Raw genomic sequence first — 122,026 nt, 5'->3', positions numbered from 1 at the left:
GGCTGAACAAATTGTGGTATGTGAATTTAGTAAAAGAAACAATGATCAAGTGGATTTCAGAAAAACCTGGAAAGACTTACATGAACTATTGCTGAGTGAAGTAAGCAGTACCAGAACAGTGTACATAGTAACAGCAACATTGTGTGATGATCAAGTATGATAGACTTAACTCTTCTCAGCAATGCAGTTATCCAAGACAATTCCAAGAGATTTGTGATGAAAAATGCCATCTACATTCAGAAAAAGAATATGGAGACTGAAAGCAGACCAAATCATTATATTTTTACTTTTAAAAAATTGTTTTTTCTTTCTCATGGTTTACTCCTTTTTTCTGATTTTTCTTTCATAATACAATTATGATGGGAATAAGTCTAAGATGACTGTACATGTATAACCTATATCATATTGCTTGCTGTCTTGGGAAAATGCAAGGTGAAGAAGGGAGAGAGAAAAATCTGATACTCAAACTTACAAAAAATGAATGTTGAAGGCTATCACACTATGATCCAGCAGTGTTTCTACTGGGTCTGTATCCCAAAAGGGATCATAAAGAAGGGAAAGGGACCCACATGTGCAAAAATGTTTCTGGCAGCCCTTTTTGTAGTGGCAAGTGGCAAGAAATTGGAAACTGAGTGGATGTCCATCAGTTGGAGAATGGCTGAATGAATTATGGTATATGAATGTTATGGAATATTATTGTTCTATAAGAAATGATCATCAGAATAATTTCAGAGAGGCTTAAAGAGACTTACAGGAACTAATGTTAAGTGAAGTGAGCAGAACCAGAACCAAGAGATTATTGTACATGGAATCAGCAAGATTATACAATGATCAATTCTGATAAACATGGCTCTTTTCAACAATGAAATGATTCAGGCCAGTTCCAATGGTCTGTGATGAAGAGAGCCATCTGCACCTGGAAAGAGGTCTGTGGGAACTGAGTATGGATCACAACATAGCATTTTCACTCTTTTTTGTTGTTGTTTGCTTGAATTTTGTTTTCTTTCTCATTTTTTTCTTCTTTGATCTGATTTTTCTTGTGCAGCATAATAATTATGGAAATATGATAGAAAAATTGCACATGTTTAACAAATATTGGATTACTTGCCATCTAGGGGAGGGGATGGGGGAAGGGAGGGGAAATTTTGGAACAGAAGGTTTTGCAAGGGTGAATGTTGAAAATTATCCATACATATGTTTTGAAAATAAAAAGCTTTAATAAAAATACAGTAAAAATGAATTTTGAAAAGTATCTTTACATGTCACTGGGAAAAAAATACTACTAAGTAAAAAATAAATAACAAAAGAAAACAAAGTGACAATGAAACAAATCCATAGATTGTCTCCAGAAAATAAACAAACTTACACAATAAACTCAAAGAGAAGTACTAGTAAAATTGAAAAATTCCAATGATAAACAGGGCAGCTGAATGGCTCAGTAGATAGAATGCTGGACTTGGAGTCAGGAGAATTCATCTTCAAGAATTCAAATCTGATATCAGATACTAGCTGTGTGATCTTGGGCAAGTCACTTAGCCCTATTTGCCTCAGTTTCTTCAATTGTCCAATGAACCAGAGAAGGAAATGACAAACCAATATCTCTGCCAAGAAAATTCCAAATGAGGTCATTAAGAATTGGCCATAGTGAAAAAATGACTAAACAACAATGGCAAACATCAAACTCTTCAAATGACTAGAAGATAGACCTTAAAATATAAAAGAAAGTAAAATCAAATAACACAAGGCCATTATGGACCTCCCAAGCACCCTGGAAGGGAATAGAATAAAGTATTCTAAAATACAAAATTAAGATGTAACCCAAAACAACAGTCTAATCATAAATGAAAATAAGATAGATGCTCAGTGAAAGAAAGAAACTTTGAAGCATTCCTACCCCCCAAAAAAACAGATATGATCAGATTATTTGCTTTTCAAAACTATAAAAAAATAAAATATTAAAAAGCAAAAGTAAAAAAAAAATTATCCCAGAAAAAAAGAGCTATGTGGATTAAAAAACAACAACAACAACAACAACAAAATAACAGCAAAATGATCATTTTAAGTAATTTATTTCTAAAAATACAGAAGAAAATAAAGATGAAAGCAGAACTTAAATAGAAAAATTGATAGTGGCAGAACAAGCTCAAAACAACCTGTAATATGGAGCCTAAAGAAAGAATAAACAAAAAGGATTATAACTTTTGCATCTTTATAACAGGAATAGAGTGGGCTCCACATGTGCAGAAAGGCATATGGTTGATCCTGCCAGTAGCATATGCTTGTCTCAAAGATTAAGCCATGCATGTCTAAGTACACACGGCCAGTACAGTGAAACTGTGAATGGCTCATTAAATAAGTTATGGTTCCTTTGGTTGCTCACTCCCTCATACTTGGATAATTGTGGTAATTCTAGAGCTAATACATGCCGACAAGCGCTGATTACAGATTACAAATCTCGAGGATTTCCTAACACAAGATGAGACTAATGGACAATGGACTTATGAACATTTATAAATTCTCAATTTATGATTATTTGATCATGTTATTTGTTACATACTTATAGCATATATTATGTTACTATGTTACTATGTGTTTATGTAATCTATGTAATTATGTGAAATGCCTCCCATATTGATGGATTTATGTTTCAAGGTCATGACCACCCTATGTTCTAAATCAAAAGAAAGGGGGAGATGTTAGGTTCTTACTAAGTGCTAATGAGATAATAAGATATTAGGTCCTTACTAAGTGCTAAGTCGGTACTTAACAATTTTCTCACAGTGGTTGGGCGGGCGGGGCTGTTTTCCCCCTCCTCGAGCTCGTGCCCTTCCTCCGGGGAGGGTGGTGGTTGGGGGGCCCCTGGCACCTGCTGGCACCCAGTTTTATCCGGTCAAGCGAATGATTAGAGGTCTTGGGGCCAAAACGATCTTAACCTATTCTCAAACTTTCAATGGGTAAGAAGCCCGGCTCGCTGGCTTGGAGCCGGCCGTGGAATGCAAGTGCCTAGGGGGCCACTTTTGGTAAGCAGAACTGGCGCTGCAGGATGAACTGAACAATGTAAAAAAATAACCATGATCAAAAACAGGTTGGGGTAAGGAGGAAGTAACACAGAGAGAGGAAAAATATGTGGATTCAACTCCATAAAAATGCTATTACAGAGGGAAAGACTGCCTCATAGAACTTTAGTTCTAAGAGACCAGAAGAATAAGCTAATGATATCTCCAGGTACTCATTTCAAGAATTCTGGGCACAATGATCTTAATGCTGCCCAGTGCAACTTTCTCTCTTTTCCTGGGGAAATTCCTGGGTACTGAGACTGAAGTCTCCTACTGGAACCATGTTGGCTATGGCTATCCACAAATCTAATCAGAGAATGCTCTCTAATGTGTTGTAGTTATCCTTACTGCCATATTGTAACGTGCTGTTGTCTCCAGAAGCTGCCGATCGCTCTCTGGGAGGAGATCTGCTGTGTCAACTCAAATCTCTCAGACAGATTCTTCTTCCTGTAGAGAACCGTTGTCTCCAGACAGTTGCCGTTAACTCTCATCCAGAGAAGTGACTTCCCTTCCTGCAGAGAGCTGTGTCAAGCCTGGTCTAGAGCAGAGACTCTACTGGCATATGACCACTTGCACATCACAAGTGGGGTCCATAAATTAAATACTGGGGAAGGGATTCAGGGGGGAGAAGTGAAAAAAAGCATAATCAGGAGATAATATGATGGCAGGAAATACAGAATTAGTCATTTTAACTGTAAATGTGAATGGGATGAACTCTCCCATCAAACAGAGGCGGACAGCAGACTGAATCAAAAGTCAGAACCCTACAATATGTTGTTTACAGGAAACACACTTAAAGCAGGGAGATACATGCAGAGTAAAGGTAAAAGGTTGGAGCAGAATCTATTATGCTTCAGGTGAAGCCAAAAAAACTAAGAAAAAAGAAACAAAATGCAAGCAAACAACATCAGAGTGAGTGAGAATGTTATGTTATGGTCCACACTCTGTTCCCACAGTTCTCTCTCTGCATGTAGCTGGCTCTCTTCATCCCTGCACAAGTGGAAATGGTTTGAATCATCTCATTGCTGAAGAGGGCCACGTCCATCAGAATTGATTGTTGTATAGTCTTGTTGTTGCCATGTACAATGATCTCCTGGTTCTCTTCATTTCACTCAGAATCAGTTTGAGCTGAAGCTCAAAAGGGGGCAGAATAGAACTCTTTAGTTTCTTCTCTTCTCCATCCCCTTCTCCAAGGGCTTATTTTTTATTCCTATCAGGAAGAAAAGCAAGAAGTTGAGATCAAAGCTCATTCTGCTTTCCTCAGAAAGAGGGAGTATTACACTAGAAATATATTTGTCTGCTTCCTTTAATATTGTTCATCTAACTTTTAACTTTTGATTGCTTTATTATATGGCAGGGAGAGGGAGACTCCAAACTCTATATCCAAGACTTGTCTTCTTCCTTACCTTATACAAGTTCTAGTGAACACATAATAAATAGCAAAGAAACTCATTTGTCCAAATCATAGCAAAACAGAAATTAAAGAAGATATAAAAAAGAGGATTTTACACCAGACAATACAGAGTAGAGTTCTCCTTAGGAATAAGATGGCTCAACCAAGATAGAGACCTAGATCTCACCCAAAGGGGAAGTTAGATCTGGTGATGAAGAATCTCCTAGCAAATAAACAACTTTAACTTGTTTTCACTTTGAAAAGAAAGGCTTTACCTTAGAAAAGGTGAATAAAATAATTGTCCAAAAGACAAAATTTCATTTTTGGAGTTTGCTTTTATTAGTCACAGTGAGCTTCTGAATAATTTGGCAGAATCTGAGCTAGGTGAATTAGAAGCAAAATCATCTAAATAGAATGAGACTATATCATGAATTGTCAAGTTCTTTTAAATCAGAAACCAGATTACAATTGTTTCAGTGGCAAAATGAGAAATCTTGAAAGTTAGTTCTACTGGTTAAAAGCAAAGTTCTGCTCAATGAATGTATAAGATGTCAGAAAACTGTATTGATTTGTGTTAGCATACAGGAGCCACCTGACAGTGACTACTGGAGATCCATTCCAGACCTGCAGAATGGATCTCCTCTTGTGAGAGGATGATACAAGGAGACTGAGAGGCAGTTGCTGTTCTCTGACCTCCCTCCTCTTCCCTCTGCCTCCAATTTATCTCATTCCCAATCCACAACACTTCTGTCAGCAAAGGCTGCCCTGCAACTCCTTCAGATGCTATGATCCACAGCTGTGGAGGCTCTCAGAGAATTGACCTGTCCCTTAACAGATTTATAACAGAGATTCAATGTAAACATTGTGTAAAAGCAAGCTATATCTGAAAAGAATTTGAAATATGATTTGAAAGGAGAAAAGTATAAGAAACATGAATGGCATTAGAAAGAAAGTAAAATTTAATCAGTCAAAAATTAAATGTTTTGTTGTTTAGTGCATCTTTTAAAAGGTCATTTTATTAAATATTTCCCAATTACATCTAAAATATTTTAACATTCATTTTTAAAATTTAAACTCTTTCGCTCTCTCTCCTATCATCAAGAAGGTAAACAATAGATCAATTATACATGTGATATAATGCAAAACATATTTCCATATCAATCCTGTCACAAACACACACACACACACACACACACACACACACACACACACACACATACACACACATGAAAAACAAAGAAAATTTAGAAAAGTATAGAGAAAAGTAGCATTTTTCATCATGGATTTTTTGGAATTATCTTGGATCATTGTCTTGATAGGAATAGCTGTCTTTCATGTTTACAATATTGCTGGTACTGTGTATAATATTCACCTGTTCCTACTCACTTCACTTTGAATCATTCACTTTGGATCAGAAACTGAATGCATTTGTTTTATTTTTTTCACTGTTTTTTTTTTTTTTTTTTTTTTTTTTTATTAAAGCCTTTTATTTTTCAACATGGACCCACATGGGCATGGATAATTCTTTGACATTAACTCTTGCAAAACCTTGTGTTCCAATTCCTCCCTTCCCCCATTTCCTCCCCTAGATGGCAAGTAGTCCAATATTTGTTAAACATGATAGAAATATGTTAAATCCAATATATGCATACATATTTATATAATTATCTTTCTGCACAAGAAAAATCAAATCAAACTGGAAAAAAAAAATGAGAAAGAAAACGAAATGCAAATGAACAACAAAAAGAATGAACCACATTCAGTCCCCACAGTCCTCTCTCTGGGTGTAAATGACTCTCTTCATCATTAGATCATTGAAACTTGTTAGGATTGCTAGGTGAGAACTCAGGTTGTCTGGACAGTGACAAGGTGAGAATTCAGGTTGTCTGGACAATTACAAGGTGAGAACTCAGGTTGACTTGACAGTTCTCTGGCTCAGACCTTTGGCTTGGGTCTTTAAAGGGAGTTTACACCTTAGGAATTCTAAGAAGAGCAAGCTCATTGGTTGGAGTACTTCTTCCCAGAAGCCCTTGCATTATCCCACGCCCATTCTCTGGGAGGATAAAAGAGGACAGCACTCCAGAGATAAAAGAAGTCTCTGCATTACCTCAGGCTTGACGGGGCTCTCTGCAGGAAGGGAAGTCACTTTTCTGGACAAGAGTTAAGGGCAACTGCCTGGAGACAATGGTTCTCTACAGGAAGAAGAATCTGTCTGAGAGATTTGAGTTGACACAGCAGATCTCTTCCCAGAGAGCGATCGGCAGCTTCTGGAGACAACATCACACTACAGAAACTGGCCTCAATCATCTCATTGTTGGAAAGAGTCACATCCATCAGAATTGATCATTGTATAATACTGTTGCCATCTACAGTGATTTCCTGGTTCTGCTCATTTCACTTAGCATCAGTTCATGTAAGTCTCTCCAGGCCTTTCTAAAATTATCCTGCTGATCATTTTTTACAGAAAAATAATATTCTATAACATTCATATATCATAATTCATTCAGCCATTCTCCAATTGATGGGCTTCAGTTTCCATTATCTTGCCACTAAAAAAAAGGGCTGCCACATTTTTGCACATGTGGGTCTCTTTCCCTCCTTTTTTTCATTATTAAAGCTTTTTCTTTTCTTTCTTTCTTTTCTTTTCTTTTCTTTTTTTTTAGATATGCTGCTTTTATTTGAAAGAGCGAATTACTTTGCACATGTAAATTCAAAGCTTAAAGTCAAGTATTATTTCTCCATAACAACACTGTGAGGTAGATATCCACATAGTAATAAGTGATTTAAGTCACTTTTGTTTTCTTGTTGTAGTAATGAAGCCAGAAATTGTGGTGGTTGTGATATCTGACCAATGGGCAGAGTTTGAGCAACTGCTTGGACTATCTGCTCCCCAAATAATTGATCTATTTATTATGTACTCTTGGGGGACACTCTACGTTATGGGTGTGGGAGCACACACTTTGATTTGTGTGAATTTTGCCCTGAATCATAGGAATTAAGACTGATTTTAAACAGTGATTAAAAACTTAACTTTGTTGGGATTAAATACATTAAATTAAAAATCTCTTCAGATCCATTGCCAGAATTGAATGCAACGAACATAAGGTCCATAAATTTTTTAAATGTCTTTAACTTGATGTAATTTCAAATATCACAATACTTAAAATGCTACAAATTGTGATAAAAATAACTTTATCCAGAATATTAAAATAAAATACTAAAATAAAACCAATATCAGAATTATAATAATGAGTAGTGTAGGTAGAGCTTACATACTGAAAATTTATTTCTTTCACAGGATAATTCAATTTTGTACCCTAAGTCAAATTTATTCTTGCCTTGAAGGACTCCAGAATCCCTCAGTTTAACTTATGTTAGGAGTAGCAAAAATTCTCATGGGTGCTGTTCTTCCCTTTTCTGATGATTCACTGTAAAAATTAAGGTTTTATAAGCAATAGTGAGAAAGTACCTGGTCCATTGAGTCTCAATGGTATGAGTCTCATACCTAAATTATTCCACAGAAATATCCCATGGAAATGAATACTATATTAAAACACTTCCAGAGATCTGTTCTGTCTTTTGCCCAAAATATTTCCCAGCTAAACATAATACATACAGCATGTCACTTTTCATATCTATTTTGTTCTGCCCTAGACAGCAACAGTTACTGTCCTCCAGAACAGAAAAAGCTGAAATTAAGGCCATCATTGTTGATATTTTAAAGTTAGTACCAAGTTAATGTTGGTATCTGAATTAATTACAATGGACATTAAAATGAGAAATCGGATCTTTTTATTATTTCCCTCTTGATGCCAAGGACAATATTACATACAGTAGAAGGTAAATAAATTCATCAATAAGGCTAAGTTTTCAATGTCTGTCACTATCATACATTAGGGTCTAGCTGTCATTTCTTACCATTTTGGGGACAAAGCTAAAGAAATATGCCAGGTTAAGTCAATTGAGGAATTTTTAGATTACATGTCAAAAGAAATATTTTTCTCACTTTGTCATGCCACCAATGCATAATAAATCCCAAGCTTGAACTGAACGAATCAGCAGGTTCTTTTCTGGTAATGTTTAATTAGTATTGTTTATGATTCAGTTATTAAGTTTTGTAGTCAGTTCATTAGAGTTGGCTTTATTCCTCTAAGATTGACCCATGATTTAGCCTTTTCATTCAGCCTCCTGGATTCAATTTTCCCTTTTCAAATTACTGTTATTTTATTACCCTTTGAAAAGATCAAGCTATTAACTTAATTACAATTATTATTAAGTGTTTTGATTGAGAAGAAATGTATATGTTTTGTTCAATCAACAAAGATTTAGTGATCATTTACTATTTGTAAGGCATTATACTAGGCTGTGACGAGCTGTCGTCTCCAGAAGCTGCTGGATCGCTCTCTGGGAAGAGATCTGCTGTGTCTACTCAAATCTCTCAGACAGATTCTTCTTCCTGTAGCGAACCGTTGTCTCCAGGCAGTTGCTGTTAACTCTTGTCCAAAGAAGTGACTTCCCTTCCTGCAGAGAGCCCCGTCAAGCCTGATGCAATTCAGAGTCTTCTTCTTTCTCTGAGAGTCCTCTCTTTTATTCTCCCAGAGAATGGGCGTGGGATAATGCAAGGGCTTCTGGGAAGAACCACCCCAGCCAATGAGCTTGCCCCCTCTATCAAGTCAACCTGAGTTCTCACCTTGTAATTGTCCAGAAAACCTCAGTTCTCACTTAGTAATCCTAACATCTCCCCCTTTCTTTTGATTTAGAACATAGGACAGTCATGACCTTGAAACATAAATCCATCAATATGGGAAGTATTACAGATAATTACATAAATGACCTTGAAACATAAATCCATCAATATGGGAAGTATTACAGATAATTACATAAATTACATAAGCATATAGTAACATAGTAACATAACACATGCTAGAAGTATATAACATAATCATAAATTGAAAATTTATAAATGTCCATAAGTCCATTGTCCATTAGTCTCATCTTGTGTGAGGAAGTCCAATGATTCCTGCTGGTTTTAAAGTTCTTTAACAGTCTTCTTATTATCCATGCTCTTTCAGTGTCAGATGTTTCTTAGATCTTCTCCTTTATTTTGAGATCTTTCTCTTTTTCTGTCTCTCTCTGATGGACAAGGCGAATATGACTTGTTGGCACCCATCTGATTCCTTCTCCTGCTGAAGAAATACAAGCAAACCCTCTCTCCCAGGCAGTTAACCTATCTAATTTCCTTCTATTTACCACTTTCTAAATCTCTTCTCATCATCTGACAATTACATTTGCACTGGGCACAGCCCTGTTGATTTAAAAGGCCTGTATTCTCCCCAAGTGTAATCCATTTTTGCAATCTGATTGCCTTTTGACTGACTTATCAGGTAATCCCTTTCTGCCATGTGATTGCTTCTCTGCTGATTGATTAAATCAGAGTCCTGACCTTCTAAAGGCTCTTTGGGTGTAACATCAGCTGCCATCATGCCCCAAGTCTTTTTTGCCTGGGGCCCTGGACCTGGGCCCCTCATCCCATTTCCCTGAATTATTCTACACTCTGATGCCCAATGGAGTCCTCTGTTGCATTTTGGACATGGGGTTTTAGGTCTTCTCTCACCCTGTCTTCTCACTGTATCTCCATACCTACACTGAGCTCTTAGATGTCCAATTTTTCCACATTGAAAACATCTCCGAGTTTCTCTAGAAGGCCCTTGCCATGAGGGACCCTGTCTTTCCACATTCATCATTGTCCGGGTGTAAAAAGCATTTGTTCCCACTGTAGCACAACGTCTTATGATCTCCTCTAAAGGAGCATCTTTGTCTAATCCCCATATAATTCTTTTGCAAATCTCATTGGCATTTTCCTTAGCCAGATGTCTGGTCATTATTTCTGTAGCTGAATTTTCTCCAATAGTTCTTTTGACAGCAGTTTGCAAACGTCCCACAAAATCTGCAAAAGGTTCATTGGGACCTTGCTGTATTTTAGTGAAAGCCTCTCCACGATCTTTCTGTCCAGGAAGGACACCCCAAGCTTTTATTGCAGCCTTAGCAATTTGTTCATATATTGTCATGGTATAATTAATCTGTTCCGAATTCTCTCCATACTGACCTTCACCAGCTAAGTGCTCAAAAGTGAATTGTGTGTTAACTCCTATTTCCAAATTGCATCTGACTTGAATTTTACATAATTCATGAAATTCCGCAAGCCATAATAAATTTTCTCCAGGTTCCAGACATGTCCTTGCTATGGATTTCCAATCATTTGGGGTTAGGACTTCATAAGACAAACCATCTAGTAACATTTTGACATAAGCTGATGTAGCCCCATAAAGGGTACAACCTTTTTTCAAATCCTTAATTTTATTCAAATCTAAAGGTGCATATCTTCTCCTTTTTTTACCTACAGAGTCAGTATTTTCAATCACAGGATATGCATGTATAAAATCACTTATATCCTGTCCTTCTCTCTTAGCTTTAACCAATGCTTTTTCTAATCTTGTCATAGGCTTAGGCTTCTTCACAGGCAATTCTGTTTGTGTTTCTGCCTCTTCCCCTCTTTCTTCCTCCATCTCTGAAGGTGGGGTTGATGTGGGCCTGTCAATAATCTGTTCTCTAGGCAGGGTTGAAGCTTCTTCAAGAGAATCATACCATAATTCCTCATTTAAATCCTCTTGCTCTAGGGAAAGATCTTGATCTTTCCTTTTTTCCTCACACTTCCTCCTCTGTTCATTTTTAGAACTTTTCCTTCTCCTACAACTTGCTTGATAGTTTAAGGCTAATTGAACTATGTTGTAGATATAAAATACTTCTGCAGAAATTGAACGAGGCCCATTTTTTGCTTGAAATTCTTTCATTTCATATCCCACTAGCTTCCATTTATCTACATCTATCTTTTCTTCCTCTAAGAACCAAGGGGATGTGCGTCTTAATGCAGCCAAGAGTTTAGCAATCTGTACCCAGGTTACAAGTAAACTCTGCTCCTCAATTATGTTGATTATACTCTCTATAGTACCACTCCTGAATGGGGGTGGAGCTGAGGTTGCTTCTGGGGCTGGGGTTGAGTTGGCTGAGGTCCAGGGATTGAATATAGCTAACATCTGCCCCATTTCAGCTATAAGAGATTCCTGGTTTAGCCCTTAACAAGTTAAGTTCCTTATTTATCTATTAGCACGCTCACTTAATCTTTAACAAAGTTTCCTCGTTACTCACGGTTCTGGGTCAGAGAGACTGAGATCTAGATCAGAAGCTTTTCCACTGGAATCAGGACTGTGTCTGTCCCTGTTCGGGCGCCAAATTGCGAAGGTCTGGTCTAGCTCCTCTTGTCAGGATAAGCAAAAGTCCTTGCCCCACGTGTGGACGCCAATTGTGACGAGCTGTCGTCTCCAGAAGCTGCTGGATCGCTCTCTGGGAAGAGATCTGCTGTGTCTACTCAAATCTCTCAGACAGATTCTTCTTCCTGTAGCGAACCGTTGTCTCCAGGCAGTTGCTGTTAACTCTTGTCCAAAGAAGTGACTTCCCTTCCTGCAGAGAGCCCCGTCAAGCCTGATGCAATTCAGAGTCTTCTTCTTTCTCTGAGAGTCCTCTCTTTTATTCTCCCAGAGAATGGGCGTGGGATAATGCAAGGGCTTCTGGGAAGAACCACCCCAGCCAATGAGCTTGCCCCCTCTATCAAGTCAACCTGAGTTCTCACCTTGTAATTGTCCAGAAAACCTCAGTTCTCACTTAGTAATCCTAACACTAGGCTATGAAATTTAGAATTTATTAAAAATTGTTTTATGTTAAGCCAATGTATGAACTAAATGAGTCCTGTGCAACATTAAAGTTTTTTTAACCTTTAGCTAATAAAAGTAATTATGCTGAAATGGAAAAGCAAAATAGTGTTGCATATGCACAAAACATAGTAAATGTTAAAAGATACTGACTTTTAAAACCTTATGTATTATTTTACTATAATAAAATTATCCATTATAATATTTCTATTTCATATAGGAAGGTAGTAGATAAATTGCATATTTAGTAGTATCTTTATCCATAGCCAAATTGTTTAGTTTTGAGGGATAGGTAAAATCAAGATATAAAAAAATATTCCTGTTCATTCAACAACTCCCACATAGACTTTTTCAGAAGATATTTTATATAGCTAATTATTGAATAAATGGACATTGCTTAGATATTATAAATCTAAAAGCTTTTTATTTTCAAAACATATGCACAGATAATTTTTCAACATTAACCCTTGCATAGCCTTGTGTTACAAAATTTCCTCTCCTTTCCTCCATCCCCTCTCCTAGATGTCAAGCAATCCAATATATGTTATACATGTTAAAATATATGTTAAATCCAATATATGTAAACATATTTATACAATTATCTTGCTGCACAAGAAAGATCAGATCAAAAAGGAAAGAAAAATGCAAATGAATAACAACAAAAAGAGTGAGAATGTTATGTTATGATCCACTCTCAGTCCCCACAGTCTTCTCTCTGGGTGTAGATGGCTCTCTTCATCATTAGATCATTGAAACTGGCCTCAATCATCTCATTGTTGGAAAGAGTCACATCCATCAGAATTGATCATTGTATAACATTGTTGCCATGTACAATGATTTCCTGGTTCTGCTCATTTCATCCAACATCAGTTCATATAAGTCTCTCCAGGCCTTTCTAAAATCATCCTGCTGATCATTTCTTACAGAACAATAATATTCTATAACATTCATATATCATAATTTATTCAGCCATTCTCCAGTTGATGGATGTCAGTTTCCATTTTCTTGCCACTAAAAAAAGGGCTGCCACATTTTTGCACATGTGGGTCCTTTCCCTCCTTTAAGATCTCTCTGGGATATAAGCTGGATCAAAGGGAATGTGCAGTTCTATAACTGTTTGAGCACAGTTCCAAATTGCTCTCCAGAATGGCTAGATCTGTTCACAATTCTACCAACAATGTATTAGTGTCCCGGTTTTCCCACATCCCCTCCAACATTTGTCATTATCTTTTCTTGTCATTTTAGCCAATCTGACAGGTATGTAAATTTGTATCTCAGAGTTGTCTTAATTTTCATTTCTCTTATGAATAATGATTGATTCCTTTTCATATAACTAGAAATGATTTCAATTTCTTCATCTGAAAATTGTCTGTTCATATACTTTGACCATTTATCAATTGAAGAATGGTTTGAATTCTTATAAATTTGAGTCAATTCTCTTTTAGAAATGAGGCCTTCATCAGAACCAATGAATGTAAAAATGTTTTCCCAGTTTATTGCTTCCTTTCTAAATTTGTCTGCATTAGTTTTGTTTGTACAAAAACTTTATAACTAAAAAAAAAAATTATCTATTTTGTGAGCAATAATGATCTCCAGTTCTTCTTTGGTTACAAATTCCTTCCTCCTTCACAGATCCGAGAGGTAAACTATCCTAAGTTTCTCTAATTTGTTTATAATATCACTCTTTATGTCTAGATCATGAACCCATTTTGATTTTACCATGTGTTACAGTATTAGGTGTGGGTCAATGCCTAGAGAAACTGAATGTTTTTAAAGAGAAAAATGCAATTCTGTGATTTGCAAGACCTGTTAAATAAGTCAATAAAAATAAAAGCAGAGAATTTAATAATAATTTACACTGAGTGTATGGATTTGAAGCTCTGTTAAAAGGTAATGAGAAGTGTATAGTGTGGATAATAGTATAACATATATAATATATAAATAGTATAACTAATGTATAAAAGAACTAATATAGGAAATTCTAAAAAAATAATCAGTTCCATATAGTGGTATTAACTCATCTAGAATCCAAATGAGGAATTTCAATTTCTTTTTTTTTTTCTTATTATATCTTTTTATTTACAAGATATCAAACTTTTTGTTCCAATTTTTCCCCTCCTTCCTCCCATCCTCTCCCCTAGATGGCAGATAGACATGTTAAATATGTTAAAGTATATGACAAATACAATATATGCATACATATCCATATAGTTATTTTGCTGCACAAAAAGAATCGGACTTTGAAATAATGTACAATTAACCTGTGAAGGAAATAAAAAAATGCAGACAAAAACAGAGGGATTGGAAATGCTATGTAGTGGTTTACACTCATTTCCCAGAGTTCTTTTGCTGGGTGTAGCTGGTTCTATTCATTATTGAACAAATGGAACTGATGTGGTTCATCTCATTGTTGAAGAGAGGCATGTTCATCAGAATTGATCATCATATAGTATTGTTGTTGAAGTATATAATGAACTCTTGGTCCTGCTCTTTTCACTCAGCATCAATTCATATAAGTCTCTCCAGGCCTTTCTGAAATCATCCTGCTGGTCATTTCTTACAGAACAATAATATTCCATAATATTCATATACCACAATTTATTCAGCCATTCTCCAATTGATGGGCATCCACTCAGTTTCCAGTTTCTAGCCACTATAAAGAGGGCTGCCATAAACATTTTTGCACATACAGGTCCCTTTTCCTTCTTTAAGATCTCTTTGGGATATAAGTCCAGTAATAATACTGTTGGATCAAAGGGTATGCACAGTTTGAAAACTTTTTGAGCATAGTTCCAAATTGCTCTCCAGAATGGCTGGAGGTATTCAGAATTCCATCAATAATGTATCAGTGTCCCAGTTTTCTCACATCCCCTCCAACATTCACCATTATCTTTTCCTGTCATCCTAGCCAATCTGAGAGATATGTAGTGGTATCACATGGTTGTCTTAATTTGTATTTCTCTGATTAATAATGACTTGAGCTTCTTTTCATATGGCTAGAAATAGTTTCAATTTCTTCATCTGAAAGTTGTCTGTTCATATCCTTTGACCATTTATCAATTGGAGAATGGCTTGATTTCTTATAGAGTCAATTCTCTATATATTTTGGAAATGAGGCCTTTGTCAGAGCCTTTGACTGTAAAAATGTTAGAGGGATTTCAATTTCCAATATAATAAGTGACTTTCCACTTTAACAGGTTCACTCAAGCTCCTCATTGGGTCAGTCTGCCATGGCACTCTGCCTGGTGGTGTCTTTCTCTTTATCCTCCTACCCCCATGTCATATATCTTCCCTAATTCTACTATACTTCTCAATTCCATTTCTCCTCCTTATAACTAACTAATTCTTTAGAACCTTCCAGGATTTAGCCTGCCAGCATGGCCCAACCTGATGGGGTGCTCCCTTTATACTGGGTAATTGTGAGTTCCACCGAGGAACTTATCTTTCATATGCTCTTCTAATTCTTTTACATCTATCATTCCTGATGTTTATTATATCCCTTCATTTTGTCTATAATCTGTTCTCCTAAATAAATCTACTTTTTGCCAAGGAGAATGGCCATTGTGAATTCATGCGACCAAACTTCAACTTTTGGTGCCTGTCATCATTTGGTGACAAACCCCACAACATAGATTGCATGATCACCATCTTTTCCATAAAAGTAATGAGTTTATCACTTTAGATGTATTTTGCCATCCAGATCATAAAACATTTTAAAGACAATTAGAAATGATTTTGTGCAATCCATGGTATTGGTCCTACACCATATCCTGCCATGAATATTATTCTGCCATTGAAAATTCTGTCCATCCTTGTCCATATGATTGTGGCCAATCTGGTTAGTTAAATCCTAGATCCCTTGCTTCAGAAGGGATCCTCAATCCATCAAAGCCTTCTAGCCTACTGTCTTAGCCATCTTCTACAATACCTTGCAGAGCAATGAGCAACTTCATGCCATTTATTGCTTGAGTAATCACAGGAAATTCACTTAGCTTCCCTGAGCTCCAGTTTCTTCATATATTAAACAAGGAATTTGGCCTAGATGACCTCTGAAATATAGCTCTAGAGATATATAATTCTGTGATCCCATATCTTTAATAATTCTACCCTACTCCCCAAAACAGAAAGGATACTAGGTATCTGAAACTCTCAATCTCTGATCCTATAGACAAAACCTCTGAATGCCAATTGCTTAATTTAACCAAAAATGTAAAAAGATATACAAGGCAAAAAGAGCATTTTGAGAACTGGTTCTCTTCCTTCTTGGCACTAGTCCCTTATTTGGTCTCCATTTGCCTTAGTTTCATTACCTGGTTAGGAATAAAGTTCCTTAGCAATATACTATGTGAAATATATAGTCAACCCCATAGTAGCTCCACTAAGATATGAAAGCAGTACCATGGATAGCACTAAGCAATTTCTATTAGGCTTAAGGATACATTATGATTTGGATAGAGCAATGTACATAGAGTGTCAGGCAAATCTTCTAATTCAAACTATTCAAAAGTGGGAATGAGTTGCATATCTCATTGGTTGACTAACACACTGGATATATGTAAACAAAAACTGGATGACTGACTTGTTGTCATAAATATGTCATAAATGGAGATTTTTTTATTTTTGAATATGGGTTGGACAGATAGTCATTGTGGTTCCAACATTGAATTCTGTGATTTTATGATCCTGCTTATGACACTTGCTAACCATGTTACCATAAGCAAATCTTTTCCCCTTTTTGAGCTTATTTTCCTCATCATAAACACAATTGTTGAGGCTCACATGAAAAAATATAAGTAGAGCAATCTAAAAATTTTAGTGTGGCATGAAAATTTTTATTATTATTCTTGTTAATATTTTTGTTTGAGGGCTCAGTTTTCAATTTTTAAACATAAATTGTAATTATGGTGAAGGAGAAAGTGCTTTAATTATATAGGAGCATATAGTAAGAGCAGTTATCTTAGCTACTGCCCCCATTCAATTTGGGCTAGTTTTTCCCTAAAAGGTATTCAAGATTTTATTAGCTAAGAGATCTAAAGGCTAAGATGATTGATATCACTTCCTTGTTTCCTGAATATAAAATAGCCATAGGGAAGTCTAGGTACTATCTGATTCTTAGTGAATTAATATATATGACAAAGGACTTCAAACAATTGGAGGTATACCAAAATTTTTTTTTTCTACTGAATATCCCTCTCCTGCTATGATTAAGTAAATACCCTGTTTCTACCTTCTGAATGATCTTAAGTGTCTCATTTTATTCCAGTATCAAATCTAAAGTAACAAAGGACTAACCTGAATGAGGTCCAACCCAGAACATGAAGGAACACTTCTTGGATTTCACTGCTCTATTGGAACTGATTTGGTGTATCTCATTGTTGAAAATGGCCACGTCCATCAGAATTGATCATCATATAGTATTGTTGTTGAAGTATATAATGAACTCTTGGTCCTGCTCATTTCACTCAGCATCAGTTCATGTAAGTCTCTGCAGGCCTTTCTGAAATCATCCTGTTGGTCATTTCTTACAGGACAATAATATTCCATAATATTTATATACCACAATTTATTCAGCCATTCTCCAATTGATGGGCATCCACTTAGTTTTCATTTTCTGGCCACTACAAAGAGGTCTGCCACAAATATAGAATCCCAGTTTCTTAAATAGTGTTTCTATTTGATCACAGACTAATAATGAAGCTCCTTTCCTTTCTTCTCTTCACTCTCTGGAAGAGACTATGTGTGTATCTCCAGTACAGTCACTAATGACCAAGTATCTACTATGGGCCAGAACACTCAATTCCCAAAGGCTTACATTTCTGGAGGGAAGGGACAATATCAGGATCCCATCTCCAAGCTGTTACTCATTTTGTATTAGCCAAATTATCTAATTGATAATGATAAAAAAAATATTTCTCAGTGCCTTTTAGAGACAAGAAATTTCCTCAAAGCCAAATAATATTGAGACATTCTTGGACAGAAGTAATGTTACCTTCCTTTCCTCCATACAACTTAACACAGCCAGGATCAGAACCAGAAGGGAAATTTTAGCCATCTTTTAGTGCAGCCCCATCATTTTTTAAATAAAGTAACAAGGACTTGGGGAGATAAGTGCTTTGTTCATCAAAATCAGTGACTTTAGCATCACCTACTGGATAGTGGAGTGGGAGAAGTCATGGGCTTATGGGATTTATAGCTAGAATAGAGTTTAGAGGTCCCTTACCTCAATTCCACTACTTATTAACATATGGGAAGGGGAGGATTCTGAGAAGATGGTAGAATAGGTCAGTAAATTTCAAGTTTTTCAGATTCCACCACGAATATAACAAATTTGTGCCTCAGGGCATAGACTGGTGAAAAAATTAAAAAGATTTGGGGCAGAAAGGGGTCTTCCTGGAACAACCCAAGAACATGCAAAGAAATTCCCACTGTTGGTGATTAATTCCTGTGAAGTGCACACATTTCCAGGCTAGCTCCACAAAAAGTGGAAATCCCAGGGGTGAGTTGGGTTTGGCTGGAGTCTCAGCAGTAACCACAGAAACTTTCACCTCCTGGATAGCCTGGGAAGTTGAGGATTTGAATCTGGAAAGACTTCGAGAATTTCTACTAATTAGGAATGGCAGGCCCAGCTGTGCTGCAGAGACATAGACCTAGGTGAGAAGAAACCAGTACACCAGGAGTGTAGAGGCAGAGGGACAGGGATACTGCTGCATGAGAGGATTTACAGGAGGAGGGAGCTCCTGGTTTGGGATTTCAGGTCAGAAGTGAAGATAGAGATACCATCCTCCCCATGATTAGAGGTGTTTTTACTAATACTTTTCATTTTTAAAAAATGAACTGGCAAAGAAGAAAGAACTGGACCATAGAAACCTAATAAGGGAATAGAGAAGACCAGGGTTCATCTTTAGAGGAGGATGCTGAAGTAAAAAAAAAAAAAAAAAACCTTCTTCTACCACAAAGAGTAACATGAAATGGCTCCCTGCCCAGAGAGGATTTATAGAACTCAAAAAAGAATTCAAAAATCAAATGAGAGACAATGAGAAAAAGAATCAAGAAAAACAAGATTATGAAAAAAAAAATGATAACCAACTAAAAAAGGAGATATGGAATCTTAAAAAAAGAAAATAAATCCTTGAAAATTAGAACTGGACAAGGGAACACCACGGGAGCTATTAAAAAAATCAAGAAATAATAAAACAGAATATAAAGAATGAAAAAATAGAACAGAATGTGAAACACCTCATAAGAAAAACAACAGATCTGGAGAACAGATCAAAAAGAGAAAATGTAAGAATAATTAGACTACTTGAAAGCTATGAGAAAAAGAATCTTGACATAGTAATGCAAGAAATGATCCAAGAAAATTGTCCTGGAGTGATAGACCATGAGGGGAAAGTAGAAATAGAAAAAAATTCACCGATTACCACATCGAAGAGATTGTTTGTAGAAAACCCATAGAAATATTGCCAAATTGTGAAGTCCGGATTAGCTCCCTGGAGGCCTCAAAATCTGCCAGAGTCAAGATAAGCAAAAGTCCTTGGTCTTTAGGGAGAGAAGTGAAGGAGGCAGACAAAACTGCCAGGAGTTTTGCCAAGGATCCTTCCTTGATTCTAGAGTTTAGAATCTCAACAAATCTCTATACTTTTCTCCTCCTCCTCCTGAGGCCAAGTGAAGTTCTCTCACTTCTCTCACTCCACCCTCTAGTCCTTCCCTACAATTCTCTTAACCTCAAGCATTGAGCTAGCATTAATTGTGAGAGGAGAAATTTCAAACATGCTAATAGAGTTATTGTCCAATAGGTAATTAGCCTTAAGTACTCAGTTGTCTGATTCCAATGCACCAATTCAGAATTTCAGCCTTTCACACCAAATTTTGAAATAACTATATCAGAGAAAATTCTGCAAGAAACAAGAAAAGAAAAACAATTAAAATAAGCTGGAACTACAATTAGAATTGTACAGGACTTATCAGCAGCCACATATCTATTGACAATCAAAAGAATTAGGCTTGCAGGCAAAAATATCATATCCTGCCAAATTATCCATAATATTGAATGAGAAAAATGGACATTCAATGAACTTGCAGATTTTCAGAACTTTTTATCAACCAAACCCAAACTCAATAGAAATTTTAACATGTAAGCGCCAAAATAAAAGGTCAGTTTCAAGGAAGTTAACATGGACAAATTGTTTTATGTTTTTTACACAGGAAATGTATACTATATGTTTAAGATTGTCATTTGCAATAGGGTAACTCAAAAGAAAGATTGGAACAGAATTAAGGTAAAAATAGGAATTATGTTATACAATGAAGTACAGAGGAAGAATAAACAAAAGGGCTTAGAAGGGAAGGGGGGCTCAAAGATTGGAAATGGGTTAAATAGGCAACACTACATATATACCATGAAGGGTATAGTATCCTCCAAAATCTATAAAGAAATAAGAGGGAAGGGATGGGCTGAAGAGGAAGTAAAGAAGACAAAGGAGAGATCCATAGATGGAGGGAGATTAAGTAATAGCAAGGCAAGTTAAAGAGCAGAATTAAAGCAGAAAGTCAGCAGAGATAGGAAAGATTATGTGTGTGTGTGTGTGTATGTATGTATGAGATGAGGCACAGAGTGTATATGTATGTATGTGTACATAAATATATCTTTTCTTGAGGGTGGTAAAGGGGGTGAAAGGAAAAAAAATTTTAAAAGGTGTACAACAGAGAACAAAAGAAGTTTACAAGGAAGTAAAGGTGAGACACTCATGAATATAACTTGTGCTGCTTATATATATATATATATATATATATATATATACTTTCTGGAACTGGCAATTCATTGTTATACATAAAGAAGACAGACTTGACCATCAATTGATTTGCTGATGTTCACAATTAGCATAGGTAACACATCTTGCTTTAGGGTTTTTCTCATAAAAGGTCCCACCTTTCCCTTATTAATTACAAATTCATTAGAAACTTTGCTTGCTTGTTAAGAGTGTCACAATAAAGCTTTGTCTCTTGACCTGGAGATACCTTTTTTCCCCCTGAGGCAATTGGGGTTAAGTGACTTGCCCAGGGTCACACAGCCAGGAAGTATTAAGTATCTGAGGCCAAATTTGAACTCAGGTCCTCCTGACTTCAGGACTGGTGCTCTATCTACTATACCACCTAGCTGCCCCTGTGGAGATGTTTTTAGCCTGTGGATTCATTATGGATAACTCCCCACTTCTATAACTTGCTGTACCTTATTGTGATTTGTTGATCTTCACTACTTTTGGTGTTCTATGTGAAAGCTCATGCAATGTCTCAAACCCTTTCTTGTCAAAGTAAGCTTCCCTTCCCATCTCCCTCCCTCCACTCTGTAGTTTGGTCATCTCTTCAAGCATCTAGTGTGTGGGACAACAACACAATCTCTGACTCAAAATGACTACTCAGAGATTTCTCAAAGTGAAGATCAGAAGTTTTATTAGAATCTCCTGAGAAGTGGGCAGTCCACTCATTGGAATTTCAGAGAGAGGAGAGCAAATTTTACAGAGGCTAAGAAATGGTTTAAAAAGTCAAAAAAAAAAATTTACAGAAACTATTCGCCCACCCATCTCCTGGTAATCCTCCTAATATCATTGTTAAACTCAACCTTTATTCCTTTGTTTTTGGAATACAGATGGGCTTTTTGTGGTTAGCTTGTTACAATGTTTGCTTATTCTTGTTTGAGCTGGTATGAGCACTCAATTGTAATGTTTGTGCAAAAAATTTCATTTTTCCCAAACCCATCAGGTCTTCATATACTAAAATTTAGATTATAGGTTCAATTTACCTTAGTTAATGATTTTATAAGGAAACCACATAATCCCTTATAATAAGATTTTTTTAAAGGTAAGCCAGAGGGGTTAAAGATTTCCTAGATTAACTAAGGAGACTTGGTTTACAAACTCAGGCTTTTCTCAATCAACAAATAGAGATTAGCCAGTTTGGGGGCTTCTCAGATATCTCCAGGCCATTAAATAGTCAGGTTCTTCTCTAAACACTTGAGTAAAGGTCAAAGGGGTTAGTTATCTCAGGTATTTTCTGCTGGAAAAGTAAATCTTTGCTCTTCTTCCCAGAGCCTAAAGATTAAACAGATCCTTGGTGCTGAGTCTTTGAATTGCCCAAAGTTATTATTCTGAGAAGTCCTCAGTTTCCCATTTCACTCACTACGAATTCTTCTTGGGTCTTTGGGTTGAGCCCATTGTGGGCTCTCAGGGAATTCTCTCTTGATAGGGGACACCTTGTCTCAGAAACATCTGTTATTTGTTTCTCTCCTCTCTGGCAGAATGTGAGTGACTACAGGAGCTCTGGCTTTTCCTTCTCCCTTCTCTTTCTACCTTGTGACAAAGATGGGACAGTTCCCCCCTCCACCTTAAATTAGCATTTTAATTGCATGCTTTGTTGTTTGTATTTGTCTATGTCTGTGTCTATCTGCTGAAAGTTTATGTCACATTTGTGCTATAAGCAAGATTCTATTAATTTGAAAGACCTAAAATGCAGCCAGTAAATTGCAACCCTTCTAAGGGCTGTAGTTAGAGACAATACTGGGAAATAATTATTAATATCCGTAACTTCCATTTTTGGCTTTCCATGAAACATAAGGTTATAACAAAAAATGAAAGGCCTATAAGACTTTTTTTCTATGGTCCCAAAATAGAACAAGTTGAGGCTTTGGGAGAAGAAAAATTTAGGATAATTAAATTGTAGTCAAATGTCATAAGCTAATGAAAACATTTTAGTAGATTCTGGATATATGGAATTAATTAAGTGAAGACACCCTCATGGGGATATAGCCTTAAAATATTCTGTAATTGTGACTTGAGACTTTATAACAACAAGTGGAGTTATATCTAAAAGTTGCAGGTGTTTGTCCTCTCCTGTTTCCCATAACCTCTTAATTAGCATATAAGTACTTCTTTTAAAGGTGATAATAGCTTTGAATTATCTTGTCCAAGGATATATTTGTATAGCAATTCTCTGGGGAAATTTAAATTAAGAGCTTATTGTTATTGACTTGTCTTTTTTGTTTGTTTCTGGGTTAGATTTCTGTGATTAGAACAAGCCAGACTCCCCCAAACAATGGGAGAAAAGATCAGGTGAGAGGGGTGGGTTTTCTACATTTGGGCTATTTAAGCTTGTGTTTTGCAGGTTCTACTATGCACTCCTTTTGCTGACAAACACCTTGTCATATGGGAGAATCCCTTTTCTTATTCTGAGAGTCCCTGACTATTTTTGTGGTCAATATTGTCCTATACATGTAGATTTTCAGATTAAGAATTTTGTCAAGTAGTCATTTTGAGATTGCTAGAAAGAAATCCTGAGGTATGGGGGAATTCTAGGAATTCATCCCCTACTGAAATATAGTAAATTTTGTGGTATTATTCTATAGAATTTATTTTAAGGAAAAATAAGGATTAAATTATGCAAAAATGTAAAAAGGTTTTAAAGGCATTTGACAAAATTAATAGTTTCATTGTTCTAGAGTGGTGAAGGAAAAAGAGTCTTTTCCTCTTTCTCTGCCCTCCCCCAATGTTCCCTGAATGCAGCAGAGGTTGGCAAATGGGAGAAAGAAAAAGAAAATATACTCAGTGCAGTGAAAATTATTTGAGATATGATGGTAAAAGCAATTAGAAGTGGGATTTTGGATTATAGTAAAAAAAAAAAAAAAAAGACATATAATTTTAAAAAGGCTTTAAACAAAGTCATGAAAAGGAAACATATACACACAAACAGCCCTAAGGATAGATGGGGTAGGCAGGCAGGGGCAGCAGGCTTAGACCCTTCTCTGGGGTCTCTGTTGATTCCCCTAAATTTGTAAACTTGTCAGATTTCTTGAAGCCATCAGTGTGGGCAAAGTCATCAGCTTTGGGGAAAAAGCTTGTTTAGATTATATAGTTCAAAAAAAGGGATGAATTGAGAATCTACAAGTTTGTAAGATAATTTCTAATAAGTGATCTTTACAGAAGTATGTTTAAACTCAAGTGAAATATGTTAAAAAAAATCTCTCATGTGTGTGAATCCTGGTAAACTTTTATTGCTTATTGCAATTTCATGAGAGTAAAAATAATTGGATTGATCTTAAGCTGTAATTAGTGAAATTTTCTATTTGAGGAAACAAAATCTATTGGTACTGTAACTGATATTGTTTTGAATTTTGAATTTAGGTATGATTTCTTTTTTTTTTCTTCTATTAGGCAATTGGGGTTAAGTGACTTGTCCAGGGTCACACAGCCTAGGAAATGCCTGAGGTCAGATTTGAACTCAGATCCTCCTAACTTCAAGGCTGGTACTCTATCCACTGCCACCTACCTGCCTCTCAGGTATGATATCTGATTCAGTAATCTACCATTCAAAAGAAATGCCACATATTACTCAGAGAAATGTGATCCTGAACTGTTACAAGTGGAGGTCTATATCTGAGCAAAAGCTTCGAAGACAACCTTTGCCTTAAGTAGTAAACATAGGAACACAATTGGGAAACTGAGCCAGAAGGATCCCACTTTAAGCTTAAGTCTGATTTTTCCTGAGTTTGATTATTAGGTAGAATTGTTATTGCATGTTTAATTGTCAGCTGTGAATCTTACCTGAAATCAAACAGAGGTAAGGATGTTTTATCCTGTCACATATGTACCTTTAGGCTTAAGCCTGAAAGACCAGTTTGAGACTGTTGTAATCCTGTCCCTGCTTTTTCCTCAAATAACAAATTTCTGTAATCAAAGTTAAGTAGTTAGTAGATGTGAGCGCAATTAAAGTATGTAAAATCTTGCTGTTTTCAACTTGAAAATATGTTAATGATGAGAGCTAGTATACTGAAGAAGAGGTTAGGCAGGAATGGGTGAGGATCAGCTGTCCAAGGAATGAGTTCCCGTAAAGGAATGGGTTCCCGTAAAGTAATTTTGCTAAACCCAAAGGCTATGGTAAAAAGCTTTCTTGTTAAAGAGACACCAAGAGGGATTCTCTTGGAGGGCATATCATTTTCAAGTTAGAAGTAATCTGCAAAGAGTCATTTTCTGAAGATCCATTTTATGCATGATTCTAAGGGAAGTCTGGTGAGTGGATGTGAAATCTTGCTGGGAGTTCTGATTTCCTCCAAGAAAGCTTATCTTGCTGCAGAGGATGCGAGACCATTTAGGTTTGTAGATCAAAAGAGATATTTTGTTGGTGATTTTACATAATTTTATAGGGCTGATTCAGATCAAGCAGAGTTTTACTCTTATGATATCCTAAACAAGTAAAGGAGTATTTGACCTCATCTGTCAGTTCCTAGATGTTTGTACGAAATAAGATCCTTAAATGTTTCAAAAAAATATAAGAAAAATTGACTATTGATTCAACTATATGTAGGACTAGCTGTTATTCTACTAATTATTGAAATCAATCAGAATAAAGCAGAAACATCTTTAGTATGGTTTGGAGAAGAGAATTTTAGTGCAATCAATTTTTTTCTTTTTTTTTTTTTTTTCTAGCAATCAGTTTTCTTAAAAGGATGTAACTTATGGAATATTTTGTTATATCCATGGGACAATTAATTTTATTCAAGTTTGGAGATCCTCAATTTCAATTCTACTAAACACATGGGAAAACTGAGACTTAGACTTAGAAAAGGCATGCAAATGACTTTTTCAAGATCATGAGGTGGTGAATGGACTCCAGCAAAAGATCATGCTCCTAGTTGCAACCCACTGATGTGGTTTGAGTGGTCTAGATTAGTGGCCATAAGAGAGTTGTTAAAAATCCCCTTCAAATCGACCACAGGTTTTAGGAGTGAAAGAATTCACTCATTCCTGAATTATTAGTTGCAAAATGAAAGTTTATTATTAGATAGAAATTAGTTTACCAAGAGACTGACTTCTATAGTGTCAGATCTATGGAAAATGAGGTTTTGCACTCAGTGGTCAGAGGGTCCTGGCAGCAAAGGGAGCTACCAAGGTCCTTCTGCAAAAGACCTTCTTGAAGGAAGTTATTTTGGGTCTTAGTGGGGACTGGGACAGCCCAAGTTGGCTCATCTACAAGCTGGGTATCAGCTTGAGCTGGAATTTGAATAGAATTGAATGAGTTTCTTTAATTGAATAGGGTTGAGATTCTTTTACTCAGGACTGAACCAACCTCACCTAGATAACAGAATGAAACTGTTTGTCTTGTTTCCCTCAGGAGGGGTCCCTCACTGAGGCAGAATTGAAGATTTTCTCCTTCAAGGAGTTTTAGAGTTTCGGGGATCCTTCTTCATTCCCCCCCTCAAGCAATCATCTCCAAATGTATTTGGGATAAAGGGGCCTTGAAGATCTCTTCTTCATGTAACTGCTTCAAGCTGGCAAGGGTCGTAGAGATTTTTTTTAGGGGCTCATGCCAGGTGGTGAGATGTGAGATGTGGGATCTGAAAAGGGCATCTAAGGGGTGTTTGTCCCGATCAGTCGTCCCCAGTCAGTTGTCATATGTTCTCCCAGTTAAAGGACAGTTGAAAATCCAAAGCTTGAAGCCTAGAGAGAACAGATCTCAGGGGCAGATTAAAGTGAGGTGTCATCCAGGGTTGAGAAGGTGACATTCTGGAATGGGGCCTTTTGCAGGGAATTCCTCTAGTCCCTAAGGTGGGCTGCCTTTAAGAATGCTGATGGAGAATTTAACTATCAAAGAAAAGTAGGAGAAAATGCTAGGAACAAAAAGTCCTTTGTTTATAGTAAAAGCTGTGAAACCTAGAGTTTAGCCCTTTCACTCCAATTTCCAGGAGAGCTAATTTCTCCCAGGGTGGGGTCAGGGATTAAGGGTGTGACAGATTCAGGGAGTCAGGCCAGGTAGGAGGCCTTGATATCTAGTAGGTTTAATAAGCCACTGAAGTCCATTGGCTGTTTTTTTTTTGTTTGTTTTTTTGTTTTTTTTTTTTAATGCTCTGAATCCCTGGGGTTAATGGCTATAGCAGGGTTAATTTTTAGACCTCTTTAGTTAAGAGGCTTTTTCAATTAAAAACAGCCACAGCTCTTTTTTTATGAGGCAGAGTCTGGGATGGGCTGCAGATCAAGATAAGGATGCAGTTTAAACTTTTCCAAATCTCTTAACTATTTATGCTAAAGGTTTGTACTTGTAAAAAAAAAAAAAAAAAAAAAAAAATCCTTTTGGGGGTTTGAGAAGAGAAAGTTGGTTTCTCAATCTCACCATAAAATCACCAACATGGCTTAGGCAGAGGGGAGATCAAGACAGGTCCTGAGGCCCCCCTGCTATCCTCACTCTTATGGGGGAAGGGTGGAAGAGACCAGAGGGCTAGCAAAGTAGCAGTCCTACCTATCCAGCTTACTGGGCGAGAGGTGTTCCGGCTGTCCTGGTAGAGCTAGGGGAAACTGGGCCACATCCCAAATTCCTACCAGAGAGCAGGACGCTGGGGGGGTGAGGGGAGATAGTTCGACCCCTGTGGTGTTCGCTGTCATGATGGAAAGGCAGTTCCTCCAGTGCTCCTCCTGCTCAAACTAGGACAGGGTCTGGGGTCTCCTCGGACAGTTTCCTTGACACCTACAGCACGAACCTCTGGAGTTCCCAGCCTAAGTCTGAGAAGTATTTGCATTAAAAGGCACCTCTGCTCTGAGTGTCTTCTCAGGAGGCAGAAGTTGCCCTGAGAAGAAAAGAGTTGGGAGTTTTAGTTCAGGTGGGAGAGAGTTAAAAAAAACTCAACAGCTATTCATAAAAGCAGAGTGGTAGAAACATTGAGGGCTCAAAAAACAGGCTTCTCCAATTTTGGCCTTGGACCCCTGAAAAAGTTGGGGGGTGGATCCCAGGTTTCTCCTTAAGTTGGGAAGGTTTTGGCTTCAAAGGAGACATTTCCAAGGGGTGTGTCTCAGGCAGCAGCTTCAGCGTGAGAGTAGAAGTCAGAATCAGTACCAGGATTTGAAAGAAAAAAAGGAAGCACATTAAGAGTGCACTGAGATGTTGGTGGGTGGAGGGAGATTGATTCCCAATTCAGCAAATCTAATCAGTGTCAAATTGAAAGTAGTTAAGGTTTCAAATAGTTTCAGTCTCTCCCTCTAACTCCTCATTGGCCTGCTGCAGTCAGGGAATGAGAAGAGAAAAGAAAGAAGCTATCTCCACTCTCTTAATTTAATTGAATTGCTTTGGAATTTTATTCCCCAGCCATCATTCCAAAGGACTTTCCTAAAGCTGCAACTTTGGCCATAGTTGGAGCTTACAGAAAAGAAACCTTTAATTGCTGGCAGGGTATAGAATGCCAATTCAAAAAATTAGGAGAGAATATGCTAGGAGCAAAAGGTTCTTGGAACTGAAAAAGTTAGGAGTCTGCTTTCCCCAGAGTGCTCACAGGAGCATTTTCAAAAGCTAGGTTGTTTCTCTCTCCACAAGAATAGCAAAAAGTTCCCACCTATAAAATTGGGTAGGCAAGTGAGAGAAAGGACAAAGGCTGCTTTCCCCAGGGTGCTTATTTTGAAAGCTAGGCTATTCATCTTTCCACAAGGAGCTAAGGAAGGTTTAAGCAAGTGCTCTGAGGCTAGGAAAAAACAGAGCAGTTTGGAATCCCCTGTTTTTGTAAACATGAGCATGAGCATGCAAAAGCATAGTTTTGAGGCTTCTTAAGTCAAAAGGCTGTGACAGGAGTTACTCCTCTAAGGCAGAATGACCAAATCAGGGAAGCCAAGTCTGGTTTTTAAATGTATGAGACAAGCATGCTTCCTGAGAGGGCTGGAAGCTTCGGCTTTGAAAAAATTTTCTGGAGATTTGAGAAGATAAGATTGAGTCCCCTATCTCTCTACTGTACAATACCCCAATAAAGGGACAGGATAGGAGCATTTAAATGACAGGCTACTAAGCCATATGGGAGAGGTCTGAGACAGGCCTTGAGTTCCTCTGTGATCCCCACTCTATGGGGGAAGGAGAGGAAAGACCAGAGGAGCAGAGCGAGAGGGAGGGAGAAAGAAATGCAATGTTCTTACCAAGGCTGCTTCCCAAATAGCGAGGGTTCCTCTGTTGATTCCATGTTGGAACTTGAGGGAGGGGGAGCTGACCAAATCCCAAAATCTTGCTGGAGAACAAGACATTAAGGAGAGACAGCTCGGCCCCTATAGTTCCCGGGAGTAGCAGCCAAGGATAGAGAGATGTCTCCAAAGCTTGCTTTAATTCCTAGACCTTTCTCCTCTTGGCTACCGGCTGATCATTAAAGACCCCAGCAGCTGTATGTAACAGTAGAGTGGGAGAAGGGCTCAAGTATGGCTTCTCTTAAGTTTCTCCCCAGGACAGATCAAAGAGAGTGCCAGCCTTGGACCCCCAGAGGGGTCCTCAGAGTAAATGGCCAGGTTTCTCCTGGGTCTGGGGGGTGTGCAGCTTTCTTAAAGAGACACTTCCTCTCCTGTCTCAGAATTTCTGCCTGAGGGCAGAGCTTAAAATCAGAATCCTGGAAAAGCTGAAAGGCCCAGGATTCCGGTCCGGTGGGAGATAAGGGAATTTAGGAGTGCCTTGTGATGCAAAGGAAGGTCCTTTGTCTCTGGAGGGCCTGGGCAGAGAGAGTTTGATTCCCTTCCAGCAAAACCTAAGCATTTTAAGCTTCCCAGTTAGGGGATTTTTCTCAAGCCAAATGTCTCTGCTCAAGGAAGGATTTTTAGAGGCAGAGGTGTTTCATCTCATTGTGGACAAGTAAAAGCTTTTAGTTTTCCCATATTCTTGCAGCATCTCTCGTGTGTCTAGATATCTCTAGAGACAGTTACAAAAGGAGGCCTTTTGTCAATCCACAGCAATTCCCATAAAGCATCCCCGGAGAATTGTGCTCGAGAGTAGAGCTCTATCCCACGTGGCTTGGATGTCCACTACAGAATAGAAAAAAAAGGTCTTTTACCTTGTCCAGAGTTTCAGGGTTTCCTGATCCCACTATTTCTAGAAACAGTGACAAAAGGAGGCCAGAAAATGCAGATATTTTCCCAGTCTGGGTGTCCACTATCTTTAGAGATAGAGTGAGACAAAAGAAGGCTTTTGTCAGAGAATGCTGGTATGTTCCAACAGCTCAAAACCCAACATGGTTTTAACTGTCCAGATCTCTCGGAATTTCCCAGTTGGTCAGAGAATCATAAATATGATGCTGTTTGTGTGGTCCAGATTAATGGCTATAAAAGAGTTGTTAAGAATACCCTTTAAATCAGTCACAGGTTTTAGGAGTGAAAGGATTCACTCATTCCTGAATTATTAGTTGCAAAATGAAAGTTTATTGTTAGATAGAAATCAGTTTACCAAGAGATTGACTTCTATAGTGGCAGATCTATGGAAAATGAGGTTTTGCCCTGAAAGAATGCAGTGGATAGAAGGTCCTGGCAGCAAAGGAGCTACCAAGGTCTGTCTGCAAAATGCCTTTCTTGAAGGAAGTTGTTATATTGGGTCTTAGTGGGGACTGGGACAGCCCAAGTTGTCTCATCTACAAGCTGGGTTTCAGCTTGAGCTAGAATTTGAGTAGAATTGAATGAGTTTCTTTAATTGAGTAGGGTTGGGATTCTTTTACTCAGGATTGAACCAACCTCACCTAGATAACAGAATGAAGCTGTTTGTCTTGTTTTCTCGGGTGGGGTCCCTCACTGAGACAGAGTTGAAGATTTTCTCCTTCAAGGAGTTTTAGAGTTTCTGGGTTCCTTCTTCACCACTATCTCAATGGGCCCCAGAGAGGAGCAAGCTGACCCAGTAGAGTTATTATATTGATGCCCGTATATAATTAGGTAAACTATAGACATCAACTCCCAAGGCTATAATATATAAACAGGACAGTCACAACTATTGAACTGATTTGCTGATGTACACAATTAGCACAATTAGGACACACCTTCCTCTGGGTCCTTCACCACAAAAAAATCTCATCTTTCTCCTTTTTATGCATTGCAAGCTCATCAGGAACTTTACCTGCTGATTAGAAAGTCACAATAAAGCTTTTTCCCTTGCCCTCCCCACCCTTGTGACTTGCATCTCATAATGATTTGTTGGACCTCATCAGTCACACTAGTAGTAAAGATTACAGTTTGGGATTTCAATCCAAGTTTTCTTAATCCAAATTCAGAGTTCTTTCAGTGTACCACATTGACTCCTCATACCTAGAATTATACCTAAAGTCAAACTGACCTAATGTGAGATTAGATTCTACTGAAGTTTTGCTTTTGAATATACATATAAGAGGCCAGGAATGGAACCAAGCAGGAGGAAGACAATCCTTGGACATTTGAGCTGAATTTTGTTCTTTGTCTTTCCCCTTCCCAGTTCAATTTTACTACTTAACATGTGGGAAACTGAGACTTACAGAAAACATGCAAGTGATTTGCTTAAAAGATCATGTCTCTGGTCTAGTATCTCAATGGTCTCATGAGAAGCAAGCTGACCCGGGAGAGTTATCTTATGCAGAGCAATCCTATATTGATGACCTTATACAATTAGGCAAATTATAGACATCAACAAAAGGGGTTTTGAATTGAGGACCGGGGCACCTAATACCCTTAGAGCTCCCAGCAGCTTATTGGGAGGGCAGCCTTTAAAATAGATAATACAATTTAGCAATTAGAAATTCAACAAGCAGCCACAAACACTTTTTTGACCCTAAGCTTTGACCTTAAATTTCTTATAGAGATGCAGACCTAAGTGACCAGGATATATGGTTCAAAAAAACAACAGATTTCAGCCTGAGGGCACTAATTATCTGGTATTTCTTTGTATTTCAAAGAGTTTACAGCCTGGGGCAAGGACTCTCCTTCTGGAGAGGAAATGACCATTCTAGTTAAGTCTCTGAGGAACTGCTAGATTTTCCTGAAGAGAGGAAAAACTGTCAAGAACTTGTTTCTCTAGTCTAATAACTGGGTGTGTTAAGGGCTCCAGCCTTCTGCAAAGAGAGATGTATTAGATAACACAGCCCTCTCAATTGTCAATAAACTAGGAAAAGATGTAAAAATGGAATGGTTAATGACCTTACTCATCACCTCTATTTGCTGGAGCCTTTCTATTAGCAGAAGAATCTCACCTGGGAATCACAATCAGTCAAACAGTTGGCAAATTGAATCTTCCTTAAGCTGGGTATGTCACAAGGAACAACCCAGGTCAGTGATAAACTGATAAGGCCACAATATGATTCCTGGAGAAATGGCCCAGTTCTGGAGAACAATGGCCAAGCCTGATAAAACTACTATTTGATTATCCCTCCTGTCTTATGGTTTTTATCTTTATAACCTCTGCTGCCTATGCCCACCTCAAGCTCAGTTTTAATTGTCACTCTCAATGCTGCATGTCTGTCTGCCTGCTTAGGGAAAATAAAAGCCCATTGGCATCCTAATTCTTTCTTAAACTGAACTCTGGGAAAAGGTTGACACACCCGAACTGAAAATTTTAGATCAAGTCAGAAGCTCCCTGATCTCCTGAAAAAGGACACCTCCCTAATAGTAGCTTACCTGAGACCTTGAGACTAGGAGAACTACATGAAAAGTAGTCATTTGAGATCAGCCAGAAGCAAAACACAGCTGAGGCTCTAGATGCACAGCATGGAGATGTGCCCCAATAAAAATAATTGACATCATTGATCCTGTCATATTAGAGAGATTAATTGCTCTTCTACACAGTGTGCCCTGGCCACAAGTATTCCCTTTGTGTCTGCCTTTCTACATTTGTTTCTTGTGAGTCTCAGGTTTTGGGGGTAATTTTTTTATTTCTAGTTTTCTTATTGTGTTTCATTAAATACCTTTGATTGACCAGTTGAAGTAGTTGGAAGGGCTTATAAACTATGGTCCTTGTAGGAGCTATGGATACAGACACACAGAATATCTTGAATCATCTTGAGTGGGGGCACTCACTTCGAAAATTGTGGCATCCCAAAGTACCACTCTGAGTTTCCCCACCAAGGCATCCAAGTAGCTCTGGAAATGCTGAAGAGTATGCCAAGTGAATATTACTGGGGGAAGTTCTGAATTAGTACTCAAATCCAGGGGACCCAGGGTCTTACATGTCCCAAAGGCAAATCCTGGAAAATGTGCAGGGTCAAGATCATTGACTATTGTCCTTGTCTGACCAGAGGGAGGGGAAAGGGAGTATGCATCAATCCCTCAGACAAGTATCATTGACTCTCTGGAAGTCTGGCCATAACTGCAGCAGTTCCTGGGGCTTGAAATGGTGAACCAGGGCAAGATGATGGAAGGCACAATGTTCATACTCTTGCCGTTTGATTGAGAAGGCATAAGGCGGGGCAGGTGTGGGTTTTATCCCCAACTCTTTGATGCATAATCCAATATACACATCTTCCAAGAAGATGGCCCTGACTTTCTGGGCCATATCCAGGATCCTAATGGCCAGGGAGACAGACAGCACATAGCCTGGGCCAGCACAGTACACAGGGTATTTTTCTTGAGGGTACAGCTCAGGAGGCATGTACCACTTGTCATCTGAGCTCCGCTGGGGTTCTGAGTCAAAGTAGATGTAACCTGTGATAAAGTTTGGCGGTGTGGGTTTCTCAGGATGCAGTATCTGATGTATCAGAAAGCTGGGGTTTAAGAAGACATCATTGTCCACCTTGAGCACATAGCGGGCAGTGGGACAGTACTGGGCCACCCACTCAAGACCCATGAGGACCTTGAGAGTCAAGTTGTGGTATGTATCCAAGAAGCCCACCTGGAGGAGATCCCCATGTTCCTTGTCCTCCTCCTCCAAGAGGGTTTGAACTTCTTGAAAAAAGAGTGGTTGGGGCAGACCGATAACAAAGAGGCGGCAGATGACCACGTTATGTACCAAGGTCTCATTGCCCCATGTTTGTCGGATGATTTGGCGCACCCCCACCTCTTGAGGCTGGGTCATCACCAACATGAGCAGAAAAGGGGTACCTTTAGGCCCTTTACACCTGTCAGGGTGGTTGATAAGAAAGGGGTAGGGATAAGGATAATTCAAGTCCAAGGGGTGTGGTGTTCGAGTCTGCCACTCAAATTTCCTCAAAGAGATCCTTGGGGATGGAGGCTGCAGATTTATTGAAGATGCCCAGGATTCTAGGAGCTGACCCACCAGCAACACCAGCAGCCCCAAGAAAACTGTGCCCAGCATAGCTCCCAGTACCAGCCGTTGCCTTAATAGCTTCATGATGTCAATGTTCTGGGCAGAGAGGAATGGGAGAACAAGTCAGTGATGAGTACAATTACATGTAACACATATATAATGTGTTAGGACTTAGGCCTGCCCAGATCTCCATTCAACTTTAGGCAAGCTATTTTTTGGTGGGGGGAACCTGGATTTGGAAATCTGGGAATACTAGAAGAGAGAAGAACAAGAGGGAAGGGAAGAAGGGTCCCCCACCTACGCTTTGTGCCAGGTCAACCACCAGTTTGTCTGAGTCAGAGACAGGTGGAAGTGATTGAGGAGCCCATATTTTGTAGGGAAAAGGAGTCCTAGGTCCTAGTCCAGGGTGCCGCTGGCTTTTTATAGGCTTTAAACAAATTGTGGTTGTTTTATGAGAGAAAAGAACTGAGGGTAAGAAGAAATTCAGAGGGTCTGAGTGGAAGCAAGTAGAGGTTTGTCATAGCTAGTTGTGCCAAAACTATTGGGCAGTATGAAGGGAGGGGCTACACGTGCTCCCTATACTGGGAACTATGTTGTGAAGAATAGAAATTATGGGTGGAATTGTCTTGGTTTCCTAGAAGAAGTTCTGTCTTCCTGAATTCTTCCGTGTGTGATGATCTGATCTTTCCCTCCCAGTCCCAGCCAGAGTCCCAGCCCCACAGCCACAGGATAATGGGTTCACTCCTAGGAGAAGAATACCTGTACCCAGAATTCTGGGCCAAAAAAGTCCAAAGCAAAGCTTTAAAAAAAGGAGGAGGGAGTTTCTCTCCATTCTTCCCTGCCCTGAACCCTGTTCCAAAAAAGTCCCAGTTTCCCTTCTTAGAGTCATAGAAATCAGATTGTAGAGATGTTGACATCAAAAGAACGGAACTGGTCTGGGGAAGGTCCCTGCCACTCAACTCTGGTCCCTAACCCCAGAATCTCAGCCTGCCTTCACCATAAAGAGAGACAGACTCAGTGACAAGTAAATAGCAAAGACCTGATAGATAACTGCTTCTTGAGTTAAATTCTTCCCCTGAGAAATTCAGGGGGTTCCCTCCCTTTATTTCCCTTCCCCTCTAGCCCAGATAGGTTGAGGTCCTCACCCTCTTTTCTGGCTGAGTCCTGGGATTCAGTGGTACAGGAGTCCAATTCAGAGAGAATGCTAGTCACCTGGTCAGGGAGAGACAGATATGGGAGGAGTGTAGAAGTGGGAAGGGGAGGGCACCTGCCTGCCTGCCTCTCTTACTTGAAGTATTGGGTGGGGCAAATCACCTAGGCAACAGAGAAGGGTGGCCAGCATGGCTCTGCCTAGAACTCCACTGATTAGAATTCTGAGGTGAAAGACTGCTATTGGCAATTGTAGCTAAAGCCAGGTACCCCAATTTCCAGCAAAAACTGCTCCAGAGATTATATGAGGTTGGAGGGAGAGGGACTGAGTGGTTTTTATCAGGACCAACTACAAAGGAAAGCTGGAGAGGAACAAGATAGAGAATTATAATAGCTCACATTTTTATAATGTTTTAGACTTTACATTCATTTCCTCTATGATACTAGCCCCCCGGTGAAGTCCTTTTATCCTCCACCAAATCCTGGGAGTTGTTGCAATAATTATCCCCCTTTTACAGAGGAGGTTGACCAAGGTTGTGTTGACCACACAAGGAGTGCTTGAGACTATATTTGAACTCAGCTCTTCTTGACGCCAGGTCCTGCACATTGTGTTTCTTAGATTACTTATTTCTAAATCCTATAGTTTCTACTCAGATAGGGCCAGCCAGGAAGTAAAAAATGTTGGGGAGGCAGTCACCAGAAATCACCCAGAACTGTGAATTCAGTGGGACTGTTGCAAAAAGTTGCTAATTGTATTGATTTGGGCATCATATTAGAACCACCCACCAAAGGACCCACAGGGGCATCCAGTATAGGACAAAGAAGCCCAATACAGAGACAATATGTGGCATGAAGCTCACCATGAGAGTTCGGTGAGGAGGGGAGGGGTCACTCTGCCTATAACATAAAACTGGGCTATTGCACCCTTCTCTCTCCCAGTTACCAGAGGGTCAACAATTATTACTGCCTTATTCCACTTTCATTTGCTGTTCTGGTTGGTTTCAGCTGAAAAGAGCAAGTTGCCCAAGTCAGTATCTCCTGGTATCTTCCCATCCCAACTTTCCTGCCTCTTATTATTTTCTTTCTCCTGTTTGATTGTAAGCTCCTTGAAGGCAAACACTGCCTTTCTTTTTACTTATTGTCTCCCCAGCACTTAGCACAGTGCCTAGCACATAGTAGGAGCTTAATGAATATTTATTGCATTGTGTAGATGCAAGAGACCACTACAGTCAAACCTACCAATGTTCTTTTGAATATGGAGTTCTCTAATTAAAGACTTACTGACCCTTTCTAAGTCAGAGTGGATATTTTTCCCTCCCTCCCCCTTTGATTTGAAAAGTGAAATACAGGAAAGAAATTCCCTAAAAGGTAAGTTGTAGTATTGGGAATACTTGATTAAAGAGTGGGAGCAGGCAAGAGGGGAGGTCTTCATAGATTTATTTAGTGAAGTTAATGTTTTAAAATTCCAATATCAAGCTTCATATGTATTCTAAATTATAATGCAAATGCATTTTTCTGTTATGTCATATCAAGTTGAAAAGGAGACAAGAAACTGAATAAAAACAGAAACAAAAATACAGGCTGATTTGTGATCAATTTATGAAATTACTGTATATTTATGATATTACATCTTAAACCCCAGACTGAGCTGAATCAGAAACCTTACCCAAAATGCTAGGAGGCAGAAAGTCCAATAGGCTTCAGGACACTAGTGCTCACCTATCTGTTTTTCTTTTTCTGGTGTCCAGCATAGTAGAATCAATTTACAACTCTTCTAATATTGTTGATGTGTGCCTATTTTTTTCTCAGCCCCTCCAGCATGGATTATATACATATTTTGTCATCTTTGCTAGTTGGATGCTTGTGAATAAAATCTCAGAATTATTTTTATGTGTTTTTCTCTTATTATGGGGCAGTTGCTATAGCAAAGAAGAAAACTACCTGTAGTAACAATATTAGCACTTCACATATGATAGGGGATAGGGGGAACTAATCCTTTCCATAGCCATTATATGAATGCATGGAGGCAGGAGATAGGATTCAGTGAACAGCTAGTTATCCAATTTAGTAACAATGTTAAAATGTATCAGAGTCGTGGTTCATAGCTTGAAAGGATTTAAAGAGATTCACTTACAGTCACAAAAGAGTTTATGCTATTGCTGATGGCCCAAACTCCGAGGTCTGGCAATTAGAAATTGTTTTGGGAGAGTTTTTATATTGAAAAATTGGGGTTTAGCTAGCAAGCTAACAGCCTACTAGGTTATAAATTATGAAAGAGAGATACAGAAGGATATAGAAATGATTTTTCATACTGGGAAGGAACAGGTTATCTTTTAACAAAGTATAATCAATCAGACAGAATAGGGTTTTTGCAGAGGACAAATAAGGAACAGATAAGAGGGTTTATTGCTTCACATTCCTTAGCTAGAAATGCAGATGAATTGACCCTTGGCTCTGACCCACCATCTCCCTACTTCTGCCATTTGAGGAGAAGAAATTCTGGTGACAAAGGCTGGGCAGCCATATAGTGACATGTGTAAAGAGGAGCTGTATAAAACAAATCTGAAAATGTGGTCAGAAGACAGATATTAGAGCTAACTGTTCGTGTAACCATCCATTTCTCTGATTTCCCCCTCCAGCAATGAGAGAGGGAAGATAGACTAAGGAGTTATAGTTATTCTAGCTTTGAGTTCATATGGATCCTGTGGTTAAAAAAGAAAAAGAAAATTCAAGAATGAATTCAAGTTTACAAGGTTATAAATCTGGGTGGCATAATTGGAGTTTGCCAAAGGGGTGGGTTAAAGCAGGGAAGTTGATGAGTTCTTTACTGGACAGGATAACTGGACAGGAGATAAGTATCATGAGCATAGTCCTGGCAAGAGTCTCTATATTTTCCGAGAAACAACTTAACTAAGTTCAGAGAGGTTCAACACTGGTAACCGGCCATTTGGTGATGAATCTTTTTGCCATGACAATCCATGAAACAAAGAACATAAAATGGCGTTAAGTCCAATGTGGTTCCTCTTGGCTTCTGCAGAGATAAAAATACAGGGGAACAAAAGAGCATGACAAGAATCACATAGTTTTTAGACCAAAAATATCAACTCAGATGTTGGCATTCTAAAGGGGAGGCCCTTGATCTGTGAATAGATATACTATAGAGATACTGAACTACAATAATCTAAACATTCTTGGTACAAATGAATCACTTAGCTGATTATTCCCCGGGTGGAATCAAGATGGCAGAGTAAAGTCAGGAAGCTATTTGAGCTCTCCCAGTTTCCCTCAAAAACCACATGAAATCAAGTCTCTGGACAGAGTCTGACAATGAAACTACTCTCCAACTCAAGATAGACTGGAAAATTTTCAAGAAATATCAGTCTCACTGGGGTGAAAAGGATGTTCAGCTAAGTTCAGACAGACTCTAGGAAAGCCAGAGAGAGGGTCTTAATCACAGCAAATCAGCAACTAAGACCCTCAGTCCTAGCTCAGTAGAGGAGCATATCAGTGTGTCAGCTTCCAATCCCAGCTCAGAAGGCAAACTCTGGGAAACCAGGCTGTTTCCTGAATGGGGCAGGCAAAGCTACCCCCTCCAAATACAAGGGGCCCCTGTACTCAAAGCCAAGGCTCAGAGCCACAAAGGAAATTTGGAATAGTGCCACCATTACCCCAGGAGCAGAGCTCCACCCTTAAAAGTTTTTTTTTTTTTTTTTTTTTTTTTTTTTTTTTAAGGAAATATCAAAAGAAAAAGAAAGAAAAATAAGCAAAAAACAGAAAAGAACCCTGAGCATAGAAAGCTACTATGGTCACAGGGCAAACCAAAACACAAACTCAAACTAGAACAGAATGTCCACAAAAAAAAAAAAAAAAAAAAAAAAAAAAACCTCAAAGAGTGATATAAATTGGTCTCAAGCCCAAAGAATCTTCTTGGAAATGCTCATAAAAGACTTCAAAAGGCAAATAAAAGAGGTAGAAGAAAAAATGAGAGGTAAGAGAGTCAATAGTTTGGAAAAGAAAGAGAAAAATTGAAGAAAACAACACCTTAAATAGTAGAATAAATCAAATGGAAAAAGAGGTACAAAAGACAATTGAAGAAAATAATATATTAAAAACTAGAATAGGGCAACTGGAAGCTAATGATTTTATGAGATAGCAAGAATCAGTCGAACTAAAACAAAGTAAAAAAAATGAAAAAAATGGAAGAAAAATGTGAAATATCTCATTGGCAATACAGCTGACCTGGAAGATAGATCCAGAAGAGACAAATCTAAAAATTATTGACCTACCTGAAGGCCATGACCAAAATAAAGACGTTGGATAGTATTCTATAAGAGGTCATTAAGGAAAACTGCCCCAATATTCTAGAAATAGAGGGGGAAATACTCATTGAAAGAATCCATCCATCATCTCTAGAAAGAGATCCCATATGGAAATCCCCAAGGAACATTGTTGCAAAACTACAATAATTCAAATATGAAGGAGCAATAGTTAGGATTATCTAGGATCTGGTAGTTTCTACAGTAAAAGATCAGAGGGCCTAGTTTGCTTTATATATATTTGTTTATATCTTAACTCCTGTAAACTTAGACTGTAAGCTCCTTGAGAGCAGGAACTCTCTTTTGCCTCTTGTGTCCTCAGCACTTAGCATAACACTTGGCACATAGTAGGTGCTTTATAAATGTTTAAGTGATTAATAGAAATTATTAAAAGTCTCTTATTTCATGGAAGCTCCATCTCCTCCCCTGAAAGATGATGCTGAGTATATAAACAAATATATATAAAGCAAAATATATACAAGATAAATAGGAAATAATTAAGAGGGAAGACATTATTAAAAGGAGTTATGGAAGGTTTCCTGTAGAAGGTGGGATTTTAGTTGGGATTTAAAGAAAGCAAAAGAAAATTATAAAGAAATGAAAGGATGATTCATAGATTTTGCTTGAAGAAGCAGATCAAGGATCCAATGAAATTGGTTATTTCATAAGATATTTAGTCTTTCCTTTTTAAAAAATATCACTAATGTCTTTTTTATATATCATATTTACTTCCAAACATATTTCTCTGCAAGTCATCCCTTGTAGCAAAGTTTTTAAAAGAAAGAAAAAAAAATCAAAACTAATGACATATCAACCACATCTGAGATTATGTGCAATATTTCACATCTATAATCTTACCCTTCCTCTGGATGAAAGCAGGGAAGTATATTTACTTAACTCTTCTCCAGGACTAACCTAGATCATTCTAATTCAACAGCTTTCAGTATGTTTTGTTTCTTGTTTATATATTGACATTGTTGTAGTCATTGTATAAATAATTTTCCTGGCTCTGCTTACTTTATTTGATATAAATTCATTTAGGTATTTTAATGTTTCTTGGAATTCAAGCACTTTTTCAACATGGCTATTGATAGCTTGTATTTCTTCCTTAGAAAATTTCTCTCTCCAACAATGAGATGATTGATGCCAATTTCAATGATCTTGTGATGAAGTGACTCATCTACACCCAGAGAGAAGACTGTGGGAACTGAGTGTGGATCACTACATAGCATTTTCACTCTTTTTGTTGTTGTTGTTTGCTTGCATTTTATTTTCTTTCTCATTTTTTCCTTTTTATTTTGATTTTTTTTGTGAAGCAAGATAATTATATAAATATGTATGCATATATTGGATTTAACTTTTTTTTTTTTTTTTTTTTTTTTTACCATGTTTAACAGATATTGGATTACTTGCTATCTAGGGGAAGGGGTAGGGAGAAGGGGGGAATTGGAAGACAAGTTTTTGCAAGGATTAATGTTGAAACATTATCAATGCATTTATTTTGAAAATTAAAAAACTATAGAAAATAAATTGAAAGAAGGAAATTTGCCTGGTTATATCCTTTGATATAAACAGGGGATTAGCTCTTATTCTTATAAATTTGAGTTTCTTCTTTCTATATCTTGAAAAGCAGACTTTTATACAAGAAATTTGCTATAAAGATGTTCCCCTAGTTATGAGTTTCCCTTATAATTTTATCTGTATTTGATTGCTTTGTGCAAAATATGTTTTAATTTTATGTAATTAAAATTCTCTATTTTATCTCTTGAGATACTGAAAGAGGATATAATTAAAAGAGGAAGTTATGCAAGCAGTAGCCCCCTTTAAGATTCCTTTCTGATTCCCAACCCCTATGGCTGACCTTTGATTTACAAGTCCTGGTCAAAAGCACCCTTTTGAATTCCAAAGGGAGATATCCGGATCTGAGCTAACTTGGGCTGTCCCAGCCCCCATTCTAATGATCTGCTCCCCCAACCCTCACCTAGCAAATTCTAGCCCTCGCTGAAACCCAGAGAGGAACCAACCTAAACTCCACCCATAGGCCCCTTTAACCAAATAAAAAAGCCAACCTGGAATAATCACTTGGCAGAGGGTTGAAACATGCTGGTACCATGCTTTGCATCAAAGACTCTCTGTCCACCACTTATGGTGTATTTCTCTCTTTATCTAACTCCTTTTACTAACTAGACTTTAACCTTACTTGCAAACCCAATAATAAATCTCTTTTTATCAATCTAGGTTTTCGGGCCTGTAAATTCCTTTACAGGGGACTCTGCACCACCATTAGACCCTCATTTAACTTTGTATCCTTGCGCTGAATCCAGAGGGGTTGCAGGGGAGCTCCATTTGACTTCCTGTACCCCAAACCTGCCACTAGACCTCAATTAAACCTAATTTTATTTAGGCATACCTTATCTAGATTTCATCATTTGATTCCCTGACCAAAATCCTCGAAAACTAGACATAATTTGGCTTCCAAACGGAACCTTAAATCTGGAACTCTGGAGAAGGTAAATGACTTTTTTTCTTTTCCTATTTTATGGTAGATATAGTGGATATCCAAGCCCCTCCAAGCTTGGATCATCTTCAGGGTGTACACTCAGGCATGATTCTTTAGGAATTGCTTCAAATTGACAAAAGGTCTCTTTTTGTCTCACACTCTCTCTTTAGAGATAAGAGAGAAGCAGCAAGAAGTTAGAAAACTAAAACCTTTTACCTGTCCACAATCTAGACACACCTAAACTGCTTCCAGAGAGAAAAGACTTTCTTTTGCATCTCAAGGCATTTCTAATCCCTTTTTCTTATGACAGAAAGCCAGCCCTTAGGCCGGAACTTTTTTCACCCTCCCTCCCCACCACATGGCCATTCTGAGGACTCCACCCCTCTCAGGGGTCCCAGGCCAGAAGTCTCTCAGATCTGTTTTGGGGGAGAAGCATGAGTAAATCTGTGTTTGAGCCCCTCCCCCACCCCACTGTTAAATACTTGAGTCTGTAATGGTCAGGCTGCAGCCACGAGGAGAAACGTCACTGAATTGCAGTGAGCTTGGAGATATGTCTCTACCCGGCTGCTACTCCCCTCCTGGACAGGGGTGAGCAGTTTTTCCTTCAGGTCTTGCTCTCCCAGCAAGATTTGGGGGACTTGGATGAGCTACCCCGCCCTCAAGTTCCGGCATGAAAGCCACAGAGATGCCCTTGCTATTCAGGATACAACGCACCGGTAAGATGGCATCTTTTTCTCCCCAATCCTTGCTCTGGCCTTTCCTCCCCCTCCCCCATGGAGTGGGGATCACAGAACTCAAGGCCTTTTTCACACCTCTCCCATATGGCTTAGCAACCTGCCATTTATATGCTCCCATCCTGTCCCCTTCTTGGGATACAGTGGGGAGATTGTGGACTCAATCTTCTCAAAATCTCTGGAAAAGTTTACCATTAACTTTTAAAATGGTACTTTGCTGGCAAGCTGGAGAAGCAGGCCATGCCTCTCCCAAATTTTTACCTGGCTCTTAAAGCAGCTTCCAATCCTACAGAAGCATGTTTGTCTCTTTCATTTAAAGCTTGTCCCATACATTTTAAATCGGTTTCCCTGATCTGGTCATCCTGCTTTAGAGCAATGCCTCCCATCACATCCTTTTGTCTGCCGAAGCCTCAAAATTACACTTTTGCATACTCATGAGGCTGTCTACAAAAACAGAGAATTTCAAACTGTGCTCGGGATTTATTTTTTTTTCCTAGTCTCAGGGAACTTACTTTTTCCTTAAACTTCCCTCACCTGCTCCTGGAGAGATAAATAGCCTAACTATCTCCTGGAACTCAGCTATGTCTCTCTCACTCTCCTATTTTTCTGGATTGGCATTCTATGTCCCTGCCAACAATTAAAGGTTTCTTTTCTAAGCTCCAGCCCTGACCAGGTAGCAGCTTCAAGAAAGATCTTTGGAATGATGGCTGGGGAATAAAATTCCAAATCAAGGCAAATTAAACCTTTAAGAAAGAAGTCTGTCTTTCCTGTTGTCTTTTTCTCAAGCTCTTTCTAGATTTGTTCTCTGTTCTATACCTGGTCCCTGACAAACTCTTGCTCTGTCGTGTCACAGTTCTACCTCAGGAGTCCAGGGGCTATAGAATATGAAAACTGTCTAGAGTTAGGTGAGGAGCTACTGAATGGAGAATACATCTCTCGCTACCCTGCCCTCATCAGTGGCCTCTCGAGAGGTTTTCACTAAAGCAAGCCCAACATAGCACCCTTCTATAGTGGGAACAATTCAAAATTCCCGAGAATAAATTGTGGCCTGAACTGTTGGGGAGCTAGGAAAGCTCCTGAGGATCGTTTGCCTTGGGACACTAGGTGCAAACAAATTCCTGTATATTGACAAATATCTCTTATTAGAGGGAGTGTTTGTTGGATCTTCCTAAGAGAGTTCTACTGAAGATTGAGCTATAGAATTGGGAAGTTTTCAGGCTTGTGGCAAAAATGGGTCAGCTTCCCTCCTCCATGCCTAGAGATTCTTCTTTAAATTGTCTTTTAATGCAGAGACAAACACTGGGCTTGAGAAAAATACCACTATCTCAACACCTGAACTCCGAATAGATTAACTGAATTCCAATCCCTCTCAATCCACCAGCTCTCTGGGCAAGTCCATTCTTAAAAGCTGTTCTCTTATCTTTCAAACTCTGGGACTGATTTTTTTTTCTTTTTTACCTCTGCCCCCAGGCATAAGCAATCTCAGGTAGTAGAAAAACATTTGATTAGAAATATTGGGATATGGGAAATATAATTTTGCTACTGCCTTTGCATGCTAGAATTTGCTAGGTGGGGGTTGGGAAACCTGAGCAGATCATTAGAATGGGGGCTGGGACAGACCAAGTTAGCTCAGATCCGGATATCTCCCTTTGGAATTCAAAAGGGTGCTTTTGACCAGGATTTTAAATCAAAGGTCAGCTATGGGGGTTGAGAATCAGAAAGGAATTTTAAAGGGGCCACAGCCCACATCAGAAGCTTCTGAGGAAGAAGAAATGAGGTGGTATCTAAGACATAGGTAGTAAAGTTGGCCCAAACAAGAATAAAAAACACTTCTTCAGAGTCAAAAGCAAAGAAAAAGGGGACAGGGAAAAGTATAAAGGGAGAGGTTTGTGGTACTTAAAGGGGAAAGAGGAATATCCACTTGGGTAGCATCTATTTACTTAGTAAAGGAGAGGATAAAGTCTACTTCTAAAAGGTGACATTGAGTTAAGAGGATTAAAAAAGAAGAGGTCTACAGAAAGAGCTGCTGAGGGGAGTAGGATAGAGAGCCATTCAAAGGATGACTAAAGTTTTCTTGTATAGCAATGAGAATCCAGTTGAGATTAGATAGCATGGTGTTAGGTTCTTACTAAATGCTAATGAGATAATGAGATATTAGGTTTTGTGGAAGCCTATATGTAAAGAGGACAGCTCTGGAGGAAAGAGAGAGTTTTGTCTGGACAAGACTTGAGACTGCTCTCTGCAGGAAGGGAACTTGGCTTCTTTCTCCTTCATTCCTCAGCTCCCACCGGGAAGAGTCCCAGAGCTGGAGGCTGAGGAAGGGAGCCTTGATAACATGCTGTAATGTTCTATTGTCTCCAGAATCTGCTGATCGCTCTCTGGGAGGAGATCTGCTGTATCAACTCAAATCCCTCGGACAGATTCTTCTTCCTGTAGAGAACTGTTGTCTCCAGACAGTTGCCGTTAACTCTGGTCCAGAGTAGTGACTTCCCTCTTTTATCCTCCCAGAGAATGGGCGTGGGATAATGCAAGGGCTTCTGGGAAAAATTACTTCTAAGCATGCAAGCTCTTCCCCAGGAATTCACAAGTAAAAACTCCCAGGAAAAGCCGGAACTAGATAATTGTCAAGTACCGACTTAGCACTTAGTAAGAACCTAATATCTCATTATCTCATTAGCACTTAGTAAGAACCTAACATCATAGCATTTTACTTTTTCCATTTATCTCTAAATTAGAAATAGAAAAGGCAGATGGGGGTAAAGCACAGATGCAGGATTTGGGATTAATAAAGAATGGTAAGACCAACAATCAAGGAAGGAGGGAAAATACTATTGTCTGTTGTCCTTAATTTTCAAAAAAAAAAAAAAAAATGACTTCACTATGTTAGAATCAAATCAGTGTAAATGACTATGCCTGATCAGAAGATGATCTCAGAATGCTCTGCCACAGGTTGGACACAAATAGTCCCTATGAACATTTATAGTAGATTGCCTAACTTTGTGCATCTTGTGTTTCTTCTGACTTAATTTAATTCTACTTATAGAGAGCACAGCACCTTCTCTGTATAAGGTCATGCCATAATGGGTGGTCCTATGTCTCCCATGTCATACTAAATTAGCTCTAAAGATTTTAAGAGAGATCCTCAAAGTATCCTTGTATCTCTTTTTCTGACCACTGTGTGAGCACTTGCTGTGTGTGAGTTCTCCATAATAAAACAATGTTTTTGGCACACATACCTTTGTCATTCAAATGTGTCCCATCCAATGGAGTTGTGCTCTCTGGAGTAGAATTTGAATGTTTAACAATTTAGTTCTAGAAAGGATTTCAGAATGTGGTATTTTATTCTGCCAGGTGATCTTCAGAATCTTCCTAAGACAATTTAAATGGAAGCAATACAGTTTCCTGGTATGAGACTGATATACCATTCAGATTTCATAGGCATACAACAATGAGATCCACACAATGGCTTCAATTTGGTAGTCAGTCCAATACCTCTTCTCTTCCACATTTTCCTTCAGAAACTCCCTAACACTCAACCTCGCAATGCATATGTCGATATCATTATCAATGTGTACATTCCTGGAAAGTGTATTAACCAAGATAAGTGAATTTATCCACGACACTAAAAACTTCACTTTGCTGTAACTGATGGTTCTACATATGGATGGTATAGGGCTGGCTGATGGAGTACTTGTGTTTTTTCAGTGTTAATTATTAGGCCAAAATTAGCACAAGCAGCAGAGAATCAATCTACATTCTGTTGCATCTCAGTTTCAGAAGCCACATTGTGTACACAATATTTGCAAACAAAAAATCATGCACCAAGACTCCCTCCATTTTAGTTTTGGCTTGTAGCCTTTTCAAGTTGAAGAATTTGTTATCACTATAATAGCTGACTTTGATGTTATGTTTGTTTTCATTGAAGGCATTTGACAACATGGCTGAAAACATCAAGCTAGAAAACATGAGAGCAAGCATACAGTCTTGTTTCACTTCATTGGTGACTGGGAAAGCTTGAGAGTATTATCTGTTGTCCAGAACCCAAATAAGCATGCCTTTATGAAATTAACATATTATACTGATGAACTTCTCTGGGTAACCAAATTTTGACATAGTTTTTCATAAGCCCTTGCGAATGACAACATCAAAGGCCTTGGTCAGATATACAAATGTTGTATACAGATCTCTGTTCTATTCCTGGCACTTCTGGAGTTGTTGGGGAGCAAACACCATATCGACCATTCCTTGGCTTCTTCTGAAGTCATACTAGCTCTCAGGTAGATGATCTATTTAAGGAAGACTCTGGCAAGAATCGTGCCAGCAATAATGAAGAGAGAAACCCCACTGTGGTTGTCATAGGACAATCTATTCTCTTTACTTTTGTAGACAATAAAATAGACAAGGAGGCATCCTTGAACTCCTGAGGCATTACATCTTCTTGCCATGTAATCTGAAAAATTCCAATCAGCTTTTGTATGAGCAATGGACTCCATATCCTTTAAATCTCAGCTGGAATAGAATCAGCATTAGGTCCTTTTCCACACAAAATTAACCTAATGGCATTCAAAACATTTTCTTCAGTTGGAACTTCAGCTAGGAAGTTATTGATTTCAACCTGAAGTAAACAGTCAATGCCTTCAGCATTGAGTAATGGTGGTCTGTTGAGAACATTTCTATGGAAATGTTTGGCCCAGATCTCTGGAATCATGTCCTTATCACTAATCAATGGGGCTCTATAAGCACTGAGTAGTTGAGATGCATCTTTAGCTTATAAATAGCCTCCAAAACATCATAGAAGTGTTTTGGATTGTTACTATCAACATAAAACTGAAATTCATCTGCTTTCTTACTGACCCAAGATCCTGCATCTCTCTAAGTTTTGATTGTACTTTACTTTTCATGGAACGAATGCTATCTTTTTAGAAATGGATGAGCTGATCTACTGGTACACCCTGAGTAGTTCTCATTTTTCATTTAGCAGATTCTAAATTATTTTCATCAAAACAATCTTGATGTTTGCATATGTTCTGACTCAGATGAGCAAATGCAATGCTGTACAACAAACCTCTGAAAGCTGCCCACTCCTTTTCTGTTCCATTGTTGCCAACTGTGTGTCTTTTTTGCTTTGGGGCTGCTGCTTTGGTTGAATGAGAATATTCAGTCTGCAGAGCATAAATCTATGATCAATCCAGCACTCTGCACCACACATTGCCTTTGTCACTCTCACATTCTGTCTGTCTCTTCTCCATACAATTATTTAGTCTATTAAATATCAATGTTTGCTGTGAGGGTGCACCCATCAAGTTTTATTGTGTTTAGGTAGATAGAATACAGTGTTGGTGATGAGAAGATGCACAAGTATCTTTCTTTCAATTTTCTCTGGTGGTATCAGGATGACCACGGTTCTGCCTCAACTATATTTGCCCAAAGGAATTATTTTATATTGTGGGTGGGGAGGTCTGAAGAGCTTGGAATTTCCTGACCTCTTCTGCCAGCTTCCCAGAATTCTCTCCCCAAATACATCTTAAGCCTCTCATATCGCCTATACATTCCCTACATCTTAGTAGAGATAAAATGTCTCAAGTAAACACAAAATTGTTCCAGGAATCCCACTACAACACACAGGGAGCCAGATGGGCATGAATATGTTCCGCTACCCACCCACCCCGGGGAAGAGAAGTTATCTCAGTGAACTGTCCTACAGACATTCCTTCAGCTCTGTTTCCTTGGGTTATCTGGCTATGGGTTATAGCTAAGAAAATCATGTGTACTTGTCTAGGTTCCTGACATATAGGATGATGAAAAAAGCACTGAATATAGAATTGAAAATTTGTATTTCCCAGTATGCATGAGGAGAGGAAGATAAAGGTTACTTTCAAAGAGTCTGGGGCTAATAGGGAAGGGAAATAGCCTCGGCAGTAACTGACATTTGTAGAGCATTTTAAAATTTACCAGTTATTACACTTGATCCTCACAACAACAATATAAACTTGGTATAAGTATTGTTATCCCCATTTTACATTTGAAGAAACTGAGGATCACAGAGGTTAAGTGACTTATTCAGAATGAGACAATTAATATGTTCCAGAAATACAATTCAATCCTAGTTGTTTCCTAACTCCAAATTTAGTGCTTTTTCTACTAACCACACTTTCCCTCTCTGGTACAGGTACCTGTAAGTAGGTAGCAACAAGTGTGGGAGGCTTTGGGGTTAAAATGAAAAAGTGGCATTGGAGAAAGAGAGAAAAGAAGAAGAAGAAGAAGAAGAAGAAGAAGAAGAAGAAGAAGAAGAAGAAGAAGAAGAAGAAGAAGAAGAAGAAGAAGAAGAAGAAGAAGAAGAAGAAGAAGAAGAAGAAGAAGAAGAAGAAGAAGAAGAAGAAGAAGAAGAAGAAGAAGAAGAAGAAGAAGGAAGAAGGAAGAAGGAAGAAGAAGGAAGAAGGAAGAAGAAGAAGAAGAAGGAAGAAGGAAGAAGAAGAAGAAGAAGAAGGAAGAAGGAAGAAGGAAGAAGAAGGAAGAAGAAGAAGACAAAAACTGTTTCCAATCTTCTCTCTAACACTTATTGGCTATGAGACCCAAGACAAGATTTTTACTACTATGACCCTCAACTTTCTCATCTACATAATAAGAATGGTAATTGTTGTACTACCTACTTCACAGAATTATGGAAAATGTGTTTTGTAAATCTTAAAGTGCTAGTGAAATTAAAGTTATTTTTTATACACTTCTCATCCCAAGTTCAAATGAGACTCCAATTCATCTTATTATTCCTACCTGGGCTTTCAAAGGGAAACTTAAGGTTTAGAATGCATGTTCCTCCCCACTCCTTTGCAAAAGAAAAAAACAAAACAAAACAAAACTAAGCTAATAAAACTGGAGAAGTTCAGTACCAAGGACAGAGGAAAACCACCATAGAATTTTAGAACATGAATTGAGTGAGAACCTTAGATATCATTTAATCCAGTCCATTATCTTTATTAGGGATTCCTTCTATAATACCACTAACCAGTATAAAAAAAAAATTCCAAATACAGCTAGTTTTAAAGATTTTCAAGTCATTGAAATAGGATATTGGGAAAAGTTGTCCATCAGCCACAATCACAATTCCATTTGGCCTCATGGAAAATACTAACATTATATAAAGCTTTTACTTTTCCTGTTGTAACAACAATAGACTGCATCCTACCATCATCCCCAAAAGCTATACTAAAACATTAATAGAAGTATAGCATACAGAAGAAAAGTAACACTCCCAACATACCCCACCAGGGTCAGTCCACATTCAATTTTGAGGTGCATATTTGAGTACAGTGTGAAGAGAGAAAAACCTTGCAATCATTTGATAGGGATTGGATGAAGGAAGTCTCTTTTTTATAAAACTTTTTTTTTTTCAAAACATATGCACTGATAATTTGACAACATTGATTCTTGCATAGCCTTGTTTCAGATTTTCTCCTCCTCCCCCACTCCCCTATATGGAAAACATTTCCACATATGTTAAACATGTATAACCATATTTATACAACTCTCTTGCTGCACAAGAGAAATCAGATAAAAAAAGAAAGTAAATGAGTAAGAAAACAACAACAAAAAGAGTGAGAATATGTTGTGATTCACATTCAGTTCCCACAATCCTCTCTTGGGGATAGATGGCTCTCTTGGATGAAGAAACTCTCAATGTGATCCAGCCACTCCACTCTGTACAACCATCTTCTTCCTCTTGACTAGCTTCCCTATAGACCATATCACTGGCTGCTCTTGGTGAGGTAGACCTACTGGAGTCTCATAGAATCTATCACTATCTGACAAAGTGTTGGATGTCAAGGAAGGGCCTTGAATAGCATAGTCACCTGCTTTCTTCCACAGACTGTGCTCCAACCAGTGATACTCTGCCTGGAATCATTGTCCAATAATTTACAGACTCACATCCTCCCATAGTCTCCCCATTCCAGTGATTCTGAATCCCCATTATCAATTTACAAAACCTATTCTCTATTTCCAATTGCCTATGCCTTATTTCCTTTCTCCTCAACCTTATCCCCATATTCTACTTCAGAATAGCATCCTGGCTTTTCCATTAACAAGATATTCCACCTCTTGGATCCAGATATTTTTCCTGTCACCCGCATCTGGAACTGTCTTCCTCAATTCCACCTACTGGTTTCTCTTGCTTCCTTTAAATCTCAATTAAAATCCCAACTTTTTTGCTGAGGCAATTGGGGTTAAGTGTCTGAGTCCAGATTTGAATTCAGGTCTTCCTGATTTCAGGGCTGGTGCTCTATCTACTGCATCACTTAGCTTCCCCCAATCCCAACTTTTTTGATAAAAATCTACAACAAAGAAAAACTAAGGCACAGAATTCTAACAATGACCTATTTGTTAGCAAAGCTAGCAAGTTTCCAGTTTTAAAAAGCAGACCAAAATTCCCCAGTAGTCAAGAATGCATTTGATAGTCAGAGTAGCTTTCATACAGATGGTTACATAAGATCCAAGGATGGAAAATAAACTAAGACTACAACTTGTCTACAGTAGAGATTGAGGGGGCTTACATTTTGCTCAATCATGTTGGCTTTACAAGAGGGGGTTTCCAGAATCTATGGCAATTGGAAAAACAGAATTAATCAATATCCTCTGGAAATTCCCATGTTAACCATTTGCTCAACTTCAGAGAAGCCTGGCGTTAAGGAAAAACATCTTATCACTAGATGACTCATTTTCCTTATCTTCCTCCTCCCTTCCAAGACCTACAGTTTAGCAGATTGAGGAACAGGTGTTTATAGACTCTACCACCCTCAAAGACCATCAAATCGAATCTGAATTCTAAGTACTGATTCCAGTGATTAACCACAACCCTTAATTATTTAATCAATAATCTAAATTCTACAGTTTTAAAGGAAACCTTTAACTCTTTTTTAAAATTCTAGTGCATTTCCTTTGTTAATTATTTCCTATATGTCCTATAAGTAACTTGTTATGGAAGCAACTTGCTAATGGATGCTGGGGATCTAATTCTGACCAGCAGAATAGATCCCTTCATGTGAGAGAATGATAACAATATAAGGAACCTGAGAGGCAGTTGTATTCTCTGACCTCTCTCCTTTACTCTCTTGTCTCCAATTTGTTTCATTCCCAATTCACAAGCAACATCTGTCTCAGTAAAGGTTGACTTGCAATTCCTTTAAGTGTGTTATGATTCACATCTGTGGGGGCTTTCAGAGAACCAACCAGCCCCTTAATGGTACAGTCCCCTTTAACCTTGTAAAGGGTTAACCCTTTACAGGATTTCTGGTTTCACATTTAAACATGGTCCCTAACTTGTTCATATATATTTGTTTTCATGTTTTCTCCCTTATTAAATTGTGACCTCTTTGACACTAGGGACTTTCTTTTGTCTCCTAATGTATCCCTAGTTCTTAGCACATATCTGGCACATAGAAAACACTTAATAAATGTTTGTTGACTGACCAAACAATTGTTTGGCTTGGAAAAGAGAAGGGAACAGTCTTGGAAAGAAGTGTGGACAATTGATTGCAATCTTCAGCTATTTGTTGGGCTGTCTGATGGAAAAAGGAAATTTGCTCTATTTGACTCAAGGACAGAAAAACTAAGATTAATGGGAGGAAATTGTCTACAGGTTAGCTTAGTTAATAAGCTAATAAGACTAGCTATTAGCCACATTTATCAGGGTTTTGAAACAAAGAACAGGAAGATAATACCTAGAAGTGTTCCCTCCCTTGGGACCTTTTTTCCCCCCTCTGCCTTTTTCTTCTCCCTTTTATTTGTATAGTGAGGTTACACATACTCCTTGGCATGTGTCCTTTGAAGCTGGGATTAAATCTCACAATGATGTGTGAGCAGAATGGATTTCGCTTGGAGAGAATTATCTTGTTCTTGCCCCTTTGATCTGTATTCTACCTAAGAAAGATGGCCCAGTATTTCATTCCAAAAAGCTGGAAGAAGAGAGTCTGAATGCCCTAGTACATAATCCCTTTCTTTTTCTTCTATGTGTCTGGGAATATAGGGCTACTAATGGGGCAAGATGGACCTTAGTCTCATGACTTATGATGACCATGTTAAGAGGTACTGTGAGAAATAACTCCATTGGACTTGGAAGTTAAAAGTTTAATTTTACAACTGCTGAGATGGGTATCCTATAAAATAGGAATGCTTGCAATCAATACTTGTCCTTTTTTATACCTGAAATGCACCTCTCCCTGGATGTCCCATAGCCACACCCTATCTCTAGTGTGCAATTCCTCCACATAATCTCCATTCCAGATTACATTATTATTCCTCCCTTGGCAGTCACCATTTTTGGAGGTAGTTTAGAGCTTCCCCAGATTCCACTTTAACTGAATCCTGTCCTCTCTGGAGTCTAATTCCCCCAAGTGAGTCTAAATTTCCTCTAATCACATCATTACATTTTCAATAACCCTCCAGCTGTTCTCTTTCCACTTTAAATTACAAATGTTTATTATTCTAAATTTCCACCTCTGATTACATTATCTTTTAAAAATTTTATTTCCTTAAGGGACAGACACGTGCAAAAATGTTTGTGGCAGTCCTTTTTGTAGTAGAAAGAAACTGGAAATTGAGAGGATGCCCATCAGTTGGAGAATAGCTGAATAAGTTGTGGTATATGAATGTCATGGAATATTATTGTTCTATAAGAAAGGATCAGGAGGATGATTTCAGAGAGGCCTAGAGAGACTTACATGAGCTGATGCTAAGTGAAATGAGCAGAACCAAGAGATCATTGTACATAACAACATCAATATTATACGATAATCAATTCTGATGAACATGACTCTTTCCAACAATAAGATGACTGATGCCAGTTCCAATGATCTTATGATGAAGAGAGCCTTGAGTCTTCAGATCTTTTTGGGTAGTATCAGGAGGATCCCTGTTCTGCTCCAAGTCTTCTTGATTTTTCACCAGTCTATATTCTCCCTGAGTTGCAAATTTTTTCTATTTGTGGGGAAAATTGGGAGAGCTTGAAATTTACCAACCTACTCCACCATTATCCCAAAATCAGTGTTGGATGAGAGAAAATAATTTATGAAGTGCCTACTATGAGCCAGGCATATGCTAAGTGCTGAGGATAGAAATTAGCAAAAGACATTTCTTGTCTCCAAGAAGTTTACAATATGGGACACCTAGGTGATGTAGTGGTTAGAGCACCAGCCCTGAAGTCAGGTGGACCTGAATTCAAATTTGACCTCAGACACTTAACACTTCCTAGCTGTGTGGCTGGGCAAGTCACTTAACTCCAATTGCCTCAGGGGAAAAAGTTTACAATATAATGAGGGAAAATAACAATTCAATTCAATAAACCTTTACTAAGCTCCTGCTGTCTTCCACCTGATGTTTTAAGTACTGGGCTTGCTAGTAAGAAAAAGAAAGTCCCTGCCCTCAAGGAGCTTTCAGTCTATTGGGAAGAAGACAACACATAAAAGGAAGTTATGGAACAAGAGGGGCTGCTCAGTGTAGAGATATCTTGTCCCTTGAATCTCAAAACAAGAACAGTTGCAGTTGATAAATTGAGATTGAATTTGAAAATCCAAATCCTGCCTTCTATAAAGAAAAGCTTTGAGTGGAGTTTAGTGCTCTGCCTCCCAGCCCTCCGATTAGAGGAGAGAGGAGACTGAAGGAACTATAAAGGTGTAAAGTATCTAAGACTGAGTTAGCAGCATGAAGACAGGAGGTCACATAATTAGTTTATACTGGGAGGGCAATCTTCTTCCGAATAGTTCAAAGGAGCAGAGCTGCAAATTAACAAAAACAAAAACAAAAAATGGAAGCTGAAAGGAAGGTATTGGGACTGAAAGCAAGAGAGTATCCAGGGTGCAGGGTCATGATTTTGTGGAGTCTTAGCAGAATAGCTTGTGGGAAATGAAAAGTTGGCTGGAAAATTCTGAGGGCTTCAATAAAGTAAGGCATTGGGAGGAATTTTGTGCTCTTCCCTCCAACTTTTTAATCAGAATGAAAAGGCAGCCAATGATACTGAGGAGATTGTTGTGTCTAATTTTTGTGACTCCATTGTGACTCAATGTGAACCCATTGGGATTTTTTTGACTAAAATACTGGAATGGTTTACTATTTCCTTCTTTAGCTCATTTACAGGAAATTGAGGCAAGCAAGATTAAGTGACTTGCCTAGGGTCACACAGCTAGTAAGCATCTTGATGTGAATCCTGACATCTGTTTATTCTCTCCCTTTTTCCAGGATATGCTAAAATCCTCATTTCCTTGTCCTAGAAGAAGCATAATCTGAAGGGAGTCTTTGACTGATCAACAATTGTCTTAGTATGTTTCCCTGTCATGTGGCTATTAAAAAAGGAAATCAACCTAGTAGAATCTAAATGACCAACAGATGAGTCCAGAGGAACAGCATCTAGCAGTCATAAAACTGAGCAGCCTGAACAAAGACTAGCAGTGAAGACGGTATGACGACCTAGGCAGTCTTGTAATATCAGAGGTGTGAGGTCCACCTCTTGGTGGCTAATATTCCCCTTATGTTCCCACTCTTCCCATTGATGCTGTGTGTCTGTGATGCTGAGTGGAGAGAATGAGCCTCAAGTTTATTGGGGGAGAGGGACAGCAATTTGTTGCCACACCATTTCATTAAATACCACTGCTTTGAAAAAAACAAACAAACAACTCCAAGTCCTAAGAATGAAGTCATTATGTTGTATTCTCAAATGCAAGATGGAGGTAGAACCATACAGAGATTTCCAGAATTTCCATTATTCAGAGCAATATTTTCTTTTCTTTTCCCATAGACTGAGTTGTGATTCAGGCTAGTGAAAGAAACCAATTCATCCAACACCAAGGAAATGAGAAGGGAATCTAGCATAAGCATTAGAGATAATCTTTCCATTACTTATCATGGGCAGTAACTAGAATAGAGTACCATCCATATGCTCCCTTGCTATTTATTCATTAATTGACAACTGATTTTTCTTGTAAAAATCAAGAATATAAGCCAGATATGCATATATAAATTAAACAGCTTCATAAGAAGTACAACTAAAAATTACTCTGTCACACTGATTGGCATGAGAGACTAAAAACTCTCAAGGTGAAGGAACTGGAGATGTCTCAGAACCAGATAAGTCTTGGCAGTTTGATGGAAGAGCAGCCCCTAAATTAATATTGAGTGGATCCAATTTATCAATTAGATGTTAATTGGGAATTACCAGGAATTTTGTCCTATTGGAATGAACTAACAGCAAAGTCAGACCCAAAATAGATAGCCCTTCCTTTACTGTAATCTTCACCTACATTACTCAGTGGTCACTGGACAAATTCCTTCCCAGGAAGGGCTTAAAGGTACAAGAGACAGCATTATTGAGTGGTGGCTTGGTTTTTGTTAACAGGAAGGAGGTCAAATTGTCTATCTAACCCTCCTGAAAAAATAGAGGTGACATTCTCTCAGAAACATCTAATGAGGTAAAGATTTTGTATTTCTTATTATTGTTCCATAAGAAACGATCAGCAGTATGATTTCAGAGAGGTCTGGGGAAATTTATATGAACTGATGCTGAGTGAAATGAGCAGAACCAGGAGATCATTGTACAAGGCAACAACAAGATTATATGATGATCATTTATGATGGACGTGGCTCTCTTCAACAATGAAGTGATTCCAGCCAATTCCAATGATCTTGTGATGAAGAGAGCCATCTACACCCAGAGAGAACTGTGAGAACTGAGTGTAAACCCAACATAGCATTTTTACTCTTTTTGTTGTTGTTTGCTTACATTTTATTTTTTTCTCATTTTTTCCCTTCTTAATCTGATTTTTCTTGTGCAACAAGATAATTGTATAAATATGTATAAATATATTGGATTTAATATTTCATTTTTAATTTTCAAATTTTTTTATTTTTATTTTTTTTTTCTGAGGCTGGGGTTAAGTGACTTGCCCAGGGTCACACAGCTAGGAAGTGTTAAGTGTCTGAGACCAGATTTGAACTGGGGTCCTCCTGAATTCAGGGCTGGTGCTCTATCCACTGCACCACCTAGCTGCTCCATTTTTTAAAGTGTTTTTTTTTTTTTTTAATTATAGCTTTTTATTTATGAAATATATGCATGGGTAATTTTTCAGCATTGACAATTGCAAAATCTTTTGTTCCAACTTTTCCCCTCCTTCCCTCTATTCCTTCCTCCAGATGGCAGGTTGATCAATACATGTTAAATATGTTAAAGTATAAGTTAAATACAATATATGTATACATGTCCATACAGTTATTTTGCTGTACAAAAAGAATCGGACTTTGAAATAGTGTACAATTAGCTTGTGAAGGAAATAAAAAATGCAGACGGAAAAAAATAGAGGGATTGGGAATTCTATGTAGTGGTTCATAGTCATCTCCCAGAGTTCTTTCCCTGGGTGTAGCTGGTTCAGTTCATTACTGCTCTATTGGAACTGATTTGGTTCATCTCATTGTTGAAGATAGCCATGTCCATCAGAATTGATCATCATATAGCATTGTTGTTAAAGTATATAATGATTTGCTGGTCCTGCTCATTTCACTCAGCATCAGTTCATGTAAGTCTCTCCAGGCCTTTCTGAAATCATCCTGTTGGTCATTTCTTACAGAACAATAATATTCCATAACATTCATATACCACAATTTATTCAGCCATTCTCCAATTGATGGGCAACCACTCAATTTCCAGTTTCTGGCCACTAGAAAAAGGGCTGCCACAAACATTGTTGCACATACAAGTCCCTTTCCCTTCTTTAAAATCTCTTTGGGATATAAGCCCAGTAGTAACACTGCTGGATCAAAGGATATTCACGGTTTGATAACTCTCTGAGCAGTTCCAAATCATTCTCCAGAATGTCTGGATGTATTCACAATTCCACCAACAATGTATCAGTGACCCTGTTTTCCCACATCCCCTCCAACATTGCACATTATCTTTCTCTGTCATTCTAGCCAATTTGACAGGTGTGTAGTGATATCTCAGAGTTGTCTTAATTTGCATTTCTCTGATTAATAATAACTTGGAGCATCTTTTCATATGGTTAAAATAGTTTCAATTTCTTCATCTGAGAATTGTCTTTAACATTTATTTCTACATGTTTAACATGTATTACTTGTCATCTAGGGAAGAGGGTGGGGGGAAGGAGGGGAAAATTTGGAGCATAAGGTTTTGAAAGGGTTAATATTAAAAAATTATCCTTGTGTATATTTTGAAAATAAAAAGCTTTAATAAAAAAAAGATTTTGTATTCTTCTCTCCTCCAATCTCCAGGGAAAGGGGTTGGTTTGGCCATTGGACACAGCTGACTGGATGATGTAATTCTCCTACACAAGGGAATTCTCAGCACTAATTCTGGTCCTGAGATAAATGAAATTCAAGATGTTACATTATTATGTTATGCCACAGTCTCCTTGAGCTGTTCTACCTCAGTTTCCCTGAACTAGTTTTCCCTCATTGTCCTGACTGAGTTTCCCTGAATTGTTCTATCTCAGTTTCCTTAACTGTTCTGCCTCAATCCCCTTAAATTATAAAACCCCTCTGGTTCATTAAGACGGAGGACCATTTTTGGAGAGTCTAAAGTTAGACACAGTGAAATATCAGAAGGGAGGACAGTGCTTCTGTCCTCCCAGACTCACTAGTATTGGAAAAGAGGGAAATTAAGCCTTCAGTGGGACGAAAATCCTCAAGCCTTCATTTCCCCCGTTGAAGCACTGAATGAAACCAAAGAACACACTGTTTTGCTGTTTTCCTGTTTTTGCTCTCCTGCTTTTAGGTGAAAGAGATTGATTGATAATAGTTATGATCTTGTAAGCATCAAATGTCAAGAGAGCAAACTATCAGAGATATCAGAGCCCATGACAAGATTTGCTAGAAACCAGATAAGGAGAAACAAAGTCTTAAGCAACCTGTTGGATCCAGCAGAGTGGATCAGATGACGAGACTGGGGGTAAGGGACTTGCCCAAGATCACTCAGCTGATAAGTTGTCTGAGGCCATATTTCAACTCTGCTATTTCTGACTCAAATTCTACTGAGCTCATTCACCAAGATCCCTTTTTGCAGCTATGATACCTGGCTGCCTATCTAAATGAGATAGATTCTTTGATTCTATAAAAGTTCATCTCCTCCAAAAAGGCTTTTGTGTGCCCTTCCCCCAAAGGATCTTCCCATTTTGACCTCATGCAGCATTCATGACACATCATTGGGTATTATGGTTACCTACAGACCCTGTTATAAGTGTAGCCTAGGGATCTTTCCAAAGTGGGTCCTCAAAGTGACCTCAAGGAGCCTTCTGAGTCAGTATCTACTAAAACTGCATCTCCCATGTTGTAGTTTTCTTTCTAACAAACCAAAGCTAAGAACAAATTAACTTAAAGCAAAACATTTAATAACATAGAATTACCAGAAAATAATGTCCTTCTTTCCCGCAACTGCAGGGGCTACCATCTCAGCTAAAACACCTCTGTGTATCTTAAATTACTCTCTGTCCACTATCCTGGATGTCCAGAACTGCTGACCTCCATTGGATTCCTCCTTGGCCATTGAGCTGATACTGCCACCTGTTGATCTTTTCTGGATTGCAGCTACTGATCGGGTGTTTATCACTCCTCTCTGAGGGCTCCAACTACATCCAGGGTCATCTGTAATCATACTTATCTTGCCAGGGAATACAGATGGCTGCGGAGGAAAAAGTGAGACTGGTGACTTTGCACAGCCCTCACTCACTTAATTCCAACTCACTTGTATGTCATGGCATCGCATCCTTGGTACCCCATGGTCTTCTTTGAGAATAAAGGACAAATAATAAAGTCTGGGAGTAGAGCTGCCCCATTAGAGACCCAACTGAACTGGATAGTTGGGCAACACCTTTCTTTCTTTCTTTTCTTCTTTCTATCTTTCTTTTCTTCTTTCTACCTTTCTTCCTTCCTTCCCTCCTTCCTCCCTCCCCTTTCTCCCTTCCTTCCTTCCTTCCTTCCTTCCTTCCTTCCTTCCTTCCTTCCTTCCTTCCTTCCTTCCTTCCTTCCTTCCTTCCTTCCTTCCTTCCTTCCTTCCTTCCTTCCTTCCTTCCTTCCTTCCTTCCTTCCTTCCTTCCTTCCTTCCTTCCTTCCTTCCTTCCTTCCTCCTCCCTCCCCTTCCTTCCTTCCTTCCTTCCTTCCTTTCTCTTTCTTCCTCTTTCTTTTTTTCCCTCCCTTCCCCCACCTCTCTCTCTTTTTCTCTCTCTCATATCATTCCCTTATCTGCAGGTGCTCTTCCCAAAGTAATATAATTTTTTTTTCATCACTTAAACCTCCCAAGATAGCTTGGGTACCAGCTAGATTTATTTCTTAAGATCAATGCCTTAAACTTAAATCACTCTGACTTTCATTAATTGGTCAAAAATGGATCCCAGGATGAGCCCCAGTAGGCCATCATTTGGGATCTGATTGACTCCAAATGAATGTAAATAGCAGCTGTTTCTGTTTTGACTATAGGATCTTCCCCTCCCAGATTGTTATGTTTTGTTTTTTTAAACCTGGTAAAAGAGTCCATTCTTTGTGTCAGCTGCTACCTAGCCTTATCCATGTATACGTTTTGAAAATAAAAATCTTTAATTAAATTAATTTTTAAAAGAGGAATCAGATGAGTGTGGATGATTGGTAGTTTTTGAACTCTACTCTCAAAGATCTGAGTTAAAGAGAGAATAACATATACATTTAGAAAGATATAAAAGTCTTCTAAATTTATAAAGAAATAAAAGCATGAGAGGATAAGATATGGGGGGAGGGCCCATGGGTAGGATAAAAGGGTATATATAATAAATTGAGGTTTAGCAGTACCAGATCTAAAATTAAATTATAAAGCAGTAATTATCAAGATTATCTGGTATTGGCTAAGAAACAGAAAGGTATATTAGTAGAACAGAGTAGACATATAATCAGCAGCAAAAAAATATATAGTTACCCAATGTTTGACAAGTGTAAAGATTTACATCTTTGAGATAAGAATTCATTATTTGGTAAAAATCACAGGGAAAACTGGAAAGTAGTCTGGAAGAAATTGGGCATGGACCAATATCTTACATCATTTACCAAGATAAAGTCAAAATAGATACATGACCTAGATATAGAAGTAGACATTACAAGAGAATTTGAAGAACATGAAACCTATTACCTATCAGACATGCATAGGTAAACAATTTATGAACAAAGAGGAGATAAAAAGTGTTGTGAGATATAAATGAATAATTTTGATTACATTAAATAAAAAAAAGGTTATACAAAAAGACAAATGTGACCAAGATCAAAAGGCAAGCAAAGCATTGCGGGGGGTAGATTTTATAGACATTTCTCCAGATAAAGGTCTTATATCTCAAATATATAAAGAACTTTATCAATTCTTTGAGGATAATCATTCCCCAATTGATAGTCAAAGGATACGAACAGACAGTTCTCTGACAAAGAAATTAAAACAATTTATATTCATAAGAAAAACTTTCTTGATCATTATTGATTAGAGAAACACAAATTTAAAAAAGCTTGAGATATCATTTTACATCTGTCAGGTTGACTAAAATGAAAGAAGGGAAAAGCAACAAATAATGGAAAAAAGTGAAAAAATTGGGACTTGAATTCATTGTCAGTGAATCTGCTCACAGATCCATCCATTTTGAAGAAAGATTTGGAATTATGCCCAAAAGATTATGAAACCTTTGACCTTTGCAATATTTTGACCTAGCAATTAGCTCTGTTTGATGATTAGGGAAAATGAAAAAGAACCCACATGTTCTAGCAGCTCTCTTTGTAGTGGCAAAGAATTGAAAGTTATGGAAATTTCAATCAACTGAGGAGTGGCTAAACAAATTGCAGTCTATGGTAATAATATTACTATAATATAAATATATATTAATATAATACTAATGCCATAAGAGATAATGAACTCAATGATTTTTAAAAATAAGTTTTTTATATTTTTCCCTGAAATAATAAAGAATGAAATGATCAGAACCAAGAGAATATTCTATACAATGATAGCAATGTTGTCTTAAGAAGTATGAGCAACCAAGTCATTCTGACTATGATAAATACCAAAAATAACCTCAAAGATCCTTTGAAGGAAGATGCTGTAGTGAAGGGAATGAGCTGTTTGAAAGGAATATGGCTGTGGTATAAGGAATAATGAGCTGATTTATTTAGAAAAGCACAGAAAGATGTGGACTTATGAAGGAAGATGCTATGCCCTTTCAGAAAAACAGATGATAGGAAGAAATAAGCATTGTAAGGTTTTATATGTGCGTATTTCAGTGTATATGAGTATATATGTGAATCTTTGTAGATATATATGCATATGTATAAAAAATTTATAATAACTATAATAATATATATGTATCTATATATCTCCATCCCTAATTGTAGTCTTCTTTTGGGTAGAGGGTTAGAGAGGAGAAACAAATAAAGTGAAAAGTACATAGCAGAGAAAAGAAAGCCAATAAGGAGGCAAAGAAAAGCTGGATAGCTATGATAACAATAAGTAGTGGTTATTATATAAGTTTTCTTGAAATAGAAATATATTGTTTTATATGAATCCTTTCTTATGGTCTCCTACATACATGGCCATTATTTTTCTTTCCTCATTTTGTATTGAAGTCTAAAATAAGTTTATTTATTTTTTTTTTTACAAAAAATAATAACAACAAAAACGAAAACTTAAAAAAAGAATAGAGAACTTGAGATCCCAGTTCTTCAGACTCCTCATTAGAGAGGTCCTTTCTACTTTTCTATATTGCCTCTTATCATCCATTTATACTGACATTCATTTAGTACATCCTATCTACAGAGAAATGGGATCAGACAATGGGACCATAGAATTTACAACTGGAAGTTAACTTGCAGATTAACAATCCATATGTTTTAAATACAAGAATAAATAAGACCCAAAGAATATAATAACTTGCCTATAATCAAAGAGGCAGCAGCCCACAGAGCTGAGATTCTGACTCAGGATCGCTGACTCCAAGTCACTTGCTTATTCCACGTATTTTTTCTTATTCCTAAAATCCAGAATTGCCCCTGGGGTGAGGATCAATTCACAATCATATCTGCATTTCCCAAGGAGAGGTCTGGATAGGGAAGGAACCCTGAAGAATTGGCCCCCACTGAGTGGGGAGCCTGCATTGTTATTCAGATCCACAGGAGTATTTGCCCATCTGTCCTAGAGGGCAGGACTAGAGGAAAGTCCCCTGGGAGGGGCACTGACCACTGCCTTTACATAATTCAGACAAGTGGTATGGAAATGGAAAGCTAGAGGAGTGTGGGTCATTGTTCCAGTCCATCATGCCTTGGGGCAGATTTTATTGACTGTCTGGAAGTCTGGCCAAATTTGCAGCAGCTCTTGGGGCTGGAATCCATGAACAAGGGCAAGTTGGTGGAAGACACAGTGTTCATATGCAATTCGAAACACCAGAAAGGATCCAGGGGGAGGAGGAGTGGGCTTCACCCCCAGCTGCTGTAGGCACAAGCCCACAAAGACGTCCTCCAAAGAGATGACCTTGAGAGTCTGGGCTAGAGCCAGAATCCTGAGGGCTAAGGATCCAGACAGAACATAGCCAGGACCCCCACAGAAGGGGGGATATATGTCCTGCAAGTACAATTCTGGAGGCATGTACCACTTGTGATCTGGACTCCTAATAGGGCCTTTACCTCTGTAGATGTAACCAGTGATAAAGTCAGGTCGTGGGGGCCCATTGGGCTGAAGCACCTGCTGTACCAGAAAACTGGGGTTTAGAAAGACATCACTGTCCACCTTGAGCACATAGCGGGTATTGGGACAGTACTGGGCCATCCACTCCAGACCCATGAGGACCTTGAGAGTCAAGTTGTGATAGGTATCCAGGAAGCCCACCTGGAGGAGATCCCCATGCTCCCTATCTTCTTCTTGGAGGAGTTCATGAAGTTCCTTGGTGAAAAGAGGTGGGGGCAGACCAAGAACAAAGAGGTGTCGGATGATCACACCCAGTTCTAAAGTCTCATTGCCCCAAGTTTCCCGGATGGCTTGGCGTCTCCCCACATCCTGGGGTTGAGTCATCACCAGCATGAGCAGGAAGGGGGCACCTCTGGGACCCTCACACTTGTCAGGGTGATTGAGTAGAAAAGGGTAGGGGTAAGGGTACTTCAGCTGCAAGGGATGTGGTGTCTGAACCTGCCACTCAAACTTCCTTAGAGAAAGATTCAAAGTATCTTTAACCAGTTCTGTGGAATCCAAAGGCATCAAATTCAAGGAAGGAGTCCTGGAATCTACAAACTGACCCACCATCAGCAGTAGCAGCCCCCCAAAGGCTATGCTCAACAGAGCTCCCCATATCAGACGCCTCCTGATCAACTTCATGGTGCCAATTGTTGTCCTGGGTAAAGAGGAGTGAGAGCGCTTGTCAGTGATGGGTGCAGGATTCCCCTAGCATCCAGTCCCTTCCCCTCCCTCTGTGAGTAAGCTAGGAGGCTCCCGGATTTATAGATCCTGGAACAATGGGAAAGATAAGGACAGGAGAATGGGAAAAAATTCCACTCCCTGCACTTTATGCTAGGCTAGCTGCCAAGTTAGCATTACAAGAACAGGAAGGGTGCAGGTCTGAAGATTAGGGAGCTTGCACTGTAGGGGATCAGAGATGGGAAGAACCCTGAGCTGGGAGTCCAGAGCTCTGAGTTTTAAACTCAGCTCTGCCACTGGCTCAACATGGACAAGTCAGTCCTCCTCTTGAAGCTTCAGGTTTCCCCATCTGTAAAATGAGGGGAATTTCCCTCCCCCCCCCCCCCATCTGGAAGAGTATGATTTTGTGAAATAAAGATCTGAAGACTGAAGGACTGTGCCAATGTGGAAGTAGGGTTATGCAAAGAGTAGGGACAGGATCTGTCCATGTGGGCCCCTTCAGAAAGCTCTGGTATAAAAAACAGGAATCATTTGAACTTGTCCCCTATTCTTGTTTTGCTTCATTCCTCTTGGATCTAAATTTTTCCCTTCCTCCCACTACTAGAAGCAGCCTCAGCCCCTGAACCTTGAGCTCACCCTGGAGAGATAAGAGCTAATACTGAGAAAGGCAAAGTTTTCCCCCCTATCCCAATCCATTCCCATCTACCCCAGCCCCAGTTTTCCAGAGTTTCAGTTTCCCACAGATCTGAAAGGAGGCAGACTCTTGGATGATTGCTCTGAAAAATCTGTGTTATTGATGTTCTCCAAGGCCCCTCTGCCAGATCCTCCCCTTTCCTTGATTCCCCTCCCCTGTAGCCCAGCAGGGTCCTTACCTTCCCTGGTCAGAATGCCGGGGATGTGGTGTCAGCAGGATAGCTCACAGGGGACTGTTACTCTCTGTCCAGGTAGGCATGGATATGGGAGGAGGGAGAAGATGGGAGTGGGAGGAACTCTGCCTGCCTCTGAGGGAACATGCAAGTATGGGGTGGGGCGGATGACCCAAGTCACTAGTCAGCTTGGCCTGGCCTGGAACCCAGCTGATTGGACATTGTCTGCATAGGTTGGAAGGTGACTGAAGCAGAAAGTGTGGGGGGGGGGGGGGAGAGGGAGAGAGGGTGTGATCAGGTATTGGAGCACTGGCTGCCACAAAGGGAAGAGCCTGCTATAATAACAGCAACTGTAACAAACAGCCAATATTTGTATAGAGCTTTAAGGTTAATAGTATGCTTAATCTACACTATCTCATTTTAATCTCAAAAAACAAAACAATAACTCTTTTCAGATAGACACTATAATCACATTTTGCTTGTGGGGGGGGCATTCCAGCATTTCAAAGGAGTAGATGCTGTGGCAATTTTCCATTTCCATGCTAATGAACCTGTTCTTACCTGGGCACTAGAAAAGAAAAGTGAGGTAATATCAATGTCCAGATTAGTCTGAACCCTCATCTGGCTCAGTCTGCAATTTAAAATGTAAAATCATTGTACCCAGTGTCTTCAAAGTATTAGTTCACTTTTAAGCTACTCAGTTCTAAAATGCAACACTTAAAATATCGTATTTCATAAATTTAATTTAACTTGACTTCTCTTTAGCCCCCATTTCTCATCCCCTTCCCAACTAGCTGAGGACCCAAAAGGATAATACATTCACATTTTGCTTTAAAAAAAGTCATTTTATAAAATAAGATTTTTTTAAAGTTAGAGTATTAAAACTCCCAATTGATGGCAACAGGTCCCTTTTAGGGAAGATTAGGCATTAGTGCCTATTTTTTAACACCATTAATTAAAATTAAAACAGAATCTCTTCTAAAATCTTCCATCTCACATGAATCAAAGATCTATTCACACTTTCCAGAATAGACAACTTTGAGTGAGTAATTTCAATTCTAAATCATTAGAGAAAGTTTGCCTTGGGTATGACATAGTAACACTGGGGAGAAAAGGAGGAAATGTCTTTTTGTTTAATTCAATTAAGAAATTTCCCTTTGTGAGTGTTGGGGGTTTTTTCTGCCTACCTTGAAAGGGGAATTGTTAAAGAAAGTAGAGTTGGTATGATACTTAGTTCTCAGCAATATAGTGATCCAAGACAATTCCATTGGATTTGGGTGAAAAATGTCATCCATATCCAGAAAGAGAGATATGGAAACTGAATGTGGATCTAAGCATACTATTTTCATCATTTTTTGTTTTTTCTTTCTTGTGATTTTTCCCTTTTTTGTTCTAATTTTTCTTCCATCTAACTTTATATGGAAATAAGTTTTAAATGATTGTACATGTATAACCTATATCAGATTGCTTGCTGTCTTGGGGAGGAAGTAGTTAAGATAGAGAAAGAGAAAAAATTTTGGAACTAAAAATCTTACAAAAATGAATGTTGAAAACTACATTTATATGTAATGGGAAAATTTAAATGCTATTGAGGAAAAAAAACCAAGAAAGTAAAGTTTTTTTTTTGTTGTTTTGTTTTGTTTTTTTAAGAAAGATATATTCTCCATGGATATTCAGCCATCAACATTATTGCTCCAGAAACCCTAAACTTAAATTCCTTCTTATCAATTTACTTTGCTGCAGAATTTCATCTTTTGTGTGATAGTTCATTTCAAAACTTTACTTTCACCAAGAGAAAGTCACCTTTAGATTCTGATTGAAATGAATTATCAGTCACCACACACACTTCTCAGCATCACAGTAACAAAATTGGGCAGCGGGGGAAGAGACAGAATCATCAGGTGGAAAAGGTGAGCCCACTCTTACTCCGGGAAATAAAGTGGCCACTTTTTGGCAGACTGGCCAGTGAACCTTAGAGTCCAATGACCATGCCTTGGTGCTGCTTCCAATGGCCTCCAAAACCTCTTACTAGTGTTGCAAGTTCACTGTTTGCATTATATGTCCAATGGGCTTTTCCAATGATCTAAAACAGGAGTTGGCAATTTTTTTTTTTTTTTCTGTAAAGGGCCAGATAGTCAAAAGCTTTGATGTCCAAGAGGCAAAATTGAGATTATTATACAGGTACTCATACAGCAAGGGAGAAAATTTCCACAAATTTTTAGTTGATATAATTTATAATATGACAGTAATAATAAAATATAATTTTTGTAATAGAGATCTGCCGATAGGAAGAATGGGATTCTTTTTTGGGGGGGATAACACTTCACTTAAAGTTTTTTCAGTATTCTGTCCCGCCTGATTTGTGACCCTGTGTATCATATTTTCCATGAGGTTTTCTTGAGGAAAGATACTGAAGTAGTTTGCCATTTCCTTCTCCAGTGGATTAAGGTCAGCAGAGGTTAAGTTCAGGATCATAGAGCTGGCACGTATGTGTAGTCAAATTGGAACTCAGGTCTTCTTCACTCTAGGCTCAAAACTCTATCCACTGAACTGTCTAGCTGTCCTTTACTTAAAATTAGTGTTTCATATAATCAGAATTGATTGCAAATGTTCTTCTGTTAATGTTAACTTGTTATGAATTTTATGTGTTTCCTTTTTAAAAATATCTTTTAAAACAGATAGGTACTGCCAAATATTCATATCAAACCACATACACATGATTTTTTGGGGTTTTTTTGTTTTGTAATTCTCCTTTTTTGTTTGTATTTTTTAATTACATTTTAAATTCTGATTTGTCTCCCTCCCTTTTTCTCCATCACCATTTTACATTAGATAGATAGACAGACAGATGCATAAATAGATAGATAGATGGATGGATGTAAGGAAAGAAGGATGATGGATGGATAGATAGATGGATAGGTAGATAGAAAGAAAGATATGTAAAACAATACTATACACACTTCTGTATTTTAGTTCTTTCTCTGGAGGTAGATAATATCTTCTGTCATAGGTCCTTTGTAGTTAATTTGAGTATTTATAATATTCAAAATAACTTATTCATTCACAGTTGTTCTTTGACCAGTGTTGTTACTGTATGTAACATTCACTTGGTTCTGCTCATTTCATTCTTGATTATTTCATTTATATCCCACCATGGTTTTTTTAAAGCTATGATTTTTAGGTGAACACATTCATAACTTGGAAAGCATTTTTAGAATGTTATTAACTTCTCTGGATATTTGCCTTTTAGCATGTTATGACATTGCAGTTTAATTATTTTCAGTTCAAGGATAGATGAATGCTCTTCATTGTATAACTAAATGGGTTTTGAAATATGGAAATTTCTTTTACATTTGCATCAAGTCTTCATGGCTAGAGCTTCATGAGCTCATAAAATATATCCATCACAAATTTGTGTGGAAGTAGAGATCTACCATCTTGTTTTATTTTTTGATTTTCCAAGAAGTATAAGAAGCAAATTCACATCACTTCAAAAATATTAGTGGTGGTGTTCTTTTTCAGTGGTACCCAAATCTTCATGAGTCTAACTGGGGCTTTCCTGGCCAGGACACTGGAGTTGTTTTCCCTTTCTTTCTCCAATTCATTTTACAAATGAGGAAACTTAGCAAACAGGAATTAACTGATGTTGTCCAGGTCCAACAACTAGTGTCTGAGGTCACATTGGAACTCTTTTTGATTTCTGAACCTGTATTCTCTACTAAGCCACCTTCCTGCTCTTAATAAAATTAATCCATATTGGGGCAGCTAGATGGCCCAGGAGTCAGGAGGACCTGAGTTTATTAAGTCCAGTCTCAAACTCTTAACAGACAAGTCACTTAACCCCAATTGCCTCACAAAATAAATAAATAATGATAACATTAATCCTCATAAAATTGACTTGACTGCAGGGTAAGTTTTAAATATAAATGCTGTATTTTCTTGCAATTTTAGTATGAAATCATTAACAAATAGTATCAAGTGTACAGTAGGTTATTTCCAAAGGCATTCAAAATTTCATAATACTGACTAAGGGTGGCTTTTCACATTCAGAAAAATGTCAATCTTGGTCTTGATCTCAAAAAATTTTGATGAAAACTTGTATCTCTCTTCTTTTTTTTTTTTTTGGCAAATAGGTTATTGTCATATGTTGAAGTTTAGCAATAAACCTTTGAAATTCTATTGCATTGTAATTTAATCTGTACAATTTTTGTGTCCAAGTAGCACTTATGGTCTCCATCCCAATTATTCACCCCTGCCTCTGTTACCACAGACAATGCATAAATCAATAAACTTTGCTGCATTCCCATAAAACTCTATTATGGATACATATTTGAATTGGATATAAATTCTTATTTTTTTCAATCACATAAAATATTTTTTAATTTATTTTTTAAATGCAGGAAAGATTTTATTTTACATTCTTGTATGAATGGGTGCTTAGGTTAGTAGACATATTTTTGAAATCACAAAAATATTTTCTAAATTTATTTTTACAAAAACATTCTTACCTTAAGGGTTGTACAAAAATAGCCTGAAGGTCAGCAGGCAGAGGGAATACAGCATTAATCCTGGAGTCAGGAGGATCTGACTTCAAGTCCAGCCTCAGAAAAAAAAAAAAAAAAGCTTACTAGCTGTGTGATCCTATGCAAATCTCTTAAACTCAACTGCCTCAAAAACAATAGTCAGCAGCCTGGAATAGGCCCACGGACCATAGTCCAAGAGGCCAAAATGTCCTCCACCGTTTGGACACTAAGAGCCCTGAAACCAACCTAACTCAGACGTCAAAAGCACAAGAGAGAAAAGCCACAAGCCAGGAAGGGCTAAGCCCAGGTGAAAGTTTTCTGTAGCTGCCTTACTGCACGATTTCCCTTCCCATGGTCACCCTGCATGGTACAAAAAGATAGCTCCCCTCCTAGGCTTTCTACAGGACACACTGTATGAGACAATTAATAACCTTCTATGACAACCCTGGTCACTTTTGCTGATGAGCCATCACACTCTCACTTCCCTTCCTGTGGAACAGGAAGGAATGCAGGAAGGTTGGATTATTCTGTAATGGCCATCTCAGGGAAGCAATGCTTGTAATTACCCTGAATGTTTGGAGAACTCCAGGGATATGGGGACAGTATTTGGACCTTGAGAAGATAAATTTTCTGACTGTATCTGGCTTTGTAAAGGCCAATGGTAGATGAACCTGTTCCTTGATTAACTGAAAATGAAGGTAAAATCCTTTAAGCTACTGTGTCCTTTCATTAAGTCCTGCAAACTACTTTATGTTCTGATGAGGTTCAGTATCCGTCTCCCAGTAGGTTGTAACAGTAATTGTAGGTTAAGTTACTGAATCTTCTTTTAAATCATTGCATCAATGTATACCTTGCAGTTTCATTTGTTTGGTTTAGTGTTTAGCACGTCTTGAGACAAAAAGACAAAATAACTATCTGTTTTATATTGTATATTGAATTTCTTTTAACCTTCACCTCTTAGGGGAGCCTACATTTTGAGCTTTAAATACATTGATGCATGTCATGACAAGGGGCTTAATGAACTGAGGAATTGGAGAAAAGGGAATCTGCCTTCTCTCATTAATGCCCAGATCTGTCCCAGGAATGAGCCCAGACTGACACGCCTTCGTTCAAAGCAGAGGAGTTCTTTAAAGGAGGGGGAAGTGGGCACAGTGCTGGAGTTATTTGGGCTCATCAGTGGTTCTTCAAGGTTGGATTAATAAAAATCACTTTGCCCTGGCCCTTTTCTAAACATCAGGTGAGAAATCTAAAGCTGAGAGACTCCTAGGAATATTATAGCCATATCCCAAACCTCCCAGATCAAGGAGATAACACTACAAGCAACCAAAAGGAAACAATTCAAACATAGTGGAATAACAGGCAAGATAACACAATATTTAGCAGCTTCTGCATTAAAAGATCAAAGGGCTTGGAATATGATATTCTGGAGGGCAAAGGAGCTAGGATTGCAACCAAGAACGATTTTCCCTGCAAAACTGAGTAAAATCTTTCAGTGGGAGATTGGGAGAATGGGCATTCAGTGAGATGGAGAACTTTCAAGTATCCCTAATGAAAAGAGGAGAGCCAAACAAATAATTTGACTTTTAAATACAAAATGAAAGAACTGCAAATCTGTGTTTTCTTTCACAGGTTAATTTACATGAAAATGTGTTTGGTATGACCACACATTCATAACCTGTATCAAATTGCTTTCCTTCTCAATGAAGGGGGAAGGGAAGGAGAGAGAGAATTTGGAACTTAAAATCTGAAGATAAATGTCAATATTGTTTTTACATGTAATTTGGAACAATAAAATATTAAATAAGATTTTTTAAAAGACAAGAGAACACTATAAAGAACTGGTTCACCTAAGGGTCAAGATGGGAAAGGGAAGAGAAGGTAACCAATTCTGGGATGATGTCCTAGAAAAGAACCAAAGGGTACAGGGATTGAAATTCAGAATTGAGACTTAAGAATAGGGTTGGGAGTTGCAAAGCAGAGGGTAGATAAAATGACAGCAGGTTATAATTGGATAAAGGAATTTCAGAGCTCATCAACATGAAAGTGGAGCATTGGGGAGAGAGATCAATCAGAAATCCATTTCAGGGACAGCAATATTGTTCAGGGAAAGAGCTCTGACCCTGGAGTCAGGAGGAACTGAATTCAAATCCAGCCTGGGACACTTATTAGCTGTGTGATTCTGGATCCTGGCAAATAACATAACCTGGAGACTCAGAAAAAAGAAAGAAAAAAAAAAAGAAGAAGAGAAGGAAAGGAAAAAAAGAAGTCTATTGCAATAGTTCAGGTGAGAAGTGATCAGGGACTGAAGTGAAGCAGAGAATGCACAGGAAGAGACACTGTGGAAGATCAACAAGATTTAGGAACTAATTGCATGGGAATGAGAGGAGGTATGAGATCAGCCTTCAAGTATTTGGAAGACAATTAAGTGGAAGAATGTGATTTGGTCAGCTTGAGATCAAAGAGTAGAACTAGGAGCAATGTGGTAAAAGTTGCAAAAAAGGCTGATTTAGATTCAGTATAAGGGAAAAGTTCTTAATAATTAGGGCTATCCATGATGATTATGGAAATACATTTGGAAGAATCGCATATGTTTAACCTATATTGGATTGCTTGCTGTCTCAGGGAGAGGGGAGGAGAGAGGAAAGGGAGAAAAATTTGGAACACAAGGTTTTTCAAGGGAAAATGTTTAAAACTATCTTTGCATGCATTTTGAAAATAAAAATATATTGTTAGAAAAGTTTACCTCCTCCAAGAAGTCTTCTTGCTCTTCCCCCAAAGGATTTTCCCCTTTAACCTCATGCAGCACTCATCACACACTATTGGGTTTTACTTACAAAGCCTATTTTAAGTGCATCCTGAGGACCCTTTCAAGTGACACTTCAAAGTGATCTCAAGGAGCCCTTTGGGTCACATCTACTAACACTGCATCTCCCAGGTTGTGATTTTCCTTTTAACAGCCTAAAGCCAAGGACAGATTAATTTAAATCAAAATAGTGCACAGAATTCCCAGGGAATAAAACCCTTCTTTCCTCTAACTGCAGGGGCCGCCATCCGTGCTAAAACATCTCTGTGTCTTAAATTACTCTCAGCCCACTAGCTTGAATGCCCAGAACTCCTGGCCCCTGCTGGATTCCTCCTTGGTCACTGAGCTGCTACTGCCACCTGTTGATTCTTTTCTGGATTGCAGCTTCTAGACAGGTGCTTATTACTCAGCTCTGAGGACTCCCATTGCATCCCATTGAATCCACATAACTCTAAAGGAGAAAGAAGTTGGTAACTTTGACAGCTCACACTCACTTAAATCCAACTCATTTGTATGTCATGACATCACCTCTCTGATGTCATACTCCTCTTCAAGAAGGAAGGACAAAAAACAGCAACAACCTAGAGATAGGCTCACATTTCTTTGTTTTTGACAGTTTGGTACAGAACATGGGACCTGGAATCCGGAAGACTGAAGTTCAAATCCTCCTGGCTGAGAGAGCTTGAGCAATTAACCTCTATCTGCTTCAGTTTTCTCAACTCTTACTTCCCAGGGTTGTCATAAAGATCAAATGAGGTACTTATAGAATGGCTGATACATAGAGAGACTTAATAAATGTTTGCTTCCTTCTTTATATAATTCAACCAGGAGAGACAAAAAAAAAAGTCTCATCACTGAAAATCTGCCTTTTGAATGGCCTTTGTTTCCATTAGGGACAGTTCCCAGAGTCTGGTCTGCTATTTTAACTGGAGAGAAGAAATTCCTTTTAACTTCCATCTTGCCCCTGAGTCCAGTACTAAGATCATGCATATTATCCTGTGACTTATTTCACTTTAATAGGGCTGGATGGGTCTACCTGTACCTGGTGACATTTGTTCTATATTCTATCAAGTATGACAAAAAAATTATTCTCAGAGAAGATAACACATAAAAAAGGGGAAAAAAATCCCTGGAGGAAAGATCCCAAACCCAGTTGCATGCATCCTCTGTGGAAGATTATCAAAGGAAATGAACTAGAATTATACAGAATGGGAAAGCATCTATAGGTTGAAATTTATGCTAATGGACAGTGTTATCCATATTGATGAGACATATGATGGCTGTGTTGATATCTGTGCCAGGTGCTAACTATATGAACATGACAGTGCTGTCACACTTAGCTCAAAAAAAATTTTTTTTTTGGTTCCTGCTTTCCTAGACTATAGAAAGAATTGAAATTTCTTTACCTCTTCCACATAATTCACATTTTAGAGAAATTTCAGAGTTCATAAGGATTGGGGATATTGACTAGTTATCTATCTTATTGGTCAAATGACCCAGATGAATAATTTTTTTTTAACATATAGGTCCTTTCCTTATTTCTTTTTATCTCTTTGGGGTTTATGCAAAACAATTCCTTCTTAAGGATTAAGTGGATTTTAGTAGCTAGAAAGAGTTGTAGAGCAGAGGTTGGTAAATTTCAGGCTGCCAATTTCAAATCTATCTTGCTGCCAATTTTTGTACAACCTGTTGGCTAAGGGTACTTTTCATATTTTTAAAAGTTACTTACAACAGCATGTTAGTTTGCTGACCCTCTGCTCTAGATTATCAAAACAAAACAAAACTCTAAAGAGTTTTGAAATAGCAAATTTCCAGTTCCCTGCAGCAGAATCCATTCCCCTTCCCTGAACCCCTAGTCAGCAGGAAGAGGAAGAAAGGAAAGAATCTGGCAAGACTTGGAGACTTCTCAACCACTCTGAAAAAAAACAAGAAACCCCTCTGTTGAACCTCACCATACTCATCTTTCCAGTCCTTAATCTATTGTGTCTGTTTTATTTCTACATGGATTGCTCTGGTCCCACTGTCTAAAGGTCAGGTAGGTTATATTTTATTTAGACTCCTCACTTAAGATTTTCAGTATCCCTGTATGAGGATGTATTCTGATAGAAGTGGATATCTTCAACAAAGAGAAGAGCTAATCCAATTCTAATTGATCAATGATGGACAGAATCAGCTACACCCAGAAAAGGAACACTGGGAAATGAGTGTAAACTGTGAGCATTTTTGTTTGTTTGTTTGTTTTTCTTCCCAGATTATTTTTACCTTCCGAATACAATTCTTCTTTTGCAACAACAACAACAAAATTCAGTTCTGCACATGTATATTGTACCTAGGATATACTATAAGATATTTAATATGTATGGGAATGCCTGCCATCTAGGGGAGGAGGTGGAGGGAAGGAGGGGAAAATTTTGGAACAGAAGGGAGTACAATGGAAAATGTTGTAAAAAAAAAAAAAACCTATGCATATGCACTGTCAAAAAATGTTATAATTATAAAAATTAATATTACATGTGAATTCTACCAAACATTTAAAGAACAACTAACTTCAATGCTTTGTAAACTATTTGAAAAAATAGGGATTGAAGGAGTCCTACCAAATTCCTTTTATGACACAGACATGGTACTGATACCTAAACCAGGTAGATCGAAAACTGAGAAAGAAAACTATAGACCAATTTCCTTAATGAACATTGATGCTAAAATCTTAAATAAGATATTAGCAAAAAGACTTCAGAATTATCCCCAGGATAATACACTATGACCAAGTGAGGTTTATACCAGGAATGCAAGGCTGGTTTAATATTAGGAAAACTATTAGTATAATTGACCATATTAATAATCAAATGAATAAAAACCATATAATCATCTCAATAGATGCAGAAAAAGCATTTGATAAAATCCAACATCCATTCCTACTAAAAACGCTTGAGAGTATAGGAATAAATGGACTATTCCTTAAAATAATCGAGAGCATGTATTTAAAACCTTCAGTAAACATCATATGTAATGGCGATAAACTAGAACCTTTCCCTGTAAGATCAGGAGTGAAACAAGGTTGCCCACTATCACCATTACTATTCAATATAGTACTAGAAACTCTAGCCTTGGCAATAAGAGCTGAGAAAGAGATTCAAGGAATTAGAGTAGGAAATGAGGAAATCAAACTATCACTCTTTGCAGATGACATGATGGTATACTTAGAGAACCCCAAAGACTCTGCTAAAAAGCTATTAGAAATAATTCAGAGTTTTAGCAAAGTTGCAGGATACAAAATAAATCCACATAAAGCCTCAGCATTTTTATACATTACCAACACAATCCAACAGCAAGAGATACAAAGAGAAATTCCATTCAAAATAACGGTCAATAGTATAAAATATTTGGGAATATATCTACCAAAGGAAACTTAGGAATTATATGAGCAAAATTACAAAACACTTGCCACAAAAATAAAGTCAGATTTAAATAATTAGAAAGACATTGAGTACTCTTGGATAGGCCAAGCAAATATAATCAAGATGACAATACTCCCTAAACGAATCTATTTATTTAGTGCTATACCAATCAGACTCCCAAGAAACTATTTCAATGACCTAGAAAAAATAACAACAGAATTCATATGGAAGAACAAAAGGTCGAGAATTTCAAGAGAAGTAATGAAAAAAAAATTAAATGAAGGTGGTCTAGCTGTACCTGATCTAGAACTGTATTATAAAGCAACAGTCACCAAAACCATTTGGTATTGGCTAAGAAATAGACTAATTGATCAGTGGCATAGGTTAGGTTCACAGGGCAAGATAGTGAATAAAAATAGCAATCTAGTGTTTGATAAACCCAAAGACCCCAAATCTTGGGATAAGAATTCATTATTTGACAAAAACTGCTGGGAAAACTGGAAATTAGTATGGCAGAAACTAGGCATGGACCCACATTTAACACCACATACTAAGATAAGATCAAAATGGGTCCAAGATTTAGGCATAAAGAACGAAATCATAAATAAATTGGAGGAACATGGGATGGTTTACCTCTCAGACTTGTGGGGCAGGAAGGAGTTTGTGTCCAAGGGAGAACTAGAGATCATTATTGATCACAAAATAGAAAATTTTGATTATGCCAAATTAAAAAGTTTCTGCACAAACAAAACTAATGCAAACAAGATTAGAAGGGAAGTAACAAATTGGGAAAACATTTTTACAGTTAAAGGTTTTGATAAAGGCCTCATCTCCAAAATATACAGAGAATTGACTTTAATTTATAAGAAATCAAGCCATTCTCCAATTGATAAATGGTCAAAGGATATGAACAGACAATTTTCAGATGATGAAATTGAAACTATTTCCACTCATATGAAAGAGTGTTCCAAATCACTATTGATCAGAGAAATGCAAATTAAGACAACTCTAAGATATCATTACACACTTGTCAGATTGGCTAAGATGACAGGAACTAATAATGATGAATGTTGGAGGGGCTGTGGGAAAACTGGGACACTGATGCATTGTTGGTGGAGTTGTGAAAGAATCCAACCATTCTGGAGAGCAATCTGGAATTATGCCCCAAAAGTTATCAAAATGTGCATACCCTTTGACTCAGCAGTGCTACTACTGGGCTTATACCCCAAGGAAATACTAAAGAAGGGAATGGGATCTGTATGTGCCAAAATGTTTGTGGCAGCCCTTTTTGTAGTGGCTAGAAACTGGAAAATTAATGGATGCCCATCAATTGGATAATAGTTGGGTAAATTATGGTATATGAATGTTATGGAATATTATTGTTCTGTAAGAAATGAGCAGAAGGATGATTTCAGAAAGGCCTGGAGGGAAAGCAGTTAATTGAATGTCCAACCCCTTTTTGTACAAAGAGGTTTGGGACAGAAGAGGGACAGGAGCTGTCCATGTGGGCCCCTTAAGACAGGTATAAAAAACAGGAATCATTTGAATTTGTCCCCTATTCTTGCTTTGCTTCATTCCTCTCCTGTCGAAATTTCTCCCTTCCTCCCAGTCCTAGGTGCAGCCTCAGCCCCTGAACCTTGAGCTCACCCTGGGGAAATAAGAGCTAATACTGAGAAAAGCAAAGTTTTTCTTCTATCCCAGTCCATTCCCATCTATCTCAACCTGATAGATTGCTCTGAAAAACTCAGAATCTGCACTATCAATGCAAGTCCCCTCTCCCAGATCCTCCCCTTTCCTTGATTCCCCTTCCCTCTAACCCAGCAGGGTCCTCACCTTCCCTGGTCAGAATGACTAGGATGTGGTATTAGCAGGACAGTTCCAGGGCACTATCACTCTCTGTCCAGGTAGGCATGGATATGGGAGGAGTGAGAAGGTGGGAATGGGAGGAACCCTGTCTGCCTCTAAGGGAACATGCAAGTAAAGGGTGGGGCTGATCACCTGAATCACTAGTCAACTTGGCCTGGCCTGGAACCCAGCTGATTGGACATTGTCTGCATAGGTTGGAAGGTGACAAAAGCAAAAAGTCTTTGGGAGGAGGTGCTATGGGGGAGGAGAGAGAGGAAGGGTGTGATCAGGTGCTGGAGTACTGGCTGCCACAAAGGGAAGAGCCTACTATAATAACAGCAACATTAACAAACAGCCAATATTTGTATAGAGCTTTAAGGTTAACAGTATCCTTAATCTATACTTTCTCATTTTAATCTCAAAAAACCCCACAAACAAACAAACCCAATAACTCTTTTGAGAAAGGCACTATTTTGCTTGTAAAGGGGGAGGCACTCCAGCATTTCAAAGGAGTAGATGCTGTGGCAATTTTCCACTCCCATGTTGATGTACCTGTTCTTACCTGGACAATAGAAAAGAAAGGTGAGGTAGTACCAATGTTCAGATTAGTCTGGACCCCTATATGGCTCAGTGTAAGTGATTCCCGCAAAACAAGAGAAGGGAATTGTAAGGGCCCTTCAAATGGGCGGCCACAGTGCAACAGGAGATTGATTGGCCCAGAGGTATTATCTGTGGATATAGGACTGCCCTGTGGGTGGGGTCCTGGCCATATTGAGATAGCTTCGTAATGTGTGACGGTTCTCTCGCTGGTTGGCTGTGTGTGTGACCTCACAGGCCCTTTATAAGCCCACTGCAGATAGCAAGTCACTCTCTTTAACCTGGCTCCCTAGCCTGGGGTAGCCAAGCCAAGCTGTTGGATAGCCAAGAGAGGTAAGGAGTTTGGTAGTGAACACTTGGGTCTTCAGACCAGTTGTTCACTAGGGAGTAAACAAGACAGGGCATTAAGTCAGGGCATTATGTGAGTAGGTATAATAAAGGCTTTTAAGATTACATGTGGCTGTTCTTGAGTGTGCTACTGGTTATTAAACTATAGATTTAAGAAATCGTGGCCAGAGACCTTTGAAGGCCTCAGAGGAGGTGAGCCAGGTAGAGTTGACACTGCAAAGGTCAGTGGTCAAAGGTACTCTGTTGGGCCTAGGACAGCCTGGTAATAGTAACTGCTAAGAGGGCATGTTACAGCTCTGTCAAGGATTTAAAATGTAAAATCATTGTACCCAGTGTCTTCAAAGTATTAGTGCATTTTTAAGCTACTCAATTCTAAAATGCAACACTTAAAGTATTTCATACATTTAACTTGACTTCTCTTTAGCCCCCACTTCTCATGCCCTTCTCCATTTCCTGGGACCCAAAAGGATAATACATTTATATATTGATTTAAAATATAGTCACTTTATGACCAGCAGGATGAATACAGAGAGGCTTGGAGAGACTTACATGAACTGATGCTGAGTGAAATGAGCAGAACCAGGTGATCACTATACACTTCAACAACAATACTGTATGAGGATGTATTCTGATTGAAGTGGAAATCTTCAACATAGAGAAGATCTAATTCACTTCCAGTTGATCAATGATGGACAGAAACAGCTACACCCAGAGAAGGAACACTGGGAATTGAATGTAAATTGTTTGCACTATTGTCTTTCTACCCAGGTTACTTATACCTTTGGAATCCAATTCTCACTGTGCAACAGGAAGTTTGGTTTTGCACACATGTATTGTATCTAGGTTATACTGTAGCACATTTGATATGTATGGGATTGCCTGTCATTTGGGGGAGGCAGTGGAGGAAGGGAGGGGAAAATTTGGAAAAATGAATACAAGGGATAATGTAAAAAAAAGTTACTCATGCATATGTACTGTCAATTAGGAATGTAATTATAAAATTAATTTTAAAAATGAAGCATGAAAAAAAGTCATTTTATAAAATCAGATTTTTTAAAGTTAGAGTATTAAAACTCCCAATTGACTGCAACATGTCCCTTATAGGGAAGAAGCAAATGACATTATTGCCTATTTGTTTTAATTTTTTAAACACAATGAATTAAAATTAAAACAGTGTCTCTTCTAAAATCTTCCATCTCACATGAATCAAAGATCTATTCAGCTTTTCCAGAATAGACAACTTTGAGTGAGTAATTTCAATTCTAAATTATTAGAGAAAGTTTGCCTTGGATATGACATAGTAACACTGGGGAGAAAAGGGGGAAATGTCTTTTTGTTTAACCCAATTAGGAAATTTCCCTTTGTGAGTGTTTGGGTTTTTTCTGCCCAACTTGAAAGGGAATTGTTAAAGAAAGAGAACTATGGAAACTGAATGTGGATCAAAGCATACTATTTCTTTCTTTTTTTTTTTTTTTTCTGAGGCTGGGGTTAAGTGACTTGCCCAGGATCACACAGGAAGTGTTAAGTGTCTGAGAACTGGGGTCCTCCTGAATTCAGGGCTGGTGCTCTATCCACTGCGCCACCTAATTTCAAGTCTACAGCAAAAGGTTATTTCCAAAGGCATTCAAGATTTCATAATAGTGATTAAGGGTGGTTCTTCTCATTCAGGAAAATGTCAATCTTGGTCTTGACCTCAAAAAAATCATGATGAAACCTTATTCTTCTCTTCTTTTTCTTTTTTGGGGGCACAATAGGTTATTGTCATATGTTCATAAATCAATGAAGTTGGCTGAATTCCCATAAAACTCTATTATGGAAACATATTTGAACTGGATACAATTTTTTATTTTTTTAATCACATAAAATATTTTTAATTGATTTTTTTAATGCAGGAAAGATTTTATTTTACATTTTTGTGTGAATGGGTGCTTAGGTTAGTAAATATATTTTTGAAACCACAAAAGGAATCTCTAAAAATTTTTTTTATTAATTCTATAACATTTTTGACAGTGCATATGCATAGGTAATTTTTTTTACAACATTATCACTTGTACTTCCTTCTGTTCCAAATTTTCCCCTCCCCTAGATGGCAGGCATTCCCATAAATATTAAATATTTTATAGTATATCCTACATACAATATATATGTGCAGAACCTAATTTTGTTGTTGTTATTGTTGCAAAGGAAGAATTGGATTTGGAAGGTAAAAATAACCTGGGGAGAAAAATAAAAAATGCTCACAGTTTACACTCATTTCCCAGTGTTCCTTCTCTGGGTTTAGCTGATTATGTTCATCATTAATGAATTGGAATTGGATTAGATCTTCTCTATGTTGAAGATATCCACTTCCATCAAAATACATCCTCATATAATATTGTTGTTGAAGTGTATAATGATCTCCTAGTTCTGCTCATTTCACTCAGCATCAGTTGATGTAAGTCTCTCCAAGCCTCTCTGTATTCATCCTGCTGGTCATTTCTTACAGAACAATAATATTCCATAACATTCATATACCATAATTTACCCAACCATTCTCCAATTGATGGGCATCCATTCATTTTCCAATTTCTAGTCACTACAAAAAGGGCTGCCACAAACATTTTGGCACATACAGGTCCCTTTCCCTTCTTTAGTATTTCCTTGGGATATAAGCCCAGTAGTAGCACTGCTGAATCAAAGGGTATGCATAGTTTGGGCATAATTCCAGATTGCTCTCCAGAATGGTTGGATTTTTTCACAACTCCACCAACAATGCATCAGTGTCCCAGTTTTCCCACATCCCCTCCAACATTCATCATTATTTGTTCCTGTCATATTAGCCAATCTGACAGGGGTGTAGTGGTAGCTCAGAATTGTCTTAATTTGCATTTCTCTGATCAATAGTGATTTGGAACACTCTTTCACATGAGTGGAAATAGTTTTAGTTTCATCATCTGAAAATTGTCCTTTGACCATTTATCAATTGGAGAATGGCTTGATTTCTTATAAATTAGAGTCAATTCTCTGTATATTTTGGAGATGAGGCCTTTATCAGAACCTTTAACTGTAAAAATGTTTTCCCAAATTGTTACTTCCCTTCTAATCTTGTTTGCAATAGTTTTGTTTGTACAAAAGCTTCTTAATTTGGCATAATCAAAATTTTCTATTTTGTGATCAATAATGATCTCTAGTTCTCCTTTGATCACAAATTCCTTCCTCCTCCACAAGTCTGAGAGGTAAACTATGCTATGTTCCTCTAATTTATTTATGATCTCGTTCTTTATGCCTAAATCATGGACCCATTTTGATCTTATCTTAGTATGTGGTGTTAAGTGTGGGTCCATGCCTAGTTTTTCCCATACTAATTTCCAGTTTTCCCAACAGTTTTTGTAAAGTAATGAATTCTTATCCCAAAAGTTGGGATCTTTGGATTTGTCAAACACTGGATTGCTATTTTTATTCACTATCTTGTCCTGTGAACCTAACCTATTCCACTGATCAACTAGTCTATTTCTTAGCCAATACCAAATGGTTTTGATGACTGCTGCTTTATCATATAATTCTAGATCAGGTACAGCTAGGCCACCTTCATTTGATTTTTTTTTTCATTAATTCCCTTGAAATTCTTGACCTTTTGTTCTTCCATATGAATTTTGTTGTTATTTTTTCTAGGTCATTGAAATAGTTTCTTGGGAGTCTGATTGGTATAGCACTAAATAAATAGATTCGTTTAGGGAGTATTGTCATCTTGATTATATTTGCTCGGCCTATCCAAGAGCACTTAATGTCCTTCCAATTATTTAAATCTGACTTGATTTTTGTGGCAAGTGTTTTGTAATTTTGCTCATATAATTCCTGACTCTCCTTTGGTAGATATATTCCCAAATATTTGATACTATCGGCAGTTAGTATAACTGTCCAGTTTTGAATGGAATTTCTCTTTGTATCTCTTGCTATTGGATTGTATTGGTAATGTATAAAAATGCTGAGGCTTTATGTGGACTTATTTTGTATCCTGCAACTTTGCTAAAGTTATGAATTATTTCTAATAGCTTTTTAGCAGAGTCTTTGGGGTTCTCTAAGTATACCATCATATCATCTGCAAAGAGTAATAGTTTGATTTCCTCATTTCCTACTCTAATTCCTTGAATCTCTTTCTTGGCTCTTATTGCTGAGGCTAGAGTTTCTAGTACTATATTGAATAGTAATGGTGATAGTGGGCAGCCTTTTTCACTCCTGATCTTACTGGGAAAGGTTCTAGTTTATCGCCATTACATATGATGTTTACTGACGGTTTTAAATACATGCTCCCAATTATTTTAAGGAATAGTCCATTTATTCCTATACTCTCAAGTGTTTTTAGTAGGAATGGATGTTGGATTTTATCAAACTCTTTTTCTGCATCTATTGAGATGATCATATAGTTTTTGTTAATTTGGTTATTGATAGTCATTTATACTAATAATTTTCCTAATATTGAACCAGCCCGGCATTCCTGGTATAAATCCCACTTGGTCATAGTGTATTATCCTGGGGATGATTTTCTGTAGTCTTTTTGCTCATATTTTATTTAAAATTTTAGCATCAATATTCATTAGGGAGATTAGTCTATAATTTTCTTTCTCTGTTTTCAGCTTACCTGGTTTTAGGTATCAGTACCATGTCTATGTCATAAAAGGAATTTGGTAGGACTCCTTCAATCCCTAATTTTTCAAATGTTTTATATAGCATTGAACTTAATTGTTCTTTAAATATTGGGTAGAATTCATATGTAAATCCATGTGGTCCTAGGGCTTTTTTCTTAGGGAGTTGGTTAATAACTTGTTCTATTTCTTTTTCTGGAATGGGACTATTTAGAGTATTTACTTCTTCCTCTGTTAATCTGGGCAAGCTATATTTTTGAAGGTATTCTTCCATTTCATTTAAGTTATAGAATTTATTGCCATAAAGTTGGGCAAAATAACTCCTAACTATTGTTCTAATTTCCTCTTCATTAATGGCGAGTTCTCCCTTTTCATTTTTAAGACTAACAATTTGCTTTTCCTCTTTCCTTTTTTAAATCAGATTTACTAAGGGTTTGTCTATTTTGTTGGTTTTTTTCATAGAACGAACTCTTAGTTTTATTAATTAATTCAATAGTTTTTTTTACTTTCAATTTTAATAATCTCTTCTTTTATTTTTAAAATTTCAAGTTTTGTGTTTGTCTGGGGGGTTTTAATTTGTTCCTTTTCTAGCATTTTTAATTGTAAGCCCAATTCATTGACCTTCTCTTTCTCTATTTTATGCAAGTTGGCCTCTAGAGATATTAAATTTCCCCTTATTACTGCTTTGGCTGTATCCTACACATTTTGGTATGATGTCTCATTATTGTCATTTTCTTGGGTGAAATTATTAATTATGTCTATGATTTGCTGTGTTACCCAATCATTCTTTAGTATAAGATTATTTAGTTTCTAATTATTTTTTGGTCTATTTTCCCCTGGCTTTTTATTAAATGTAATTTTAATTGCATTGTGGTCTGAAAAGGATACATTTACTATTTCTGCCTAACTGCATTTGCTTTTGAGGTTTTTATGTCCTAGTATATGATCAATTTTTGTATAGGTTCCATGAACTGTTGAGAAGAAAGTGTAATCCTTTCTGTCTCCATTTAGCTTCCTCCAAAGATCTATTATATCAAACTTTTCTAGTATTCTATTTACCTCTTTGACTTCTTTCTTATTTATTTTGTGGTTTGATTTATCTAATTCTGAGAGTGCAAGATTGAGATCTCCCACTATTATAATTTTGCTGTGTATTTCTTCTTGCAGCTCTCTTAATTTCTCTTTTAAGAATTTAGATGCTGCACCACTAAGTGCATATATGTTTAATATTGCTATTGCTTCATTATCTATGCTACCCTTTAGCAAGATATAGTGCCCTTCCTTATCTCTTTTAATTAGATCAATTTTTGCTTACTTGATTGGAGATGAGAATGGCTACCCCTGCTTTTTTGGCTTCATCTGAAGCATAGTAGATTCTGTGCCAACCTTTTACCTTTATTCTGCATATATCACCCTGTTTCAGATGTGTTTCCTGTAAACAACATATTGTAGGATTCTGGCTTTTAATCCAGTCTGCTAACTGCTTCCTCTTTATGAGAGTTTACCCCATTCACATTTATGGTTAGAATGACTAATTCTATATTGCTTACCATCCTGTTAACCCCTGCTTATGCTTTTCTCCTTTCCTTCCCTCTTACTCCCCTCCCCAGTATTAAACTTGTGAGCACCACTTGCTTTTCACAGCCCTCCCTTTTTAGTATCCCTCCCCCACCTTAAAGTTCCTCCCCCTATTTTACCCTTTTTCCTCACAATTTCTGTATTCCCTTCCCCTTAGCTTACTCCTTCCTTCCCACTTTTCAATGAACTGGAAGGAGTTTCACCATAAATCGAATATGTCTATTGATACACACTATGTTCATCTCCCTCTATTCTTTCTCTCAGATATAATAAGTTACCTTTGCCTCTTCATGAGATGTAGTACCACCACTTTACCCTTTTTTATGATATAATTTCCTTTCCACCTCTAGTTTCTAGGACAAATTATACATGTGTTCTTTACATATCTTTATGGCAGAAATATAGTTCTCAAAATTTCTTTCTACCTTTTTATAAATCTCTTGAGTTCTGTATTTGAAGATCAAACATTTTGTGTAGGTCTGGTTTTTTCATCAAGAATAGATGGAATTCATTTATTTTGTTAAATGTCCATCTTCTTCCCTGGAAAACGATGCTCATTTTTGCTGGGCAAATTATCCTTGGCTGCATACCAAGTTCCTTAGCCTTTCAGAATATCATATTCCAAGCCCTTCACTCCTTTAATGTGGATGCTGCTAGATCCTGGGTTATCCTTATTGTGGCTCCTCCATATATGAATTGATTTTTTCTAGCAGCTTCCAATATTTTTTCCTTCATCTGATGGTTCTTGAACTTGGCCACTATATTTCTTGGTGTTTTGATTTCAGTAGGTGATTGATGAATTTTTTCAATGTCTATTTTACCCTCTATTTCTAAAATGTCTGGGCAGTTCTCTTTGATAATTTCCTGGAAAATAGTGTCCAGGCTCTTTTTTTCCTCATATTTTTCAGGGAGTCTGATTATTCTCAAATTGTCTCTCCTGGATCTGTTTTCCAGGTCTGTTGTCTTCCCAATAAGGTACTTGACATTCTTTTCCATTGTTTCGTTTTTCTGGTTTTGCTTGACTACCTCTTGGTTTCTCCTGGAGTCATTCAATTCTACTTGTTCGATTATGATTTTCAATGATGTATTTTCTTCACTCACTTTTTTATATCTTTTTGTAATTGTCCAATTGAGTTTTTAAGTGAGTTTTTTTCTTCTATGGAATTTTTTTCCATTTCATCAATTTTATTTTTTAGAGAGTTGTTTTCTTTTTCCAACTCACTAATTTTATTTCTCAATGATTTGATTTCTTTGTCCACTCTGTCTTTAGATGTGTGTGATGACTTCTCCAGACTCTCTTGCCAAGCTCCCCTTTCCTTTTCCCATTTTTCTTTTAGTTCTCTTGTGAGAGCCTTTTTGATTTCCTCTATGAGAGTCTTGTGTATTGAGGAGTAGATCATATCCCCCTTAGGGGATTCCTCTGGAGACAGTCTGCTTTTAGTCTCCTCAGGGCTTGAAATCTGCTCCCTATCCATACAGAAACTGTCAGTGGTTAGAGCCCTTTTAAATTTTTTGTTCATTTTGTCAGAGCGGAATTGAAGAAAACAAATTAACAAGAGAAACAATTGATCTGTTTCTGGGGGGGAATGGGGCTGGATGGTGTTACTGGGATTTCTCTACAGACTGTGGGAGACAGCAGTGAGGCACTAAAAGGACAGTGATGGCTGCTCTGAGTCTGCGCTCTGAGACTCTGAGGTTCTAAGAACGTGCTGAGTCACTCCAGGTGGAGGTGGGGGTAGCCAGGTCCAAGAGACACTAGCTTTCCTGGGTTTTATTCTTTACCTCCTGTGTTTACACCTTCTCTGCTGATCCTGGTTTGCTGCCAAGACAGAATATCCACACTGGGGTAAAGGTCATTCTGCAGAAACAGCAGAGATCGCACCCCTCCTCCCTCTGGTCTGAGCAGTGTGAGCTGCCTCCTTCTTGCTTCTTGCCCTCAGCCTGCGCCCAGTCTGTTCGTCTCCTCCCCTGAGCAAACACAGACCTTTTCTGGACAATTTCAAGGATGTCTTCTGTTGGTTCTGGTCAAGCATTAATTCCGAGGCTTGTCATGAAGTAAATTCTGAGAGAAAACGTGAAGCTCAAGTAGCTGTGTGCCTCCTCGCTGCCATCTTGGCTGGAAGTTCAACTCTCTGAAAAAAAAATTTAAAACAAACATTCTTACCTCATGGGCTGTACAAAAATAGCTTACAGGTCAGACGGCAGAGTGGATATAGCATTAACCCTGGAGTCAGGAGGATCTAACTTCAAGTCCAACCTCAGGGGGAAAAAAAAAAATCTTACTAGCTGTGTGATCTTATGCAAGTCACTTAAACTCAACTGCCTCAAAAACAACATTCAGCAGCCTGGAATAGGCTGATGGGCCATAGTTTACTCTCTGAAGAGGCCAAAGTGTCCTCCACCATTTGGACACTAAGAGCCCTGAACTGAATCTAACTCAGACTCCAAAAGCACAAGCAAGAAAAGTCACAATCCAGGAAGGGCTAAGCCCAGGTGAAAGCTTTCTGTAGCTGCCTCACTGCTGCATGATTTCCCTTCTCATGGTCACTCTACATGGTACAAAAAGTAGCTCCCTTACTAGTTTTTCTATAGGTTTTCTGTGTGAGACAATTAATAACCTTCTATGACAATCTGTAGAGGGCTGCAAATAGTGGGGGAACTCTGGATAAGGTATAAGACCCTTCGGCCCAGAGGCAATGTTAACAATGTCTGGTTTGGCTCCCCATCTCCCTTTGGTGTTCTCATCTTTCCTGAGAAGTCAAGGAGTGTGACTACCACCTGTGTAGTGATGTTTGCACTTCCCAGCATACAGACTCAGATATCTTAACATGTGGACTTAGATATAACAGCTAATGCATAAACATACTATTTGGGGGCAGGGGGTAATAATCGCATTTCCATAAAACCAAAAAAAAGGGAATTGATAAGGACCATTCCTAGGTGAAGGGGCAGGACAATTCTCTAAGAGTCTCCACAGCTATGAATCATAAACTTGAAGAAGCTACAAAGTAGCCTTCACAGATGTTCCTTGTGGATTGGGAATGAAACAAATTGGAGGCAAGAGGGAAAAGGAGCTAGGTCAAACAACACAACTACCTCTCACTCTCCTTGTATCATCATTATCCTCTCATATCATCAAGAGATCCATTCTACAGGTCTGAGTTAGACCTCCAGCTACCACTAGCAGGTAGCTCCCATATCACAGCACTATAGCTGGTGTTGAATCTTGTGAGATGTCATGGAGGCAAATTTTCAAACAGATTACAGGATTATAGTCAGAACAGACATTTAAGTCTCTCATCAGTCTCCTGACTCAGCCCTTTGATGTGTTGGCCCATTTAATTACCCCAACTAAAAAAGTCTTACCAGGCCTCTTTTCCCTTTCCTTCCCCTCAGATTACCAAAGGAACTCTGGGAGGATCCTACTCACGAGCAGCTCTCAAGTGCTGCTGCTTATGCTCCTCATTCAGGCGCCATATATTGTGATATGGGAGCCACCTGCCAGTGGTCACTTTGCTGATAAGCCATCCCATTCTCCCTTTCATTCCTGTGGAACAGGAAGGAATGCAGGGAGATTGAATTATCCTGTAATGGCCATCTCAGGAAAGCAATGCTTGTAATAACCCTAAATGTTTGGAGAACTCCAGGGATCTGGGGACTGTGTTTGGGCCTTGAGATGACAAATTTTCTGACTGTATCTGACCTTGTAAAGGCCAATAGTAGATGAACCTGTTCCTTTAGTATTTTAGCAGTCCTTTTTGTCAGTCAGGCCATAACAGTGGCAGTGGGACAAAGTTCTGTTCCAGTACAAAGGGGAAGCAGATTCCAACTAGTTCCTTTGTACCTCAAAGCCTTTCAGAAAAGGGCATGGAATAGATTCATTTTCCCTAGCTTCAACAGGGCCCTTTGGTGACCTCTCACCTAGCAGCTAGAATAGGAGGATTCTATTAGACAAACTTGGACCTGAGTGAGCCTTTGGCTGCTCTTTCTAGTTTTTCTTTCTTTTCCTGAATAGACAGTCAAGTGTCTACCTCCAGGCTTGCAGATGACTTTTTGAATTCCAGAAGTCTTGAGTCCTTTTAATGAAGATGTCTAGCAGCAAGGGGAGTGTCTTTAATGGAAGATTTCTAGGTAGCCAGAGAATAAACACTTTTATGGAGATGAAATGAAAGGTAAAATCCTATAAACTACTGAGTTCTTTTACTAAGTCCTGTAAATTACTTTATGTTCTGATGAGGTTCAGTATCAGTCACCCAGTAGGTTGTAACTGTAATTGTAAGTTGTTATTTAATCTTGTTTTAAGTCATCACATCAATGTACACCTTGCATTTACTTTCATTTATTTGGTTTGGTTTTTAGCATGTCTTGAGACAAAAACAAAATAACTATCTATTTTATATTGTACATTGAATTTTTTAACCCTCACCTCTTAGGGGAATCTATATTCTGAGCTTTAAATACACTAATGCCTGGCATGTCATGGCAGTGTGCAATATGCTATCTTTGCATTTGCTATTGCCAGTTTCTCCTAATTCCCAGGGCTTCAGAGAAATCTCTGGTAAATATTAATATCAAGGTTATCTCTTTCTGAGGTCATCAGAAATCCTCTGACTGGTGTCTCATAAGGATGTAATTAAAGCACAACAGAGCACCCTAGAGTCTTTGCAGGCAAGCTCAGGAACTTTATTCATGCTGATTACATCCTACTCTAAGACCTCCTGCACTCTCTTAGTTCCTTCTCTTATCAGAGCTCTAAGTGAAAAGGGTCAGGCTCCTCCCCCACTGAGCTTATATTGGTTTCATGAGATCACAGGAACAGCCAATCAGAGATGGAGACAGTTCCCATTCCTGAGGCGACTTCAGAGTGTTCAGTGTTACATCCTGACTGCACTTGCCTGGCCTTTCTAATGGATCCTTATAATTCCCCTCTCTTTCAAAGTGGGAACCACTAATCCCATCCAGCTAATTTAGCATCAGCTATAGTTCGATTGATCCATGAGATCACCAAGTATTATGCTCAAGGAGAAAGGATGTAACAGACCAATAAACAAAGGCATGACAGTGAGAACTAGGCTCAGCTGAGTAACATGATGTTTAACCCATTCCATAGAGTTATGCTCAAGGAGATAAGATATCAAATAGGCAGGATGTCAGTGAGATAAGATGTTACAGTAGTAGGATATCACAATTTTGTAGTTACATTTGTATACATCTGGGTGTCAATGAGGTAGGGTGCCAATAAGGTAGGGTGTCACAATTCTAGTTACATTTGTCACAATTTTAATTACACTTGTCACAATTCTAGTTTCACTTGCATATATCTTTTGAAAGAAAACACAGATAAAGGTACATACAAGCAAAGTCATGTCCTGTAGCACTGCCTCAGTAACATTGGCAGGTAGATATGTTGATTTTTCACCCACTAATTTAGAGGCATAGTTCTTAAATAGAAAACACAGGGCAAAGCCTCTCCCCAGGCCACCATATGGCAAGTAGCCATGGGAGAAGCACACAGGCCCATTGTCCATTTAACAGTCTGTTTATATTGAACATCACCCGAGACAGTCCATTTCAGCTACTGTCTGCTGTCTCTGGTGTCACAGTCAGGAGGGGCATTGCTGCCATCAGCATCTGAAGGGCTGCTGACATCTGGCTGGCCCTCTGGGCTGTTGTCTGGTCCTTCTCTTCTTGGTTCCCTGGATCACGGATGTTTCTGGTGGGGATCCACTCCTCTGCTGTTGGGTCTACATCTGGAATAATAAGAGCATACCTGGGACCCCAAACCTTGACCCAACATGGGCCTTTCTAAATGCCATCTAAGCCTCTCCATATTACTTTTGAGAGAGGGCTCTTGTTCTTGATGGCCAGTCTGTTAGTTAACCACCCTTTCTGCATGTGCCAGAAGTGCATTGCTGGGGTGAGATCCAAGGAATGTGAAAATTGTAAATAATTATATGTATATATCACCACATCTAAATGGGTCTGTGTGAGTCAGGTGGAGGGTCTTGTAAACCCCACTACTCCTTTTTCTTGCTTAGACAGGAGCATCTTGAGAGTATGATTAGCCTGTTCAACAATGACTTGCTCTGTAGGGTTACAGGGAATGCCAGTGGAATGGACAATGCCAAATTCAGTGCAAAAGGACCTAAAAGCAGAAGATGTATAAGTTGGTCCATTATCTGTCTTAAGTGCACGTGGAACTGCTGTAGTGAAAAAACAATGATAAAGATGGCTGATCATGTGCCTAATTGCTTCTCCTGATTGGAGTGAAGCCATGAGAAAGTGAGAGTGTGTACCCATGGTTACATGGATGCACTGCCTTTAATATGAGTCACATTCATTTATCATAAGGCATTGGGTGACCTACCATGAGGATTTGCTGCAGTATTTCGAGGAGCAGGACGAAAAGGAGCACAAAGAGTACAACGATGAACAATAGCTGCAGCATCTGCTTTAGAGATGCCATACAACCTCTGCAATGAGCAGGCAGATAATTGAAATGAAGCATGTGCCTTATGGGCAGGAGAATTATAGTAAAGGCCAGACAAAGGATAAGGAAGGACATCAGCTACCTTATTGCTCTCAAATATGGGACAGTGCCATCAGTATGAGACCTAACATACATGATAAAAATAGGTGTGGCTCTGTTGTTTAATGCACCCTGAGCCTGATGAAGAAGACCAGCGATGGTTGAGTGCCTGTCATCTATATATGCATGTGGTAGTTGTTGGATGGCTTGACAGGCATAAAGACATGATATTAATAGCCTCTTTAGACCATTTCATGGCATGTATAATGGCATATAACTCATTTTTCTGTGTAGAATTATAGGGGGTGTCAAGGACATGTGTCTCTTGAGTGTCCTCCCTGTATATAGCAGCACTGTGATCTTTAGTAGCATCAGTAAAAAATATTAAGGCCTTGAATTGGCTCTGAGGAAAGAGATCCAGTTGCGATTCTTACTTTTAATCTTTTGTACAATTGTCTAAGTGGCTGAGAAGTATGCAAAGATGCTAAGGGACAAAGCTGTAACAGAACTGCCCACATTAAGGGGGCCATCCCAAATTAGGTGTGGCCCATTGGCAACATTGCCACAAAAAAGGAACCAAATCCCTCAATATTATTGGACAGAATGTGTGGTCTAGTAGGGTACAGCATTCTATGGGGTGCTCACCTTGGTGCAGTGCAGTGAAAAAGGGCTTATCAACATCAAAGGCTGTGAAGGAGCAATTCTAGAGGTAGGACAAGTGCACAGCAAGGGAATTGGTTGTAATACTGCATAAGCCTCTGCAGACTATGATCATGGTGATGTCAGGGCAGAAGGGCCTTTTAAAATATCATAAAAGGGGTGCATAACAGAAGGAGGAATCAGATGAGTGGATCTCAGCCATTGTAAAGTTCCCACCAACTCTTGAAATTCATGAAGAGTTTTATACTTACTCTCATCCACCTTAGGAGGCACAGTAGACACAATAAGGTCTTGAAGAATGTGCCCAAGATAGAGAAATGGAGGTTTAGTCTATATTTTATGTAGTGCTACAAGATTCTGCTGAGCCAATATTCAAATAATGTGTTTCACAATGTGTTGCAACTGTGACTCTTCCTTAGTGGCCATAAGTATATCATCCATATAATGGAGCATATAAACATTTGGATATATATTTCTAACTGGGTCAAGAACCTTGTCTACATACCACTGGCAAAGGTTGGACTGTTAGCCATCCCTTGTGGTAATACTTTCCATTGCCATCTAGTGGCAGGAGCTTGTAAATTAATAACTGGAACAGAGAAGACCAATTTCTCCCTGTCTGTAGGATGCAAAGGAATAGAGTAAAAACAATCCTTTGTGTCAATAACTACCATATGATATTTTTTAGGAACCATATTAGGAGATGGGAGGCCTGGTTCCCATGGATTGCATGGTGGCATTCACAACTCTCAAATCAATTAACATGCGCCATGCTTTGTTCTTTTTTCTAATTACAAAAACAGGTGAGTTATAAGCACTAAAGGAAGGCTCAATATGGCCCAATTTCTCTTGATCCATAATTTATGGATCTTATGGCAGTGAGTTTTTCATTTGAGAGGGACCACTGATCCACCCATATTAGACAGTCATGTTTCCATCTTACAGGTGGCACTGCCAGGATTTTCTCAGTGGTCCCATTAGTTTTCCTCAATGTGTAATGTTGTCCAAAGGGCTTTCAGTAAATCTCTTCCCCACAAGGAGGTTCTGTGCCCTGCGATGACAAGAGGCCTAAAAACATCTTTCTGATTTTCAAATTCCCAATGAAGTATTCTACTAGACTGGGAAGCATGTTGCATTCCACCTATCCCATTAACTGTTACTGTTTGGGTTTGAAGCGGCCATTCAGGAGGCCAATCAAGTTTTGTTATAACAGATGTATCAGCCCCTGTATCAATCATTCCTAGGAATGGCCTGTTTTCTAGATAAATAGTACACATGGGTTTTTCTTGCCCAATCATTTGAATAAATTTATCTCACCAAAGGGATGCAATGGGAGTGCTTTGGCAATTAGATGATCTCCCTTTCAGTTCACAGAATATGGTGAGGATTGGTAACCAAGATAAATGGTTCCATATGTATTAATATCATAGTATGTACAATCACAGCTGCAAGAGTCTGATTATTAATCTATCTCAGGCCTTGGATTGTATCTCAATGCGTGCAGTAGTCCATGGGTTGATGTTAAAACCCTCAACTGCATTTAACTAAGTACTATCCATATTCCTCATCAAGGCCTGATAATTCTCTTTGAACTCTGTAGCTCCTCTCTGGATATGTTCCTGATCTATCCAGTATGTATTTGGGGTCCTCATGGGACCTCCCCTTACCAGTCCCTGAACCGTAGTATGATTTTTCTTCCTAGACCTACAAAATTTTGCCAAGTGGCCTATCTTGCCACAAGCAAAGCAAAATAATTTTCTGCCCCCTATTGGCTGCTTATGGCATTGGGCTTGGAAATGCCCTTTTCTGCCACAGTTATAACATTTCTTTCCTCCTACCTTCCTATCCTCCCTCTGTGTGATTCCCTGAATTATAGCTGAGGCCATTGCCTCTGCATTAACACCCTCATAATCTGCTTCATTACATCTATCTATAATTTCAGCAAAAGGAGTTTCTTTAGAAAGTCCAGCCACTATACAGCTGCACACCTTATTCATTCCCTCTTTTAAGAGTTGTCTGAAAAGAAGTTCAGAAGCACCATTTTTCCTTATGACTCTGTCAACTGTTGTTCTTAATCAGGACACATAATCTTGAATAGATTTTTGGGGGGCCTGTTTTATAGAAGTAGGATGTCACTGTACCAGCCCCTCCTTATTTATTCTCTCCCAAGCCTGCATAGCACATTGTGAGACAGGTGTAAACACACTCACATCATATAAAATCTGGGCCTGAGTTGTAGAATAGCGTCCTGTGCCAGTAATTATAAGCACAAACTCTTCCGGGTCCTGATGGTCATTGGCTATGGCATATTTCCAAGCTGATTTAGTAAATTTGTTAGCCCTACTACTGATTGACCAGGAGTAAAACAAGCAGATGCCATAGATTTCCAATCATTGGGGTAAGGGCATATCTACTTGATATCAGTTGTAAAATTTGTATGTATATGGCGAGTTGTGGCATAACTTTCACAAGCCTGTTTCACCTCTTTTAACATGTTAAATGGGATCGGGGTATGTGTTCGACCTCCTGCCCCCGTCCTCCTCTACAGGATAAACCTGTAGGTCCCAATCAGAATCCCATGACCTTATGTCTCTCCCTTTAGCAGCTGTCTTCATTAAAGCTTCCTGTAAAGCTGTTAGGGGGTGGCTTTTTCTATGTTCTATAGGAAAAACAGCTGGTCTTTGCAGAATAATCTTCTGTCTCTTCTCTAGCTCAGCCTGTGGTCATAGCTGTTGCTTTCCTCTCTGCTCTAAAATAATCCTTTCTCTGTTCTCTGCCTCAGCTTTTAGCTGGAACTGTTGCACTTGTTCTAATTTATGTAATCTAGCCTTTACTCTGTCTCCTGATTGTGCTGGAAGGTGAAGTTCCTGCATCTTTTGTTCTATCTGTTTAATCCCCTCACCCTTCCTCTCTTGCTGAGCTGTACTTCAGGGGTGTAGGAGGAATTTTCTTTACTGTCTTGATCACCTGAGTGCACATATCCGGTAAGCCTTCTTTCTAATGAGGAATATATGCTCTTTGAAACTGGGGAGCTCTCCTCCTGCTTTTCCTTTTCTTTGGGTGTGTTTTTTGTTAAAAAATTATCATTCTATTTTCTAACTCAAGCTTGCTCTGTATTTAGAACTATACTCTCAGGTTTGGTCACAGTTTGACCCATAATGTTTCTCTACTTTCTCTTCCAGATGAGGAACTGTTGTGTCTTCTAGAATATTAATTTTTTGATTATTAATTAATATTTCCAGGCCAGACATTCCACTGTGCTAAATAAACCCTCATGTTTGGGTATCACACACAACATGCGATCATTATATTTTCTATTGCCAGTCTCTCCTAATTCCCAGGTCTTCAGAGAAATGTCTGGTAAATATTAATATCAAGCTTACCTCTTTCTGAGGTCATCAGAAATCCTCTGGATGCTGTCTCATAGGGATACAGTTAAAGCGCAACAGAGCACCCGAGAGTCTTTGCAGGCAAGCTCAGGAACTTTATTCATGCTGATTACATCCTACTCTAAGACCTCCTGCACTCTCTTAGTTCCTTCTCTTATCAGAGCTCTAAGTGAAAAGGGTCAGGCTCCTCCCCACCTGAGCTTATATCAAGTCCATGAGATCACAGCCAATCAGAGATGGAGACACTTCCCATTTCTGATGCAACTTCAGAGTGTTCAGGGTTCCTGCAGTTGATGGAGATCCCACCCAAGAAGATGGTCCCTGTGTACTCATAGCCAATCACAGCCAGGGATCTCCAGGCTACATAGGCCTGTGTTACATCCTAATTGCCCTTGCCTGACTTCTCTTTGACCCAACAGCAGGGGGCTTAATGAACTGAGGAATTGGAGAAAAGGGAATCTGCCTTCTCTCATTAATGCCCAGATCTGTCCCAGGAATGAGCTCAGTCTGACACACCTTTGTTCAAAGCAGAGAAGGTCCTTAAAGGAGGGGGAAGTGGGCACAGTGCTGGAGTTATTTGGGCTCATCAGTGGTTCTTCAAGGTTGGATTAATAAAAATCACTTTGCCCTGGCCCTTTTTTAAACATCAGGTGAGAAATCTAAAGCTGAGAGACTCCTAGGAATATTATAGCCATATCCCAGACCTCCCAGATCAAGGAGATAACACTACAAGCAACCAAAAGGAAACAATTCAAACATAGTGGAATAACAGGCAAGATAACACAATATTTAGCAGCTTCTGCATTAAAAGATCAAAGGGCTTGGAATATGATATTCTGGAGGGCAAAGGAGCTAGGATTGCAACCAAGAACGATTTTCCCTGCAAAACTGAGTAAAATCTTTCAGTGGGAGATTGGGAGAATGGGCATTCAGTGAGATGGAGAACTTTCAAGTATCCCTAATGAAAAGAGGAGAGCCAAACAAATAATTTGACTTTTAAATACAAAATGAAAGAACTGCAAATCTGTGTTTTCTTTCACAGGTTAATTTACATGAAAATGTGTTTGGTATGACCACACATTCATAACCTGTATCAAATTGCTTTCCTTCTCAATGAAGGGGGAAGGGAAGGAGAGAGAGAATTTGGAACTTAAAATCTGAAGATAAATGTCAATATTGTTTTTACATGTAATTTGGAACAATAAAATATTAAATAAGATTTTTTAAAAGACAAGAGAACACTATAAAAAACTGGTTCACCTAAGGGTCAAGATGGGAAAGGGAAGAGAAGGTAACCAGTTCTGGGATGATGTCCTAGAAAAGAACCAAAGGGTACAGGGATTGAAATTCAGAATTGAGATTTAAGAATAGGGCTGGGAGTTGCAAAGCAGAGGGTAGATAAAATGACAGCAGGTTATAATTGGATAAAGGAATTTCAGAGCTCATCAGCATGAAAGTGGAGCATTGGGGAGAGAGATCAATCAGAAATCCATTTCAGGGACAGCAATATTGTTCAGGGAAAGAGCTCTGACCCTGGAGTCAGAAGGAACTGAATTCAAATCCAGCCTGGGACACTTATTAGCTGTGTGATTCTGGATCCTGGCAAGTAACATAACCTGGAGACTCAAAAAAAGAAAGAAAAAAAAAAGAAGAAGAGAAGGAAAGGAAAAAAAGAAGTCTATTGCAATAGTTCAGGTGATCAGGGACTGAAGTGAAGCAGAGAATGCACAGGAAGAGACACTGTGGAAGATCAACAAGATTTAGGAACTAATTGAATGGGAATGAGAGGAGGTATGAGATCAACTTCAAATATTTGGAAGACAGTTAAGTGGAAGAATGTGATTTGGTCAGCTTGAGATCAGAGAGTAGAACTAGGAGCAATGTGCTAAAAGTTGCAAAAAAAGGCTGATTTAGATTCAGTATAAGGGGAAAGTTCTTAACAATTAGGGCTATCCATGATGATTATGGAAATACAAGAAGAATCGTACATGTTTAACCTATATTGGATTGCTTGCTGTCTCAGGGAGAGGGGAGGAGGGAGGAAAGGGAGAAAAATTTGGAACACAAGGTTTTGCAAGGGGGTATGTTAAAAACTATCTTTGCATGTATTTTTAAAATAAAATATATTATTTTAAAAATTTACCTCATTGGTCACCATACTGATCAGAGTTCTAAAGTCTTTCAAAACTTTTCCTTTACAATAATATATGTGTCAATTGCCTGATTCTGCTCACATTGCAGCAATTCATACAAATGTTCCCAGATTTCTCTGAATCCATTCTTTCCATCATTTTTTATGATACAACAATATCCCATGACATTCACATATAATGATTTGTTCAGCCATTCCCCAACTGATGTGGGCATGTCTTTCATTTCCAATAACAATTGAAGGCATTCCATTGAAAAAAAGGAGGGGGAGCTGTTAACAAAAGTATTCAAGAATCAAATACTTTATTGATATCTGTTTATTGAGGTTTTCCCCCTATAGAATGCTTCAAATTCTGAATTATATTCCTTGGTTCCTCCTACTGCTCACTTTCTGACTCCTTCCCATTTGATGGTAGTTTCCCTGGAGGTTGCACCTCAACGCATTCTCATCTTCTTTCCACTCTGGACAAAATTTTAAACTTCAGTCTCTTCCACAAGTGATTTCTAAGAAGACAGAACTAGCCCCGGTTAGATGCTCATTCCCTGAGAATTAGTGGAGGTAGACACAGCCAAACATACCTGTTTTACCCCAGTTATCTCTGTTCCATCTTTCTCTAAGTTCTCTTGAAGCACAGAACATAGCCACATGGCTGTCCCAGACAGAGCAAACTTATGTCTTTTAGCTTTCTCCAGCATGGGAGGCCTTCTGTTACAAACCTATGGATCTAGAGCTCTGCAGACTACATACTGATTGGTGGAGGAGATGGCTAACAGGATGATTTCAAAGAGGCCTGGAGAGACTTACATGAACTGATGAGGTCATTATACAAGACAAAAACAAGGCTATCCAACGACCAATTCTGGTTCTCTTCAACAATGAGATGATTCAAACCACTTCCAGTTATTCAGTGATGAAAAGTGCCATTTACACCCCAAGAGAAGACTGTGCAACACAAAATAGCATTTTCACTCTTTCTGTCGTCGCTTGCTTGTATTTTGTTTTCTTTCTCAGTATTTTTTCCTTCTTGAACCGATTTTTCTTGTGCAGCAAGACAACTGTATATTTATATGTACATATTTTTCATTTGACATATATTGTAACATATTTAACATGTATTTGACTATCTGCCATCTAGGGGAAAGGATTGGGGGAAGGTGGGGAAAATTTGGAACAGAAGATTGTGCAAGAATCAATGTTGAAAAATTACTCATGCATATGTTTTATAAATAAAAAGCTTTAATTAAAAAAAAAAAAAGAATTTGGGTTCCTGCTTTCCTAGACTATGGAAACAATGGAAATTTCTTTATCTCTTTCACATAATTCACATTTTAGAGAAATTTGAGAGTTCATAAGGATTAGGGATATTGACTAGTTATCCATCTTGTGGGTTAAATGACCCAGAAGGATATTTTTTTTTTTTAACATATAGGTCCTTTCCCTCTTTCTTTTTCTCTCTTTGTGCTATATGCAAAACAATTCCTTCTTAAGGATTAAGTGGATTTTTTTGAAGCATAGTAAAGTAGCTAGAAAGAGTTGTAGAGCAGAGGTTGGCAAATCTCAGGCTGCAGGTCAAATCTGGTTTGCTGCCTGTTTTTGTACAATCTGTTGGCTAAGGGTGGTTTTTATATTTGTAAAAGTTACTTACAACATCATGTTAGTTTGCTGACCCTCTGCTCTAGAATATCGAAACAAAACAAAACTCTAAAGAGCTTTGAAATAGCAAGTTTCCAGTTCCCTGCAGCAGAATCCATTCCCCTTCCCTGAACCTTCAGCCAACAGGAAGAAACAGAAAGGAAAGAATCTGGAAAGACTTGGAGACTTCTCAACCTCTCTGAAAAATAAAACAAGAAACCCCTTTGTTGAACCTCATCATGCTCATCTTTCCAGTCCTTAATCTATTGTGTCTGTTTTATTTCTACATGGATTGCTCTAGTCCCACTATCTAAAGGTCAGGTAGGTTATATTTTATCTAGACTCCTCACTCAAGGTTTTCAGTATCCAGAGAGGGCAAAGCAGATATTCTCTGTGATTTGCCATTGCTTTGAGCTCACATCAATTGTGTTCCCCTCTATTTTAGGGACCCCTCAACTAGCACGCTTCCAATTACATCTGACCACTTAAGATCAGATTAGTTTTTAGTAAAGGAACATTTACTTCAAATATATAGCAAAATCCAAACATACAAATATCTTTTCCCACTATCTCTGAGCTATAATCTTTCCTATACCACTTCAGTTGCTGGGGAGAAAAGAAAGCTTCAGCTCAATTCCTATATATCATTATATATAAGTTCAAGTTCAAATCACCACTAGGCTAGTATACTAAACCCCTATTCCTCAGGGCTTCCCTGATAGGCTGGTTGCAATATCCAACCTGAATTCCTGGGTTCTTGGATGCCCATGGATTTAGTTCCTGGGTTGGAGATTCCCTGTACCTACAGCTGAAATAGACAAAAAAAATCCCAAACCACCAGCCCCATTTTCTGGGCTCATGTGACATAAAAAAGAGGGATGATGAACCTCAGGTCCTCCCCCTTTATCCACATGATGTCACCTGCTTTGAGTGGAGTCCTTCACCCCAAAATGTGAATATAAGGAAACCCCAGACAGTGTTCAGTCTCCAAGATTTAAAGATGCCACCAGGACCACACAGAATGTGGACATACACTCAGTTCTAACTCAGAGAATCGGATCTCCCAATAGATCAGTTTACACCTCCATCAACAATGTTTTAGTGTCCCAATTTTGCCACAGTTGTTATTTTCCTTTTCTGTCCCATTAGTCAAAATGATAGGTGTAAGATGGTACCTCACTGTAGAGGGTTGGAACTCTGAAAAAGTGTACTTAAAGCCAGAACAGCAGAGTACTTAAGGCTAAATACCTACTCATTGTGAGATAATGGTTCTATAAACATATACTTGGATGATATGGTGATATGGTGGATATGATGGTTCTCCTCACAATTGGTACCAGCAGAAGGTAGTGTGATAAGGCAATCATAGAGAAGAATTGGAGTACTGAAGGTGAGGGTCAGAGTCTCTCTGCTGCATAGAGCTCATCAGGAAAGACTTCAGGCTACAGATTCCAGAGTCTAGGATCCATCTTTGACTAGCCACTTGGCAATTTGCCTGCCTCCTTCACTTCTCCTCCTAAAAACCAAGGACTTTGACTGATCCAGATTCTGATTGATCCTGAGGCCCTCCAGAGAGCTAGCCCAGACCTTGCACCTCACAGTTGTTTTAATTTGTTTTCCTCTAATCAATAGGGATTTTGAGCATTTTTCTATTTGACTATGGATATCTTTGATTTCTTCTGAAAAATGCCTGTTCATATCGTTTTATCACTGATCAATAATGGAATATATCATATTCTTATAAATTTTACTCCATTCTCTATTTATCTGAGAAATGAGACTTATCAAAAAAACTTGCTATAAAAATTTTCTCCAGTTTCCTGCTTTCCTTTTAATTGTGGCTGTGTTGGTGTTATTTTGCAAACCCTTTTAAATTTAATGTAATTAAAATTATTTATTTTACATCCTATGATGGTCTGTAATTTTCTTCATGTTTTGTTTTCCTGGCTTAGTTATCAGGACCATACTTGTGTCATAAAAGAACTCTGATGGGACTTGTTCTTTTTGTTTTGTTTTGTTTTTTGCTTTTTGTGGAGGCGATTGGTGTTAAGTGACTTGCCCAGGGTCACACAGCTGGGAAGTGTTAAGTGTCTGAGATCACATTTGAACTCAGGTCCTCCAGATTTCAGGGCTGATGCTCTACCCAATACCCCACTTCCTTGTCCCTGATAGGACTTGTTCTTAAAGCCATTCTTGTGATTAGATTTGTCTACAATTAAAAACTAAAGCTTAAAAAAATAAATGAAAAGAAGAGAGCTATAGAGTTCAGGGCTCCAGAAACCCATTAAATGATTCTTGCATCCACTCATTTGGACATTTATTGTGCTCATCTTATCCACAGACAAATGGGGCCAGGTAATAGGACCATAGAACATACAAATGGAAGGAAGCTTGAAGTTCAGCAACACATTGGTTTTAAGTATGGGAATAAATAAAATGCAAATAATATAAATGACTTGACTATAGTCATATAGGCAGCAGCTCACAAAGATGAGATTCTGACTGAGGATCTCTGGCTCCAAGTCCATCGTCCATTCCAAATATTTTTTTCTTATTCCTAAAATCCAGAACTGCTCCTCAGGGGTAAGGATTAATTCACAATCATTTCTGAGTTTCCCATTGGCCATCACTGAGAGGGGAACCTGCATTGTTATTTAGATCTACCAGATCATTTGCCCATCTGTCTTAGAGGGCAGGACTGGAGGAAGGAACTCTGGGAGGAAGCCACTGACCACTCCCTTTATCCCACTCAGACAAGTGGGATAGGAATGGAAAGCTAGAGGAGTGTGGGTCATTGTTCCAGTCCATCATGCCTTGGGGCAAATTTTATTGACTGTCTGGAAGTCTTGCCAAATTTGCAGCAGCTTCTGGGTCTGGATTCCATGAACAAGGGCAAGTTGATGGTAGACACAGTGTTCATATGCTAGTGGAAACATCAGGAAGGATCCGGGGGGAGGAGGAATGGGCTCCAGCCCCAATTGCTGTAAACATAAGCCTACAAACACATCTTCCAGGTAGATGACCTTGAGAATCTGGGCCACAGCCAAAATCCTGAGGGCTAAGGATCCAGACAGAACATAGCCAGGACCCCCACAGTAGGGGGGATATGTGTCCTGCAAGTACAATTCTGGAGGCATGTACCACTTGTGATTTGGACTCCGAATAGGGCCTGCATTTCTATGGATGTAACCTGTGATAAAGTCAGGCCGTGGGGGCCCATTGGGCTGAAGCACCTGCTGTACCAGAAAGCTGGGGTTTAGAAAGACATCACTGTCCACCTTGAGCACATAGCGGGCATCGGGACAGTACTGGGCCATCCACTCCAGACCCATGAGGACCTTGAGAGTCAAGTTGCGATAGGTATCTAGGAAGCCCACCTGGAGGAGATCCCCATGCTCCCTGTCCTCTTCTTGGAGGAGTTCATGAAGTTCCTTGGTGAAAAGAGGTGGGGGCAGACCAAGAACAAAGAGGCGTCGGATGATCACACCCAATTCTAAAGTCTCATTGCCCCAAGTTTCCCGGATGGCTTGGCGTCTCCCCACATCCTGGGGTTGAGTCATCACCAGCATGAGCAGGAAGGGGGCACCTCTGGGACCCTCACACTTGTCAGGGTGATTGATTAGAAAAGGGTAGGGATAAGGGTACTTTAGCTGTAAGGGATGTGGTGTCTGAACCTGCCACTCAAACTTACTTAGAAAAAGATTCAAAGTATCCTCAGCCAGTTCTGTGGAATCCAAGGGCATCAAATCCAAGGAAGGAGTCCCAGAATTTACAAACTGACCCACCATCAGCAGTAGCAGCCCCCCAAAGGCTATGCTCAACAGAGCTCCCCATACCAGATGCCTCCTGATCAACTTCATGGTGCCAACTGTTGTCCTGGGTAAAGAGGAGTGAGAGCGCTTGTCAGTGATGGGTGCAGGATTCCACAGAACCCCAGTTTCTGTTCAGCCAGATTAGAGTCTCTTTCACTCCTTATGTGGATGAAGTATTTCCTGGTGTTCCCCCACCGGATTTTTACATCTGGGAAAAATGGGAAAGATAAGGGCAAGAGAACAGGGGAAAGGGCTCCCCAGCTCCTGTACTTTGTGCTAGGTTAGCTGCCAAGTTAACATTACAAGAACAGGAAGAGAGGCAGGTAAGAAGGATCAGGGAGTAGGGGGTCAGGGGTGGAAGGAACCTATAGCTGGGAGTCCAGAGCTCTGGGTTTTAGCCTCAGCTCTGCCACTGGCTCAGCTTGAACAAGGCAACCCTCCTCTTGGGTCCTCAGAATTCCCTATCTGTGAAATGAGGGGAATTGATGTGAATGACAAAAGTCCCCCCACCCCCCTATCTGGGAGAGTATGAGTTTGTGAAATTAAAGGTCTGAAAACTGGAGGGCTACACTGTGCCAGTGGGGAAGCAGTTAATTGAATGTCCAACCCCTGATTGTACAAAGAGGCTTTGGACAGAAGAGGGACAGGAGCCATCCATGTGGGCCCCTTCAGAAAGGTATAAAAAACAGGAATCATTTGAATTTGTCCCCTATTCTTGCTTTGCTTCATTTCTCTCCTGTTGAAATTTCTCCTTTCCTCCCACTCCTAGAAACAGCCTCAGCCCCTGAACCTTGAGTTTACCCTGGGAAGATAAGAGCTAATTCTGAGAAAAGCAAAGTTTTTCCTCTATCCCAGTCCATTCCCATCTACCTCAACCTGATAGATTGCTCTGAAAAACTCAGAATCTGCACTATCAATGCAAGTCCCCTCTCCCAGATCCTCCCCTTTCCTTGATTCCCCTCCCCTCTAGCCCAGCAGGGTCCTTACCTTCTCTGGTCAGAATGACTAGGATGTGGTGTCAGCAGGACAGCTCATAGGGCTCTGCCACTCTCTGTCCAGGTAGGTACGGATATGGGAGGAGTGAGAAGGTGGGAGTGGGAGGAACTCTGCCTGCCTCTGAGGGAACATGCAAGTATGGGGTGGGGGGAATGACCCAAGTCACTAATCAGCTTGTCTGGGCCTGGAACCCACCTGATTGGACATTGTCTGCAGGGAATGGAAGGTGACAGAGGCAAAAGTCTTTGGGAGGAGGTGCTGTGGGGGAGGAGAGGGAGGGAAGGTGTGTTCAGGTGCTGGAGTACTGGCAGCCACAAAGGGAAGAGCCTGCTATAATAACAGCAACAGCAACAAACAGCCAATATTTGTATAGAGCTTTAAGGTTAATGGTATGCTTAATCTACACTTTTTCATTTTAATCTCAAAAAAAAAAAAAAAAAAACAAACCCAAACAAACAAACAAGCAAACCCAATAACCCTTTTGAGATAGGCACTATGACTAATCACATTTTGCTTGTAGAGGGGGAGGCACTCTAGCATTTCAAAGGAGTAGATACTGTGACAATTTTCCACTGCCATGCTGAAGTACCTATATTTACCTGGGCACTAGAAAAGAAAGATGAGGTAGTATCATTGTCCAGGCCAGTCTGAGCCCTCATCTGGCTCAGTCTAGGATTTAAAACGTAAAATCATTGTACTCAATGTCTTCAAAGTATTAGTGCACTTTTAAGCTACTCAATTCTAAAATGCAACATTTAAAATATCTTATTTCATAAATTTAACTTGACTTCTCTTTAGCCTCACTTCTCATCCTCTTCCCAATTTCCTGGGACCCAAAAGGATAATATGTTCACACATTGGTATAAAATATAGTTGTAATATTCTCTCTAAAATGTATTGTTCTCTGTTGAGGTTTTCTTGGGGTTCTCTGGGAACAGTCTTCATTTCAATTCAGTAATCAGCACAAGTGGAGCCAGTCATTAAAGTCCAAATCCTTTATTGTCTCCTTCAAAGTTTTGTCTCCTTCACTCAGGGATCAGCTAGTTTTCTGAAGGCCTTCCTCTCTCCTTGGTACTGAGAGCTTGAGCTCCCGCCTGGGGCTTCTGAATATCCCTGATTTCCAAGGGTTTGTACTTGAGCCTCCAGCCACAACAATGGTGGACAATGGAATGAATCTGTCTCAGCTTCCAAAAGCTTCTAGTGCACTTGTCCTTTCTGGCTCTGAGAGCTTCTTGCTTATATGCTGTACACTGAGTACACACCAATCATTATATCACTAGGAAACCATTATTTGTTGTAGGATTAAATCAATACTAAACTAGATTTAACCATTGTCTCCTCAATTCCACTTAGTACCTTGTTTCAAGTTCTGGACCATAACATCTCCTTGTAGGATTAAATCAATCATACTGAAACATGCTAAATTAGATAACTATTGTCTCTATCAATTCCACTGACTTAGTACCTTGTAAGAATCTTTTCTTTAAAGTTCAGGGTTCTGGCCCATAACATATAGTTATTTTATAAAATCATATTTTTTTAAAAGTTAGAATATTAAAACTCCTAATTGACTGCAACATGACCCATTTAGAGAAGATGCAAATGGCATTAGTGCCTATTTGTTTTAATTTTTTTTAACACAATGAATTAAAATTGAAAACAGAGTCTTTTCTAAAATCCTTCATCTCACATGAATCAAAGATCTATTCAGCTTTTCCAGAACAGACAACTTTAAGTAAGTAATTTCAATTCTAAATCATTAGAGAAAGTTTGTCTTGGATGTGACATAGTAAGATGGCAAGAAAAAGGGGAAATGTCTTTTTGTTCAATCCAATTAAGAAATTGCGCTTTATGAGTGTTTCTTTCATCTAACTTAACATGGAAATAAATTTAAAATGAGTATATATGTGTAATGTATATCAGATTGCTTGCTGCCTTGGGGAGGGAGGAGTTAAGGTAGAGAGAGAAAAAAAAATTAGAACTCAAAATTCTTACAAAAATGAATGTTGAAAACTATATTTACATATAATGGGCAATTTTGAATACTATTGAAAAAGAAAATTAGTTTAAGAAAGATATATTCTCACTGGAAATTGAATAGATGCCCATCAATTAGAGAATGGTTGAGTAAATTATGGAATATTATGGTTCTGTAAGAAATGACCAGCAGGATGATTTCAGAAAGGCCTGGAGAAACTTACATGAACTGATGCTAAGTAAAATGAGCAGAACCAGGAGATCATTATACAGTTCAACAACAATACTGTATGAGGATGTATTCTTATGGAAGTGGATATCTTCAACAAAGAGAAGATCTAATTCAGTTCCAATTGATCAATGATGGACAGAATCAACTACACTCGAAAAGGAACACTGGGAAATGAGAATGTGGACTACTTGCATTTTTGTTTTTCTTCCCAGGTTACTTTTACCTTCTGAATCCAATTTTTCTTGTGCAACAAGAGAATTGTACAGATCTGCACACATATATTGTATCTAAAATATACTTTAACATGTTTAACATGTAGGAGACTGTCTGACATCTAGGGGAGGGGGTGGAAGGAGGGAAGGGAAAAGTTGGAACAGAAGCGAGTGCAAGGGACAATGTTGCAAAAATTACCCGTGCATATGTTCTGTCAATAAAAAGCTATAATTAAAATAAATAAATAAGATTATTGTTTAAAAAAAAAAAAAGAAAGATATATTCTCCATGGATATTCAGCCATCAACATTATTGTTCCAGGAATCCTAAACTTAAATACTTCTTATCAATTTACTTTGCTGCAGAATTTCATCTTTTGTATAATTCATTTCAAAACTTTACTTTCATCAAGGGAAAATCACCTCCAGATTCTGTCTGAAATGAATTATCAGTCACCACCCACACCTCACAACATCATAGTCACAAAATTGAGCAATGGAAGAAGAGACAGTATCATCAGGTGACAATAGTGAGCCCACTCTTACTCCTGGAAATAGAGTGGCCACTTTTTGGCAGACTGTCCAGTGAAACTTAGCTTGATGCTGCTTCTAGTGGCCTCCAAATTGGTGCTGCAAATTCACTGTCCACATATCTCCAATGGGCTTTGATGTCCAAAAGGCAAAATTGAGAGTGCTGTGTAGGTATTCATACAACAAAGGAGATTTCCACAATTTTTTATTGATATAATTTAAAATATAACAATAATAATGAAGTTTATTTTTTGTAATAGAGATCTACCAATAGGAAGAATGGGATTCTTTTTCTGGGGGGGAATAAACACTTTACTTAAAGTTTTTTCAGTCATTCTGTCATGTCTGATTTATCAGTCTGTGTACCATATTTTCCATGGGGCTTTCTTGGCAAAGATACTAAAGTAGTTTGCTGTTTCCTTCTCCAGTGGCTTAAGGTCAGCAGAGGTTAAGCACAGGATCATAGAGCTGGTAAGTATGTGGATTCAAATTTGAACTCAGGTCTTCTTCACTCTAGGCCCAAAACTCTATCCACTGAACTGTCTAACTGTCCTTCACTTAAAATTAGTGTTTCATATAATTGGAATTGATTGCAAATGGTCTTCCGTTAATGTTGACCTGTTATGAATTTTGTTTCCTCTTTGAAAATGTTGTTTCACACAGATAGCTACAGCCAAATACTTATATTAAACCATATACACATGATTTTTTTTTTGGCTTCTGTTTTGTTATGTAATTTTTCTTTTTATTTGATTTTATTTATTTTTTGTTATATTTTAAACTCTGAATTGTCTCCTTCCCTTTCTCCTCACCACCATTTGATATTACGCAGACAGACAGATAAATAGATAGGTAGATAGATAGATAGATAGATAGATAGATAGATAGATAGATAGATGCATGGATGGATGGATGGATGGATAGATGAATAGATAGATACATAGGGTGATAGATAGGAAGAAAGATAGAAAGGATGTAAAACAATACCATACATACTTCTGTATTTCAGTTCTTTCTCTGGAGATAGATAACATCTTACTTAATAGGGCCTTTGTAATAGACTTGAGTATTTATAATATTCAAAATAACTTATTCATTCACAGTTGTTCTTTGACCAATGTTGTTACTGTATGTAACATTCACTTGGTTCTGCTCATTTCACTCTTCATTATTTCATTTACATTCTGCCATGTTTTTCTAAAAGCATATGATTTTTAAGTGAACACATTCATAGCTTGGAAAGTATTTGTAGAATTTTATTAACTTCTCTGGATATTTGCCTTTTAGCATGTTATGACATTGTAGTTTAATTATTTTCAGTTCAAGGATAGGTGAAAGTTCCTCCATTGTATAACTAAATGGATTTTACAATATGAAAATTTCTTTTTTCATTTGCATGAAGTCTTCATGGCTCAGAGCTTCATGAGCTCAAAAAATACATCCATCACAGCTTTGTGTGGAAGTAGAGATCTACCATCTTGTTTTATTTTTTTGATACTCCAGGAACTACAAGAAGCAACTTCACATCACTTCTGATTCAATAATATTGGTGGTGGTGTTCTTTTTCAATGATGGCCAAGTTTTCATGCATCTAATAGAGGCTTTCCTGGCCAAGACACTTGGAATTGTTTTCCATTTCCTTCTCCAGTTCATTTTTCAAATGAGGAAACTGGGCAAACAGGGATTAAGTGACTTTGTCCAGGTTCAACAACTAGTGTCTGAGGTCACATTTGAACTCAGGGCTTCCTGATTTCTGGCCCTCTGTTCTCTACTAAGCTGCCTCCCTGCTCTTAATAAAATTAATCCACATTGGGGCAAGCTAGATGGCCCAGGTCTCAGGAGGACCTGAATTCAAGTCCAGCCTCAGACACTTAACAGGCAAGTCATTTAACCCCAATTGCCTCAGAAAATAAACAAACAAACAAACAAATAAATAAATAAATAATGATAACATTAGTCCTCATCAAATTGATTTGACCACCGGGAAAATTTTAAATAAAAATTCAGTGTTTTCTTGCAATTTTAGGATGAAATTATTAAGAAATAGTATCAAGTTTACAGCAAAAAGTTATTTCCAAATGCACTCAAGATTTCATAATAGTGATTAAGGTGATTCTTTTCATTCAAAAAAATGTCAATCTTGGTCTTGACTTCAAAAAAAAAAAAATCATGACGAAGCTTTATTTTTCTTTTCTTTTCTTTTTTTTGCCACAATAGGTTATTGTCATATGTTGAAGTTTAGCAATACACATTTGAAATTTTATTGTATTATAACTGCATCACTATAATTTTTGTGTAGGGCTTATGTTCTCCATCCCAATTATTCGCCCTTGACTCTTTTACCACAGACAATGCATAAATCAATGAAAAATAAAACTCTTATTATGGACACAAATGTGAATTGGATATAATTTTTTATTTTTTCCAACCACATAAAATATTTTTTAATTTATTTTTTAAATACAGGAAAGATTTTATTTTACATTCTTGTATTAATGGGTACCTAGGTTAGTAGACATATTTCTGAAACCACAAAAACAATCTATTAAAAAAAAAACCATTCTTACCTTATGGGCTGTACAAAAATAGCCTGCAGATCAGCTGAGAGTGGATATATCATTAACCCTGGAGTCAGGAGCATCTAGCTACAAGTCCAAATTCAGAAAAAAAAGAAAGAAAGAAAGAAAGAAAGAAAAGCTTACTAGCTGTGTGATTTCTATGCAAGTCACTTAAACTCAACTGCCTCAAAAACAACAGTCAGCAGCCTAGAATATAGGCCCATGAACCATAGTTTTACTTCCTGAAGAGGCCAAAGTGTCCACCACCATTTGGACACTAAGAGCCCTAAATCCAACCTAACTCAAATGCCAAAAGTACAAGAGAGAAAAGTCACAACCCAGGAAGGGCTAAGCCCAAGTGAAAGTTTTCTGTAGCTGCCTTAGTGCTACATGATTTCCCTTCCCATGGTCACCCTGCATGGTACAAAAAGTAGCTCCCTTCCTAGGCTTTCTACAGGACACACTGTATGAGACAATTAATAACCTTCTATGACAACCCTGGTCACTTTTGCTGATGAGCCATCCCACTCTCACTTCCCTTCCTGTGGAACAGGAAGGAATGCAGGAAGGTTAGATTATTTGTAATGGCCATCTCAGGGAAACAATGCTTGTAATTACTCTGACTGTTTGGAGAACTCCAGGGATCTAGGAACAGTGTTTGGGCCTTGAGAAGACAAATTTTCTGACTGTATCTGGCCTTGTAAAGTCCAATAGTAGATGAATCTATTCCTATAGAATTTTAGTGACCCTTTTGTTCATAACAGTGGCAGTGGGACAAAGTGCTGTTCCAGTACAAAGGAGAAGCAGATTCCATCTAGTTTCCTCATCGTTCAGCCCTCCAGGTGACATCTTGCACCTCCAGGCCTTCCAGAAAAGGGCAGGGAAGAGACTCATTTTCCCTAGCTTCAACAGGGCCTTTTGGTGACCTTTCATCTAGTAGCTAGAATGGGGGGATTCTATTAGACAAACTTGGACCTGAGCAGGCCTTTGGCTGCCCTTTCTAGTTTCTCTTTCTTTTCCTGAATAGACAGTCAAGTATCCAACTCCAGGCTTGCAGATGACTTTTTGAATTCCAGAAGTCTTGGATTCTTTCAGTGAAGGTGTCTAGCAGCAACGGGAGTGTCTTTAATGGAAGATGTTCTAGGTAGCCAGAGGATAAACACTTTTATGGAGATGAAATGAAAGGTAAAATCCTATAACCTACTGAGTCCTTTTACTAAGTCCTATAAACTACTTTATGTTCTGATGAGGTTCAGTATTAATCTCCCAGTAGGTTGTAACAGTAATTGTAAGTTAAGTTACTGAATCTTCTTTTAAGTAATAGTATCAATATAAACATTGTGGTTTCATTTGTTTGGTTTCGTGTTTAGCATGTCTTGAGACAAAAACAAAATAACTGTATCTGTTTTATATTGTACATTGGATTTCTTTTAATCCCCAACTCTTAGGGGAGCCTACATTCTGAGCTTTAAATACACTGATGCCTGGTATGTCATGGCAAGGGACTTAATGAACTGAGGAATTGGAGAAAAGGGAATCTTCCCTCTCTCATTAGAGGCCAGATCTCTCCCAGGAATGAGCCCAGTTTGACACACCTTTGTTCAAAGCAGAGAAGGTCCTTAAAGGAGGGGAAGTGGGCACAGTACTGGAATTATTTGAGCTCAGCAGTGGTTCTTCAAAGTTGAATTTATAAAAATCACTTTCACCTGGACCTTTTTTAAAACATCAGATGAGGAATCTAAAGCTGAGAGACTCCTAGGAATATTATAGCCATATCCCAGACCTCCCAGATCAAGGAGATAAAACTGCAAGCAACCAAAAGGAAACAATTCAAATATAGTGGAATAACAGGCAAGTTAACACAAGATCTAGCAGCTTCTGCATTAAAAGATCAAAGGGCTTGGAATATGATATTCTGGAGGGCAAAGGAGTTAGGATTGCAACCAAGAATGGTTTTCCCTGCAAAACTGAGTAAAATCTTTCAGTGAGATGGAGAACTTTCAAGTATTCCTTTTTTTTTTTTTTTTTTTTTGGTAACCATCTCTTCTTTTTTTTTTTTAATTTTAATTTTTTATTTTATTTTATAATTATAACATTTTTTGACAGTACATATGCATGGGTAATTTTTTACAACATTATCCCTTGCACTTACTTCTATTCAGATTTTTTCCCTTCCTCCCCCAACCCCCTCCCCCAGATGGCAAGCAGTCTTATATATGTTAAATATATTACAGTATAATTTAGATACAATATGTGTGTGTAGAACCGAATTTTTTTTGTTGCACAGGAAGAATTGGATTCAGAAGGTAAAAATAACAGTTTACATTCATTTCCCAGTGTTCCTTTTCTGGATGTAGCTGGTTCTGTCCATCATTAATCAATTGGAATTGGATTAGCTCTTCTCTATGTTGAAGAAATCCACTTCTATCAGCATACATCCTCGTACAGTATCATTGTTGAAGTGTATAATGATCTTCTGGTTCTGCTCGTTTCACTCAGCATCAGTTGATGTAAGTCTCTCCAAGCCTCTCTGTATTTCTCCTGTTGGTCATTTCTTATAGAACAATAATATTCCATAACATTCATATACCATAGTTTACCCAACCATTCTCCAATTGATGGACATCCATTCATCTTCCAGCTTCTAGCCACTATGAAAAGGGCTGCCACAAACATTTTGGCACATACAGGACCCTTTCCCTTCTCTAGTAGTTCCTTGGGATATAAGCCCAGTAGTAGTATGGCTGGGTCAAAGGGTATGCACATTTTGATAACTTTTTGGGCATAATTCCAGATTGCTCTCCAGAATGGTTGGATTCTTTCACAACTCCACCAACAATGCATCAGTGTCCCAGTTTTCCCACAGCCTCTCCAACATTCATCGTTATTTGTTCCTGTCATCTTAGCCAATCTGACAGGTGTGTAATGATACCTCAGAGTTGTCTTAATTTGCATTTCTCTGATCAATAGTGATTTGGAACACTCTTTCATATGAGTGGAAATAGTTTTAATTTCATCATCTGAAAATTGTCTGTTCATATCCTTTGACCATTTATCAATTGGAGAATGGCTTGATTTCTTATAAATTAAAGTCAATTCTCTGTATATTTTGGAGATGAGGCCTTTATCAGAACCTTTAACTGTAAAAATTTTTTCCCAATTTGTTACTTCCCTTCTAATCTTGTTTGCATTAGTTTTGTTTGTGCAGAAACTTTTTAATTTGGTGTAATCAAAATGTTCTATTTTGTGATCAATAATGGTCTCTAGTTCTCCCTTGGACACAAACTCCTTCCTCCTCCACAAGTCTGAGAGGTAAACTATCCCATGTTTCTCCAATTTATTTATGATTTCGTTCTTTATGCCTAAATCTTGGACCCATTTTGATCTAATCTTAGTATGTGGTGTTAAATGTGGGTCCATGCCTAGTTTCTGCCATACTAATTTCCAGTTTTCCCAGCAGTTTTTGTCAAATAATGAATTCTTATCCCAAAATTTGGGATCTTTGGGTTTGTCAAAGATTAGATTGCTATTTTTATTCACTATCTTGTCCTGTGAACCTAACCTATGCCACTGATCAACTAGTCTATTTCTTAGCCAATACCAAATGGTTTTGGTGACTGTTGCTTTATAATATAGCTTTAAATCAGGTACACTTAGACCACCTTCCTCTGACTTTTTTTTCATTAGTTCCCTTGCAATTCTCGACCTTTTATTCTTCCATATGAATTTTGTTGTTATTTTTTCTAGGTACTTTCAAGTATTCCTAATGGAAAGAGGAGACCCTTCCAAAATGGCCCCTCAAAGTGATCTCAAGGAGCCCTTTGGGTCACATCTACTAAAACTGCATCTCCCAGGTTGTGATTTTCCTTTTAACAGTCTAAAGCCAAGGACAGATTAATTTAAATCAAAATAGTGCACAGAATTCCCAGGGAATAAAGCCCTTCTTTCCTCTAACTGCAGGGGCCGCCATCCGTGCTAAAACACCTGTGTGTCTTAAATTACTCTCAGCCCACTAGCTTGAATGCCCACAACTGCTGGCCTCTGCTGGATTCCTCCTTGACCACTGAGCTGCTTACTGCCACCTGTTGATTCTTTTCTGGATTGCAGCTTCTAGACAGGTGCTTATTACTCAGCTCTGAGGACTCCCATTGCATCCCATTGAATCCACATAGCTCTAAAGGAGAAAGAAGCTGGTAACCTGACAGCCCACACTCACATAAATCCAAATCATTTGTATGTCATGACATCACCTCTCTGATGTCATACTCCTCTTCAAGAAGAAAGGACAAAAAACAGCAACAACCTAGAGATAGGCTCACATTTCTTTGTCTTTGACAGTTTGGTGCTGTGGTGGACAGAACATGGGACCTGGAATCGGGAAGACTGAAGTTCAAATCCTCCTGGCTGAGACAGCTTGAGCAATTAACCTCTATCTGCTTCAGTTTTCTCATCTGTAAGATGTCATAAAGATCAAATGAGGTACTTGTAGAGTGACTGGTACATAGACTTAATAAATGTTTTCTTCTTTCCTTATGATTCAGCCAGGACAGATTAAAAAAAAAGTCTCATCACTGAAAATTCACCCTTTTCCTATTAGGGACAGTTCCCTGAGTCTGGTCTGCTATTTTAACTGGAGAAAAGAAATTCCTTTCAACTCCCATCTTGCCCCTGAATCCAGTACTAAGATCATGCATATTATCCTGTGAATTATTTCAGTTTAATAGGAATGGATGGGTCTACCAATACCTGTTGATATTTGTTCTACATTCTATCAAGTATGACCAAAAAAATTATTCTTTGAGAAGTTAACACACAAAAAAGAAAAAAAGGAAAAAAAATCCATGGAGGAAAGATCCCAAACCCAGTTGCATGCATCCTCTGTGGAAGATTTATCAAAGGAAATGAACTAGAATTGTACAGAATGGGAAAGTATCTATAGGTTGAAATCTATGCTAAAGGATAGTGTTAATCCATATTGATGAGACAAATAATGGCTCTGTTGAGGTCTATGCCAGGTTCTAGCTATATGAACATGACACTGTTGAGACACTTAGCTCACTTTCCTGCCTCTTCACTCTACAGAGAGTAGGCTGCCATTAACAAATTAATTAATCACCCAGGTAAGGGATGAAGGATATAATTTGGTCCCCAGATGATATAGAGGCTATCTAGTCAGTGTGCATGTGCCTTTCTCTATAGTTGCAGTCTTCTTCATTATGCACCAGATGGTGCTCTGATTATACATAAGTAACTGATTCTCTTCAATTGGCTTTGGTGGGAGCTGGCTGTAGGCTTTGTGTAAATCTAGCACTATGGCATGGAATATTCCCAAAATTTAGCAAGAAAGGAAGCTCTCCTCATCTCTTCTCCAGGCCCTCATTTCCTGCATTTTCTTCTCATTCACGTCCCTAATTCATAAAACTTAACAGTTCACTTTTTAAAATGTAATTTTTGGTTGTTTTATGCTTGACAAACTCCAAACAACTGGTCATTTTCATATACAAAGAAGGGGGAAAAGAATTATATATATGAAAACAGTTGGTCAATAGTCAATAAACATCTATTAAGTACTTACTGTGTGCCAAGGACTCTAGTAAGCACTGGGAAGACAATGAAAGGCAGAAAACAGTCTCTGTCCTCAAGGAGCTCACAATCTAAGGAAACAGACCACATGTAAACAACTATGTGCAAGCAATATACATACAGAACAAATTGGAGCTAATCAACAAAGGAAGGAAAATACTAGTATGAGAGATTGGGAGCCCATATGAATTTATATTATATTCATCTTGGAGTTTTTTGGTATATGCTAATTTCAAAAGAGTTACACTTCTCTATGTTTCACTCTGACCTTGTTTCTAATCATTTCTACATTTTAAAATGGTCTGTTCATGTGCTTTCTCATTTTTTGGTATCATTATCCTTAGTTCTTCCTTTCCCTCAATTTGCATTCACCTTAAATGTTTTTAATCTCCACTATTAACACCTTAGCAAAATCAAGTCAACAAATACATTAACCATGACTGGAAATGGTTATCCCTATTCCATGCCTCTCTCTCAAGAGAGAGGGAACATACTTACCATCAGTTCTCTGGAGTCATGGGCTGGTCACCATACTGATTGGAGTTCTAAAGTCTTTCAAAACTTTTTCTTTACAATAACATATGTGTCGATTGCCTGATTCTGCTCACATTGCAGCAATTCATACAAATGTTCCCAGATTTCTCTGAATCCATTTTTTCCATCATTTTTTATGATACAACAATATTCCATGACATTCACATATAATGATTTGTTCAGCCATTCCCCAACTGATGTGGGCATGTCTTTCATTTCCAATAACAATTGAAGGCATTCCATGAAAAAAAAGGAGGGGGGGGAGCTGTTAACAAAAGTATTCAAGAATCAAATACTTTATTGATATCTGTTTATTGAGGTTTTCCCCCTATAGAATGCTTCAAATTCTGAATTGTATTCCTTGGTTCCTCCTACTGCTCACTTTCTGACTCCTTCCCATTTGATGGTAGTTTCCCTGGAGGTTGCACCTCAACGCATTCTCAACTTGTTTCCACTCTGGACAAATTTTTAAACTTCAGTCTCTTCCACAAGTGATTTCTAAGAAGACAGAACTAGCCCCAGTTAGATGCTCATTCCCTGAGATTTAGTGGAGGTAGACACAGCCAAACATACCTGTTTTACCCCAGTTATCTCTGTTCCATCTTTCTCTAAGTTCTCTTGAAGCACAGAACATAGCCACATGGCTGTCCCAGACAGAGCAAACTTATGTCTTTTAGCTTTCTCCAGCATGGGAGGACTTCTGTTACAAACCTATGGATCTAGAGCTCTGCAGACTACATACTGATTGGTGGAGGAGATGCTGAGTAAGTCTTTTAGGAGTAAGGCACTACACACTTACCACCATGTATCAAGATAAGGGCAAAATGGGTTCATAATCTAGACATAAAGTTGAAGAATATAACATAGTTTATCTCTCAGATATGTGGAGGAGGAAGGATTTTGTGACCAAAGAAGGACAAGAGATCATTATTGATCACAAAATAGATAATTTTGATTGTATTAAGATGAAAAGTTTTTGTACAAACAAAACTAATGCAGACAAGATTAGAAGGGAAGCAATAAACTAGGAAAACATTTTTACATTCAAAGGTTCTGATAAAGGCCTCATTTCCAAAATATATAGAGAAATGACTCTAATTTATAAGAAATCAAGCCATTCTCCAATTGCTAAATGGTTAAAGGATACGAACAGACAATTTTCAGATAAAGAAATTGAAACTCTTTCTACTCATATGAAAAGGTGCTCCAAATTACTATTGATCAGAGAAATGCAAAGTAAGACAGCTCTGAGATACCATTACACACCTGTCAGATTGGCTAAAATGACAGGAAAAGATAATGATGAATGTTGGAGGGTATGTGGGAAAACTGGGACACTGATACATTGTTGGTGGAACTGTGAATGGATCCAACCATTCTGGAGAGCAATTTGAAACTATGCTCAGAGTTATCAAACTGTGCATACCTTTTGATCCAGCAGTGTTACTACTGGGCTTATAAACCAAAGAGATCTTAAAGGAGGGAAAGGAACCTACATGTGCAAAAATGTTTGTGGCACCCCTTTTTGTAGTGGCTAGAAACTAGAAACTGAGAAGATGCCCATCAATTGGAGAATGGTTGAATAAATTATGGTATATGAATGTTGTGGAATATTATTGTTGTTAAGAAATGACCAGCAGGATGATTTCAGAAAGGCCTGGAGAGACTTCCATGAATGATGCTAAGTGAAATGGGCAGAACCATGAGATCATTATACACGGCAACAACAAGACTATGTGATGATCAATTCTGATGGACGTAGCTCTCTTTAACAATAAAATTATTCAAAGCAGTTCTAGTTGTTCAGTGATGAAATAGAAGACTGTGCAACACAAAATAGCATTTTCACTCTTTCTGTTGTTGATTGCTTGCATTTTGGATTTTCCCCCTTCTTGATCTGATTTTCTTGTGCATCAAGATAACTGTGTACCTATGTGTACACATATTATAGCATATTTAATATTTATGGACTACCTGCCACCTAGGGGAAGGGGTGGAGGGAAGGAGAGGAAAATTTGGACTAGAAGGTTTTTCAAGGATCAATGTTGAAAAATTACCCATGTATATGCTTTGTAAATAAAAAGCTTTAATAATGAAAGAAAGAATTTAGGTTCCTGCTTTCCTAGACTATGGAAACAATTGAAATTTCTTTATCTCTTCCACATAAATTCATAGTTTGGAGAATTTTGAGAGTTTATAAGGATTGGGGATATTGACTAGTTATCTATCTTATTGGTCAAATGACCCAGAAGAACAAACCTTTTTTTTTTTTTTTTTTTAAACATATAGGTCCTTTCTTTTTATCTCTTTGGGGTATATGTAAAACAATTCTTTCTTAAGAGTTATGTGGGGGGGGTGTTGAAGAGTAGTAAAGTAGCTACAAAGAGTTGTAAAGCAGAGGTTGGCAAATTTCAGGCTGAAGGTCAAATCTGGCTCACGGCCTATTTTTGTACAATCTGTTGGCTAAGGGTGGTTTTTATATTTTTAAAAGTTACTTACAACAGCATTGTTTGTTTGCTGACCCTCTGCTCTAGAATATCGAAACAAAACAAAACTCTAAAGAGCTTTGAAATAGCAAGTTTCCAGTTCCCTGCAGCAGAATCCATTCCCCTTCCCTGAACCTTCAGCCAACAGGAAGAAACAGAAAGGAAAGAATCTGGAAAGACTTGGACACTTCTCAACCTCTTTGGAAAAACAAACAAAACAAAACAAAACAAAACAAAAAAACCAAGAAACCCCTCTGTTGAACCTCATCATGCTCATCTTTCCAGTCCTTAATCTATTGTGTCTGTTTTATTTTTACATGGATTGCTCTGGTCCCACTGTCTGAAGGTCAAGTAGGTTATATTTTATCTAGACTCCTCACTCAAGGTTTTCAGTATCCAGAGGGGGTAAAGCAGGTATTCTCTCTGATTTGCCATTAGTTTCAGCCCACACAATTGTGTTCCCGTTTATTTTAGGGACCCCTCAACTAGCACCCTTCCAATTACATCTAACCACTTGAGATCAGATTAGTTTATACAGCAAAATCCAAACATACAAATATCTTTTCCCACCACCTCTGGACCATAATCTTTCCTATACCACTTCAGTTGCTGGAAAGAAAAGAAAGCTTCAATTCCTATATATAAATTCAAATTCAAATCAACACTAGGCTAGTATACCAGGCCCCTATTCCTCAGCGCTTCTCTGATAGGCTGGATGCAATATCCAACCTGAATTCCTGCGTTCCTGGATCCCCAAGGATTTAGTTCCTGGGTTGAAGATTCCCTGTACCTATAACTGAAACAGACAAATAAAAAATTAAGAAAGCACCAACCCCATTTTCTGGGCTCATGTGACATAAAAAAGAGGGATGATGAACCTCAGGTCCTCCCCCTTTATCCACATGATGTCACCTGCTTTGAGTGGCGTCCTTCACCCCCAAATGTGAATATAAGGAAACCCCAGGCAGTGTTCAGTGTCCAAGATTTAAAGATGCCACCAAGACCATACAGAATGTGGACACACACTCAGTTCTATTACCCAGAATCAGGTCTCCCAATGAATCAGTTTACACCACCATCAACAATGCTTTAGTGTCCAAATTTTGCCGGTTATTTTCCTTTTCTGTCCTATTAGTCAATCTGATAGGTATAAGACAGTCCCTCACAGTTGTTTTAATTTATTTTTCTCTAATCAATAGTGATTTTGAGCATTTTTCTATTTGACTATGGATGGCTTTGATTTCTTCTTCTGAAAACTGCCTCTTCATGTCCTTTTAACACTGATCAATGATGGAATGTATCATATTTTTATAAAATTGACTCTTATTTTCTATTTATCTGAGAAATAAGACTTATCACAAAAACTTGTTGTAAAAATTTTCCCCAGTTTCTTGCTTTCCTTTTAATTTTGGCTGTGTTGGTTTTATTGTGCAAACCCTTTTTAATGTAATGTAATTAAACTTATTTCTTTTACATCTTATGATGGTCTGTAATTTTCTTTCTTCATTTTTTTGCTTTCCTGGCTTAGGTACCAGCCCCATATTGGTATCATACAAAAATTTTGATAGGATTTGTTCTTAAGACAATTCTTATCATTATATTCAATTATACAATTAAAAACTAAAGTTTAAAAAAAAAAAAAAGAAAAGAAAGGAGGAGAACTATAGAGTCCAGTGCTTCAGATTCCCCATTAAAAAAGCCATTAGATTCTTCTTGCATCCACTCATTTGGACATTTATTGTGTACATCCTATCTACAGACAAATGGAGCCAGGTAACAGGACCATAGAACATACAAATGGAAAGAAGCTTGAAGATCAGCAACATATTGGTTTTAAATATGGGAGTAAATAAATAAGGTGTAAAGAATATAAATGACTTGCCTATACTCAAATAGGCAGCAGCTCACAGAGCTGAGATTCTGACTCAGGATCTCTGGCTCTAAGTCCATTGTCCATTCCAAGTATTTTTTTCTTATTCCCAAAATCCAGAACTGCTCCTCAGGGGTAAGAATTAATTCACAATCATTTCTGAGTTTCCCATTGGCCATCACTGAGAGGGGAGCCTGCATTGTTATTTAGATCCACCGGATCATTTGCCCATCTGTCCTAGAGGGCAGGACTGGAGGAAGGAACTCTGGGAGGGGCACTGACCACTGCTTTTATTCCACTCAGACAAGTGGGATGGGAGTGGAAAGCTAGAGGAGTGTGGGTCATTGTTCCAGTCCATCATGCCTTGGGGCAGATTTTATTGACTGTCTGGAAGTCTTGCCAAATTTGCAGCAGTTTCTGGGTCTGGATTCCATGAACAAGGGCAAGTTGGTGGTAGACACAGTGTTCATATGCTAGTGGAAACATCAAGAAGGATCCGGGGGGAGGAGGAATGGGCTCCAGCCCCATTTGCTGTAAACACAAGCCCACAAACACATCTTCCAGATAGATGACCTTGAGGGTCTGGGCCACAGCCAGAATCCTGAGGACTAAGGATCCAGACAGAACATAGCCAGGACCCCCACAGTAGGGGGGATATGTGTCCTGCAAATACAATTCTGGAGGCATGTACCACTTGTAATCTGGACTCCGAATAGGGCCTGTATTTTTATAGATGTAACCAGTAATAAAGTCAGGTCGTGGGGGCCCATTGGGCTGAAGCACCTGCTGTACCAGAAAACTGGGGTTTAGAAAGACATCACTGTCCACCTTGAGCACATAGCGGGCATCGGGACAGTACTGGGCCATCCACTCCAGACCCATGAGGACCTTGAGAGTCAAGTTGCGATAGGTATCTAGGAAGCCCACCTGGAGGAGATCCCCATGCTCTCTGTCCTCTTCTTGGAGGAGTTCATGAAGTTCCTTGGTGAAAAGAGGTGGGGGCAGACCAAGAACAAAGAGGCGTCGGATGATCACACCCAATTCTAAAGTCTCATTGCCCCAAGTTTCCCGGATGGCTTGGCGTCTCCCCACATCCTGGGGTTGAGTCATCACCAGCATGAGCAGGAAGGGGGCACCTCTGGGACCCTCACACTTGTCAGGGTGATTGAGTAGAAAAGGGTAGGGATAAGGGTACTTTAGCTGTAAGGGATGTGGTGTCTGAACCTGCCACTCAAACTTCCTTAGAGGAAGATTCAAAGTATCTTCAATCAGTTCTACGGAGTCCAGGGGAATCAAATCCAAGGAAGGAGTCCTGGAATCTACAAACTGACCCACCATCAGCAGTAGCAGCCCCCCAAAGGCTATACTCAACAGAGCTCCCCATATCAGATGCCTCCTGATCAACTTCATGGTGCCAATTGTTGCCCTGGGTAAAGAGGAGTGAGAGCGCTTGTTAGTGATGGGTGCAGGATCCCACAGAACCCCAGTTTCTGTTCAGCCAGATTAGAGTCTCTTTTACTCCATATGTAGATGAAGTATTTCCTGGTGTGGGCAACCCCCCCTTCCCCGGGGACTTATACATCCGGGAACAATGGGAAAGATAAAGGCAAGGGAACAGGGAAAAAGGATTTCTCCCCCCCCCATACCCCTGCACTTTGTGCTAGGCTAGCTGCCAAGTTAGCATTACAAGAACAGGAAGGGGGCCAGGTCAGAAGAATCAGGATGTTGCACTGTAGGGGGTCGGGGTGGAAGGAACCTATAGCTGGGAGTCCAGAGCTCTGGGTTTTAGCCTCAGCTCTGCCACTAGCTCAACTTGATCAAGTCAACCCTCCTCTTGGGGCTTCAGAATTCCCTATCAGTGAAATGAGGGTAAATGATCTGAATGACAAAAGTCCCCCCACCCCACAATCTGGGAGAGTATGATTTTGTGAAATTAAAGGTCTGAAAACTGGAGGGCTCCACTGTGCCAGTGGGAAAGTAGTTAATTGAGTGTCTAACCCC

General features: G+C 38.5%; 4 protein-coding genes and 2 long non-coding RNA genes across 8 annotated transcripts in view; all 6 read right to left on the bottom strand.

Moving 5' to 3' along the window:
- Nucleotides 1–2,879: 2,879 nt before the first annotated feature.
- Nucleotides 2,880–77,801, bottom strand: LOC141552319 (uncharacterized). The gene is made up of 3 exons (XR_012485128.1): nt 77,716–77,801; nt 69,667–69,759; nt 2,880–4,266 (listed from the first exon to the last, which is right to left on the bottom strand). It is a non-coding gene; the product is annotated as an uncharacterized LOC141552319 (long non-coding RNA).
- LOC141538625 (beta-1,3-galactosyltransferase 2-like) lies at nt 31,957–35,509 on the bottom strand. Its single transcript, XM_074260235.1, has 2 exons — nt 35,348–35,509; nt 31,957–34,298 (listed from the first exon to the last, which is right to left on the bottom strand). Exon 2 carries the CDS (start codon nt 34,284–34,286, stop codon nt 33,258–33,260), a length of 1,029 nt encoding a protein of 342 aa, XP_074116336.1. The 5' UTR covers nt 34,287–34,298; nt 35,348–35,509; the 3' UTR covers nt 31,957–33,257.
- Nucleotides 49,421–65,322, bottom strand: LOC141538616 (beta-1,3-galactosyltransferase 2-like). 2 transcript variants are annotated; one of them, XR_012481084.1, is made up of 3 exons: nt 65,165–65,322; nt 62,824–64,269; nt 49,421–59,570 (listed from the first exon to the last, which is right to left on the bottom strand). XR_012481084.1 is itself a non-coding variant. In XM_074260225.1 (2 exons), exon 2 carries the CDS (start codon nt 64,251–64,253, stop codon nt 63,201–63,203), a length of 1,053 nt encoding a protein of 350 aa, XP_074116326.1. In that variant the 5' UTR covers nt 64,254–64,269; nt 65,165–65,322; the 3' UTR covers nt 62,100–63,200. The 2 variants fall into 2 exon arrangements, 1 of the variants encoding a protein (XP_074116326.1); XM_074260225.1 differs by lacking the exon at nt 49,421–59,570 and having other exon boundaries at nt 62,100–64,269.
- A 21,475-nt stretch (nt 77,802–99,276) lies between the features above and the next one.
- LOC141566923 (beta-1,3-galactosyltransferase 2-like) lies at nt 99,277–104,205 on the bottom strand. Of its 2 annotated transcripts, none has more exons than XM_074260205.1 (2): nt 104,034–104,205; nt 99,277–103,254 (listed from the first exon to the last, which is right to left on the bottom strand). In XM_074260205.1, exon 2 carries the CDS (start codon nt 103,092–103,094, stop codon nt 102,042–102,044), a length of 1,053 nt encoding a protein of 350 aa, XP_074116306.1. In that variant the 5' UTR covers nt 103,095–103,254; nt 104,034–104,205; the 3' UTR covers nt 99,277–102,041. The 2 variants fall into 2 exon arrangements, with proteins under 2 accessions (XP_074116306.1, XP_074116314.1); XM_074260213.1 differs by having other exon boundaries at nt 99,277–103,110.
- Nucleotides 104,206–113,226: 9,021 nt separating this feature from the next.
- Nucleotides 113,227–116,667, bottom strand: LOC141552308 (uncharacterized). Its single transcript, XR_012485118.1, has 3 exons — nt 115,634–116,667; nt 115,128–115,206; nt 113,227–114,003 (listed from the first exon to the last, which is right to left on the bottom strand). It is a non-coding gene; the product is annotated as an uncharacterized LOC141552308 (long non-coding RNA).
- A 1,295-nt stretch (nt 116,668–117,962) lies between these two features.
- The window catches only part of LOC141566916 (beta-1,3-galactosyltransferase 2-like), a 4,623-nt gene continuing 559 nt past the window's right edge, over nt 117,963–122,026 (bottom strand). The window contains exon 2 of the mRNA XM_074312065.1: nt 117,963–121,451. Coding sequence (XP_074168166.1) covers nt 120,383–121,435 — 1,053 coding nt within the window. The 5' untranslated portion in view covers nt 121,436–121,451 and the 3' untranslated portion in view covers nt 117,963–120,382. The remainder of the gene's footprint in view (nt 121,452–122,026) is intronic.

Source organism: Sminthopsis crassicaudata, chromosome 1 (genome assembly GCF_048593235.1).
Source record: "Sminthopsis crassicaudata isolate SCR6 chromosome 1, ASM4859323v1, whole genome shotgun sequence".
Taxonomy (NCBI): Eukaryota; Metazoa; Chordata; class Mammalia; order Dasyuromorphia; family Dasyuridae; genus Sminthopsis; species Sminthopsis crassicaudata.
The sequence above is the reverse complement of the archived record's forward strand: the minus strand, read 5'-3'. Positions and strand labels throughout refer to the sequence as shown.

Coding starts and splice junctions, on each gene's coding strand:
- LOC141566923 (XM_074260205.1), bottom strand. CDS start 103,094: ATGAAGTTGATCAGGAGGCATCTGGTATGGGGAGCTCTGTTGAGCATA.
- LOC141538616 (XM_074260225.1), bottom strand. CDS start 64,253: ATGAAGTTGATCAGGAGGCGTCTGATATGGGGAGCTCTGTTGAGCATA.
- LOC141538625 (XM_074260235.1), bottom strand. CDS start 34,286: ATGAAGCTATTAAGGCAACGGCTGGTACTGGGAGCTATGCTGGGCACA.